Source organism: Schistosoma haematobium, chromosome 2 (assembly GCF_000699445.3).
Source record: "Schistosoma haematobium chromosome 2, whole genome shotgun sequence".
NCBI classification, from domain to species: Eukaryota; Metazoa; Platyhelminthes; class Trematoda; order Strigeidida; family Schistosomatidae; genus Schistosoma; species Schistosoma haematobium.
In genome coordinates this window covers 20,071,559-20,214,082 of record NC_067197.1, presented here as the reverse complement: position 1 = coordinate 20,214,082, position 142,524 = coordinate 20,071,559, and the positions used below count along the sequence as shown (strand labels likewise).

General features: G+C 34.5%; 4 protein-coding genes across 8 annotated transcripts; 3 read left to right on the top strand and 1 right to left on the bottom strand.

The window, feature by feature from the left end:
- Positions 1 to 2,711: 2,711 nt before the first annotated feature.
- On the top strand, positions 2,712 to 24,921 carry DDX6_3 (putative ATP-dependent RNA helicase ddx6). 2 transcript variants are annotated; one of them, XM_051214554.1, is made up of 12 exons: positions 2,712 to 2,778; positions 2,821 to 2,862; positions 2,899 to 2,994; positions 3,029 to 3,114; positions 3,153 to 3,261; positions 9,225 to 9,451; positions 10,553 to 10,616; positions 11,756 to 11,857; positions 12,729 to 12,881; positions 19,599 to 19,847; positions 21,945 to 22,386; positions 24,360 to 24,921. In XM_051214554.1, exons 1-12 carry the CDS (start codon positions 2,761 to 2,763, stop codon positions 24,581 to 24,583), a joined length of 1,812 nt encoding a protein of 603 aa, XP_051067743.1. In that variant the 5' UTR covers positions 2,712 to 2,760; the 3' UTR covers positions 24,584 to 24,921. The 2 variants fall into 2 exon arrangements, with proteins under 2 accessions (XP_051067743.1, XP_035588185.2); XM_035732266.2 differs by having other exon boundaries at positions 2,821 to 2,994; positions 24,360 to 24,685.
- A 15,098-nt stretch (positions 24,922 to 40,019) lies between these two features.
- DDX6_1 (putative ATP-dependent RNA helicase ddx6) lies at positions 40,020 to 46,188 on the top strand. 2 transcript variants are annotated; one of them, XM_051214552.1, is made up of 5 exons: positions 40,020 to 40,118; positions 40,155 to 40,266; positions 40,312 to 41,125; positions 41,162 to 41,526; positions 41,561 to 46,188. In XM_051214552.1, the coding sequence occupies exons 2-5, from the start codon at positions 40,184 to 40,186 to the stop codon at positions 41,748 to 41,750; spliced, it is 1,452 nt and encodes a 483-aa protein (XP_051067741.1). In that variant the 5' UTR covers positions 40,020 to 40,118; positions 40,155 to 40,183; the 3' UTR covers positions 41,751 to 46,188. The 2 variants fall into 2 exon arrangements, with proteins under 2 accessions (XP_051067741.1, XP_051067742.1); XM_051214553.1 differs by lacking the exon at positions 40,020 to 40,118 and having other exon boundaries at positions 40,155 to 42,276.
- Positions 46,189 to 46,241: 53 nt separating this feature from the next.
- On the bottom strand, positions 46,242 to 48,589 carry UBL5 (Ubiquitin-like 5; the record flags this gene model as incomplete). Its single annotated transcript, XM_012944918.3, has 2 exons — positions 46,242 to 47,986; positions 48,120 to 48,589. 2 exons carry the CDS (start codon positions 48,587 to 48,589, stop codon positions 47,791 to 47,793), a joined length of 666 nt encoding a protein of 221 aa, XP_012800372.1. The 3' UTR covers positions 46,242 to 47,790.
- A 6,752-nt stretch (positions 48,590 to 55,341) lies between these two features.
- On the top strand, positions 55,342 to 107,807 carry AMPD2_1 (AMP deaminase 2; the record flags this gene model as incomplete). Of its 3 annotated transcripts, none has more annotated exons than XM_051214551.1 (14): positions 55,342 to 55,399; positions 56,970 to 57,146; positions 58,458 to 58,640; positions 59,366 to 59,918; positions 69,176 to 69,371; positions 78,470 to 78,900; positions 85,314 to 85,451; positions 89,044 to 89,106; positions 94,506 to 94,637; positions 97,529 to 97,732; positions 99,781 to 100,031; positions 102,694 to 102,850; positions 104,696 to 104,944; positions 106,809 to 107,807. In XM_051214551.1, the coding sequence occupies exons 3-14, from the start codon at positions 58,480 to 58,482 to the stop codon at positions 107,064 to 107,066; spliced, it is 2,793 nt and encodes a 930-aa protein (XP_051067739.1). In that variant the 5' UTR covers positions 55,342 to 55,399; positions 56,970 to 57,146; positions 58,458 to 58,479. The 3 variants fall into 3 exon arrangements, with proteins under 3 accessions (XP_051067739.1, XP_035588187.1, XP_051067740.1); XM_035732268.2 differs by lacking the exon at positions 56,970 to 57,146 and adding an exon at positions 74,578 to 74,697 and having other exon boundaries at positions 106,809 to 107,066; XM_051214550.1 differs by lacking the exons at positions 69,176 to 69,371; positions 78,470 to 78,900; positions 85,314 to 85,451; ... (5 more) ...; positions 104,696 to 104,944; positions 106,809 to 107,807 and adding an exon at positions 56,492 to 56,920 and having other exon boundaries at positions 56,970 to 58,640; positions 58,681 to 69,024.
- Between the last annotated feature and the right edge of the window lie 34,717 nt (positions 107,808 to 142,524).

Genomic DNA, 142,524 nt, shown 5'->3' with positions numbered 1-142,524 from the left:
AGGTGCAGCTGTCTTAGGTGAGGGACCGTAATTCATAGGTCCGCACCTTGAGAACTGACCAAACAATTTATCCAAGACAACGCATGTTTTGACGTTATTCGCACCGAAAGTATGTCGTATATCTGAGGTAACATGGAAGGTTTTTCCAGTGGGCAAATTTCTAGAAGGGCACTTATTAAATGATGAGTTGACAAATTCCTGGTGAATGTAGTGGAGATCGACTCAGAAACCTGCAATCGTCTTGAGTGAAATATCAATGCCTCCTAGGTTCTATTCATAACTGCGTTTGCAAAACTTTTACTGGTGCTCAAATATGTCAGTATGTAAGCATGGTCAGCCTGAATATGCCTCCTCTTTATTGCTTTTTTATTCTCTTTTCTATTGCCTGCGCGTTCAGACGAACCTGACCTGTTAAACTATGATTGAGCATGCATCTACCATACAAAAATATTAGTTCAATAAATGAAGATGGTTGTTCTACATTAGTTGACGCCGAACAGCCGTCACTTTGTTTTCAATGAGGTACTACTGTGAGCACCAATAAGAATTTTAAAGAACTGTATCTGACTCAACACTTTTGTATGTCCACAGTGATTTCGAGCTTTCTGAAATAATTGAAGGCATAGTTCACATGCCAAAGATGCTCTTTTCTGTCTGCACTTGCTAATAGACGGTTATCAGCGCTTTTATCTTAAAAGGCACAACTTTTGAAGACGTTGCTGATAAAAAAGACTTGAAAGTTTGCACAGCATCTTCCAGTGCGAAATAGACACGCAAAAGTTCGTAACGACTGAAAATAGTTGTTGTGGTTGTCCGAAGGGTATCGTCCTCAGACCAAGTTATTTCGTAACACGTTTCTGCTAAGCCTAATTTCGAAGAAACTGTTGCATCCCTCAAGATGGTCAACTAAACGTGAGATCGAAAGTGATCGTCTGGAGTATGTCTCAAGTAATGTTGCCGACAAATTCAGCCAGGGCTACAAGTTTTCTTGCCATCCTTATAGGCTACGTGCAATGAGAAACCGTCATATGATTTTATTCGTTCTTCTCCAGTCTCAGTTTTAAGAGTGCTAGTCAGTTTGCTTTCAAAGATATAATTGGTCATAAAATTGTGACGTGCTATGTAACATGGCTGATTACTCACGATAATTTCGATGGTGGCTTGTAGTACTTTTCGACAGTAAGTGTCAGTTAAATAAATGTTTGACTTGAGTCGGACGTTAGTGTTCACTTCGTGAAGAAAACTGGTGTGTTGATAGGACACAGTTTAGTTGAAGGTCTCGGAGTCGGACAATAAACTTGTGTCAGTGGCAACGACTGCACAAATTAGGTACAATCATAAAAATAGCAAATCAAACCAGAAAATATTCATCAAAGAGGTTCATATTAACCGTCTCCAGATAGTTCAGAATGATTTGATTAGAGAATTGGGGTGTTTGAATTAGCTAATGTTTTTTTCGTACTTGTTGATTGCTCGATTTCGAATTCTAAATGCAAAACATTCGTTTGTGCTCATCTAGTACCTCTTGATTCAATTGCGTTATTTCGGGGATTGTTAGTTCATACTATAATTCAAATACTTTCAAACATTAAAAGAATGTACTCGAATTGTAGGCAAAGTTATTGTACCGTATGGTTTCTAAGTTGGTTAATTATTGGAGATCATACGTTCCATGCCGAATTGAAACACAGTTTGTTCACGATCCATGACCCAGATCCTTCAGCTAGTTAAGTGCATGGTTAGACCAGTGTTGTCAACTTCAGTGCCGTATGCTGACAAGCCACCTATTTCGATAAGTTATCTGCCTCTACAAGTGCGGTAAGCTGCATACTACTCAGCTGGTAGATTTAAAGAAAACATACGAAACACTAACATGTAAACTGTCATTGCGACAAAAGATGTGGCATTTTATAAAATTCATTTCCGTTTTCTATCATTACAGTCTAACTTCAAAACTGTTGCCTAGCATCAACAGTTACTAAGTATTTCCTTTGTAGTTCGCACCAACGATGAATTTAAGTAGGTGTTACAGAACATTTCCAGATTCTTTTAGCTGAAACGTCCTTATTCTCTTTTATTTCAAGATGTATTAAAAATGTTCTAGGTTATTACTGGGCTGTCTCCAGGTCACCTATTTTCAATAGTGGCCAGAAATTTGATTCTTATTTGACCGTATGATGATTTTAACGAAATATACAAACTCCGTGGCCTGTATAGAATTATCGATTAAGTTCACATTATTGAATAACCAAATAATTTAGGAAAAACACGAAATTTGTTGTTGGACATAATTTTATTTGCGCATTCATCAGCGCAAACAGATAATGAAAAGAATGAGACGAACTGAATAGGGCAAGCGTGTCAATTCCAATTTAAAAGCGTAACAAGTGATGAACAAAACAGGTGATAAACGCACTTCCATAAAAACAATTCAGGGATTACTGACAAAGCGAAAACAAGCGTGGATACTGATCCAAAAAAAATAAATCAAATTTTATTTTCAAAAACTAGAACAACCCCATATAGGCGTGACACAATACTCACCGCTTAAACTCTAGGAGGTTGTAAATTATATTTGTATTTCTTTTAACTTTCTATCATTTATTTAAACGAAATAATTCACATAGAGAGATACTATTCCTTCTGAGTTCAGAATTTTTTCTTAGCTCATTTTTCAGGGTTTATCTTTTTCAACATAACTTTACTGGCCTTGCTCATTAATGGCGCAATGTTGGAGAGTCTCTCTTTTGGCCTCAAGTAATGGGTGACGTTATCGAGGTACCTGGTTGTCTTGTTCCTTTGCGCTTACCTTCTCTATAGATTTCTCTTTCTGACTCAACGGATGATTCTTCCGATGAGCAGGTATATTAACTTACTACAAAATCCGAATCCGTTTAGGATGAGTCAGAGAATGAATTTACTGGTCAATTTAAACTTGAAAAAGCCAAAGGAAATATTGAATGCAACAGCGACTCATTCGATGAGGATACTGAGGTAGGCCATATTTTTGTTGGCCGATTTCCGTTAGACATGTCCTATATGTTTTGAATTATGGACCTCATCAGGACCACACAAAGTCTGTTGTCTTCGCTGTGGACATCTTTTCGGCTATTCGTATGTCAAATCAACTCATTTTAATTTTTACTTTCTAGGTGCGTCATGAAATGGTTCAAGGCTGTTGGAAAGAAAGCTAAGTGCCCTCAGTGCAATGCGAAAGCTAATCGACGTGACGTTCGAGTACTTTACTGTAAAAACTTAAAGGTGAGTAAAAATTTTCCGATATATAGATAATGGTCTCCACAACCATATACTGACATATATAATAGTCCTTTAAGGGCTGGAAGATTTAGTTTTAGCACATTAACACCGTGTATACTTATATTTCTATGCGAGCTTAATCTCAAGTGAAATATAGACTTCACTTTGGATTTCATAGTTTTTTTAGACACGGCCTTTATCCCTTAATATAACTCCGAGTCTACGATCAATCAGCAGAAACCATAACTTTATACTTTGGGTAATTTCTGTCCCTTAAACACTGCTTAAGTGCCTCGAAATACCTGATTTATCGTAGGTTACCATTCTCCTTTGTCATCACCGTTAAGAATAAGAGGATTTCGCCTTCCAGATAAACATGGCTGTTATGTCTTTTGCTTTGTCAGTTATCACATGACTTAATTGTCAATTAGAACACCGCATCATGTGACTTCGGCACTGCGCCAAACCATTGATGTGTTAACCAGCACGAACAGTCAACTCAGAGTCCTGATTGGTTCTTCTCGCCTAGCCCTGTCCTTTTGAGTCCAGAAAGCAATCTCAGCTTCCATTGTATGAATCATATATTTCAGACATACTCAGTTTATACAAACAAATCGGACGGCATCATACCGTAAAATAGAAAGTAACAATTGTACAAGATCAAGTCAAAAGTGGTTGTACGAGAGACTGTAACTAGTAACCCGACCGTAGCTGCTACCTTGACGCGGTGGTCGGGCTTGCCTATCGTGATGACCCAACCGAGCTATATTGGCTGGAACATATGTTCCTGTGGGTTTTACCATGCCAGGTAGTTCGATTGGAGAACGGTAAGACTAAAAGCAGCAACTCAAGGTCTGAGGGCGAAGTCGCACTGCTGACTGTAGAGGAGTGTGACATCAGTAAGGTGTTTCCCTCGGACAACCAGCATCTGCAGCGGTGCTGCCTTCTCACGAGGAAGGACGGGGTTAAAAAAGGTCGACCCTAAAAATGTCACACCTCACCTTACCTCACAGATTTCTGTCTCCGACGGTAAGGCCCTTTGAAGGACGAAGCTAACACATTAAAAACCTCCCACGAGAAGGCCGTGCGCTACCGGCCTCAAGCAGTTGTCCCTTGGACTCTGCGGTCACACTCCCAGGTCGTTAAGGCCAACCTTAATCCAACTTCCTTTTCAAGTTCCTCAAGAAATACCCTTCCACGGTGTGGGCAGCCGGGAAGTGACATCAGCCCTCATACCCGTAACAGCACACGAGACCAAGTTGGTCACACACAAGTCCTTCCTACACCTCCTAATACCTCTCTTATCTCCACGACTAATCCTTCTCACGTCCCTTTATCACCTCGCACCACTAGGGCGAACGATTCGAGTACGCGTAACGTTATTCCTGGTCTCCTGAAACCGCGCTCTAAACTACACGTAGGAGCTTTCAACATCCAAACACTGTGTCAAATAGGACAACGGGCTTCCTTAGCTAGGACTTTAGAATCCCCCGCCATCGATGTGTGCTGCGTCTCCGAAATGCACATACAGGATCCGAGTAGCGTCATTCATTCGGCATCACCATGTCAAAATAAAGAACCAACTCGATTCACACTTCGTGTATCTGGAAGCCCTGGTGTTGCTTCTTGTGGCCTCGCCGGCGTAGGTATAGCATTGAGTCCTAGGGCAGAACTAGCTGTCTTAGACTGGATCCCAGTAGACAGTCGTTTGTACGCTGTCCGACTAGACGGGACAGTAAGGGTTTGGAAAGATAGGGACACTCGTCGTTGCCTCTTCGTCGTCTCCGCCTATTCTCCCACTTACTGCAGCTCAGATGATGTAAAAGACGAGTTTTACATAAAGCTTTCCGACCTTCTCCGAAAAGCTAGGCGCTCTGATGTAGTAATAGTGGCTGGTTACTTTAATGCTCAAGTAGGTAAACTAAGCGGAACGGAAAGACACCTGAGTGGATCCTATAGCGTCGTGACTCAAAGAACAGATAATGGCGACTGTCTGTTGCAGCTATGCTCAGATAACCGCCTCTTTCTTGCAAATACGAACTTTAAGCATAAGGAAAACATCTTTTAACATGGCGACCCCGCAATTCGTCCCAACGTTAGACCCGAATGGATCACATCGCTATCAGCCACCGATGGAGGGGCTCGATAGAAAACTGTCGCTCATTCTGGAGCACATGCTTAGACTCAGATCATGCTCTAGTGCGAGCGCGTATGTGCCTGCGTCTTACTGGACGTAGGAAAGACGCAGCAAGGAAACCTCTTAGGGTCCTGCTTAATGATAGTCAAGCTAAGAGTATATTTCAGGAACAACTAGGAAAACAGTTAGGCAGCTATGTATGTGATGCCCACCCCGAGGCAGCATGGAATGATATCCGAAATTCGGCGAGACTCTAATTTAAGGACGACCTTTGAACGAATCTTAAATGACCTTGACAATTATTAGCCAATCAGAAGAAAGTTAGTATAAGGTGAAAATATATTATATGAAAGTAATGAATTACAGTGGATATTCTTCTTTTACATGATTTAAAAACTTGTTAAAGTTTGATTAAGGTTCAGAGGTTCTGAATTCACAATGCATATGGAATAGAAACTCGTCCATTGGGTTAGGGTTAGGTTTACGGGTAAGGTTAGGGTTAGTTGAGGGTTAATGTTTAGGGTTAAGGTTTAGGGTTAAGGTTAGGGTTAGTTGAGGGTTTAGGGTTAGGGCTAGGTGAGGGTTAGGGTTAAGGTTAGGGTTAGTTGAGGGTTAGGGTTAGGTGAGGGTTAGGGTTAGGATGCTAACATACGAGTTTTTAAATCATGTAAAAGAAGAATATCCACTGTAATTCATTACTTTCTTTTAATATATTTTTACTTTATGCTGTCTTCTTATTGACTAATAATTGAAATTGCTCAAACGCTTCTGATTGGCTCGTCCCTAAATTAAAGTCTCGCCGTCCCATCTATTGTAACCTCTCGTTAATCACCTACTCTCTAAAATCCACTGTGAACCAATCGTATGTTAGCACCGCGTGTTGAACTTGGCTCCGTGACCTTGAAATCGCTCGAACGCTTCTGATTGGCTCGTCCCGAAATTCTGTGAAAACAGCAGTGACACTGCATCTCAGTAGCATCTACCGCACTGATAGATGCTTGAAAACTCATTCCATCTGGCTCTGAACATAACGAAGAGCGGAGTTAGCTTAAGCGCAAGTTGACAAGAAGCCTGCGCAATGATCGTGAACAGTGGAGGGTAGCGAAAGCAAGAGAGATGGAAAAGGCAGCGGCAATAGGTAATAGCAGATAGTTGCTCAGACTCTTTAGGGAAACCGGTATTCGGAACCCGGTTGTTAGCGAAACTATCTCAGAAAAAGATGGACATACTACTCATTCTCAATCCATGGGCAGAACACTTTAGGGATCAGTTCATTTGGCCTTCAGCCACACTTCGGTTTCCCACGATCTCTAGTCAACCTGAATGACAAGTTAATGTAGGTCCTCCGTCTCTTTACGAAGTTGAAAAGCTATAGGAAATCTGAAGCGAGGGAGAGCAGCAGGCCCTGACAGATTTACTCCTGAGATCTTTAAGGATGGTGGTTTAGTATTAACAGTGAGATTAACTGAGGTCTTAGGTAGAATTTAGGAACTGGACGTAATCCCATCTGACTGGTCTCAATCACTGATTGTGCCAGTCTATAATAAAGGACAAAAGTCCTCTTGTGACAATCACAGAGGAATCAGTTTGACTAATATAGTGTCGAAAATATTAGCTTCAATAATACTTCGACGCCTAACCAAAGCTCGTAAAGAACAGACCAAAGAAAATCAGGCTGGTTTTCGACCTGGACGTGGTTGTATAGACCAGATATTGACACTTCGTCAGGTTCTAGAACTCACACACATTGAGACGCCCCATAATTGTAGTATTTCTCGACCTTAAGGCAGCATTCGACTCTGTTTATCGTGAGGTTCTATGGCAGTGTTTGTCACTGAAAGGAGTACCAAAGAAGTACATTACCTTATACAGATTCTCTACTCGAACACAACTGGTAGAGTGAGAGCTTATGACGAACTGTCATCAGAATTGATTACCTTAAGTGGTGTTCGTCAGGGCTACCCACTCTCTCCATTCTTGTTCAACTTTGTCGTCGACGTACTTTCAGAAATAACACTTTCCTCGTCTAACTTTCCAGGGGTTAAACTTCTACCGGGAGGTTCACTTGTTGACTTAGAATATGATGATGACATAGTTTTATTTGGTGAAGACGCTGACAAAATGCAGAGTCTTCTGACCACTCTAAGCAACAATGCAAGCATGTTCGGGATGCGATTCTCCCCCAAGAAATGCGAAATGTTGATTCAGGATTGGGTTGCATTGACACCCGAACTAATGATAGGGAGTGAAGTAATTGAACGTGTCGATCGCTTCACTTATCTTGGAAGTCTCATCAGCCCTTGTGGTCTGGTGTGTGACGAAATCTCAGCACGGATACAGAAGGCTCGACTAGCTTTTACCAACTTGCGTCATTTATGGCGTTGGCGAGATATCCGTCTATCAACCAAAGGATGTGTTTACTGCGCAGCAGTTCATTCCGTCCTACTTTATGGCAGTGAAACATGGCCGGTAAGAGAAGAGGATATTCGTAGGTTACTAGTATTAGATCATAGGTGTCTTGGAAATATTCCTCGTATATCCTGGGACCATCGAGTAAGTAACACAGTTGTTAGGAAACGGGTACTAGGTAAGGATGGCAAATCAATTGATGACGTAGTGAAACTTCATCAGTTGAGATGGCTGGGACACGTGTTACGTATGCCCAACAACCGACTTCCTCGACGTGCGATGTTCAGTGGTATAGGAGTAGGTTGGAAGAAAGCTAGGGGCGGCCAGACCAAAACATGGCACAAGTCCATGAAGTCACTGACAAGTGAACTGAGTCATGTTGGTAGGTGTAGACTACCTGGTTGGGGACCGCGAGATGATAGCAACCGATGGTTAGAGACCCTGAACGATATGGCTCAAAATCGTTTGCAATGGCGCAGGTGCATCCACCCTTTGTGTTCTCCCAGATTCTAATCTTCTGAATTCTTCATGTCCTTTTCTTTTTTATCTTTCCAAATTTATTTCGCTGGATTATACTCCTTGAATAACATCTTCAAACCCTAATTTTTCTGCTTACAGCTTATAATTTTACTACATCTAGCACTACGGGATTTGAATCGACCACTGCATCTCTGTGCTAATGTAGTGTGGCAACTCGAACTGATGTACGTACGTACGAACTTCTACGTTGTTGCTGACTGACTGTTACTAGTAATTTCGGAATGATTATGAATAGTAAATCGTATAATAGTAGTCAGTAGGTCAAATGGAAGCTTATAATAAAAATAATGTGAATATACATATAATATAACTATTATTCATTAAGGGTATATGTGATAATAGTCCATAAATAATTCCTAGCAGTTACCATTCATTTGTTCTTCGTTAAGATATAACAACATTCCTGTGGATTCTGATTGACTGAGTTAATGGCAGCTGATATTTACGTCGACTAAACTTTCTTAATAATCGTCGTAATTAGTAGTGCTCTTTAAAACTAGCTCAGCTTTATTCCCGACATTTTATGATCTAACTTTTCCTACACTGCCCTTAATAAGTGTATCTATAGGCAAAATAACATAAAGTTTGTTTGTTACTTTGTGTATTTATCGGTTAACATTTCATGGTACATCTAACCTAACTATTGTTTTGTCAATTAACAGTGTTAATTCACTTAATTGATATTGTATATTGTTCGCGTTCTAAGTAATCGTGAATACTTTAAATACCTTTGAATATCTAAAAGTAACAGAAATTTCTGGAGCTTACGACATTGCCTACTTACTCCTATGCATTTTACGTATAGGCATTCACAGTTCTGAAATTCATGTTCCACATCTATTCATTGTTTTAATAACCATATAAATTGAGAAACGTTTAGGTTTTGGATACAACTGACCGAGACAGAGCCTTGGCTGAACTTGAGCGTGAAAAGCGAGGGCGACAGAAAGCAGAACAGGAAGCTGCAGAATTTAAAGCAAGATGTGATCTTCTCCATGCAGAGGTACTTCAACTTCGCGATGAGCTTCAGACTACCACGGGACATCACAAGGTCCAGTCATCTCGTTTGCAAAATACTAGTGAAGTTCCAAATCATAAAGCGTCAAGGTAAGTCAATTCTATTCGTACTTCTTGAATTATCGAACCTATTACCTTAATTTGACCATTTTCTTCTACTGTATTTTTTAAGCTCAGATAATCTTGTCGATTAATCGTCTCGATAAGACAATAATCTATGGACGACCTTTAAGCGACGCTACGTTGATCTTGAATGTCCACGTACTTACTAGGTAATAAATTAGCTTGAAGAATCAGGATTAAGATTTACATGTGGATGTTAGGGTTAGGGATTAGATTTGGGTTTTTTATCACGAACTGACACTAGCGATGATGTCAAAATGCTAGTTAGCCAAATGGATAGATGAATTTCGCGTAAGAACCCAAGACCGGTTATCTTAAATCTGATTGGTTTGCCCATAAATTATTGTCTCGCCATTGTCTCTAACTGCCCATAGTTCATATTTTGAGCACAATGTTCTGCCACATGCTCCTGTGAATTGTAGTTTTAGATTGTCTCGTCACTGCATTTGCTTTGTTTATTCCCTCAATTTTAGCAGATATATTACTTGTGCTTGAGTAATCGTAGTTTTACCATTTTTACTTCGTTTGGTTTTTATCTTTGTATTTCCTCCATATAAAAGATAAAATGTATTCATTCACGTAATCTTTTAAAAATGCCTTATTACTGAAAGTTGTGAAATGTAAAGAAAGTCAGTGTAAATTATTTCTATACCTAACATACGAGAAACTGATTGGGTATTGCCCTGCCAACTATGAACAATGTAGCACCTAACAAAAATATGTATTGGCCCAATTCGTCACATTTCATAGCGACACACTTGAAGTGGATTAACGCAGTGTTAACTAATGGAGTTCAAATGGTAATAAAAGTATGAAAAGATTAAACACACGGAGTCTAGTTAGGAAATAAAAAGTATGAATGTAGTAGTAAAACTCAATATTTAAGCAGAGTAACAAAATAAATGCATTACAAAATTGTAACTAAATTTCAATGACTTCATTGACCGGTTTCATATATTTATCTAACCTCCACTAGCTCTTTTTGTTAATTAGCTTTACATAAGTGTATCCTAATTTTCTTAAAATGTAATAAAGCAATTCTATATCTCTTCCCATAATATCTTTTAGCTCAGATGGTTCAACTGATTTTGACGGTCAGTATACATTAGTGAACACTTTACTGATCTCAGTCGTAAGTTATTTCGATATTTAATGTTGTTTTTCATCTAGTTTCAATTCATTCCGCTGTAATAATATACCTATACTAATCTAAACAACTGTTGAACGACGTTATAATTTCTAAACTTGTCAGCATTTGTTCGTTATTTTAAAAACAAATGTGTATAAAAGTTGGTCGGGGAAAATTCTAACTTTTTTAGTTTATATGTTGTCTGGACATCTATATTGTAGTGGCGTAAAGACCTCAAGTCGAATTATCCTTTGTTATTATCAATGTGAGAACGTACCTAATAGTGTTACCGTATGAATATCTTGATATTTTGTTATGGTCGCAACATCCCAACATGTCCTGATGCGAACATTTAAATATTACTGGATGTCCAGGGCGCTTAAAATGGATGCCTTTCGCTATGTTAGACTGTGTAACTTTTAGAGAATGTTTACTTCTATTCAATCTCTTACATGTAGAATTCCACATAATTACTGATTATTTCTGCATTTTTTCCACCTCAGGTTTCGAAAATTCTTTTGAGTTATTCTAGTTTTCGTAGTTTTTACTTAACCATTCATGTCATATAGTTAGTGTTATTATTTACATCATGAATTCTGATTACTTAACTAAATACATTTATTTTGCCAATTACTGCTTCCTGTTTATTTATGCCAGCATATATTTAAGTTATCGTTTTCACCACCGAGAATCTTAGCTTTTCCTTACTAAATGATCAACCGTATGAGTGGTCGTTAAGTTTTGTTTGGTAAAAAATCATCTAATTCGTTTGTTTAAAGAATCTGCTACTTTTTGATTCTCAGTGGTCGTCTAACTAATATCAAACCGTGATGTTAACTTTCTCCAAAATGGTTAGTTAAAGAAGCTTGCGTATTAGTTATTCTTAAAACAATTAATTGTTCATGCAAGTGGTTATTATTTGGAAATTTTGGTTCTAGGGTGTTCTTTTGACTGATGAGTATCATCGTTATAGTTTTACAAAAGTAATTTCCTATTTATAGATATTTTCATATCTTCAATACTAGATACGTATCTTTTTGTTCATTTTGACCCATAACATTCTGAATGCAGTCTTCTAGTTTTTACATTTTATTTACCAATAATTTTCTGTTCATAAATCTTCATTGTTTCTGTCATTTCAGGGCGGAAATTGTCGTGTTATGGCATCGTGTGACTACTTAAATACCTTGTGTGTTTCACAGTCTTCAACTAACCCAATATTTCGAGGATTCGGAATACGTAAGGTTAGTGTAGTTAGGTGCATGGTAATCACTTCAGATTATTCAGTTTGTTGTGTTTCGTACATTACCTAACTTCAGTTGATCACTCAATTTATCGGGGATAGTTAACAAATTGAGTACTCTTACTACATTTATATAGTAGAGTTTGAAGCAAATAATCTTGTGTTCATGCTCCACTTAAAATTCACTAATATTCACTAGAGCGTTGACAAATACAATTGCTATGTCCAAAATAAGACCTGATAGGTGTCTCAAATCCCACTGCCAACATAATTTAATCATCATAAAAATGCAATTAATAATAGATATTAGTACAATTAACAGTAGAGTCTAAGACATACTGTTGATACACTTTTTGCAGATAATTAGTACACAGCTCAACTGGTCATTGGGTAGGTTGAGATCCCAAAACTCAGTTTAATTTGACAATAAGGACACAAATATTAGTAAGAAGCGACTAATAGTCATAAGTTTCGGCTACAAAATAAGTTAACATATACAACTAATGACTCAATACACTGCCTTCTCTAAAACAATTTTCTCTCATTAAGTTTATTTCCCCAGGTGAAACTAACAAATTCATTTTGTATTGTTTGTTTGGATCTGCCCACTGACGTTTAGGAATGTGATTGATCAGCCTCCTGTTGACATATGTGCATCCTATGCGGATTACCTCTATATTTCCTTAAGTCACGGGCATTATAAGCAGAGATGGATGGTGTCTAACAATGGAATTCAAGACGTGTTTCATCCTGGCTTCCACTACTAGCCAACACCCGTCTCTGTTTATCATTCATTGAATGTCTATTTCTATTACTATTATATATTTATTCTATTTTAAATGCAAATCGCTTTTAATGTATTTTTTCATCAGGTGAATAGTTCTGAACAAAGATTAATAAAATATGTACACTTGCATACACAACCGATTCGTGACTTAGCATTTCATCCAGAAGCGCATGATGGTATTATTGCAAGCGCAAGCTTAGATAAAACTTTACGTCTTACTAGTTTATTAAATGATTCGGTGAGTTTAATTTCTTTGTGCTGTTATTTTTGTATTACCAGTTGTGCTTAATCTAATCACGGGTTAAATGTGTAACGTAAATTATCGTTTACTGACAACAAAGTGTTAAAGATCACATATTCATGGTAAATTTTGACTAAAAAGACTTACCATAAGAAATATTATTTCAATTTCTTTACAAGTGTCAGAGTAGTAAAGTAAAATGCTTCTCATAATTAAATTATTCAGATTAAACAGTGTTAGACTTGTACTGCTTGAATATCTGGGCTACCTGTTTCTGCCATCTAATTATTTCAAAAAATTATCTGTTTTTTCATTTTGTTTTAACTTCTCATTATGTCCGTTAATTGCATAACCTAGACAGGCGCTTTTATGAAAAGCCTACGACCCTTCGCTGCACAAGTTACAAAAAAGTACTATAATAGACATCGTGGTGGTTGGTAATATACGTTGAAGAGAGTGAACATTAATCGTATGTCTTCAGGGTCGATCAAACAATAGAAAGAGGTGTGGCGGTGATGTGGCTACATTTGTAAACGTGAACTGGTGTCGATCTTCGTTTGTGTGTTTCAAGTTTTCAAATGACTTTATCGACTGTCTAACTCTAAGATGTTGTCCAAAACATATGAATAAATACAAATATTTTTATGTTACCAATATCTACGTGAGTCCAGACTGCACATCATCTGCGCTATCTGTTTTCGCTGATGAATTCACTGTTACTGTTACTGATTTCAGTGTTTCACTTTCAGTTGTATATGGTGATTTCAATTCATGTGACTGTAGCTTCCTTACGTCACTAGGTCACCAAAATGTAGTAGATTTTCCTACTCGTTTGGATGTTCATTTAGACTTCGTTTTCATTATTGATGTGGGTATATATGTGACTCGTAAACGTGCTCCATTGTCTAGCTCGGATCACTGTACAATTCGTGTTCTACCTAAAGTATATGGAAAGCATGGGAAGAGTAAACTCTTACATCAAACTAAGAAAGTCAAATATAGGAATTTTTCAGAAGAAAATATCCGAAATCTGAAAAACATGTTTCGTACGACTAACTGGGAATTATTTACAGATGACTCACTGGAAAACACTACTGATGTTATCACTTGTCACCTTAAATTCTGTTTTGATATTTGTTGTCCCACTGGAACCATTTTTGTAAGTTTTGATCGACTTACATATTCACAAGTAAAACGACTACGGAGGGTGAACGAAAGAATGTACAAGGAGAAAAATTCTAATGAAGTTCTTAAGCTGAATGGTCTGATAAACTTAGAGATTAGACGTTTCAACTCTATGTTTACTCAAAAACTCTTGTCTTGCAAAAGCTCTCCAAGTATGTGGAAACCCTTTGAAGAACTTACAGGTGACAGACAGATTAGGAGCGATAACCAGCTGAATGTTTGTGACTTGAATGAGTCTTTTGTACGCCAGTCATCTGATGTGATGCTCTCTTTATCCACAGGTTTAAATAATAGCTGTAATCCTAGTTTCACTGAAACTGATGTTCGAAGATGTCTCCAGTCACTTAATCCATCCCGATGTTTGGGACCTGATGGTATCCCAAACCTCTTTTTAAAAAAAATGTACTGACGTCCTATATTATCCGTTCACAACCATCTTTAACAGATCCTTCTCATCTAATCTCATTCTGAAAATGTGGAGTAAGATGGAGATAATCTCTGTACCCAAGAAAGTATCTGGTGATAAGAATGTGAAATTTAGACCTATTGCAATAACTTCACCCTTCCTCAAAACAATGGAAAAAATATTAATACTTCCATTTCAGCCTGCGATAAAACAGCATATTGATCCGTATCAGTTTGCTTACAGATGCAAAAGAAGCACCTTAGATGCTGTTGCTGTTCTGCATCACAATATAGTGTTCAGCTTGGAAAAGGGAAAGAAGTATGTTCGATGTGCTTTTCTGGACTATACTTCAGTTTTTGATTCTATACCAAGACAACGTTTACTTAACAAGTTAATCAGCGTCAATACTGACAGCTGAATAACCAACTGGTTATGTTCGTACCTCTCTGGAAAGGAACAGTACACTGTATTTGGAGGAAAGTGTTCAGAGTCTCTACTGTCTGATGCAGGTGTACCACAAGGAGCTGTTCTTTCACCTCTTCTTTTCTCTTTTTTTCTGCATGATCTGCTATTTTCCACAGAAAACACTTTTGTGAAATATGCGGATGATCTCACTGTATGTATGCTTATCTCTTCCTCTTTACATCCCATAGAAATGAATGAGTTTTTGTCTTATCAGTCAGTCATTAACAACGTAGAAGTTCGTACGTACGTACATCAGTTCGAGTTGCCACACTACATTAGCACAGAGATGCAGTGGTCGATTCAAATCCCGTAGTGCTAGATGTAGTAAAATTATAAGCTGTAAGCAGAAAAATTAGGGTTTGAAGATGTTATTCAAGGAGTATAATCCAGCGAAATAAATTTGGAAAGATAAAAAAGAAAAGGACATGAAGAATTCAGAAGATTAGAATCTGGGAGAACACAAAGGGTGGATGCACCTGCGCCATTGCAAACGATTTTGAGCCATATCGTTCAGGGTCTCTAACCATCGGTTGCTATCATCTCGCGGTCCCCAACCAGGTAGTCTACACCTACCAACATGACTCAGTTCACTTGTCAGTGACTTCATGGACTTGTGCCATGTTTTGGTCTGGCCGCCCCTAGCTTTCTTCCAACCTACTCCTATACCACTGAACATCGCACGTCGAGGAAGTCGGTTGTTGGGCATACGTAACACGTGTCCCAGCCATCTCAACTGATGAAGTTTCACTACGTCATCAATTGATTTGCCATCCTTACCTAGTACCCGTTTCCTAACAACTGTGTTACTTACTCGATGGTCCCAGGATATACGAGGAATATTTCCAAGACACCTATGATCTAATACTAGTAACCTACGAATATCCTCTTCTCTTACCGGCCATGTTTCACTGCCATAAAGTAGGACGGAATGAACTGCTGCGCAGTAAACACATCCTTTGGTTGATAGACGGATATCTCGCCAACGCCATAAATGACGCAAGTTGGTAAAAGCTAGTCGAGCCTTCTGTATCCGTGCTGAGATTTCGTCACACACCAGACCACAAGGGCTGATGAGACTTCCAAGATAAGTGAAGCGATCGACACGTTCAATTACTTCACTCCCTATCATTAGTTCGGGTGTCAATGCAACCCAATCCTGAATCAACATTTCGCATTTCTTGGGGGAGAATCGCATCCCGAACATGCTTGCATTGTTGCTTAGAGTGGTCAGAAGACTCTGCATTTTGTCAGCGTCTTCACCAAATAAAACTATGTCATCATCATATTCTAAGTCAACAAGTGAACCTCCCGGTAGAAGTTTAACCCCTGGAAAGTTAGACGAGGAAAGTGTTATTTCTGAAAGTACGTCGACGACAAAGTTGAACAAGAATGGAGAGAGTGGGTAGCCCTGACGAACACCACTTAAGGTAATCAATTCTGATGACAGTTCGTCATAAGCTCTCACTCTACCAGTTGTGTTCGAGTAGAGAATCTGTATAAGGTAATGTACTTCTTTGGTACTCCTTTCAGTGACAAACACTGCCATAGAACCTCACGATAAACAGAGTCGAATGCCGCCTTTTGTCTCGTATTGATTGTTGGTCTGTTGGTAATGTTCGTCTACTTAATCCTTCAAAATGTCAAGCTGTTAACTCTAGCATGAGACATGAATGGAATCTAAACATCATTTTGAGATCCCATAATGCTTGTAGCATTGGAGACTCTTTGATAAACACAGCGTTGAAGGTCAATTATCTTGGTGTCACCTTTTCCTCTAATCACTCTTGTTCTTCCCACGTCTCATTGTTATCGAAGGTTTTCCGTCTGACTTACTACATAAAGAGATCGCATGCTCTTGGGATTACTCGTCATCTACTCCTACAATTTGTCAATTCTTGCATATTACCTGTTATTCTTTACTGTTCTCCATTATTCTTTCACGGGCTTTTGAGAAAAGACTTTGCTGTATTGCGGAGAGTAGTGAAGGCAGTTAGCAAGGTGTGTAGCGAATCTTTCGAAGTCATAATTAATATGGTTGTGGATAGACATCTTAAGTCATGCAAACTCCTGGCAGGTGTTATTTTATCAGATACTAACCATCCCCTTCACTCTTATCTTTCTCCTTGTATGTCTTCTGGTAGAACGAGACGTAATTACATTAAAATCCATGCACGCAAACAAAAGTATAAAAGTACTATAATACCTTGCCTAGCAAATATACTCTGTGACGAACAAGTTGTTAGAGTTAACCTAGTCAATAACCTGCATTCTTAACATGTCTCTAACTTTAAAAGTTGCACAGTTTTTTCGGGTTTTTTCTTTCAAACCTTTTTTTTGTATTTGCCACTGTTTTTTTGCGTAAGTAACTTGTTAAAATACCCTGTGCCGAGAATTCTATATTGTACCAAAATATAATATTGAATAAAGTCATTAATAATAATAATATATTTTCGCTCATGATACAGATAATTATCGATCCACTTTCTGGATAAGATATCAAGCTGATAGCTGAATGGGTACTGCTGATGATAGGTTTTGAGTACTATGTAAAATATGTAAATAAGCCATTTGGTCCCATTGATCAACGTGATCGTTTCATGCACAAATATAACCTCGTTGAGCTATACGCTCTGGGGTTAGAATCCGTTAAAAAAGGACAGCGTAGTTACAGCAGTACCGTATATTGGCCCACTCTTGCTCTGAGTCATTTGGGACAATCCTAACTCGTTGATTAGTATCCTCCAGACAAACTCATCTGTCCTGAGAGACTTCATAATGTATAGCAAAATTGATTTAACAGATAAAGATACATCCATAGAGTCATTGGCCACTAAAATCTCGGTTCATGCTAACTTCCCTGTTGTGATCTACGAGACAGTTGTAATCAGTTATTGGAGGCCTCATGCACCATGTCCCAAAAGTTCTCCCAGTGTTGTCGGGGTTCTAATATTGTTTCATCGTTTTTATTCTTCCATCTTTCATTACTTCTATTAGCATAAATAAGTATGGCATAATTTTGTAGCAGATTGTAAGAAATCGGCTTGTAGATCACTTACTGCCCAATCAATTAAGACTTGATCGTTAGGCCCAGTTCTTGGGCGTCGTATCAAATACAATGCTTAAGAAGAAACTAGCAAGTGAAAACACTTGACTATCTAGCAGAAACTGTACCATATTGATTCAGAAAGAATGGAAAAGTCACTCATTCTCATAGTTTCCTTTAATACTTTGTAGTGTAGAAATAAAATTTGACCATTCAGTTCCAAACAAACACGTCAACAATATTCGTTAATTAGTATTGTAGAATACTTGAAGAAAGTAACTAAATTACGCTGATGAGAATTAGAAACTATGCCTTAACTGACTATTGATTTAAAACTTTTCTGAGATACTATCGTTTACTTCCGAGTAAAATAAACATTCAGATTAAAAGTGGAAAGAAATAGTAAACTGGCTGGAAGTAAAATGGTATGTAAGATAAATTAAGCTGGTCAATAAGGCGCCTTTCAGTAATTCGGTAATTGCCAGCGTAAGACCCGTCACAAATGTTCATCTGTCCGGATATCACTCATATTATCAAAACTAGAGAGTAAATTGATACAGTAAGTAGCAGAGAAGAAAAAGATCTAGTCAATCACATCGGAAATCTAAGCACAAGAAATACAATGCAAATGAGGTCGAACATTGACAAATTAGAAATGATACTTTGTCCAAGATTCAAACGAATGTGGAAAATAAATACAACACTACTGCTTTATGTTTATCTAGTCCTTAGTACTAATCGAATTCTATAGGTCCTCGTAATGAGTCATCGCACCTGGACCTTTGATTATAGTATTTAATATTTATGACAGGGAAACACCGTTAAAACTTGCCTTTTCATTGTAACAGAGGTTCACTTAGGTTCATATGCCATTAATTTCTTCAGGAACCCGAAAGATCAATGATCACCACTGATACACGATAAAAAATTTCCTAAATGAAAGCGGGTGTAGACACACTTTCGTATGCAAGCATTTCGAAAGGTAGAGTGAACCTCCCCCCTCGCGCCCCCATCTCCAGTCGTACTTGGGAGCTTAACGTTTCCTAAATTATTCATCTAAAATTTCCAAAGAATCTTAGAAAATAATACAAACTCTGATCATATTATTTTGTGTGAGGACGGATCACGGGTTAACTCGAGGAAGCTGTAAGAGGCTCAGAAGGAGCCAGAGATATTCCATCCAATCACCTTTTGCAAGAATATTCTAGAATTCTTACATGTAGCTTCCTGATTGGACAATGCTAACAACCCTCTGTATACGGATTGGAGGACTGTAATGATGATTTCGTTCTTACTAAAAACTATAAATACCTGACAGTTTTGTACTATGATTGACACTGTCTGGAATAACATTCCTTTCACTAGTCTTCTGTCTTCTCATTGCGACTTGGAAAGGTTCTGGAGTTCTAGTGCTCAAGTTATACGCGGTATATCAAGAAAACAACCATCTAGATATAACATTTTGATTCTGTATAAACTAGCCACTTGTTACAACGTGAAGACAGTATTGTAATAATCGTGTTCACATATTCATCTAGCTAAGTATCACAATTTACAGTGTTTCAACTTTTTTCAAACCTACGGATAGACAACATTTCTTTTTCACTAACTTCAGATTGTTCAAACTTACCATTGTCCAGTGGGAATATGGAGTTGTTGTTGGGCTGGAGATTCGAATCGTTTATTCGCTGGCTGTGCAAATGGTTCAATAATGTTATATGATATACGTGTGACTACCGGTCCAATAGATGTTTTCTATGTACCAAATAACGATGCACCGGTTTTGGGATTGCAGTATTTATCACCCACCGTGGATCAAAATATTTCCAGCTCTGGAGGTTTATTGGTTGGTCAGTTGAATAAAGTAAGTAATGTAAATGTATTCAAAGTATTGCATGAAAAAGCTTTCTGTAAAACAATTATTAGATATTAACTTTCTTCATAGGGATGTTATCGAGCAAACAAGTTTAAATCGATACTCTTAATTTAGTGGTCAAGTTGAATTATAATTTGAGTCGGATTGGAGATATTAAATAATCTAGAAATCCAGAGTTATACTATCACTAAGATTAGTGATTTTTACAAATCTGAGATGTACAAGCCGGTTAATTTACATGGAATTTATTTTCAAATCCCAGGTGAATTTATGTACCGAACCCACGAAAATCCCTGTAAATTAACCGAATTCTTCTAAATGAAATGATATCCAGAAAATACTGGTAAAATAGCACAACTATCTCAGATACCCAGTTTCATTCTGGTTCTCTCAGTAATTTCGTTTATGTATAACCAAAATAAAGTTCTTGACTTTACCAATCTTTTACTGATAAGTTTTCATTTAAATATCCAATATCTCTAGTTACATAAAAGATACATTGGATATTATACCAAAGATATGTATTCTCTATACCTATTACACCTGATCTTTAGTGTGTATCTCGATAGAGTTGTATACAAAAAGAAAAATACCTTACTTCATTATGGCTGTGTTCCGCATTAATCGTGTAATACTCTAAATAAAGTATATCTTTACTTGAACTAAGTATAATTACCATTTTAAGAAAATCATGGAAAGTAGACATCTTGCCGAAATTTTGGCTCATAGTCATTTGAAATGACACTTAATAGTCATAAAAAAGGCGGATAACAGTATTAAAATCGAATTCTTTAATATCACATGGGTTTTGTGGATATTATAGTAATTTCACTGGTTAAGATCATGAATCAGTTGAAGCTAGACCACAATGGAAAACCCATCCAGTGCTTCCAGGTTTTCGATGGTGGTCTAGCTCCAACTGACTCATGATCAAATTCTTTACTTGTCAAATACAACTTGAATCATTTGTTCTGAGTACTGAATCAGTTCCCTTACTTTTTTAGAAAAAGGTGTGAAGTTAATCGCTTATTTAGTTGTTATGGTTTTTTTTTCCATACTTATCAACATCACATTGTCGATAAATTTTATCCGATTATAAAGTATAGATTAAAATGCTAATTTTCTTTCCATCTTAAACAAATAAAACTATTTAGATGATATCGGCTAATCACCTTTGTTTCTCCGGTATATTTACTAATTACTGAATATTGCATACAGCAAGACAATCCCCACCTCATTCCATGAAATGTTACTTTCTTTTAATGACAATACTTTTAGTGTAATTTTTGACAGATAAAGTGATGGGTTATGAGCCCGTTTTATATTATAAATTGGCCGATCGAATGCTGTTCTTTAGAGAATTCGTAATTATATCCACTGTTGGCTATCCAAAGAACTGAATTGTTGAAAAAAACATCCCTATTGAACTGCAATCAACTGACGATACAACTGACTCTCAAACATAATGTTTTGTTTTGATAAAAATGAGACATAAATGTGCAAAATATGAGTGTTTAATTGCCATTCAATGCATAACCGATTATACAATGCCGTGTTTTTAAACGACTGCTCTGCTTATCAGTTAGCGCTTGTTTTTCTAGCGATTACAGCATTCGATTACCAACCACATTTATTCCATAACCCCCACAGTTTTAGTTTTGACATTAGTCACATCTCTTGTGCAAATGGTGATTAATGGTATTCGACTACTTAGTTATCAATAAGTAGATTAGACTAAATAGCAAAAATACCTTCGAAAGTCAGATTTTTCTATCGTTGGATGTAATCCATTATAATAAAAATACTAGTTTCTTTGATTTTTATGAATGATCTATCAACACCTAGTGTTTAATCTTACCACTTCATCAATCATTTCAATAAGTAAATTAATTGATGGGTTTTATGTAAAATTCATATGCATTACTTTAAGTCATCCATTGAATTTGTATGTCTTAGTACAATACATTGTCTTACGATTAGTTACTTTATAGAATTGTCATTTTACTAGCTAAAAGTAGTTCTCCACGAATTTCTACAATCTTCTATTATTGATTTCATTGTTTTCATATTTGGTTTTGTCCATAGGTCACATTTATGTCTGAGAGTTCTGTAAATCCTATAGCTATACAACAAACAACTAACCAAGAACGAATAGAATCTGCTGATGGCATTGCTCCGATTGATAATTCAGAAAATCCTGCTTCACCTGATCTTCTTCAAGATAATAGCACGTCTCGTTCATCGAATTGGCTAGGAAATGTACCTTCTTATAAACCCCATAATCTCCCTCTAGAAGGTAGTTTGGTTTCATTAAGTGCACTTCCACAAGGACGTCAGTTTTTAGCTTCCTACAGACCATCCCAACGACTACCTCGTGTAAGACATTTGTTGGCGGAATTACAATCTGAAACTTCACCTATAGCTGAAACGGCTTACTCCTGTAGAGAAATACACAACTTTTGGGCAGGAAATCGAATGAAAAAGCTGACTCGTGCTAAACTATTTGTTGGACCTTCAAAAGAATCAGGTTTGTAACTAAGCTATATTTAGGTAGAAATTCGTTCCATTTATTACATGTTAAGCCAGTCTGAAACTGATACTTAGTGTTATGTCTTAACAGGAATAGCTAGCGTATTAGGACTTTCTGTTACGTCATGTTAAATGCTATTTACGAACGATCGGGGTTTCTTCTAATACGGCCCTACGAACGGGAACGTAAATAGACCAGATGTTTTCTGCACTAAAACGCTTTAATTTTAAGCATCTATTCAATAAAAGAGGAAACGGTACCTATTGAAAAACTTTATATTCCTTACAGAAGTCAAAAATTAAAAAGAAAAAACTTTGTTTTTACGGTAACAATAATAAAGATCAGTTCTATGAGCGGCTGCAACCAATCATAGCGATGTGCCCAAGAAAGGATCTCACCATCCTCATGGGAGACCTAAACGCCGAAGTCTGAATAGACAACACAGGATATGAAGATATCATGGGACGATAGAGGCTAACTGGAGGAAAAGGACGAGAATGGTGACACATTTGAAAATTTATATGCATCCAATAAAATGATTATAGGCGGCATAATATTCCCTCACAAACGCATACTCAAAGCTATATGGGTCTCACTGGATCACACTACATAGAAACAGATCGATCATATTTGCATCACTAAAAAATTCACAAGGTTAATGGAGGGTTCACTACAGCCTCCCCATGAGATACTAACAAACTTAACGAATTCAAGATAACTCTCGACAACAGATTCCAAGCCTTACAGGACCTACTGAAGAAAAAAAGAGCTACGATGGAGCATAACTGGAAAGGGATCAAAAAAGCACTGACTTCAACGTGTCAGGAGGTGCTGGGTCGCAAGAAGCATCATCGTAAGGAATGGATCTCCATCAAAACCCCAGACAAGATTCAAGAAAGGAAGAACAAGAAGACAGCAATTGACAACAGCCGAACAAGAGCAGAAAAAGTCAAGGCACAAGCTGAATACATAGAAGCAAACAAGAGAGTAAAGAGGAGCATTAAAGCAAACAAGCAGAAACATGTGGAAGAGACAGCAACGACAGCGCATAAAGCTGGAAGAGAAGAGAATATGAAACAACTATATGACAAGACGAAGAAACTGACAGGGAAATATAGTAAACCAGACAGACCAGTCAAGGACCAAGAAGGGAAGACAATCACCTAGATTCAAGAATAGGGGAACGGATGAGTAGAATACTTCGAGGAGCTCTTGAATAGACCAGCTCCATTGAAACCGCTGGACATCGAAGCAACACACACAGATCTTCCTACAAATGTCACTCCATCAACGATGGGAGAAATCAGCATAACCGTCAAATAAATCAACATTTGGAAAACAGCAGGACCTGACAATATATCAGCTGAAACCGGACATAGAACCAACCGCCAGTATACTCCACGTCCTATTCAGGAAGATTTAGGAGAAACAACAGGTGCTACTGACAGACTGGAAAGAAGGACACCTCATCAACATTTTTAAAAATCTTTCTTACTCATTGCTATCACCAAATAATAATTTTATGGAGTTCTCAGTTTTATATTTATTTTCAGAATTGGGATTGGTGGAGATCGCACTAATTTTAATTGTTGAATTCATGAGTTATTCTAAGGCTAACCACTATTGAAAACCTGGAAGCGTTGAACGGCCGTTTCGTTTTAGTGTGGGACTCTTCAGCAGTGCGCACCCACGATCCCGCATGCGGGACTGAAATACAGGACTTTCGGTCTCGCCCGCTAATGCTTAACCCTTAAACCACTAAGCCGGCATCCAACATTGTTAATTTCTAACTTTAATCGATCGCTGATCTTGCACAACCCTTCATCCATTGTCTTCGAAGGGTAACTGTCACACTCGGCACGGATTAGACTCCACTGATCTAGCTTAGGTCGAATCATGAATTTTACTGTTAAAATTATGTTTATTTTACATTTTTAACTTTTATAACCTGTGATAACTTTGGTTTTTAGGACTTATCGCTGTGGCTGGCAATGAAGATGTCAATGGTGCTTTGATATGGAGGTGCTCTGATGGCACACAAATGCAAGTCTTACAACCTCCTGAAACCACTGCTGATAATCCTATCTTGGATGTATGTCCAATCTTTTTCTCATCGACTCAAAGTCATTATTTAACATTACTTACTGACCGAATGCTTCATTTTTACATGTGGCGTACCCAAAATTCATACTGAAATTTTCTCAAGTGTAAATATGTACATACTGCAACCTAGATCATTCTGACTATTATTTTTTTTACCTAAAACAATAAATTTGAAACATAGTTTCACAGATCACTGTTGGCATCTTCATCAGTTTCGAGACTAAAGGAAAAATTTTGGGTCTTTCTATCATATTCTTCAATAGGTAACCGACATTCAAACTGCCTACTGTCGACACTGTCGAAAACCTTATTCCGATATTTGATGAAAAGAACACAAAGCTCTTTTAAATATTTAAATAATTTAGCTGCAGCATTAATAATGGTACCTTGTTAACACGACCTGTTAATCATAAAATAACTCATTCGTCGTCCTGAGTTCCCGTTTTGAATTCGGTTGCAGATATCGTCTGAAAAAAACGATAGAATAATGACATTCTTATTTCGAAACTGCATAGATCCATTCTTTTAGTCTCTGAAAGACGCTTCATAGGCGAATATTGATTAAATAAACGGTTGGCCTACTCCATTAAAAGCGGAAATCCATTATTGCCAATATATTTGTTCTGAGAGGACATAGAGCTACCAACAATGATTAGCGTTCCTCAAAGCTGTTTACAAGCGAAATGCTGATGTTTAACCATAGTTGACCTGAAAGTTGCATCAGTCTAGACTTAGTTAACAACTGATAGCCATCAATATCCGTTATCATGCGAAAATCACATTTAAGAGTTGCTTAGTACCTAGGCGTAATAATCACGTTAAATGTCTAGTTGAATGTGCTCAGTGAAGCATTCTTAACAAGTTACGACTGAGTACACTGTGCTCCTGATCCCTCATAACAACTAGTCAGCTTAGGTCACATACCTCTCGATACATCGACTATCTTCTAAGGTTATCTTCAAACTTCTTTATTTTTGTGTTGGCTGGGTCTGGGATCCTAGATTTTAAAGATCTTACGTACAACAGAGCTGTCAAGATGTAAATATCTGTGATATCCTCGATGATAATCCTGATATGATCTGGTACACCTAACGACAAACTGTGAGTCTCTTCTTTGTCGCGATACTATATTTAGATCTTCTTACATATTGCAATGCTATTTTTCGTTCCTGGACTTTCCTCATATATCTGTAAGGGTTTTGTAGTGTTAGAATTCGGAGTTGAAGATATTAGGAACACCCTAGTTTACTAAAATCGAAGCTCGACAAGTTCATTAACCGTATTAAAGTCCTAGGTCCTTTGTAAACTTATCACTTTAAAGTTAGATGAAGCTCTCTGCAAGAGCTACTTTCCAGTTGCTTATGTTCAAGATCATTCTTGACATCAGTAAGGTACACTTTTACCGACCAAATGACTAACATACAAACCAAGTAGTTTTGATAAAGCGGGAACAACATGTGTATACATTGCAAACGTTAAGTAGCCAAAACTTACTTGTTAGCTGATAACTAATGATTCCGGAGACATTACCCAACATAAGTACGAAGGCCTTAAATGCATCTTTCATCTCTATGATGATGATTTATTTGCAGATTATTGACCACGTTATCTCAATTCCAGTACAATACATACTATTGATACTACTACTTATTCTACGGCTGTGTGCCAGTACAGGGGAAATGTGCTGAGTTGAAAACATAATTACAGTGAGAATTAGGGCCTGGAGTGAAATTTCTCGAGAAAATTATACTAGAATTTGCACCAGAGCATTATTATTATTCACAAACACCTTATAGGTACACAAGTGTTGTGACGAAACCATTTCAGGTTTCTTCGGAAACGTAATAATACACAAGTTTCAATAATGTTAGCATATTTGAAAAAGAGAAAAAATAATGATAATAGAGTAATAAACCAGGTTCCGTGTAATTGAGTTAACTTTAAAGAAAGAGAGGGAGAAAATAAGGGAATAGAAATGAAGGAAGCACAAAACACGTCAATAGTTTGATAAGAGTGTTAGTGAACACAGGAAAAGAATAAACGACTATGTATGTATCGCCAAATCAGTAACAAAAATAACATTATTGTAGTAAGATATGACGATAGAATAAGTGTTTGTGCAGTCATGGCTTGGTGTGATACTATGGGAGTCTCAGTCAAGTGCGAAGGATAGCCAAATATCAATTATGTATATATAATCTAAATTACAACTCCGCCTGTAGCTCTTATAGGGTTACTGCCGGTCCCAAGCCCGGGTAAAGGAGGAGGGTTGGGCATGGGGTTAGCGTCCCCATCCCGTAGAAAACTAACTCGCTAAAAAAACGCTTACCAGAAAAAATAATCCAAACCATTTTAACTCTGCCCTGGGAGTTAGAAGGTCTTCATTTAGAAGAATTATGAAGCTTCATGGTGAAAGCCGAGTTCCTTCGGAAGCCACGAGGCCGATGCCCCTTCTAACAACCAGAGCAAAAATTTTTATTGGTACATGGAACGTTCGAACAATGTGGAAAACCGGGAAGACCAGTCAAATAGCAATGGAAATGAGGAGATACAACCTAGCAGTACTGGGAATCAGCGAAACCCATTGGACCCAAGCTGGACATAAAAGGCTAGCTACGGGAGAGATGCTGCTATACTCCGGTCACGAAAAGGACAATGCTCCACACACTCAGGGAGTCGCTCTAATGCTGTCCAAAGTAGCACGAAATGCACTTGTAGGATGGGAACCTCACGAATCCAGAATCATCAAAGCATCATTCAAAACAAAGAAGGAGGGGATCTTAATGAATATTATCCAATGTTATGCACCCACCAATGATAGCAACGACGAAATTAAAGATCAGTTCTACGAGCAACTGCAGTCAATCATTGAGAAATGCTGAAGAAAGGACCTCACCATTCTGATGGGAGATCTAAATGCCAAAGTCGGAATAGACAAAACTGGATATGAAGATATTATGGGACGACATGGACTGGGAGAAAGAAACGAAAATGGAGAAAGATTTGCAAATCTATGTGCATTCAACAAATTGGTCATAGGAGGCACAATATTTCCACACAAGCGTATACACAAGGCTACATGGATCTCACCGGACCACACTACAGAGAACCAAATAGATCATATTTGCATCAACAAAAAATTCCGAAGGACAATAGAAGATGTGAGAACCAGGAGAGGTGCTGACGTAGCTTCAGATCACCACCTAGTTGTAGCCAATTTAAAACTGAAGCTAAAAAAGAACTGGACAAGTGGACAAATAGCACTACAAAGGTTCAATACAGCCTTCCTTCGAGATACTGACAAACTCAATGAATTCAAGATAGCTCTCAACAACAGATTCCAAGCCTTACAAGATCTACTGAAAGAAGAAGAAACTACTATGGAGGACAACTGGAAAGGCATCAAGGAAGCATTAACTTCAACGTGTCAAGAGGTTCTCGGTCTAAAGAAATACCATCATAAGGAATGGGTCTCTATAGAAACACTGGACAAGATCAAAGAAAGGAAGAACAAGAAGACAGCAATTAACAACAGCCGAACACGAGCAGAGAAAGTCCAAGCACAAGCTGAATACATAGAAGCAAACAAACAAGTGAAGAAGAGCATTAGAGCCGACAAGAAGAAATACGTGGAAGAGCTAGCAACGACGGCAGAAAAAGCTGCTAGAGAAGGAAATATGAAACAGCTTCACGATACAACGAAGAAACTAGCAGGGAAATACAGTAAACCAGAGAGGCCGGTCAAAGACAAAGAAGGCAAGCCAATCACCGAAATTCAACAACAGCGTAACAGATGGGTAGAATACTTCGAGGAACTCCTGAATAGGCCGGCTCCAATGAATCCACCGGACATCGAAGCAGAGCACACACACCTTCCTATAGATGTCAACCCACCAACTACGGAAGAAATTAGAATGGCCGTCAGTCAAATCAAGAACGGGAAAGCAGCAGGACCCGACAATATACCAGCTGAAGCACTGAAATCAGACATCGAAGCAACCACAAGCATGCTTTATCTTCTATTCAAAAAGATTTGGGATGAGGAACAAGTGCCGATGGACTGGAAAGAAGGACACCTCGTCAAGATTCCAAAGAAAGGAGATCTGAGCAAATGTGAAAACTACAGAGGCATTACACTACTGTCAATACCAGGGAAAGTCTTCAACAGATTGTTGCCGAACCGGATGAAGGATGCAGTAGACGCCCAACTTCGAGATCAACAAGCTGGATTCCGTAAGGATCGGTCGTGCACAGACCAAATTGCAACACTACGGATCATCGTCGAACAATCAGTTGAGTGGAACTCATCACTATACATCAACTTCATTGATTATGAAAAGGCATTCGACAGTGTAGATAGGAGGACATTATGGAAACTTCTTCGACACCACGGAGTTCCTGAGAAGATTGTCAATATTATCCGGAACTCATACGACGGACTACAGTGCAAAGTAGTGCATGGAGGACAGCTGACAGATGCATTCCAAGTAAGGACCGGAGTCAGACAAGGCTGTTTACTCTCTCCCTTCCTCTTTCTTCTGGTGGTCGACTGGATTATGAAGACCTCGACATCTGAAGGAAAACACGGAATACAATGGACAGCTCAGGATCAATTAGACGATCTGGACTTCGCAGATGACCTAGCCCTCCTATCACGTACACACGAACAGATGCAGATGAAGACAGCCAGTGTAGCAGCAGTCTCTGCATCAGTAGGCCACAGCATACACAAAGGGAAAACCAAAGTCCTCAAATTCAAAGCGGAGAACAGCAATCCAATCACACTTGATGGCGAAACTCTGGAAGATGTAGAGTCCTTCACATATCTGGGAAGCATCATCGATGAACAAGGAGGATCCGATGCAGACGTAAAGGTGAGGATCGGCAAAGCAAGGGTTGCATTCCTACAATTGAAGAACATATGGAACTCAAAACAACTTTCAACCAATATCAAAGTGAGAATCTTCAATACGAACGTCAAGGCAGTTCTACTGTGTGGAGCTGAAACTTGGAGAACTACAACAACCACAATCAAGAAAGTACAAGTATTTATAAATAGCTGTCTACGCAAGATACTCAACATCCATTGGCCGGATACCATCAGCAATAGCCTTGTGTGGGAGAGAACAAACCAACTTCCAGCTGAAGAAGAAATTAGGAAAAGACGATGGAAATGGATAGGATATACATTACGCAAATCGTCAAACTGCATCACGAGGCAAGCCCTAACTTGGAGTCCTGAAGGGAAGCGAAAAAGAGGAAGGCCAAAGAACACATTGCGTCGGATAATAGAAGCAGATATGAAAAGGATGAATTACAACTGGACGGAGCTAGAAAGGATTGTCCAGGACAGGGTTGGATGGAGAATGCTGGTGAGTGGCCTATGCTCCTTCACGAGGAGTAACAGGCGTAAGTAAGTAAGTAATCTTAATTACAAACTTCGGAATCTTAAGATCAGCCTTTATTTAGAAGGAAAAGAGAGATAAATGAACACCTAGTGAAAGGGTTCAACCGTGATAGTAAGAGTGTAATAAATATCGACCTCTGAAGCAAACCATTAGTTTTAGATGAAAAAAACGTTTTTTTAGTCCACTCGGGTAACTGCACATAAATTTATGTAATAGGATACAGAGTAAAACTTGATATTAATATAAACTTCTGCACAGTAATAATTTAAAATAATTCTATGAGAGTAACAATTATTTGCAAATGATAGTCAAATTTCATATGATATATATATGGCGAAGATAAAATGGATCTGATAAGTTAATTTATTTAAGTGTAACATCAGATTATTTTTTTAGTCATAGACTTTGGATGTTTAGAAGGAATGAAAAGAGTGTCTGATGTGTCGAGGGACCAATTATAATAACAATGATCATAAATATGAACACAAGCGAATTTCAAATATTAAGATGAATAGAAAGATAAACGAGAAAAAGTTCAAAGGTTCTACTTTGCTTTTCGTCAATAAGATAGATGATGGACCTTGTTTGTGCAAATCATTATTGAACACACTAATATTCAATAAGTGACATAATCCACTTTCGGAAAGAAAATCACCAAGGAGACTTCTGAATCGGTGTGGTGTTTGAATGAACTAAACCAGACAGACCAGTCAAGGACCAAGAAGGGAAGACAATCACCTAGATTCAAGAATAGGGGAACGGATGAGTAGAATACTTCGAGGAGCTCTTGAATAGACCAGCTCCATTGAAACCGCTGGACATCGAAGCAACACACACAGATCTTCCTACAAATGTCACTCCATCAACGATGGGAGAAATCAGCATAACCGTCAAATAAATCAACATTTGGAAAACAGCAGGACCTGACAATATATCAGCTGAAACCGGACATAGAACCAACCGCCAGTATACTCCACGTCCTATTCAGGAAGATTTAGGAGGAACAACAGGTGCTACTGACAGACTGGAAATTAAGACAACTCACCAAGTCACCAAAGAAGGAAGATATGATCAACTGTAATAACTACAGGTACACCACTCTACTGTCGGTACGAGGAGACGTTTTCAATAGTGTTAACCGGACGAAAGGCTTAGTAGTCGTCCGACTTCGCGATCAACTGACTGGATTCTGTGGAGATTGGTCGATTACAGATCAAATCGTGACGCATAGTCGTTGAACAACCATATGAATGGATTTAGTCACTATACATCAACTTCCATTGTACGGGGCTGCAACGTGGAAAACTCTTACGACAATCATCAAAAAGGTGGAAGTATTTATAAACAGCTGTCTGCGCAAGAAAGTGAATGTCTGTTGACCGGAAATATCAGCAACAACCTACTGTTACAGAAAACAGACCGACTTCCAGCTGAAGAGGAAATTAGATTCTGGAGTGGGATAAGACATACATTACGGAAATCACCAAACTGCATCACGAGGCAAACCCTAACTTGGAATGCAGAAGGTGGACGGAAAGAGGAAGACTGAAATACATACTGCGTCACGAACTGGAAGCAAACATGAAAAGGATGAATAGCAACTGAAAGGTACCGCTCAGGACAGGGTTGGATGGAGAGTGTCGGTGAGTGGCCCGTGCTCCCTCACGAGGGACAACAGGCGCATGTTTGTATGTATGCAGAAGACGAGAATTAGTAACACACTGACAAGTCTCTTGCATCATGGAAAGTTTTGTCGTAGTGAATGTGTGTGAACACATCATCAGAATAAAGAGAAATAGTCCGACTACACTTCAGTATATAATCCAGGTTTTGTGTAGCTACACTCTGAGTAAACAAGTTGATGACATTCTGTCAAAATGATTTGAACTAAATTATAAGGTGGTCCTTAAGCGAAAGGTGATCTAGTAAAACACCGTGAAAAGCATTACTAAAAACGATGCATACGTAAATTCTAGTGACCGACCTGTGTCTATTCGCCGATTAATTTGGTTAAAAATGACAGCTTCAATGTAGACTATGAGTATTTTCTCATAAATCTGTGTTGAAAAAATGCTAGTTAGGTTTTCCCGTGATGAAACAACAGAACTCACCTGTAGTTGTCATCCTTCATTGACGTTTATAACGCAAGTGTCGCATAAATGAGCTTTTACTTTGCAGCGTCTAAAAGAGACAAGTAATGTCTTCCATATAGGTGTTTAAGCCTCGCAGCCCATGCATAAGTCGAATAGGTTCAGCCGGAAGAACGGAATTTCCGCTCTATCATGCTTGGCGAGCGATACAGAAATACCATCAGATTCACAATCACAGAACATTTCCACGAGTCAAAGCCTGCTTGATGTCAGTTTGATATCACTTAATACTAAATGTAAAATTGTTATTCCCGGGAACGTTTTTTTTAGTGGCTTTGACTTCCTTAGTGTAGCACCAAGAGAAGCAGTGGTCAATCTGTTCGAGTGCTTTAACAAAGCCATCTATAATGGCACCACGATATGTGAGGAATGTGGTTGCCGTAAAAGATTTGAATTTTTTTAGCGAATCGCTGATAGATCTTGGTTGCTGCTACTCACAGCTTTATTCATCAAAGCCGGAAGATGTTTGTTTTACAATGAATCCCTTTTGTCGTATACGTTAGGTGCACTTTGAAAAAAAATGTTATTATGTCAGTGTTACCTTGATTTTCTCAACAGAAAAAGACTAGGGTAACTGAGATGGACATAATATTCTGTATTTTTATTAATATCAGTGACTATGGAGAACTGTAGCCTACTTCGTCATTAATACTGCTGTAATGATAGACCTAACCCTGAAATTGTAGATTTGTTAAGATTCAACTGCCTAATCTATAAGATCTTATGTGGAAGTCACATCATTGTCTACACTGACTCATAGTATCGTAAAAATCACCATTATATGATGGCAAACACCATTAGGTTGGAGACAGAGCAATAAATTTAAAATGAATAAGAGAGATAAGTTACACAAGAATGATCACACCTGCAAGGCTGAGCCATGCCATCCGATTAATTGAATTTTGAATGAATGTTACAGCGTTCACCATTATTGACCTTCCCCTAGCGTTACATGTTGAAGATCTATTTTCCCAGTCATCTAATGTTATTCTTCGGGGATTGTGGTTAGAATCAATACTACTACACTACTGTCTCACCAGAATCAACGTGACGTTGGTTAAGTACCTTATCGAGTGAGATTGCTGCTCTCCATAGGTTACAAAATGAACAATTAAGGATGATAATAGTAAAAATGTATTCTCAAATAACAGTTTGTTACATGAGGTATGCCAGTTTACAGGCAAGATCAAATTTTTACAAATGATACAATATCCACTGTAGTAAATTACTCAGCTGGGTTGATAATTTAAAAGATATGAATGTAGATGGTTTTAATCAGTATCACAGTTGGCGCGCTTCATGAAAGTCTTACGAATGTGCAACTGATGGTCAAGGATAGATCCACTGAATGTGGGAGCTTCTAGAAACCCCAACCTTATGTCCCTTTGGAATATCCAAGGCTTTAAGGATGATGCAGGATGAAGTCACCCGTTCCATATCTCAAGGGGGCTGAAAGAGGGAGAAAGCGAAAGAAAGGACGAGAGGCAGAGTAGCCAATATTCATGAGGGAATGCTTAAGGTATGATTACTCAGTCTAATTTTCTTTTATTAAGGTATTTGTTAAGCAAGAGCATTTTAATAGGTTAAAGAAAATAAGTGTAAACAAGGTATGAGTGGACATACAACTGACAAATGGAGGCGATTCAGAAAGGAGCTGCGAGTATGGGATTATGTTTGGTTATAAAATATAATGCTAAAAACAGTATTGTGATATACTATGGGTAATGAAAAGCTGAAAGATAAATCAAAAAGAAGGCGACAGCAACTGGTCGGGAAATGTTCGATTTAATGTTTAACACGCTTAAAATGAAAACGCACATGAACATCATTTATACGTCAAGTCAGGCGGGATTATTACAATGAAGAACGATTTAGTATAGAGACATTGTGACAAGTCACAATAAAATGCATAGTAATATCATTTGGTTAATGGCTCAAGTTGTACGTAGTGTGATTAATTTGCGCTAAGAAATAGAGGAACCACAAGTATTGTAGAAATGTTGCTTTTTGTATTATTTGAAGTCTAAATTAGACATTCAGTTAACGGTCATATCGACATACTATCCGTACGAGTTGATTTCCGATTGCATCTTCATTAGTAGGTTAATTGAAAAAACAAAAGTATAATCGTGGAGAATGCCAATCAGTGTTCCCGTTAGTTTATTAAGTTTGATACGGTTTATTTGGTCACAGTGAGATTTTCTCGACCTCATTATTAATTAACCGTGGTAGAATTTAGTAATACTAGTAATACATATGAATTCTCACCAAAACTTTTTTCAATAACTGAAAAATGACAGTTATGTGAATATTGGTCAGATAGCTGACAGTAATTGGTTAAACATGAGAGTATTCGTGAGAGTGTAGTGTCAGTTATTATGCTAAGCTTATATACCTTATTCTAGTTTTCGGACATCCCATTCAATTCATCCTACATGAGCCATACTTTGACCTTGTTATTTATTCGCTTATCAATCTAGACTTTTTATATGAGCGTATATGTGTGTGCTCTCCTTATCCCATTAATCACATGTCTGTAGCTTTATTTTGTCTGACTATAAATATTGAGTAACTCTTGACTAAAAGGAAGTTGGCTTATCAGCCATCTCCACTGCTCATCATTTTTACTTGGCTTCACCGTGTGCTTGCTTGCTGTACGCTTGCGGAGTTTCATTGATCATTAACAATAAATTATCTCTACAACTGGTGTTCAGGCTTCTGAATAATCTCGAGCAAATCCGTAATTCTACTAGGAGATTTAGCCTGCATTTAATACTCGGTTAACGGGATATTATTTATTGGAGTCAGATATAGAGGACATTAGCCTTCAACATATTGGTGAGCCGCCGTTTCATCAAGAGACATGCTCTAGACTCAATGTTCTGATTTCCATTAAATCAATTTTTCATATTCATACCTACCGGCTGATGGTGCATACAAGTTAGTTGCAAGCATGGAGTTTATCATGAGACATAAAACGACTTATTTGAAATATAAAGATTAAAATTCGACGAAGCAAATGTGTCGTAAACATAGATGCTGTGGTATTGCACGATGCTTCCGGCCAAATTAATCCTTACAAGATGATAAACAGTGAGTGATGCTTATGTGATTATCAGGGAGAACATAAGTTGTAACCAAGGTGAGTACAAATTCCACCTCATGGCTACGATAATGTCTTAAACTTTAGCCAATATTGGGATAAATTCGAAATTGTTTTCAAATTGTAGTAATTTGCTCGACTGCACATTAATTTTCAAAGGAGGTCCACGCATCGAACTTTGAAGCTACCGACCAGTAGCACTTCTCTCTACACCCTCAAAAATTTTGGAGTCCCTGTTACGTGACGGCATACACGACTATTTGTTATCCTTATACTACTTTTCAACCAAAAACCGCGGTTCTATAAAGGTTTGTTTTTGTATAACCAACCTGCTTGCTGTGAAGGACAGATTGTTAGGATATTCGGAAAAATATACTAATAATTATCGTGCTATGTCTAATAGTGTCCTTGGACTTTAAATGGACATTCCCTATTGGTCAATGTTATTGCACTTGTTAAATATTGTACCAATTTTGTTTTCTATTTTATGGTACGATGTGGTTTGTTCGATTGGTATATAAACAGAGTATGTCTGAAATATAATGATTCATAACTCAGAGGCTGAGACTTGTGTTCTGGACTCAACTGTCTGGGCTAGACAGCGAAGCAGGGCCAATTGGGACTCTAGGTCGTCCTTACGTGTTTTACGTGTCATTGAATCGATCGATAGATACGCTGCTATCTAAGTCTGCAGTCACACGTTACAACACAGATGGACAACCATCCTTGATCACAAGGGGAAGGATGATGTCGTTTACCTTGACTTCAAATAATAAAAAAGACAACAGATCTCGATTATTTATCCACATCCTTACTTCGTACGGACGCTATTTTTCATGTTATCTCATACTGAATGTTGAAATGCTTTGTGTGTTTGAACAGGTAGTCTCCTGCTCCATTGTGACTGTCCTGTGATCAAAATAAAGACCTACTCACTACTAGTCTGATTTTTTCTGTCAGTAGAACGAGAGTTACTTTCAGGCACAAAGTTGGTGAGCTCTGTGTTGAACGCAAATTTAGTTTCGTTCTTTTAATAATACTAATATTTTTACTTAGTCGTACAAGTAGACCTTCTGATTATCCTTAACCAAAGTTTGATTCATATATTTATACATAGTTTTGTTATCTCAAAGTACTCGTGTTGTAGTGATAATTTCGCCTCGTTCTTATTATATTACTACACTAGTCATATGCCTCGTGTCAGACTCCATGCAAACCCAAAACCTGGAAGGGTTTTCACTAATGAAGATAGACACTATTATGACTACGAAAATCCGACTCCCAGAACTTGATCACAATGACGCTGAGTTGTAATTTGCCGAATTCAAATATCAGGTATTGTTTATCGTTCATATCCAAGTGCCTTGCTGCTCCTCAATTTCTTTTTTTCAGAATCATGCTCTGAGAGCACAGATATGGAACTTCTGACATCTGGAACAAACTAAACGCACGTGTTTCCTCAAGGTCGTAGTTCACACCAAGCGCTCTACAAGTCTACTTTATAACAACTATAAACTTATAAGTTGCGTTGCATAAATACTTAGCACGACCAAAATCCTAACACAACGATGTGGAGATCGAATCTGGTGTATAATGTGGACGCGATGCCACTTTGGAGAATATTCTGAAGATTAATCAATAGATCTGAAGGAATGAACTGACATTCACTTTTATAGACTATATTTATTTAACATACATACCGTGAAACAATAAATGTTGTAACTTGTAGATCATGCCTGTATAAATGGCGTGTACCTGCTTTTGCAGAAATATATTATATTATTTCACATGACACATCAAATCTGAAGGAATTCGCTATAGAGACTTATGTTCTCTCCGCCCTCCAAAGAAGCCCGTTAATTGGTTTTAAGTCCACCATCACAGAAATGCACTTTCTTAAGAAGAGAGATAGTGAACCGTTTATCATTATCAGACGGTCAAATAATCTAAAGGTTTTTCCAAGGAGAAGCATTGGTCGATATGTCGCCGTCAACTTATTTACGTCACCTCCAAGACTTAATGGGTGACAACACTGTGGGTAAAGCAGTCCAAAAACAAAGTTTGACACAAGCTCTCCCATGATACTGTAGTGGTATTGAACCCTAACCACACAACTTTTAGAGCCGAGCATATTATTACTGAAAAGAATTACATTCAACAGTTGACTCCAAGAGAATGTTAACTATGGAGGAATCGAGTAGAATAATTAATTCCCCTTCATCGGATGGTATAACTCAGCCTTGCAGGTGTGATCACACTAGTCTAACTTATCTTTCTTTATCCATCTTAAATTTATTGCTCTGTCTCCAACCTAATGGTGTTTGCCATCATATATTGGTGATTGTTACGATATTATGAGTCAGTGTAGACAATGAATCTTAACATATCGATAATTTTAGGATTAGGTCTATTATTACAGCAGTACCAATGACGAAGCAGATCATAATTGTACATTGGTAAGCCCGACTAAAATAACACAGCCCATTAATAATCCACATTTTTACTACAACTTTCTCAATAGATTTTTACCTACGTTAACCCATTATTCTACTAGTCCTCCGATTAATATTCAAGTGTATTATCACATTGTACTATTCATTAGTACTCATAACATACTAGCTCGATTGATAATAATAACAGGTCATCTATATTATTCACTAGCTAGGATGGTTCATTAACAGGCTTTAATAGCATTTACATGCTTTGGTGAAATAAACTTGTTAGAACATCAAGCTCAAGCTCAACCGACAAATCGTACCAGAAAGGTACCCATTGCCGTATATCCAAGGTTTTACAGACGGTTTGCAGAGTGTAAACATATTTATAGAATTGACGGTAAAGGAATATCGTAATATTTCATGCAATTGGTTCCCTTTATGAATTTAAATAGAGAAAGAACAAACGTTGATGCAGAATAGTATGAATTCATATTATTTCGAGGATTCTCATGATCTGCTTACAAACCAAAATTGTGATAGAATTTTTTTACATGGAGATAGTGTGAAACAATTGACATAAATGAGTGTAAATAACTGGATTACAATAATAACTATATATATATGCTAGAAACAGGTCAGAGGTAAAAAAGGGGGTTAATTGAAGTTGGGTGGTTTAATAGTTTAGTGAAGTTCATAAATTGTGTGATAATTAGAGAGATTAATGGAATCGAATAATGATAAGGTAGATTACTTAATAATAATTATATAGGGTTTGGAAAGTTAAGATAATTTAAGAGGATCAGGTGGTGGAAATGTGTGAATAAAATTTTAGTTTAAGAATTAGGTAATTGGGGAGAGTATAAGATATCTTAGAATAAGTAAATGAATAAAATAACCAAATAACCAAAACACAAAAAACAAACGGAACCAAAAGAGATTACCAGGGTAGTGATAAGTTTATTAAAGTCTCTTTTTGAATACATAAATCCGGTTTCAGGTTCTTAATTGCAATGGCTTCAGCAAAGCGAAGAGTGGTAGTACTTCTTTGTCTATTGATAATTTTAAACGCGTGCAGAATATCGACGGCATACCCGGTGTCAAGTAGATGCCGAGCTATTGCATTGCTAAAAACTTTAGTCCCTCGCAGCGTCAAGTTCTTTGAAATAAGCTCAGAAGAACTCTCCGCTTTGCTGAAGCCATTGCAATTAAGAAACTGAAACCGGATTTATGCATGAGATTTGTTGATTGCCAGTTCCGATTTACAATCACATGAACAGTATGTAAGAGCAGTGTTAAAACGGCTTGATGAAAACGGAACGAACATTTAACAAGGTAAGTACGTTTTGGGTGTTCAAACCTCAGAGTTTCTCGAGCACACAATAAGCCCAGAAAGGATTACACAGATCAAAGAAGAAGTGGATACCATCAGACAATACCCCATACTTAGTTCTCTAACACAACATGGAAATTGTTTAGGTCTAATAAAATTTTATCGCAGATGCATACGCGGTTATGCATAACTAATGTAACTTTAGCGGATTCACTTGGGAGAAAAGCGAAAGTAGATCTGATTCGACTACAAAGTTGGAAGGATGACAACGGACTTATCTTCAACGCTTTAAAGTGTAAAATAGTCCATCTGAGACATGTCGCAGACTACAGCTACAACGTAGACAACTCTACTCTAAAGGTGTCCTAAGTTGAAAATGATCTAGGAGTGCCTTACGTTAGCTGCGACCAAAATGCCTTCCGAAGGGACCTTGCACTGGTAACGTTAAAGCGCATTTTCAGCCAGATCGATAGAACTTTCAAGATAATCCTAAGCGGCTTTCTTCGTCCTAATTTAGAGTACGGGGACAAAGTATTTCCTCCTTCACCCCAAAGGGACAAGGACACTCTGGAACGTATCCAACGGCTAGCCACGAAATCACCACGGGGACCCAAATTCAAGCTTTATGAAGAGCGCCTCCAATCACTGAACCTTTGCTCATTAGAGTACAGGCGTCTTATAGGTAACCTGATGACTTCCAGCATCCTAACCACTTCTGGACATCCCCTTAAACACTTATTTAAGCCCATTCTCAACACAAACTTTAGGGGTAACACCCAAAAACTAGAGACACAACACAGAATAACGGACTGTATATATACCTAAGAGTAGTCAAATGCTGAGATTTACTGCCAGCTGAGCCAGTCCAATCGACTTTAAAGGAGTTCTTTGAGAGAAAACTCGATATATTCTTAAGCATTAGGAATATTATCTTACTATGATTTACCAACTCTTCATTTTTCTTCTTTTACCGATAATGCACCTAGGTTCATGCCTGGAGGTATTGGTGATCCACTGTTGCTAGATACGGAAGCCCGTTAAGCGAAAGCTTCTTCTATTCCGTTCAAAAACCACTTGAATTATTTTAAACATTTGAACATGGGATGTGAGCTTGGAAACACTTCTTTGTTAAACGACTTCATAAGATCTAGTTTTGGTTTTTTTATACAGATACATCTGGTCTAATTAATAATATCAGTGAGCTTTCATTACTAATCGGTCTATTTTGTATAGATTGAAACTGTAACTTCGAATGTGTTTGGATGAATTCGGACTTGTATCTGTACATCCGGCGCCGTTCTGCTATTGGAAAATCTAATCTTCGGGATTATTTGTCAGGCTGCAAGTACGTTCTTGATTATCATAGCGTAATTTATGCCATGTTATATAGAGACTTTTTACCATTACTGATGTCTGCATTGGCATTGAAAGGCAGTGACAGTACTGCAAACGATGACTGGAAGTCAACTCTTAAGCTTCCGGAGAAGGACATGCGTATTAAAACGGCTGATGTAACTGCTCTGAAAGGAAGCAGCTTTGAAGACTTTTGTCTAAAGAGAGATATACTGAAGGGAATATACGAGAAAGGTTGGGAGTCCCCATCCCCGATCCAAGAATCCAGTATACCAATAGCTCTAACGCACAGAGATATAATGGCAAGAGCCAAAAATGGCACTGGCAAAACTGGAGCTTATTCAGTCCCTGTCCTAGAATCGATCGATACTACAATCAACAAAATTCAGGCTATTATTTTGGTACCCACTCGAGAACTTGCACTTCAGACCAGCCAAATCTGCATAGAACTTGCCAAGCATACGGCTATTAAAATCATGCTGGTAATCGGTGGCACACTGCTAAAAGATGATTTGATAAGACTAAGTCAAACCGTCCATGTTTTAATCGGCACGCCTGGTCGTTTGGTAGATTTACTAAGCAGAGGACTCATTGACATATCCAGGTGTAAAATTGTTGTTCTGGATGAAGCAGACAAACTACTGTCCGAAGAGCTCATAAGTGGGGTTGAAGAGATTCTCAATGGTGTGGATAAAAGTCGTCAAGTTCTTGTTTATTCAGCAACGTACCCCGTTACAGTCCAGTCATTTATGACTCAGCATTTGCGCAATCCCTATCAAATAAATTTAATGGAGACATTAACGCTAAAAGGAATTACTGAATATTATGCATATGTCCAAGAAAAGCATAAGGTAAGTCGTTATGAATATCCCTCATAATTTACTTAGGTACACTGCTTAAATACGTTGTTTTCAAAGCTGCAGATCAGCCAGTCCATAATTTTCTGTAGTTCAGCACAACGAGTCGAACTTCTTGCCAAAAAAATCACCCAGTTGGGATATTCCTGTTATTATATACATGCAAGGATGTCTCAGCAGGACCGTAACAGAGTCTTTCATGATTTTCGGAATGGTTGCTGCCGCAACCTTGTTTGTACAGACCTTTTGACTCGTGGGATTGACATTCCGACTGTGAATGTTGTTATAAATTTTGACTTCCCAAAATATTCTGAAACATATTTGCATCGCATTGGTAGATCTGGTCGTTTTGGTCATTTGGGTATTGCTATAAACTTGGTTACGTATGCAGATAGGTAGGTCCTTTGCTCATACTTAACTTACTCTCAGATATTCATTAAAAACAGTGGAAACAGAACTAGTTACTGAAATCAAACCAATTCCTAAAGAAATCGACAAGCGGTTATATGTTGCGGAATACCAAAATGAAAATAATTTGGATCCAATGACAAGAGAGGCACTGTTTAATGGTCGTGGGTTGCCTTCAGGCAACAAAGAAGAGGTTGTAAACAATCATTAATATATATGACTTCCCGGTGACTTCTGGGCATTTACCTAAGATGCTCGCCACTTTAGAATCCCTAATTTTTTGAGTTTAGGTTATCCCTATTATTTTCTTCGCAGCTTCAATGAATCCATTCCCACTCGTGATATGCTGTATAGTTTAATTTTTCCCATCTGTCCTTTTCAGTTGGGGTTTGTTTTTTCAAATGTTTATTTTTTTTGTTATTATAATTAACCCTAACCAGAACTCCCACTTCCCCTGTATTATATCCCAAATGTACAGTTAGCTTATATGTTCATGATGTTAATGACTGTTTACCATCCGTGTCGCTTTGAAAGTTCCCTGTGGCTTTGTAGCATCCAAATGATGGCTTTGAGGAGTGTGTTGGATCTACTCGCCACCCATCCCATATTCTGTATGTGGTCAGTGTTGCCCTCATTCGCTTGCTAATGGCTGTTGTTATTTTTCAGGAAGCTGACCAATGGTGTTTTGTTTGAGTTTCAAATAATTAAGTAAATAAAGGTTCTTGGTAGAATAAAAATTGCTTTCATATGTCTATGACCGGGTGGGTAGATTTGCTTGAAAGTTTTGTCGGTACACACAGAACTCAGTCATTGTCTTGCCATCGACAGTAGTCCCTGGTTAGCGATGTTTCTCTTTCTGCTTATGTGGTGGGGTGTCCTCATTCTCAGGTATCGCGAGTACTGCCGTCGTCCCTAAAAATGAGTCGACATACGACTTACTCGGTCTCCAAAATGGTGGATGTCGTGGTTGAGAGATGCAACAGTGTATAGTATTGTCAGCCTTTCAAAAGTGACAAATATTCTAGTAGTATCGGTCGTACCATAGGCGTTACCAGGTCCTCAGCTCAATATTTTCGCACTTCTAAAACTCGAACGACCCTGGTAATCTCCCAGATCGGTCGCCATTGGTGTTAACCTTGAGTCTATTTAAGAACAAAGTGTCGTTTGGTTCATATTCTATCTAGTTCTAGAAGGGAATTGGATGTGACGGTGGTAGTGATGCACTTACGTTGAAGGTTTTATGGCTCACGTTCGAAGCGCTGATAAACATTGTGTGGATACACGTGGTCTCATCTACAAAGTAGTGCTGTTGGATGTATTACTGGGTCCAACTGACAAGAGTTGTCAATAGATTGGTCGGAATTACTTGAGCTAACCCGTAATGATGCACAAAGCAGTCGTGGGTCGACTGACTAAAACCTGAGCAAGTGATAAATACGGTCCCAGTGTTCATAACAATCAAGAATGATGTGAAGGCGAGGGCAGCATTCCTACCACTTGAGAAAGTATGATGTACGAGACAACATCAAAGTCTGGATTGTCAGTACTAAATACGAGACAGTTCGGTCGTACAGAGCTACAACTTGGATAACTACTACAACCACCCTCAGACAAGGTACAGCTGACTGTAAACATTTGTCAACGTAAGGCACTGAGTGTCCGCCGGCAAGATACCACTAGCAACAATCCACTATGGCACAGAACAAACCAGCTCTCATCTGAAGGAATTAGGGAAAGACGCTGGAGAGGTCTATGGCTTACACTAACGATATCGACTAACTGCATCATAAGACGAACTCGGGATCTTGAAGTCCAGTAGCAGAGAAGACCAATATAGATGTCTTACCGAGATAAAGAGACTGACACCAAATGAATGAATAGCTCCTAGTAACAGCTGGGAACGAGGGTCTATGTAATGCATTGTTGTCAAGGAGGTGCTTTGTATTTCTACTGTTATGCTGCAGTGTAATAACGAACTGCAAGTTGTAATGAAACTACAAGGGTTATGTTCATCGTCTGTCAATAGAAACAGGCAATTTTCTGGACAGCGGTTTTTTGTCCCATTAATAACCATTACTAATAAAAACGCTTTCTAGATTTTGCTCCTACCTTACGGGATTTCACTGATTTGTCAGAATAACCGTGAGATGAATGTCTCATTTGCACTCTGTAAGGCACGTCAATCTACGAGTAATATCTTGACAAAATACTCATATCTTAGTAAAAGTTTTACGCCGTCATTCCTTAGCCAGTACACATTTAAAGGTCACTTTTTCCGACATTATTCTGGAATGTTTGTTCATAATATGATTTGCACCAGTCATTTACTTATAAACATTTTAATGTATCTGATCTTCGAGGTTCTAGATATCCTTAGTCGACGATACGCATCTGGATGTAAACTTCCTCACCTGTTTCCCAGAATTTATTAAGTTATTTCAAGTAAACTGTTTATTTTTAATTGTACACAAAAACCGTTTTACATATATTATTATTATTTGGTTAACCGAGTTAGATGACGATTTTAATCTTACCCGGGCATCAGATGAATTATTTGTAAGTTAGCAACTTAGTTTCAATTCAGCAAGGAATCTTCAACTGGGAAGATTAAGGATCAGTTTGCAGAACACTTCAATTCCAAATGCGCAAACACTGACCATTATGAGAAACTCCATATGTTATCCCAACCTGCTACTATGTGTATAGTCGTAAATAAGGAGATTATCACGTAATACTTTTGACATAGCATAGAAGTAGTTGGAAATTGGAAGGAGATGGGATATTAAACTGTAGAACGACTGCGCAATAAAATTCTCTTTACGACTGTTAAGAGACCTAGAACTGTGTAACGGTACTCCTGACTGTTTAAGTGAAAATGTCAAACAGTGAAGAATTAGTGGCAGACTAAATGATTATTAAAAAAATAATTAGTGGGGTAAGAATTACTCAAATTTGTGTATTTTAATATACCGTTGAAAAATTCAAATTAAATAAAATAGAGAAGTGAAAATGAAGGTAGTATTATTAATTACAAAATACTGGGTATGCTGCCTTAGGAGGAAGTATTAGATAAAAAGGCTCTAGCACATTGGTGAGAAATCGAAGTAAAAAACTATGCATTGTCATTATCTCCACCTACCCCAAGACGTATTGCAGTCCGCATACAATCAAAGATGAATCTTACAACCAGTTACATGATCTCAAAAAAGCGCACTCGGCACATTTTAGTGCTAGTCAGAAGTTCAAACCCACAGATTGAATGTCTAGATACAGAGCAGAGTCTCTTGGGTGGTCGAGAGAGGCTTGCCGATCTCCGGTCAATTAATGGTGACCGTCTCCTGCAGCTTTGCGCAGACAAAAAGCTGTCACTGGTCAGCACCAAAGTTCGGAAGACGTTGTACTCCCTGGCATGGTTATGTACAAGACCACCGTTCATTCTGGCGTACCTATCTTTTGTTTAAGTGCTCAGAAAACTCATCGTCATAAACTGATTGATATAAGCGAGTCGACTGTTGCTCCGGTCGCAACCAAATATCAGACGGAGTTAGACTCAAGGCTAGTAGTCAGTCTGTCGTTTTTTGGCTCCACCGAACGTCCCTTTTATATGCACTGGGCTCCCTACGACTATTTAAGGCGCCGAAGTCCACTCCAGCTAACCGTGAGTTTGATGGAAAATCTGCAAACTTATTTCAACCAAACAACCACTGTATTTTCTTAACATCAGGGTCGCTCCAAAATTGTTTTGATAGTGTTTCTTAGAAGCCTAATAATATCTCGGAGGCTCTGTACACAAACGCCTCTCACTATTGTTTCGTTCAAGCAGAGGGGTTAGGAAGAGTTCCCCGAGTCCCCCATTTCTTATCAACAGCCCTAATAAAGGTAGGTGGTTGTGTGGATTTGTTGCGTGAAGAAAGACTTCGATCGTAAGTATGAGGATGTTATTGTCTTACTGTAAGATTATACTCAATGTATGAAATCCGCACTTAATCAGTTGGGAGTGTGCGTAGATACGGCAAGTATCTAAATACATGATACTTTCACTAGACTGGAAAGAACCTGTACTGAAATTGACTCTCAGCAGTCAACTGTTAGAAATAGTAAAAAGGTTCGTGTATTTGGGTAAGTCTGGGGTATTTAATGATATCAGCCTACATAAATAAAATCAGTGTCTTCGACCGATTTGCGCCACTTTTGGGGCCGTATAGATGTTAGTCTGGTTAGACCAGTTCAACTTTTTGCCAGTAAAATCTGGCTTCTCAAGGTATTTTGAGGCCCTGTTTGATCACCCTTCTTTCTGAAGGATCACTGATATTCAGTTAAGTTACCATTTTCGTTATGCTTAGGCTGGGTAGTTTGTGTTTGAATATAATCCCAATGGTTCAAATGGATTCATAATCTTGAAACACTAGCTTCGGTGGCCTGGACGTGTTACGAACATTACACCAGAGGCTTTCATATCATGCCTCTCTTGAGGACGCTTAGGTGAGATAGAAAAAGTGGAGTGATCAGTTTACAGGATTGCGCTGTGGTATGAAAGAAAGTTATTTAGGATTAGGATCTATCGTCCGATCACAACTCACTGATTGAAGTTCGAGAGATAGTGGCTAAAGGTGTCTCTCCCAATATATTTTTCATTCGCTTATTTTTACCAATTATTTGTCTTTATCATACTCCTTCTTCGAAATATTATTCCACGGTTTGTGTGGAATATATTTATTTTGATGCCTGTAGGTGCCAGTATGTCTTCAAATAATTAAAAACACCTTAAGTAGACCAGTTGACATTTTTCGTAAATATCAGTCTCAATTTAGAAATATTCAATAAATTTCCAATAAACCAAACCGACTTGTTCGTTATCTTAAGTGTCTTTCTACTTTAACGACATAACATTCAGAATATTTGAGTGATAACGCTAAAATAATGGTATGGATACATCTTTCTATTCTACCTACTTAGTAATATTTTGGACACTCAAATATTGAGTAAATGGACCACTGGATGTTAATAAACTTAGGAAAAGAAAAACAGGGAACCCTAAAAACATGGACTTCTAAAATAGATGGTCATAGTTCACAATAACTTTCTATTATTGCCGTAAACTTATTGAAGCTAACTAAAGCAAAATGTGAGTGGGTTCTAGAACCTGACAGAAGTATTGGAAACTACAAAGATCAGGTTAAATAGTCTTTAGTTATCTTAGAACTTTTAATTTGCGGAAACCAAAACCACTAGTCACATACAAGACTATAGTAATGTTGAAAGAGATTCACTACAACCGAATTTCGTCCTTCATATGGTTGATTTGACAAATATAAGTTGAAGAATGTTAACATAGAGAGTAACATAGATTTATAAATGAGAGGATCGGAAAAAGGTTGGAATCTGTTCTCATTTCAGGATAATTAAGAAACGCAAACTACTCCAATATCGAACTTCATAAGTGCAACGAATACCTAGCTACTTTTTTATAATAACTATATTAAATTATTTATTTGATAAGATTAGTGATGAAAATCATTATGTAACTAATGATCTAAAACACACCAAACTATTTACATGAAATCTCAAGGTTCGTAATAAAAGTCCACTGAGACCCTTCTAAATGAGGACCTAAAATAAACAATTTGAGTTCCGACGGAAATTAAACTGCGAAAACAAGCTGTTTTGTAAGTGATAACTTCTTAGTTACGCCATAATCCCCCTGAACATTGAAAGCGAAGTCAATATACCGTCAGCCACGCAAAACAAATTCACTGAAACAATCCTGTGCCGAAATTAGCACAATCTAATGTCACAACATTGTATTCTAATCACCTATACTACTGTCATTTCAAGCAGTACTAGCTTTTCGTGAGTATTGAAATTGGTTAGAACCAGATCGACTACGGATTTTACGTTCAAACATACGTGAGTCTTGAACCTGTTTCTCTTTCTTTCTATCTCATAATTGATCAGATCACTTAGGCTATTGTTAGTCGAATATCTTGCGACATTACTTATCTTTATCTTGTAAAGCGCCTTACTACTACATTATTAAGTAACTCACTGAAAGCGTACTCAATAGTTGTAAAACCCGGTATACTAACATCAGCAACAAAGATAGCTAGATGTTCCTCTACCTTAGGAATAGCAAGGTTATCTTTCGAAAGAAATCTTACGACGCAAAAAATCATATATATTCGAAACAAACTGATAAATAGTGAAAAATTTGTATTTAAAATTTACAAAAATGAACAAATTCTGAGCACAAGTCATTGGTAGTACAGTTCTAAGTTCATTCCATCATTGATTTCGTAGTCCTGTAGTGTTATATGATCTTTAAAAATAGTGTACCATTTTTTAAGTACAATCCGTTCCCAGTTAGTTCCAGTTTGAGCAGCAATCAGTTTTTTAAGATCACCAACTTTGTCGGTTGGGTTACACTTAATGCGTACTTTCTTACCAAGTCTGTCATTGCAAGTTATTTCAATCATATTACGTTAACAAAAATTTTTAAAAATCAAATTCTGTCACGAAAAAAAAATAATACAAACAGTAGAAATTCAGGGAATCAGGTCATTTTAAACGGCATACAAGTTACAGCTCAACAACATGAGTGAAAGGACCATTAGTCTCTATATTTAAGATCTGGCGAATTCCGAATGTTCCATAAGAAAGTTTGCATGACTTGGATAACCATGTAGCACTACTTCTTAAAAATGTATCACAGGATTTAACTAATCGGGAATAAAGTGACTCAGCAGCCACCTTTGGGACAGCAGTGTGATACTGAAAACATTTACCTTTTAGTTTCCCAGACAGACAGAACTGGGGAACAATCAGCAAGTCACAAGGGCTATCAATCACAGATCGGAGTTTGTCGTTACTGTCAGATATCAGGCGAACTGTACAAATTGTCTCGGCGATTTTATGCAAAACTTCATCAGAACAATCTTTTAAAAAAGCGACATAAGCTATGAGACCTTTGTTAATGGTTGTCTCTGAACCACCCTCTTCAACTAAGAGTTTGGCAGACATGCAGCACTGAAAAACTATCTTTGCAGAGGACATGAAGACGTACCGTATAAGTTGAAGCGCTGCGAGGTCCAACAGTTCGAAAATCAATCATAGCGTAAACATAAAAAGAATTCTGAATACGAAAAATGGTTATTATTTTTGCCCAAAGTTTGTTGTTAAGTATTGTTTCTTCTAAACTGAGCATAACTGCCGGTAGAAGTGTCATGTGGCACGTGCTATCTGTATCAATTGTAATACGGATATAATTATTGAATGTGGACATCACTATACGATAGCTAACCCCAATTCGGTAAGGAACCGAAACACCATCATACAAATAACAACTATATAAGGACCTGGAGAGTAGAAATCAGACCAACGACACGGGTACTTGTGTTTTTCGAACTGAATCACATGATGAACAGAGGACAACAAGGAGACTTTATGAAATGTTTTTCTACATCGTCACGTAATTTCCGTCCATGTAAAGCTTGCCCATATTCCTGTACATCTACCGTTTATCACAGAACAGAAACATGGTAATGATTTTAGGCATAATCATGCCACAGATATTCTTGGTTTGACAAACCGAACTAAACCAGTCTAATCGGAAGCCAGGGATGAAGGAGTTCAAGAGTATGTGTAAAAAGATGTCGATGTGCTGAGAAGCGTTTGGTCTAAGTTGGCTAGTAATAGTAAGGGATGTGAAGCTCGGTGTGTCGATACATGATTTGATGTGGATTAGTAACCGAGTTCTCTTAGCTAGAATAGGTACAGTATAACTAACAAGATCAGTGTCAGTGTCCAAGGCTTGGAGAACCAATTATTTTGAGCGCTTACATGCCGTTTCAGCCCTTCTTCTCTAGTGGAATTTCAATCACTCTAATACGCGTTCAGTCAGAAGTTTGGCCCCTACAAGCTTGCCATTGGTAAACGCTCTTCCAATAGCTTTCTATGTCTAGCCCATATGGTTGTCTTTACTTAATATGGAAGGCTATATTGTACAGCATAACAATTGAGAACTGTATGAAAAAAGTATGCTTCGTCAGTTTTTTTCTTTTACAGTCGTTCTCAGCAAGAGATAAAATGATAATGTAATTGCGTACCAAAATCCACTCGTATTTACCTAAGAAAGCAAATCATCCGAAAAAACAATTCTCATAAATATATTCAATATTATATCATGAAGAGTTTTACCAGTGAATATTTTTGAAATCATTTTTTGGAAACATATATGCAAATACATAAGCATGTTAAGAACGTTCATTTTCTGTTTCCTACACAACAAAAAAGAACTAAGAATGCAACAAAATAGTTGTATTACTCGAAAAACGAGGTAAAACAAAAACCAATATAATATAGTTGTTCAAGTGCTCTGTAAACCTCGTTTTTCTTTCAGAGCTCGTCGTTTTGAACTAGTTATCAATTTACGAACAAGTTCCGTCGTGTTTTTTAATGATCGTCGATGGCATCGTGGTCTTGATTCTTCCATCGTTCGATTGTACAGGAGGAAAAACAAAATCATTAGAGTCACTTTCTAACTAAGCGCTTTCATCCAGATAATGCATATTTTTACTTAATTCCTTTCAAAACAATTGTATAGCTAATTCGTTTGCGATGCCGTTTCGAGAGGTCGTCGTTATGAATCGCGATGCATAAAAAGTGTGTACTGTGCCGTGAGGCAAGGCGAAGAAGAACGCCAGTTGATTATGACCAAGTGGAGTACAGTCTTAGCTGAGCACATAGGGTATGTACGCCTGTTTATGTAAGAGTTTAGATTAATATTCGTCAAAGATGGAGGATACACGAATTCCCCTAGAAGTAAAAGTGTCAACTCGCAGACGAGTTGAGCTGCACTATATCCAATGTCAGCTTTCACTGCACTGCGAGTACGGTGTAGCATGAGTGGAGCAGCGTCGGTTCACTTTGAAACATTTGCAGGTGAGACTTAAGGTTTTAGATGTCGATGAAGCCGTTCTGCCGGCTCGTTTATTTGTGAGTGGTAGGCTGTTGTTCGAAATTCCGTGGATCCTATAATTTTTGTAAGACAGCGAAAACGTCCAGAATGGAACTGGATTCTACAGTGTGTAGGGATAGTTTATGGGCAGCTGACGTTTGTCACCCACAGTTAGACGAAGGCGCAGCCCACTGTTCCAGTAGTAATATCCTTAATGAACACTGTTTCCAGCGACTGTGTGAAACGGTCTACACATGTTAAAAGATAAGATTATCCATTTGACTCTCATAAAGGTCCTACCAAATCCAGATGATCATTGTCGAGGCGAGCGTCTGAAGTTTTGAAGGAGCTTAAAGGGACACTCATTGTGTTTAATCTAGCAGCTTATACAGGAGTGCGTTCACTTCCTCACGTTTCTTCCATACCAGGCCAACAACTTGAAGGTTGCTCATACACCCCCAACGTACTGAAGACGTTTTGATAATATTTAGGCACGATTTGACGATATGTGTGACCCGGCAAAGTCTTATTACTGTTCCTATCCGAATGATCCCTAGTTTCAGTGTTATGGAATGTAACTTGTGCAGCAGATTGATGTATTGTGATTACAATAATGTTCATTTTCTGAAACTGTTTAAAGAAATTTTGCTATAAAAGGCGTTTGCAACTGAATTGTTTGCCCCAGAAATGTGTCGCGTATCTGAAGTAAGCTGTGAAACGTAGTCCATTTGTCGAGACTCTCGAGGGGAGTACTTGGCTAAAGATGGACTTAGAGTAAGTTTGAGAGGATTATGGTCGATTAACAGAGTTAATTCTCGGCCTTCAGCAGCACAATACACGTTTAGGAGTTCCCTAGCGAATGCGCTATACCTCGGTTCGGTGCCTAGCGACCGTCTCAAGAAGAATGCTAAGAGTTGCCAACCGTTGTTAGCCCATTTTAGTAAAACTTCTCCGATTGCCCAGTCCGATGCATCTACAGCGATACTATTGAGCACAGTTGCTTTCGAGGTAAGTTTCTTAACTGTAGAGTGATCCCAGTAATGCCATCGTTCTTATTGAGGATTTTCTCATTCCCACGAAGTTGGTCGTTCAGGGGTCTCATCAGAAACGCATATTTCGATATGAACTATCGATAGAAACTTACCAGGCAATTGGTCGTACGTAACTACTTGACTGCAGTCGGTTCTAGATAATCCAAAGCGGCCACTGTTTCGCTTTTTAGAGGGCGAATGCCTTGATCATCAATAATGTGCCATTAGCAGCCATGGGAATGAGATTATACACCTTAACCAAACCGATTTTCGAAAAAATACAGATGTACTTTTTAAGGCAGTTGTCAAATCGTGAGTGTGGAGTGGATTTCGCATTCAATCTTAGGTAGTCACCAAGTGAACGCCAACTATTTCTGTCTTTTTTCAGGACCATGTGCAGGGCAGATGTCCATGGGTTGTTCGATGGCCAAGTAGTTCTCAAGTCTACCATGTGATCGAACTCGTATTAGGCCAACCTCAGCTTTTCGGGAGCTAGTCGGCGAGCCTTCGATTGTAATGGTGTTCTTGTAGTCGTGGTGAGGTGCGCAACATTGCTGGTTAAGCACAGTAATTTTGGTCGCGTTTGGTACAATTCGCGAAGCCTAACAAGTATCTGTAGATAGAATTGGCTGGTCGTTACAGTGACTGGGAATAATCTTCAAGCAGAAAGGAAAGTTATATAAACAGATGATTTGATATTTCCATCAACGAGTCTCCGTTTGTTTATATCAATATGTTTCAGCGGGTCTACATCGATGATCGGCATAGAGTTATCTATTACAACAAAGATTCAGTGGATGGGTTCGCGCAAATTCGCCTTGAGATCAACGTATCGCTTAACATATGAGGCAGCCGATTTCCTGTTTACGCCTGTAAGTTGAAAACCGGGTCATATAGACAGTTGCCAGGGTTTTTAGGAGGAAGGCTTATTTCTGAGACAGTGTCGAATAGGTTTACAAATCTGTCATCTCATCAGTGATGTATGACAGACGACTGAGTTTGCGGATGCGATTACCATTAACGCGTGGCCGTGAAAGAGTTCCACAAACGTTTCTGACTGTCGAGTCGTTTGGAGCTCGAGAAATTACATGGTTTTACTCAATTTTTGGAGGTACCAGCATCATTAGGGATTATATATCCTTCGTGGTTTTAGAAGCAGATCTCCGTTGTGATGAGCGTCGCCAGGAAGTTTGATAGCTACGACGATTACGATGAATATCAAGATGAGTTAATGTGTGCGAAAGGTCTGTGACATCATATCGTGTCGTTCGAAGTTTTTCATTCACTAAATAAACCTCGGTGTTCGAAGTTCTGGTGATCTACAGTGTCCGAGCGACAGATGCAGCCAACTCACCTGCACCATTGTTTTGGAATGAAGAGGCACTGACTGCACCTATTCGGGAAGCTTAGACAAGAAATGTTTTCTGGACAGTGCTTCGTCAAAGGTCGTTGACCGATATCCTCTCTCATTCGTAGCAACATGTCTGTTGCTGAGCCATGTTGTAGATCGAAGCAGTTGAAGAGTCGGTTTAACCGTTGTCGACTGGTTAGATTTACACGCTTAAGCATAGCCTTTCCTAAAGTTTCGTAATGTTTCGAGACATCACTAGTGAACACACTAGGTGGGACGTACCAGTTGAAATCTCATGGTAGTGCTTTCACTGCTGAGAGAAAACGTGCACGTTGTTCTGTCACTCCTTGTTCATGGACGTCAGCTTTTGAGTAGCCTTCAATATTGTCGGGTCAAAATGGCATCGGCGGAAACGAGATAGGCGAAAGTCTTAATCTTAAATAACTTAGGAGTCTGCTCCGCCATGATGAATACAAGGCTCTTGTCAACGCACTCAGTCGATATTCTGGTTTCAAATCTGTCTGGCATATGTTTGGTCTCGCAATTGGTTATTATGATCGCTTCTGAATCCTTGGCTCAGCGTGATTCCGTCCTACGTCTGCAGCGTTTCCTGGTCCGCGCCCTTACGAACGCAATCCTCAGATCTTGGATACAAACCAATCTGGTGTGGTACGCTAACTCCTAGTACCGTTCTACGTAAAAGACCTTTGGTGGCAACTCGAGGATCAACGATCGCCCCATTCTCTGCCAACACCCTTGTCCTACAATCGCACGTTTGCCGATCAGTCCCACGAACGAAACCGCTACGTATCGAAAGTGCAGGCGCGTTCTAGAGGGGGGCTCCTGCAGTGACCCACTTTCATCAAGAGAACGTGATTGATGTAATGGAAACAATTATTATTATAACCAACTGTACCAGTGATTGTTTTATTGTACTTTTTTGTTTAACCGTACTAAAGACATCCTTCCTTCCGTTGATTGTGACCTTGCACGAACTTGCGTTTGCTCAGTAGTTCCGCTTGTAATCCTTTAGCCCGATCTCGATATTATTTCGATACCACGAGATCGCCAACAAATATATCTCGCTACAACCTTAAATCGTTTTCTGATTTCTGGTTTACTCGAAGGTTTAGCCTGTTCTGGTATTCAATCTTCTTGTTGTGATGGTCATAGTCAAACGCGGCTTGATGCCACACTACAGAATAACAAAACTATTATTATAGGAATTTTCATATACATAGTTCCCTTCATCATTTTGAAAAGAGCAAGAACAAAGATTCTAGAAGAATAGCGTGAATTCATTTTATTTCGTAGGTTCTCGTCAGCTGCTTACAATCTGTGATATTTAAAAATCATAATCGCATAATGAGTTTAAATTGCTAACTGAATATTGTAAATATATACCTAATGTGAAAGAATATTCCACAACATTAATTGTGACAACGGTTCAAAAGTGGGTTAGAAACAATCGATTACATAATGAATAAACATTGATAGGAATATAGTGAGTAGAGTTCAGTTGAAAGATTATTAATTTGAAAGATAGTTGAAAAAATAAAATAGAGTCAATGATGTAATAAATGCAAAAGAAAAAAGCAAAAAAATTTTTATGGTGCAGTGAAGGAATATTTGTCACCAGGGCAAGGAAAGATTAACCACCGTCTCCTTTTGAATACACAGGTCAGGTTTTTGACGCCTGATGGCACTGGCTTCAGCAAAGTTCAGAAGACTGGAGTTTTGCTGCTTACTAATCACCCTAAAGGATTGTAAGTTATTTATTTATTTATTTACCGCGACCATTGCATTGCGTATTTTCCTTGACCGCAAGCAATAGTAATTCAAAAGAAGATGCGATATCAGTACAAGCTATCCGGACATTCACCCTCACGCTTGCCATTACTACTACTACTACTACTACCGTTCCAACTATTGCTAGGACTGGAAAATTCAGTAGCTGGAGGACTTCTCTAACGTTTTGTATCCGACCTTCTAGTCCAAGCAGACAAATCTCTCTTTAAACTATTTTTTCAATCTAAAAAGATGCAGTTAAACTTCCAAAGTTGAAAAAGACCGAACTATTTTAATTTTGAGAGGTATGATAATCCAATGTCACCCAGTTGTTTCCCATTCCCCTTGGTTTCCATTTCAGGTGGTGTAAGTACAACAATAAATGATTGCCGTCTCACGCGTTCAGAATCCCTCTTCGATACAGATTTATTCTATACAGACCATTTTCTACTGCTGAAACGATACAGAAAACGCGTTTGAAGGTAAATGATCCAGGTTGAAATCTTGGATAAAGCTAATACCCTAAGTTCCAATGACAGATCAAGAAAAAGATCAGACAAAAGCTTCTGATGCTTCATTTATTTTGCTCGGATACGGAACGTCGTAAAGATCAAGTCCTTCTTGATCTGCTGAATACTAAGTTCAAATTGTTTATTCTTTCTACTTTCATTCATCTTCTGAAGGTTGTGGCTCAAGGAGCTCGCTTACTCGCGTATTTTGGTTTCGTAGGTTGTAACGTAGGTTTTCGTCTTACCTGAATGTACCTTGTGTTCTGAGAGAGTATTGATTTCAATATGTGATGATATCTTTGAGAGAAAAGAACAAGAGAAAAGGTTAGCTGACGACTAAGTAAGCACAATAAATACACTAGTGTAAGCTTAAATTCAATGACGAAGCAATTGACGACATTCAGAAATAACATCAACGTGAGATTAGTTAAAATGTAACAGTTAACATAAGAGGTTGATGGTTTAATGTTCTGGACGTGTTACGACGTGGTTATGCTTGGGAGCGCATGATTATAATCATGAACGTGTTAAGAATTTACTGTTAGCAGATAGTATTGTAACACCTCTAAGTCTCTAAAACTTTGCAACTTGTAATTTACATATTATAGTTGAGAATATCTTTAGAAAAGTTTCGGCTTTGTTTTTGTGGTTTCGAGCGCTATTCAATAAGCAGAGTTGAATTTCGGGAAACTGAAATTTTCAGTAGGTGGTTTTCATGAGGGGATGCAGAGTTTTTTTTCTTTCAAGTGACTGATTTTTTATGGACGAATCAATCACGCATAAGATGATTGGTCTCGGATTTTGGGGCAAAATGCACTCATTCATTCGGATAAAGGAAGTTTTGGCATTTTAGCTGGTGTCAGTTCATGATTTCTAACCGTAATCACAAACTGTAAATCATAATTCTAATTCCTCACACAGGTTTATAACCCTCATTTGGTCCTGATTATTAGGTGAACACCCTCTAGGTCAACCTGGCGTCGCTCAAAGGTCGTCTATAAATTACAGTCTCACCACTATTTCAAGCTATAAAATCCCAACATAACCTTTTTCTCAGTTTTATGGCTTGTAATATCTAAGCGGTTTTTATCCGGAAAATGTCTTTGAGGTACTTTTTTGAATTCTTACGAATTTACTTGGAGTTAAAAGTGTACACTTCCCATCAATCAAATATGAAACAACTCAATTTTGGTAAAGTACGGTGTTCGATTTTGAGTTATGTTTTACGAATTTTGTTAATTTTCACTACGGTAGGTTTCTGTTAATAAGCGTCGTAAATAACATGATTTCACTAGTTTCACGGTCGCTTACTTTTTCCAGCTCCACATTGTTGTATGGATTCATTTCAGTAGACTGTTAGTTTCAAAACATCTAGTTACAGTAGATGACCTCAAGCATTTCAAGTGCCATCGCATTTGAGGGTCTAAACTGGGTGCATGTTTCAAGAAAAAACAGTGAAAGGCGACCAAAATATTGGCGAATACAAAACTGTTTCTATAAAAACAGCTGGCACTAAGATGTTCCCTTTGAAAATAATACTGTTAGTGTTTAATGCATCGCCATTGGGTCATATTTCATGCATGTGATTTGTATGTCAAAATTTGACCTATTGTAAATATAAATGTTTTAAATTTTGTGGGTGTGCTTTTCTTTAGCGTTGTTTTATCAGTCAGGATTATCATGAATTTTTCGAAAAACTAAAATAATGGCAGACAGTAGGTGCAGAATTAAGCAAAGCAACACAATAATGTAGTACTTATTCAGTATGATAAAAGCAACTAATATTATTTCTTTGTAGTCGACTTAAGCGTCATCATTTGAGTTTTCTAACTGCTTGCCTTTTCTGCTCCATGGATGACAGCCACAAAGTCTATAAATGTTCATACTTCTCAAATGGACGGTGACTTCATGAGCTTAGCGCGTTCGGTCACGGGCGATTTACTTTCAAACAAAAAAACATCGCTCCATGAAGTAGGTAAGGACCAATTGTACTTATCACTAGTTTAGCCACTCTAGCTTGTGCAGTGTTGAAATGGAGGTAAAACTTTCGTATTCAGTGTGGCTGAACATTGAACACACTCCTAAATTTGTCGATTACTTTTGGGCTTAAATAAACCCTCACCTAGAGCAGTTTGGTTGGGGGAATCAAGTGACATGGCCGAAAATCATTCTGAGCAGCTCAGTTGTATTCAGTTTCTTGTTCTTTAAATCTGTCTGATTTACAAAAACTATTGAATTATTATGACATCGCTAATAAGTTAATCACTTATAATCAATGCAAAGCCTCACCAAAATCTATTGATTGAGTGAAGTTATTTTATAACCATTTTGTGCTAGATTTTGTGCTCAAGTAAAAAAGGAAACACCTAACAAGGATTACGTGACCTTAAAGTTTATTGTACTGTAATATAATTAAAATGAACTTTATTTGTGGTCAAATTTGAAAAATCACTAGATATCAGCTTAGAAACGTCAAACGGTACAAACACAAAGTGACACTGCAGTATTGAATCTATGAAAAAATAACTACATATCATTGCGTGTTCTTTCCTTCACGTTAATTGGCTCAGATAATCTATTAGTTAATGAAATTAATGCGACGTCGAGATTTTATTTTATTTCTGAAATTAATTTTTCTAGAAAGACAAGAGTACTTTGTCGTATTCCGTTTGAGGCTTGGTTAGTGCACTTCATAAGTAATACCTTCAACATAGTAACCACATAAAGAATTTACTGAACCAGAAGCTCTACATGATCGAAATTCTCAGTAACTTCCAATATAATTTTACTGTGCTTCCAACCAGTAGGTCGCGATTTCGAATCTTGGATTACCTACCGTAGTATTAGAGATCATAATCGATCACAATGGCGGTGTGTACATTCTTTGTCTTCCTTTAAACTGAGGTTAAAATTACTTTATACCTTTCTTTCTACGAAGTAATTCTTTCTTCCTGTATCATATCTTTATATGGAATCCTTTTTTACTACCATCGAACTAAATGGTTACATGAATTTGATGTTCATTTTGTTGTACTAATGTGTAACAACTTGGACCGATACATATATGCGCCTGATCCTACGTTGCAGCTGACTGACTGAGAGATCAGTTAGTATCACTAACCCTTACTCATTGTAGCTCCAAACAGGGTACAGAATCATGTACTTCGTAATTTAGTGACATTTATGTATTTCTATTTTCAGTAAAGTTGCAGTAAGATAAAAGTGGTTTGCTTTGTTTCATGATTACTAATCATCAATTTCTATTTCTTCATGGATCCTACTTCAGTTCACAATTGGACAGTCCCCAAATGGATCATAAAATCAATGAAATAACTGAAAATATTAAGCAACGTGGTCGTGAGGGTGCATATCCTCTCTTCAAGGAAACGGGTCCGGAATATGTGATGCCGAAATTTCCGATTGAGAGGAAAGAGATGGAAGACCATATCTTGGAATTAAAACTGGCCCGGTAAGTCAACGCGCATTTCCATTGTTATTCAGATATATAGGAAAAGCTTGAATAAGTGGTGGTTGGAAAAAATGCTGAAATATGTGACTGTTTAGTGGTAGCAAAGTTATCCCGAAATGCAACTGTTACTCCAAGCAAACCACATTATCTCTTTGTCGTTTATTTCCATTTTCTTTGTATGCAAGCTGTCGAATGCATTTCGAACCCTTCAAATCAACGACTTACATTGTGGTACTCTTCAGTTTTCTAGAGAATTGTTTCTTAACTATTTTGGGGGAGATTTAGATTTTCAACCTTAATCTCAAGTTGTAGATCCTGTAATAGATCCAGGTGTTTTTCAAATGAATTCATTGCAAAGAAATAATCGGTGGCAGATATCTGTTCAGCGCTTTATATATGATGTCTATCTGGTTTAAATGAATCAATAAATATTCCATTCCTCCTGCCCACTTTGTTAAATTTCATTCGCTTCTCTTGCTTATTTTAGGAAACTAATTAAAATTTCACAATGCTTCAGAGTAATTTTTTGTAGATTGTGTACTCCATTAAAACAAGATTGCTTTCATAATTCTAAAGTGTAAACTGAAATATAATGGAGTTTTCTAGTGAGGTGATGGTTAGTTCTTGTGTGGTTTTATTATCACTAGTTCTCATCTCTAGTCGATTTATTCATCCCCTCTGTAACAAGTTATGTCTAATTGTTGTCCTAACTATCTTTGTTTCAGAGCATTAAGTGTGGCAGACAATGATTCTAAACTTCTCGTTAATGAAGAAAACCATGATCTTACCATTTCGAATCCTTCAGCTACCTGTAAAGCTATTAGTTTAGATGACTGCAATTCTGTTGAAAGCATAACAAACGATCATGAATCTGTGTTATCTAGCAAAAAGAATATATTTAACGAAGATTCTTCCAACTCTTTATCCGTACTCCCTGAAACATCTGATGAATCAAATCTTCACTCTAGCCAATCTGCTACTTCAGACGTGAATACGTCTTTGGAATCTGGTAACCGGATGCAACCTAAGCTTACTCAAAACAATATTCAGTTTCAAAATGAGCAGAACTGTGGAGGTTCTTTATTCCGAAGATTATACAGCATCCCTAGTACAAATAACGATGGATTCCCAATATATTTAGCACCTGCGCCAAATCCAGGCGTATTCACAGATGTAGTTCCTGTTCTCCAAGAAGTAGAAGAAGCGGCTGAAGCACACATAGAGTCAGCAGCTGTGGAATTTCAACGTGTTCAAATCTGCGGGGATGATACTCTTGGTGTAAGTTTGCCAAACCCTGATTTACACTTGGTTATTTAAAATTATACTGGTATCGCTTCAGAAATAGACACGATACCATTATGCCAAATGTTTGAACTCACTTTTTATGTGATCTTTGAGGGAAAATCGTAGTAATTACGTTAAACGAACCAAAAAATGCTGACTGGATTACGCTTATACGTGTTTACTGTCACTTTTAAATGGTATCAAGAGCTTGGTTTTCCGGATGTCTTTATTAGCAAGCTAATTTCTGAGTGTTTGTCTTATCACAAACTAGTATTCATATGAATATATATTTACCTATTTAGAGTGGACGTTAAATACCAAATTTTTTATAGTCTTCATGATGTACAACAAAGCCGTAATCTTTTGATGTGTAACTTCTTAGGTTTTCTGACCTCATCTGTCATATTAAATGCCAAGATTTGAGGTTATACGATTGTTTCAGTACACATCTAGTCACATGTTCCTTCATTGTGTTGGCAGATACTATAAAATTCTCGTAGTCCACATTTAAAGATGACCTCAGGTAGTCTCTGGAAACTGGGAAGTATTAGACAGCTCTTGATCCTAGTATGGAACTTCTCAGTGGAGGACATACGTAATCCCTCCGGATATCAAAATCAAGGCCTTCAAGTATGGTAGTGAGTGCCTAACTTTTAAATCACTGAGTTTGTATTCGGAGGTTTACATTCCAAACCTTAATCAATTCGCGATTTGCAACAACCATCTTCCACTGTTGTTGATGAGTGACTGCCTTACATCCTACATAGTTGAAATCCACTGACCATGGTTTGTCATTATTACTCCTGAAATTACTTCAGAATTAGTCATTGAAGAGTGCTTGATTGTTATTAATATAAAGGATCAGTTCGTGATGTAAACGTTTTACATCAGTTCTAAGGATCGCTCATTTTTACCAAACAAGCAAAATGTTTCTTAAACTACTCTAATAATTTTGGCCAAGTTGGAAATCAAGCGCTTAATTTTACTATTATCACCTGAGGTAGCATCATATTTCACTCTATTTCAACCACACTAAAGATATATATGCTCCAGATGCAAAAAAGAGTTATGACAACTTGAATTGATGTACATACCTACCAGGTTTTACTCTGTAACTGACTGACCAGGTGCAAACTCTTTCTGAACCTATTTAATGAAAATTTCAGTAACTTAGTCGGTTGGAATACAAGTATGAGTTATGGTTTGTTTTACAGATAGAGCGATAATACTGAATAATCAGCTGGCAATCAGGTTGTTATACCTTTTCATTATGATTCTTATTTTAATATATTTCCAGTGTACAGAATACCCATTTTTCAATAAATGGTACAGTCTATTACTGGAAATCTCGCGTTTAGTAGTGGATTATATATATATATATATCCCTAGTATTTGCAAATTGGGCATGATAGTGGAAAGTGATGATTCTTTCTCACTTATCCCTCGTTAATCAAACATCTCCCACCATACAAACCTTATTTACTCAACAATTTTCTTTGATTTTCATACGGAAGTATGGTCGATTTTTCTTGATTATTTTGTTGCCCTTAGTTTACATCATACTTTAAATAAGCTTCAAATTTTCACGAGAGGGAGCAAACCGCTCCGTAACTAACTTATATTAGATCAGTCGGCTCAACGCACTATTTATGTATTATATGGACTACACATGCCTCTTTACGTCTTATTTAGTTATCATGTTATTTATCAATTTTTATTAAAATGAATTAGTACTTTATCATCAATTTTCTGAAGCTAGTACGAATTGTGGTTTTTTTTTCTTACCACTACTGTGATGTTGTTTTGATAGGTTTTAATCCTAATTTAATACTGATTATTTAAATTGTCACTCTGTTGTATAATTGAAGATTATTAATTGTAATAACCAAATTAATAAGAAATGATTTCTATTCAAAATATGATTGTAAATAATTATAAACTCAGCCATTATGTATAGGTGTATGCTTTACTCCATGAACTGTATCCATTGTGTTAAGAGTAATAATACTAACTGGTTACTGAGACTCAAGTACTAAGAATAAATTTCAAACCATTCACTGAGTCTGTTGTGAGATAGTAACTCACTGAAGACAGTGGTGGACGGTGGCACAATATCGTGGATTGGTTGAACTTAGACATTAACACCGTTGGATGCCGGCTCAGTGGTATAGAGGTCAAGCGATCGCGAGAGAGACCGATGGGTCCTGGGTTCGAATCCCGCGGGCGCGATCGTGGTTGCGCACTTTTGAGGAGTCACATACTATGACGAAACGGCCGTCTAGTGCTTCCAGGTTTTCCATGATGATCTAGCTTCAATCGACTCATGAACTCAATTATTAAATTACTATAATATCCATAAAAACCCCTTCTGATAACATTCACAAACTGTTTTTCAAGTTTGACCACCGAAAATCATATGATTGAAAGTATTTTGTATTGGTTCATCTAGTGGGATTTTATTTATTCCCTAATAGGTTAGTTTTATAAATTTTCAGAATAATTTTTCTTTTTTTTGAAAAGATTAAGCATTCCGAATTCCGACCAATCTTCATTAAGTTTTTTACACATCTATTCCAAATTAGCTTCCTTCGATTCATCCACATACTGCTGGAATTTTCGCCCTGTCACAGGTAGCATTAATCCATCTAGTAATTTTCATTTTAATATGTGTACACTATAATAATATTTTACACATGAATATCACTAATAATAGTATACTCAGTTAGTGTTTTGCACTTGTCCAATAGATTTCTCTGAGTGACTAAAATCGGTGTGTGATTGTAGCACTTTTTTGCACACCAGACTCTAACTGCTGATTAAAATGGAAGTCTCTCGTATTTTTTTTAAACTGATGAACAGATCTTACTAACAAAATAATAATCTTAAATGGGAGTAAGTTTGTTTTTAATAAAACTAAAATTCTTATTAATTAAATTAACTAATTTATTCGATCACACAAATATTAGTACAGATATGGGATAAAAATAAATATTCACCACATCAATAGTTGGATAAGATTGTGAAAAAATAAACAAAGGAAAGCCATTATGATCAAAAAATGGTGAAATGAATGAAAATAAGCTTACAAGGGTAATGTATAATGTGGGGAACAGTTCAGATAAAATGCAACCAAAAAGAATCCTCTCAGTTAAGGGAATTCCTTTCGTTTCTTATAAAGTCAAGGGAAATTATGTCACGATCTCCATTGGTTTCTGTTCTCAGCCATATCTGATGACGTATCGGGCCACTCAGTTACACTGTCTATCGAGCCCTAACCAGGCAGTCATGGTTCATTGACAGATCCCAATCCTATACAGCTTTCTTTCATCACACTTCACCTTGCCACAAACCGACCACTCTTTATAACCGATTATGGACTGGGCAAACAAAACGGGTTGTAGAATTCGCTTGGACTACATTATTAGTACATATTCATGCCACCTAACGTAGTTTTTCGAAGTGTTGACACCAACTAGATGATCGTCACCGAGCCAGAACAGATGTTGTCGAACCTCTGCATTTCTAACATAGTATTGATACTACATATCAATAATCCTTCGGAAAAAATTGATGATCAACCACAGTCACCGAATGTCCACAACATGAGGAGGCCGGGTTTCCGAAGCATGGGGTAGAATTACTCTCAACAATGTGTTGTAAACCCAACTTTATACAGCCAGACCAAAATCAGGACTAGTTCAAATACAGTTTTGTTTCAGCCTTGCAAAAGTGCTTTGGGTTTAAGTGTAAAGTACATGCCATACCTACGGACATTGATTTGCAAATAAGTGGGTTTAGTTTATACAGTTTGATTATCATTGCACAGTACGACAATATCACTGGCATAATCATGATTGAAAGTCCCCCTCCAGATGACAGACCTACACCACCACTACTTACTTTTCTGAGAGCTGTTTTCAGAATGCTGTCAATGACAAAGATGAAAGTAATGGTGAGATTGGGCATCCCTATTTAATCCTACTGCCCGATTCTCGCAGGTCGCTCTTCCACGGGTTTTAAGTGGTCTTCGAAGCGTGACGGAAACCAGTAGTTTGGACTCAATCAAAAGTAAACTTATTTCCCGATAGTTGTTGCATGATGCGATTCCCTTTTGAAGATCGGGATGGCGGTCGCTTGACTTCAGGATGTTGAGGCACTCCATGTTTGTGAAACGTTTTCGACCAAACCGGTTAGTTCGCCAACAAAAGGTCTCCCACCTTTGAAAGGGTTGGAGTTAGTCTTCTGGGCCTAGTAAGTCATCATGCTTCAAAATTTGGAGTTCCTTGCGGACATCCCGCTTTTTAAGTGGGTCGTCACCGGCTATGGATGACAAAACAGTCTGATCGATATTGGAGAGACACCAGACCAGTTGAACTGGTTTTGGAAGAACTCTGTCCATTGTGCGAGACGTCGTTAACTGTTATTGGTGTTTTGTCGGCTTCACAAATCCTTTTTCTCAAACCCAGAGTTACTGCCAGTGGCTAAGTTGAATTAAAAGTGCCTCTGACAGTTAATAGATATGTTTGCTATCAGATTCGCGGCTAACTGAATTAGACTCAGGTGTCTTAAATAGTTGTAGGGAGCCAGTAGAAGTCCAGTGCATATAAGAGGGACGTTCGATGGAGCCAAAAAACGACAGACTGACTACTAGCCTTGAGTCTAACTCCGTCTGATATTTGGTTGCGACCGGAGCAACAGTCGACTCGCTTATATCAATCAGTTTATGACGATGAGTTTTCTGAGCACTTAAACGAAAGATAGCTGTAGTGCTAACCAAACTATGACCAGAGTCCAGATAGGTACGCCAAAATGAACAGTGGTCTCGTACATAACCATGCCCGTTGTAGCCGATCACGATGTGATTGATCTAAGTTCATGGTTGAGTTAAAAAGTGAGAATGCTAGGGAGTACATCGTCCACGACTTCCGAAATTCGGTGCTGACCAGTGACAGGTTTTTGTCTGCGCAATGCTGCAGGAGACGGTCACCATTAATTGACCGGAGATCGGCAAGCCTCTCTCGACCACCCAAGAGACTCTGCTCTGTATCTAGACATTCAATCTGTGGGTTTGAACTTCTGACTAGCACTAAAATGTGTTGAATGCGCTTTTTTTGAGATCATGTAACCGGTTGTACGATTCATCTTTGATTGTATGCGGACTGCAATATGTCTTGGGGTAGGCGGAGATAACGACAGCGTATTGTTTTCTTACTTCGACTTCTTGTCAATGTGCTAGAGCCTTTTTATCTAGCAACACAAAAGCGACTGTTATTGGGGATCCAATCGATTAATGCTGCTTCTGTTGTGCTATGGTGTTCAGTGCGACACCTCCAGCTAAACCAAACGAATATCCCGTAGAGTCCTCTGGTAGGCACGTGTAAAACAAATTTTTTTGAATCTACAGATAGAGATCGAATTTCTGAAATTTTGATAGAGTCCTAAATATAGATCTCAGATAGACAACTAACGTTGATATTAAGATTTTCCACAGACATCGCCAAAGCTACCTGTTGTCCAATTTATATTAGTGTGGGAACGTTAAAAGAGACCAGTTTGAATGACTGACTGAATGAGTGAGTTTTCGGAAATGGTGGTTCATAATCTGTATTCGGTGATAGCATTTAAAATTTCTACAAGTCACTTTCTTGAATTCGTTTGAGAAGGACGAAATTTCCTCCCTAGACAATCTGCAGTGTGAGTTGTAAAACAGAAATAAATGAAAGATGGCAGCAGAACATAATAGAAAAATAGAGCATGATAAAACAAAATCTAAGGTAAATGAGTAATAATTATCTCTTCAGTTAACGGTGAACCTGAGCATGCGAGTCGGTTTCTCCATAAGTATTCTTTGTCGTATTTGTGAAAAGGCTGGGATACTGCTTGGCTTTCCTGATCGACACAGGTGGTTTTCTTACGAGGTCACTCCCCGAGCCTTTGGTCTGGGGGTTTAATCCACATGGCAATGAAGTAACTTGAAGTAATACAATTCAATAGCCAAAATATCTGATATCACTATCGGTTTATGTTATGTCGTTTTCGAACATTTTTAATTCAGTATCCAATGCAACTACAATAGTAATAATTGATTCTGTTAGATGATTTTTTTAGAGACTAGTTTCTCAACTCTTTAAGACGTCAAAGGTTAAAAAATGCTGTTGGTTGTTGAGACCACAAGCTATTGAAATTTTTGGTCCTGGTTGTTTTGTCTTCTTAATGTGGCTTCACGGAACCAGTTATTCGTATTGGATTAAATTTCTGGTGTCACCTGGATAGGACTGTATCCGTAATAATTTATTCTCGCATAATAATCAGAGTACCCTACTATTACTTTAAATAGTTGCGGCGTCTTCTGGTGTACAAAATCGTTCGTCTTAATTGCAGAATGAAGTTATTAGGATCGAGAACTGGTCGAATCTTAAACAAAACAAGTAATTTGCGAAGGTGAGAAAAATAAATGGTTATAGATTTTAGGCGACATAATTGAAGGTTGTTTATAGTAACATGGCTCCATTGCCTTTGATTTTTCTATAAACACTGAACACGCGGTCAGTTTTCATTTTTTCGTCCTTCTCTTTACCCATGAAATTTCTATCCTTCATATAAGGTATTGCAAAAAAACTAGTGCAACAATATATACTTGGTTAGTCTGTTTCATTATTTGTGGATGTAAAGAACTGCCATTTAAGGGTTTAACATTTTATCTGTATTGCAAGTAATGAAACTCTGGTCATAGCATGTTCTTGTTCACTCAGGATCATGTTTTTTTGTGAAGTGATCTAACAACAAATATGTATTGTTGTCGCATTAAAATTCTTTCTTGGACTTTGCTATTTTGTTTACTAATTCTGTTTTCTTTTTGACTAGTCTTCATGAAATTTTTTCAATAAATGTTGTAGACTAAAACATTACTCTTAGATTCAAGTAGTTTTAATAAATGAACGAAGTTTGGAATTGTTAAAACAAATAGATAGAGTGCCAATCAATAAATGAAATGGAATGGCACTATGTGACAGTCTACAAGACCTGATTATTGACTCAAACTCCCGAACGAAATAATATTAAACGTAGACAAAACTACTAGCCAGAAAGAAAGATTTTTTGTTTAATAGCGTGTTTATATACAAATGGTTAGGCAAAAATAAGCATGGTTATTTGCCGTAAGCGTTTAGAGGATATCATTTTTATAGTTTACCCACTCTCCAGTGAATCAATATCTGACTGTTAGGGTTAATTTATTTCCCATCATATCACAAATAAATTGATGTAGACGAATTCGTTCAGTTTTCTAGCCTGATGTTTGTTTTCACAAATATATTCATCATTCTAAAGCATTGTGAAATAAGCTCATTTTTTTACCAAAAAATTGTTTTAATTATGATCAGTTTTCTTAGTTTGTTTGTATATGTTCTTCACAGTTTGATGGCCATTTTAATGTTTGAAGGGATTATCGCACTGATTGGTAACATTTTGTATTAGATAACCAATTACACAACCAGATACGTAGTCACGTGAAAACTATGCATGTTTGTTGTTATTTCATATATACATTGCTGTCAGTTTGCCATGTTTGTAATTGTCAGTGCATCTGACATGCATCATATTAGTTCATGATCAATTTGGAAGCTAGATAAAGACTTAAGGAAATTAAAATTAAGTCTCTATGGCTCATTTTTTAATCCTGTTCCCATCCTTTTTTGTGCATAAGTTGGGTTTTTATAGACAATTTATGTTCGTTTAATTTATATCGTTTACGGTGCATAATGGATTATATATTAATAATGAAATTAAAACTTGAGTAAAAGTCTCACGTTACTACGCTATTCAATAACACAAAAATGAAAATCAACTGAGTAAAGCATTTACTTAAAAGAAATGAATCAGTAGAGAACCTAAGTAACTATGGGTTTAATATTTAAATAAATAGTAATAGCTATTTTATGAGACTCGGCATGGTAATCGATGACTTTGGAAAACGAATACTACATGCTAATACTTAACGTCTCATATTGTGGTAACCTATAACTTAATATATGTGACTTAACTACCTCGGCTGGTTTACAGTTTTGAGTGTTTAAGTGCATGGTTACTTTTGTTTCGCATTCACTGGTTGAATTCCGTTTATTTGACTTTGAATATGCATGTATCACTTTGTAAAATGTAAACTACTAATCTATGTGACACCACATTACCTATTCCTTATAATTATAAATCTCATTTACCATCTACTCGATAGACGATCGTTTTAATGCTGTTTGAAATGTTATTTTGGCTGCTTTGAATAACTTAACTCATTTATAATCAGTATCCCAGGTATATTATTTTATAATTTGGAAAGTGATGAAGTTTTAATCGAGACTGTGAATGTTATAATTATGGGTTTCCCTTCGATTCTATTTCGTTAGTATAAACAAATTATACAACGACTTATTTCTATGTTATCACAAAATACTATGTTGACAATCGTATTTTTAGTTAGTGATTTACTTAATACATTTATATCGCCCACAATACCACTGATTATTGCAACTTGATTTTGTGATGTTTTTTTCTCATGGATTTGTACAACTTGTTACGGGTTATTTTTATTTTCTTTTTGGCTAACATTTGACAACCTAATAAAATTATATTACACTTATGGTGGCTAGTTTTATAAATTGTTTTTGTTGTTGTTGACAATAATGGACAATGTACAGTGTTCTTTCCTCTACAATTCAAGTATTTTCTACAAGTTTAGTAAGTTCCATTTAAAAGGTTGCTTGTCTGGAAAATTAAGTGACATAAATAAATCCTTACAGTGTTGCATATTCAAGTATAAGTATTTCAGTTCAAACGCCACTCCGATCCACCTATTTTGTTTTGGGCAGCCTGGTAGTTTTATTAGCCTTCATAACTAAGTTTTGGTTCAAAGCCGATTACGTGCATCTATATTTGGTAAATGAGTTATATTATACTCTCATGGAACTATATTATCAAATAACTTCTGAATTCATGTGTATAAAACATGATTTGAATGGATTTATCAAGCTTCTATTTTATGCTAATCAAACTTTCTTATTTAGTAAAAACAGAAATATTATGCAGTTTAATTAATTATTCGCTGTCTGACCTTCAATCTGGTTGAATTGTTTTCTTAATTTATACTGTATGATATTTTTTTACGTACGCACATAATTACAATTTATTTCCAATGTTTATCAGAAATTGTTTTTGTTTGTACGTATATTCACTTTTTTTAAATCTTATAATTATAGGTTCCTGTAGATGATTTACATTTAGCTTCAGAAGCATTGATTAAAGCCTTATTATTACGTCAAAAATACATTACTTCATCACAACAATCATTTCATTGTACAACTAAACGGTATTTAAGTGTACTGGATTCAGGTTCAGTAAAATTATTGGATTCAGAGGAGAAGCAATATAAATCTATACACACCCCTGTATTTGGTAAGAGTTGTATATTTTAATTTTCCTATATGTTTACATTGCCTTGCTACTAGTAATAATAATAATAATAATAATAATAATAATAATAATAATAGTGTTACATAATACTTATTTCATTTGGTGGATTTGTGTACAGCTTTTTTGGTAGTAACTATTTACTGCAAATCAATCACTCCTAGTTTCATATTCATATTATGTATCAAGCGCCCCAGTCTTTTTATGTTTTATTTTCTACTGTGATATAAAATTGTGTAATACGTCGACTTTTATATTGTACTGTTAATATATCTACTTATCGACAAATTTAAACAGTATCCTGATTAGTTTTCCTATCAGAAGTGAATGAAACCTATTATCCAATAGTAGTTTAGTTTCTTGACGAATTCAGTTGACTTCATGTATAAAATGTTTTTTCTTTCATAATTAATGCTTGTAGATAAAGACTTTGACTTTAATAGCTGTTTGGGAATTTATTCTTGCGAAAGGTGTTTGTGTTAAGAAACCCTCTTTAGAGTCCTCCAAAATTTCACTGGAATTAGTCAAAAATGTTTTCAAATAATCATTTTGAAATCTCCGAACTACTTGTGTAAAGTTGTACTAGTCTTGAGAAAGTTGCGTCCTTAATGGGTGATTCTCAAGGATACTCTGGATTCCACAAATACCCACGCTTTTTCTACCGTATCATTATTCACCGAACCTAGATCTTTCTAGGTTTTCTTCTCCTTGGTTCCTTTGTGCTCTGAGGTAGAAAACCATTGCTTAGACGTCATGAGCTCCTAGTGTTCTATTTGTTTGTTTGAATAGCTTAGCCACTCGTTTCAAATCTATTTAGTTGATAAGTGTATAATTCTCAAATTATTATACAATGGAATACCAAAAAGTATATTGTGGATAATTCTACTTCTTCTTACATACATAAGAGCGATTTCGTGTCATTTGAAGAATATTCCAATGCTTTGCAGTCATTCACAACAGGTGATTTAGGACGCACGTATAGAGTAGTCTAGTGTTCTAATGTTTCACGGGATTGTATTTAAAAGATTAAAAGCCAGGAAGTGGGAAACTTTAGGTAATATACTTTGAAAAAGATAAATTAATTCAAAGAATGAGAAGTTAGAAATAGTGTTGAAATAAAAGATTCAGGGAAAAATAAGAAATTAAACACATGTACGTAACTGTTATCGATTCAGACAATTGATCATCGTAGGTCTCTAACCATAGATTACGACTGTCTCCCCAAAATTATATGAGCAGTCTTTACCTTCCAACACATTTCGGTCAGAGAGTTGTGTTAGCATCTTCACCGCTCCTAGTCTTTTTCAAACTCAAACCCGCTCATAATGTATCCAGTATAACATGTTGAGTTGAGCGGTGGTTGCATATGTATAACATGTCACAACCACCTTGTTTGATGAAAGTTCACAACTTCATCTTTCGTAAAAGATACTTAGGGTGAGCTTACCTTTAGTACCGAGAAGAGAGCGTTTTAGTTTATTCAGTTAACAACTAAACTTCTACAGTGTCATGTAAGCATTTAAATAGTACAGGGAAACGCCATTCATTATTTTATTCCATAGTTTTATTCTAGATATTTTTCCAATCACTGGGACTTTTACAAATAAGATGTAAATAACTGATAAGATCCATTGGGTTATCAAAGGAAATATGAAGAATATTCGGCTAAGAGATTCTTCATTTTGACTTACTGAAACTACGATCTTAGTAATAATAGTAATTATATATATATATATATATATATATATATATATATATATATATATATATATATATGAATGTGTTTATTTATTAGTCTGAAAGTTAATAAGAAGTGATGGGATGAAGATAGTTTGAGGATAATTGTTCACTTGATAGATGTACTTACTTACTTGCGTACGTTTGTGACCCCTTCCGGAGGAGCACAGGCCACCCACCAGCAATCTCCATCCAACCCTATCCGGGCAATCCTTCCCAGTTCTTTCCAGTTGCTATTCATCTTTTTTATATCCGCTTCCAATTTCCGACGTAGTGTGTTCTTCGGCCTTCCTCTTTTCCGTTTCCCTTCAGAATTCCAGGTTAGCGCTCGCCTCGTGATGCGGTTTGTTAATTTCTGTAGTGTATGTCTTATCCACTTCCAACGTCCTTTCCCAATTTCCTTCTCAGCTGGAAGTTGGTTTGTTCTCTCCCACAATAGACTGTTGCTGATGATATCTGGCTAACGGATATGGAGTATCTTGGGTAGACAACTGTTTATAAATACTTGTACCTTTTTGATGTAGTAGTTCTCCACGTTTCTGCTCCATACAGTAGAACTGTCTTGACGTTCGTATTAAAGGTTATGACTTTGATATTGGTTGGCAGACAGTTGTTTTGAAATCCATCTCTTCTTCATTTATACTAATACGGCCCTTGTTTTGCCAATCCTCGCCATGTCTGACTCCGGTCCTTACTTAGCACGTATGTGACAGTTGTCTCCCATGCACGACTTTGCATTGTAGTCAGTCATATGAATTCCGTATAATGTTGACGATCTTCTGAGGTACTCATTAGTGTGGAAGAAGTTTCCATAATGTTCTCCTGTTCACACTGTTAAAGACCTCATAGTCAATGAAGTTGATGTATAGTGATGGGTTTCGCTCAACTGGTTGTTCAACAATGATCCGTAGTGTCGCGATTTAGTCTATGCACGACCGATTCTTACGGAATCCAGTCTGTTGTTCTCGAAGTTGGGCATCTGCTGATTCTTTCATGCTGTCCAGCAACACTCTGTAGAAAACTTTTCCTGGTACAGATAGTAGTGTGATACCTCTGTAGTTCTCACATATGCTCAGATCTCTTTTCTTTGGTATTTTGATGAAGTATTCTTTCCAGTCTGTCAGTAGCGCTTGTTCTTCCTCCCAAATCTTCCTGAATAGAACGTGGAGTATACTTGCAGTTACTTCAATGTCTGACTTCAGAGCTTCAGCCGGTATATTGTCAGGTTCTGATGCTTTCTCAATGTTGATTTGTCTGATGGTGTTGGCGGGACATAGATTGGATTAAAACATGTTCCATGCACGATTGCGTTGCTGTACGCTGATTGGCTAATTTTTATCCGATCAGCTCTGGTCTATACTTGGAGAACACTCTAAAATCTCATGTAAAAACTATGAATATATTGACGTTTTTCTTATCGTGCTTCTTACTTTCATTCACCCTTGCTATTTGGAATACAATTTTTTTCTGTTCAACCGTGTTCTGATTCGGGGACTTGTCGAGTGAATTGGTGTCCAAGAATACTAAGCAATAGGAATAGCTGGGTCGTAAAGAGATGATTATGACAGATGGTCATCCTGATTTCTTCGATCGTTGGTGGAGTGACATCCATAAGAAGGTTTGTATGTGCTGCTTCGATGTCCGGTGGCTTCAACGGAGCTAGTCTATTAAAGAGCTCCTCGAAGTATTCTACTCATCCGTTCCCCTATTCTTGAATCTAGGTGATTGTCTTCCCTTCTTGGTCCTTGACTGGTCTGTCTGGTTTACTATATTTCCCTGTCAGTTTCTTCGTCTTGTCATATAGGTGTTTCATATTCTCTTCTCTTCCAGCTTTATGCGCTGTCGTTGCTGTCTCTTCCACATGTTTCTGCTTGTTTGCTCTAATGCTCCTCTTCACTCTCTTGTTTGCTTCTATGTATTCAGCCTGTGCCTTGACTTTTTCTGTTCTTGTTCGACTGTTGTCAATTGCTGTCTTCTTGTTCTTTCTTTCTTGAATCTTGTCTGGGGTTTTGATGGAGATCCATTCCTTACGATGATGCTTCTTGCGACCCAGCACCTCCTGACACGTTGAAGTCAGTGCTTTTTTGATCCCTTTCCAGTTATGCTCCATCGTAGCTCTTTTTTTCTTCAGTAGGTCCTGTAAGGCTTGGAATCTGTTGTCGAGAGTTATCTTGAATTCGTTAAGTTTGTTAGTATCTCATGGGGAGGCTGTAGTGAACCCTCCATTAACCTTGTGAATTTTTTAGTGATGCAAATATGATCGATCTGTTTCTATGTAGTGTGATCCGGTGAGACCCATATAGCTTTGAGTATGCGTTTGTGAGGGAATAGAATTCCGTCTGTAATAATTCTATTGGATGCATATAAATTTTCAAATGTGTCACCATTCTCGTTCTTTTTCTCCAGTTATCCCATATCGTCCCATGATATCTTCATACCTGGCGATGACCTCACGAAATTACGGTTTGATGTAATGCGAACTGCTATTGTAGAGTAAACGAAACCTAGAATGTCATTTAACGTGTTGAACTCGAAGCTCAGGTATAAAATACAAGATGTTTCTGGGATTTTACACTTTACTATGTGAAAACATACTGTTTGGTTCCTAACTTATCGTTTCTCATGACGTAATTTTAGATTGTTTGAAGATATGCCTGTTAGAAGTAGCCAAGTACTTGAATCTGGTCTAGGGCTTGGGACTGGCGGTAACTTTAGGAGAGCTACTAGCGGGGAAGAAAATATTTGAGTGCTGTAGTAACCAACGCGTTATTCAGTATAGAAAATGACAATAGTGGTTAAGATCACGTGGTAGACCTATTTCTGTCTAGAAACAGTTACAAGACTTGAGTGTCTCCTGTTTAATCCTTTTTGGTGTTGTTCATGCCAGAGAGTTTTTTTTAACTGGAACTATACAGTCATCTTGTGATCTCCACATTTTACTGTTTTTCCAAATCATATCAGTTCACGGCAAAAATCTTCATAAACGGGGGCATTTTCAGTTTCTAGTCTATTGTCTACTCTTTGGTTTTCTAATTTTGGTATCGTCCATCTTGTCATTCTTTAAGTTTTCTTTTTCATAAGATTAATGCACCATTAATTTATATTATTCATTATAAATATTAGCCAACATGGATCTCTGTTTCGGTTACAGCGAAATATTCGTTTTTCATGTGGTTATTTGTTATATATTCATAAGTCTATAGCTCATGGATCACCTCCAGCATAGTTTACATTTTATAATCATGTATTTAGTGAGTGTTTTTTTACTTCATAACCATTAACGACTGTTGTTTATACTTGTATACCCTAGGCAAAAAAATATTATCTTCATTGATTTTTTTCTTTGCTTCACTAATAGAGATATTATGATGTAACAATGTTATTATCTATTTTCCCTATGTTTATAATGTAAGTGATATTTCGAATAAAACGCCATTTTTAATTCATTTTGAAGGCTCAAACACAGTCGACAATATCACCAACACAACTATCATCCCCATCAATTACAGCTACAATAATATTAATAGTACCGTACACTACATACGAACATGTAGAAGAATCTCATCTCTCGAAGGTACTAATTATTTAATTTGTGTAAACTACCCCTCTCGTCTCCATTCAGATTTCGCATGCAATCCTTCTAAAATTTAGTAGTGGTAATAATATTAATATTAATGATAATGTTAGCTGAAGTAGAACAAGAAATGACTTGAATTTCAACTATACCCGGTTGATAATATTTAATACCTACTAACATTGTTAGTATTATATTAAAAATATTGATAAACATCCCATTATCCCTTCTGTCCAATATAGTCGGTTTTCTTTTCTAATTATTGGGAAGCATTTTGGCATGTAAACTCCTGTTGGTTGTGTCTTTGCTTTGGTTTCCGACCCCTTCCCATACCTCTCTCTTTCTCATGAATGTGTTTTCGCTCGAAAAAACGAAACCACCAAATAGTATCCAAACATGTATTATCATTCGAGATTTATACATAGCTTGTTATTTTGTATGCTAGCAACAATTTTATTGTGATTCCTTTACTACTTATATCATTTGTTTATTAATCAGTCAATTCTTTTCATTGAATACTGCAATTTGTTTTGCTTATGTGTTTTAAACTTCTATTCCTTTTAATTTATATGTGCTGTGCTATAATGTTTCAACATTGGCTTGTCACTTACTCAGCACATGCTAATTAATACTATATATATATATATATATATATATATATATATATATATATATATATATATATATATATATATATATGTTTGTATACATGACTGTTTTGGTATTCTGTATGTCTACAACTTATGTTTTGTGCGTTTTTTCTAGTGCACCAATTAATACAAAATATATTTTATTTAATTACATCCAAGTGATAGTCTGTATTTGGGGATTGTTGGACCTCTACAGTAAAAAAGTTGCTTACGCCTTAACCTTCGTACACTATTTAACTAAATAACTGCTAATCCTGTAATTTATCGACGTCATTTAGAAGTCTTAGGTTAGGAAAGTTTATTCCGACTTTCAACACAAAACGATACAACCAGAACACGGTGAACAGAGCAAATCTATATTATTTAGCAGACAGTTATGGTGTATATGAATGAAGTTATCAAACAATTAAACATTTATTACCTAAACTGGTAAGATAAACAAATGCCTAAGCTAACATATACTAATTCGACCCGTGGAGATGTATTTAGAAATACTGGCGAATCATCATGACCTAAAATATCACTTTGTCTACCTCGATGGTTAATTTAAAGATTCAAATGATCTAGACGTATAAAACCTATGTGAGCTTGATTTACTATTATACGTCACAGTTTACATCATGGACTGATCTTTATTAAATAAATACTAAAAAAAAAACACTTTTTGTTCTCATCCAGTCAGTGACGTAAATCATGAAAATATCTTTATCGACGTTTCATGCGCATATGCACAAATCAATAAATAAGTGTTTCCATATTGTTCTTTTCTATTATTTACGTTAGTTATTTTAGTGCCTGAGTCCTTTGAACTTTGTTGATTAGTTATGTAAATATTTCATTATTAAACTTGGCGGGTAAATTTGTCTAAGATAGTAAAGCTCATTCAATCAATTCAAGAAAATCTATTTTCTACTGTCTTACTATCTACACCCGTTATTATCAGAATAACACTCTACATAATATTTCAATCGTAAAACGTATGTGAGTGTTACATAAAGTAAACAAATGAATATTCTATTTTGTATGAACACGCTAAAAGCATTTAATTTAGATTGATTTTGCTTCTCGTTATAAAACTACTCATACATCATTACTATTAAAAGCTCTTGTAGTATTTATTCAGATGAAAAAGCAATGTTATATATTATTCAAGTCTTAAGTACTGTTTTAAATTTTACTAAAGACAGTTAGTTGACACATCTCTATACACATTATTCAAAACATAATGTCGAATCATTTCGAGACATATAGCTATTCATTTGAAAATATTTCTTGACTTGCATTCGTATCCTATGGTAAGCATCAATTCTCCGACGATTGTAACTATATCTTAGTTTGTTGAGAAATCTTAGCTAATGCAGACTTTAGATCCAGAGTCTCATACTAAATGCTTAAGGTAAATTGTACCACAATATCGGTTCATTTCATCTGGTGATCACATTGTAATGTAACTGATAGGATTCGGTCAATAATGATAGCTATATTGTCGTTTACTAATTTTTTACCAATCCCTGTATGGTGTCTCATTTTGGATTTCTAGCAAAATGCCTATTCATGGTACGAGTGTAAGGTAATTGCAAATTGGAACAACTAGACGAAAACAATTAATTTAATGATATATTGAATACTGATGACAGTATTTATCCTTGTGACAAAGCATCTCTTAATAGTTAGTTTCTAAAAATCCTCAGTTCTGAACTCGTAATTTTTTTCACTGGAACTTCTGTTAATTCTAAGAAACAGAATTTGTTTGATAATCTTTATTATTGTGAGATCTTCAACGTCTTTGGTTAGATCCCCAGTAGGGTCAAGGATGTGTACCGCTAGGGAGTCCTACACTAAAACGAAACACCTGTCTAATGCTTCGTGGTTTTTAAATAGTTGTTTGACTAAAATAAGTTCTTAATGCAAGTTATACGGTATTTGTGTCGGTCAGTCCGTTCAGAATTAGGGATTAAATGGTTGTGGTCAGTTTGAATGGTTGAATGCACAAGCGTCAAGGTTTACCGTAATTTTTCGCACATAAATCAATATACAAATGAATTATAAGTGGGTATATAAGAGTTTTTCTGTATTTATTTATTGCTTATTCCATCATTTTATGGGAGTTTACAGATTCTCATTTCAAAATAAGTTAGCTTTTAGAAATGCATATTTAAAAAAACGTTTGAACACTACATTAGTGTTTACCTTAATTATGGTGTTGTATATATGGAGTGTGTATCTTATAAGAAGGAGCGTCCCATTTTTATCAAGCATTTTATCTTTATCTCTTAAAGACTATGAAACTTATGTTCTATGTCTGATCTGATTTTATTCTGTTATTTAAACGCAATAGACGAATTTAGAACTAGTGTTTCCATTTTATTATCAAAACATTGTAAAGTATGAACTAATCGGTGCAAACAAATCAACAAACCATAATATAATTATCTTTATTAATACCATTATTATTAATGTGAATTAGTCAGACTCTACATAGATGTTGATTCAAAAAGCTCGAACGTCTGCCAACTCTTAGTTTTTCTTAAACCAAATATTTATATTCTTTAAAATTATCCTCTCTCTTGAATTAATTACTGTATGGTAAAAGTAATTTTGGAAAATTTTCATACTAAAATTTATCATTACAAATCAATATTTTATAGCAATACACATTGTCACTTGTCAACTGCTTATACAAGGCTACATGTAGTGTTAACTCTGTGAGCTTAAAGGAATTTCATGCTCCAGATATTATTGATATTTTTTCGTTGATATCAGCTACGAAACTGTTGATTGTATTGTATCCAACAATTAAGCTTACTACTAGACTTTTAAAAGCATGTTACCCTACAAAAAGCCCGGTCTGCTTTCTAACATTGGGATTTATATATTTCTGTTTACCTCTTTTTATAGGTATATGTTACTCATATAACAAATACTTCTATTCAACTATTCTCTCCATGCCTATCTACATAACAATTATTGTCTGCGCATCCTAGACTTTATGTGTATATGAGCGTTTGCGTTAACTGAATCCTACAAATAAGTCATTTTTATTTACTTGTTTTTATTTCGTCTCACGGAGACTGAAATCTGATTGTTTTTTAAAACACTTCTGGGGAATTCCTATCTTTTAGATCATCCAATTCATCCTCCTGGGAAAACTGGTGATCCTTTCGAGATAGACTATTGGCCTGAACCATTAGATGTTAAAATGGAATTTCGCAAGGGTATAATGCACATCGAAACATTGTCTGATTCACCAGACAGAAACCAGGTGAATTTAATAAATGGGACATCAGAACATAATCATAATAATGAAACTGTTGATGTTGATCAACCTATGAAAAAAGATCTACCAGAATTTACTATACCATCTCTACAGACATTCTTCTCAGATTTTGATACAATACGTACATTTGTAGGAGATGGTCCATTGAAGTCATTCTGTTATCGTCGACTGACTTACTTGGCTTCAAAATTCCAATTGCATTCATTGTTGAATGAAGCTCGGGAATCAATTGAGCAAAAACGTGTATCACACCGTGATTTCTATAATATTCGAAAGGTAAATTACTTTAAATTATCAATAAACATTTTTTCTTTTGTGAAATTCACCTAAACACTTTCGGAGATTACTCAGTTCCCTCTTAAACTGTTTACTAAAGTTGCTCTATTATTGACTAACAGGAGAATAACTTTTGTTGAGATCATAAACCGATCCATGCTAAACCACTATTAAAAACCCGGTCCACTGGATGGCCGTTTCGTCCTAGTATGGGAGTCTTCAGGAGTGCGCATCTTTGGGCCTCGAACCCAGAACCTCCTGTCTCGCGTGAACTCCTAATCTCCAGACTTCTGAGCCACATCCAACGGTGTTAATATCTAACTTCAATCCAGGTGAATAGTTGGATTATTTTTATTGCGTGAAATGTCTCGAATTAACCGATGTATACCACAGTGTGTTATGCAGTCAATAAAAATAAACGATAACATCTTTTCAAACCAAATATACATAGAATAAATTGCTGGAGATAAATAATTTTAAAATATTAGTTCATGCAATTTACTCAGTATTGGAAATGTATTTCACAGATTCAGTTTTAATTTTCTTGGTTTGTTTATGATACACAGAGGAACAGGTTGGATATTAGCTTACAATTTTACAGAATTTTAGTTCAGCTTTTAAAAATTAGCGTCAGAGGAAAATGGTGATCGTCTGCTGCAACTGTGCTCAGACAATCGTTTATTTTTAGCAAACACAAATTTTAAGCATAAAGAGAGACATCGTCTAACATGGTGACCCCCTACACCGAACCAACGATGGATTCAAATAGACCTTATTGCCATCAGTCATCATTGGAGAGGAAAGGTAGAAGATTGTCGCTCGTTCTGGAGTACCTGCTTGGACTTCGACCATGTATTAATACGGGCACGCATCTGCTTGCGCCTCACTGGACGCAAAGAAGCCACAGTAAAAAGACCCATTAGAACTGAATTGAGTAGCGAGAAAACCAAAAGTAGGTTCCAGGAACAACTGAGGTCACAATCAGGTAGCTCTGAAAACGAGGCTGACCCAGATGTTGTTTGGAAAGCTGTACAAACAGCTGTGGAAACAGCAGTGACATCTATCACTGATTTAAACCACAGAGTTACAAAGAACCAATGGATTTCTTCAAGGTCTATTGCACTGATGGATTCTCGCAAACTCATCCCATCAGGCTCTGAACACGATGAAGAGCGAAAACAAATCAGATCTAGGTTAACCAAAACTCTAAGGAACGACTTTGAGCAGTGGTGGACAACGAAAGCAAAAGAGATGGAAAAGGCGGCGGCTATAGGTAACACAAGACAACTCTACAGACTAATAAAAGAAAGTGGAATTAATAAGTCAAGTGTAAGTCAGACTATTTCGGAAAAAGACGACACCCTCATCTGCTCTCAGTTCAGACGTTTAGAACGATGGGTGGAACATTTTAGAGAACAGTTCAGCTGGCCTTCAGCTACTCTACAACTACCCTCCATACCCAGACAGTGTGAATGAAACATTGAAGTAGGTCCCCCAACTCTTGCTGAAGTTCAAAAGTCTATAGTTAATCTGAAACGAGGAAGGGCAGCTGGTCCAGATGGATTGGCTCCAGAGGTCTTTAAGGATGGTGGTCCAATTTTATCGATTAGGTTGACTAATATTTTAGCTAAGATCTGGGAGTTAGACGCTATTCCATCTGACTGGTCACAATCACTTATCGTCCCAATATATAAGAGAGAGTTAAAATCATCCTGTGACAACCATAGAGGGATTAGTTTAACTAATATAGTATCTAAAATACTAGCCTCGGTAATTATCAGACGCCTAACTAAGACTCGTGAACTGCAAATACGAGAGACTCAAGCTGGCTTCAGACCTGATCGTGGCTGCATCGACCACATATTCACCATTCGTCAGGTTCTAGAACACAAGCATGCTTATCAGCGTCCGACAATGGTGGTCTTTCTTGACCTAAAGGCAGCATTTGACTCCGTAGACCGCGAGATTCTGTGGCAGTGTCTGTCATTGAGAGGCGTACCTCAGAAGTACATAAACCTTGTGAAGGCTCTTTACTTGAACACTACTAGTCGAGTCAGAGATTGTGGCGAACTGTCATCTGCTTTTGCAACCTGAAATGGTGTCCGTCAAGGCTGTCCACTTTCTCCATTTTTGTTTAACTTCATCATAGACCTGCTGATGGAAATAACATTCCCGTCTACTGAATTCTCGGGCATTGATCTCCTTCCAGGAAGTCCGCTTATCGACTAAGAATACGCAGATGACATAGTCCTGTTTGGTGAAGACGCTGACAAAATGCAGAGTCTTCTGGTAGCACTAAGCAACAATGCCAGAATGTTTGGAATGCGCTTCTCTCCCTCTAAATGCAAGTTGTTGCTTCGGGACTGGTCTGCGTCAACACCTGAACTAAGGATTGGGAGTGAAGTAGTCGGACGCGTTGACAACTTCACTTATCTTGGAAGTCTGATCAACCCTGATGGGTTGGTGTCTGACGAAATCTCTGCACAGATTCGAAAAGCTCGTTTGGCTTTTTCCAACTTACGTCACCTTTGGCGAAGGCGAGATATCCGTCTATCAATAAAAGGACGAGTATACTGCGCAGCAGTCCGTTCTGTTTTAATTTACGGCAGCGAAACATGGCCTTCAAGAGTAGAAGACACTCGTAAGCTACTAGTATTTGACCACAAATGCCTTAGAAATATTGCTGGTGTCTGCTGGGATCACCGGGTAAGTAATAGTGAGGTTAGACGCAGGATATTAGGGAATGATGGTAAGTCATTTGATGAGGTTGTGAATCTCCATCGACTGAGATGGTTTGGCCACGTGTTACGTATGCCTGAACACCGATTACCACGTCGTGCAATGCTAACCGGTGTAGGGGATAGTTGGAAAAAAGTTAGTGGCGGCCAAACCAAAACGTGGCATCAGTGCTTGAAGTCACTAACTTCTAGTCTTAGCCATGTTGGTAGATGCAGACTACTTGGTTGGGGTCCGCGTGACTTTCGTAACCGATGGTTGGAGACTTGATGACATGGCTCAGAATCGATCACAATGGCGTAGGTGTATACACTCTCTGTCTTCCCTTAAACTAAGAGATTAAAATCGCTTCATATCTTTTTTTCTACGAACTAATTCTTTCTTTCTGTACTATATCCTTATTGCAATCTTTCTTTTATATATTACCGCCTCTGAATTAACTACTTTTATGAATCCGGTGTTCATCTTGTTGTGTTAATGAGGTATGGCAACTTAGACTGATGCATATATGTGCCTGGTCCTACGTTGTGGCTGATTGACTGACTGAGGGGAAAATGAACACAAGCAATATAGAAAAAAAATGGGTAGAATGATATTGTGAGTCAGAGTAAAAAAAGTAATAAAAATTTTAATATTTAGACGAAGATGACTAGTAACTACACCGGGTTCTTCTCTGCGGTTAATGCTGTATGATTTGTTAGCTTACATGACGGCTAGTCAATTTTTCCGAGTTGCTCTATTTATTGTTTACAACGTAAATTGACCTCGGTTAGGTAGTCATTAGGATCTATGAAGCACTAGGCAGCTGTTTTGTCTTAATATAAAATTCTTCATCAGTGCTCGTCTATTTTACTTTTTGCAATTTAAAAAGGCTTGAAGACTAAAAGAGCTACAGGGAACTATTGCTTGGTAGAATACTTGAAAAGAAAAACAAACATTATTTTATTTTCCTTACATGAAGTCTTGAAAACAGGATAACTGTAGTTCATAATAAAAAAGGTTACCTTGCTTTTTTTTATTCTCTACAGACTCCTTACAACAGAAGTGATATATATTTTTGTAGATAATTTTCACTATGAATTGAAATCAAATGCAAAACCATTGAAAGTAATGCACAACAGTAGGGAAATGTTTTGTCTACTACACCACACAAGATCCAATACATCAAATATCATTCAATCATTCATTTAAATTCCAATGTCCTACATTTTCAAATTTTTGTTACTTTGGGATATAAATAGGTGGTAGGTTACCATCGATTTTTATCAATACGTAAATGCTTTTTTCGATCAGCTCTACAGATTCCAAATTCATACTATCACATAGAATCCATAGTAGTAGAAGAATTTTCTGTCTTACTTTCTCATTATCATTTTTCTGGAAAGATATACAGTGGTTATATATATATATATATATATATATATCATCACTTCTAGTATATCTTCCTCATATTATTTCTTTCCCTTTATGAAGTGAACGACGAATCTATTTACAATCGCTATTCTGATTAAGCTAATTGTTCAACTATATCACTAGTTATTTTGTTCACTGTCTTATGTTACTAAGCCAAATCTCACATAAGCATACACACATTAATTATGATAAAGTACATATGTGTTCATACATAGAATGGGCAATCAAAAGAGTAGGTAGATTTTTCATTTCCTTTTTGATTAATAAGTTAAAATTTAGAATATCTATCTTTATCTAGGTCAACTGAGATTGTCTTTAAATGGTTGTTTTTCTTCAATTTTAACCAATAATTTAAATTTACGTTATTGTTTTTTATTAGGTTTGTTAAATTAAAATAGGAAGTTCCTACTACCTTAACGGTGTTTGCCGTAAAGGATTATCGTTCGTTGTGACTAAAAACATTTATATTATCATAGCCTTATTTCAGTATGTTGGAAGAAAGTTGGAGGTGGACAAATAGGTACATGTCATCAGTCTATTAAGTCATTGAGAATTGAAATGAGCCGTTTTTATACATGTAGACTACTTGATTGGGGTCAGCATGATTATCATCAATGTTTGGAGACTTTGAATGACATGGCTTAAAATCGTTTGCTATGGCGCAGGTGGATTCATTCTTTGCCTACCCTCGAATTCTGAGCTTCTGGATTTCACTAACTTATGTTTTCTTGAATCATATTTTTGATGCTTAATCTTTCCTATTATCACTGATACTGTTACTACCTCTACTATTCTGGAATTTGGCCTGTTTCGTTTTTTGCACCAATGAGATATGGCTACTTGAACCGATGTACATACGTACTAGGTTCTAAGTTACGGATAACTGTCTCCCTTGTTGGTTAAAACGCATTCAACTTTCAACCACTGGGTTATAGTCTCAAACCATCGTAATTCAAATTAAGTGGCCAGGTTGTATTTGGTGGTAGCATACGAACAGTACAGTGGTAACATTACTGTCTACGTTACTTGACGACTCGTTCAGATCTGTAGTAGATTATAATTTAATATTTTTACATTGAAATTTTATAAAGGTCCAGTGTTTAAGGAATTGTGTGCATAGTTCTCCTTTGCATATCGTTTAAGACTGCATTTTCTATTTTGATTTTGAAGTTCAAGTGAAGACAAGAAAATTAATAGGATTAGTTATTAAATTGGTAAATTTCGTTGCTCTTTATGTATTCTATAGCGATGCTTTGAAGTATCTTCATATTTTAGTTAGAATATTGTAATATTGATCTACTGGTCAGTATTGTCGTAGAATGCAATCATTTCAGGGAAATTTTTTAATTTTCTAAACTTTGGATTTAAACTGATAACGAAAACGATCACATTTCAACTCCCTCTCTTTTTGATGGAGTTTTGTTCTCTGAGCTGGATGGTTTGGTCGTGGAGCTTTCATCGTTCTTCTGAACGACATCACCATAAACTTCAGATAGAAGTGAAGTGTTCGAATTTCTCCATATGCGTTTCACAGCTTGTTCTGTACACCTCGATGTTGATTGGTTCCTATTGAACTTAAATTTGTCGTTGTTTACTTCCTTATTTTGGTTTTGTCTCCCATTGGCTTGATTTTTGTTTCTATATTTGTGCATAATTTTCCTGACTGGTTGATAAATTGGATTGATTTCAATATGCTTGTTGATTGCTGATTGACCTGAGTGCCAGGCTTCTAAAAATTCTCTGGTGTTTTTGGAATTTCCTCTGTCCAAGATTTCCACATTTCCCCAATCGAATGAGTATCCGCAGTTGTCCACGTGTATTGATATAAGTGAGGAAATATCATGGCGTTTGACTGGTAATTGATGTTCATGCAGGCGCCACCATCTCAACTTCCTCTCTTCACCTGCATACACTTTGTATTAGAGCTAGTGATATTAACCAGTCACTCAAATAGATGTAAAGTTTGAATCACCAATCAATTATCATTACACTTTATTAAGTTGATAATTGCTTATGTCTATTACTTATTCGTGATCTAAGTTATTAAAACCAACATATCATTTCAGTTTTATTTATATTATAAACTATTCAATTCACATTGATATATTGAACTATAAGCCTAATCACTTATAGTAACAATAAAAAAGAGATTATTTTCATAGGTGTTTTAATTTTGTAATCAATTGAGTTGTTTTTCATAATTTTTGTAATAAGTATTTTATACTTATTATTATCTCAAATTTCATTTATTGATTTTATTTCAGGTTGATACTCATATACATGCATCATCATGTATGAATCAAAAACATTTACTACGTTTTATCAAGAAAACAATTCGTACTAAATCAGATGTTTATGTATGTGAAGATCCAAAAACTAAAAAGCCTATGACATTAAGTGAAGTAAGTCATAGGATTATTACCTATTCTGTCTATTCTATGTCTTTATAAGTAAATTGTTATAAGTTAGTGTAATTGTAATCAATAAATTAATATTCTGTTCAATAGTTTGTATAGATTTGTTCAATATGAAGATAGTTATTGTAACGGATTAAAATTAACCGTAAAATTAGGGAACATTGGTTTGTGTGTGTCAGAGATCTGTTTTGTAGACACCTGAACTACAACAAATCACCAAGCATTGGTCGCGTATTTTGTTGAGATTAAATACAGTGTACTAGGTGATAAGTTAATAAGAATGTGAATCTTTATCTACTCATGTATTAAGTATTTATAACCGTCATCTAACTCAATGTACAACGTTGTCCGGTGTAGGAATAAGTTGGAACAAAACTAGTGATCAGAATACCAAAATGTGGTACCAGTCCATGAAGTTAGTGACTGTTGAGTTAAGCCATATTAGTAGGTTCAGACTATCTGAATGGAATTCACTTGATTATCGGGATCGGTGTTTGGAGGTATTGGCTGACATTTCACAGTCGGTCGTGATAGAGCATATATACTCACTGTTTACCTTATCTTAGGTTATAAGTTTCAAAAATAGTTTAATACCTTTCGTAAATAAATTCATTCTTTTCGAATAATATTCAGTACACCCAATATTTTTGCTGTCAGTGATATTATTCTTAATAATAAGACATACTACGGCTTTGGTATTCAGTTCGTAATCAGTATTACATTAGACTGCATATACAAGTTTACTTTCTGTCAACGGTACATTTCAGTGAGCAATTTGTTAGAGTTCATCCACATGTTTATTTTAAAATGTAATTTTTAAAAAATTAATTGAAGTGATTTTTGCATTTAATTTACTTATTAAACATAAGTAGATTTACGGATACAATAACGCTTTTGTTTACAACTACAAACTTTCTGAATATTTTTAAGATGTCAAATCTGGGAAATTTCTATATTTCTGAAATAATTATCGACAGTGTAAATGATTTATCCCGCTATTTTTATGCATTTCGTTAAGAACAACTGATGTAAACCTTGAAAAAATATTTTTATTTACGCCAGTAAACGGTTGTCTTTCTGTGTGAATACTGGAGATATCTGATTGTTGAAACACTAGTAAGTGAAAAAGATTGTAATAGGTTGTAAATAGAATATATACATATGTAACTAAAGTGGTCTACCGACTTACCAATTGGACAGTCAACATTGCTACCATGTATCTTCAACAAATTCTTAACCTAATGGTTTACTAACATTGATTTCTCCTGTTTGCTACATGTAATCCAAAATTAGGTTGGTTAAAACATTCTATATTGTTACTAATTTAGTAAATGATAGCTAATCATTGTTATAGATTAAGTATTGTCTTTTAAAAATTCTACAATTTAGAGACTGGAGAGACTGTATCTACCCAGTCATAAAATAAATTGTGTTGCACTTTAATGTCGAGGTGTTCGTGTGAATTCCTACCGATTCTTCTAAATGATTTGCTATTACGTATGTTTTTTTTTAAATGCAGTGAATGTACTTTAAGTTACGTTGATTTCCCATATGAATAAATTTTCGAATAATTATTTGAATGTTCCATTGTTTACGAGGTCAAACTTATTATCAAACATTTAGTCAATTGGGTGTTTCTCAATTTTTATTTGTTAAAAAAGTCGAATCAGATACATTATATGCTAGAAAGTCAAAATTATTGTGTACTTTCAAATAACTGGGCGTTTCTCATATTTTGTTTTATATATGAGGAATATATAAGTAGGAAGTTGCTTGAATAAATTCTCATAAGGTAGAAAGTACTTACATTTTATTTAATATTGTTGTTCAATATCTGCAGAATTATGCACTGGATTAGCGGGATAATAGCAAACAGAAACCTTTTAGATAGTGAGTAATTATTCTCTCCTTCTTCTCCATCTTACAATATCTTGTCACACCTAACCTGTGACTGTAAAAGTCATTTATTTGATCGGAAAAATATGGTATGCAACAGTATATACATTTCTAACCAATATATAACAGTATGAAAATAATTGAAACTGATATGAGTCTAGTTATTATAATATAAACTACTCGGTATAAAATGTTCAAATTATGTAAAAATATGGATTAAAATAGAAATTACTGGAATTTTCATTTTATCAACAGATGACTGTATTAATGAGTTAGATACATTCATGATTATTTAATTTTTATGATTAATTTTTAACTGGAGATTATCGACTGAGGAACACTGAACTGACATCTAGTAAACTAATAATTGTACATTTCATACAATTCATCAAGCTATTTGCTCTAAAAACAGTGATGTAATAAAACAGAAATGTTGTGGATTGTACGCTTTAACAAAACGTTTTCTATTCACTGGTATAGCTTGCGCGTTCATTTATGTAGTTGGTAATACCAAGTGTTTTGTTTCTAATTACATCTCATATCATTTTGTCTTTTAAACTCATTGTATATATCAACAAGGTAAATGATATTTATGCACTATTAGGTGTAAAATTTGAGACATGTTCCATCCTTATGGGTTTTAGCAGCCGAATCGTATCATTACCATTTCATACGGGATTGATGTTCATAGCATAAAGTACATAAGTGTTTACTTCAGTGATGAGTAAATTTCTTTAATCAGGGGTCACGTCAATGCAGATACGACGTACGTCCTCAACGGGTTCGTACACACAAAATAACATTAAGATGATATTTTGTTTGTATTTTTTGTTGTATTTTTTAAAAAAAATACTGAATTATTATCTCAGCTTTTTATACATCTTAATTTCCTGTTAACGCTAGCGAGGAAATTACTTGTCTGACCGATTTTCTTGAAACATTCTACATTCACCTTCGATTATAACAATTTCTTTATTTTCGTTGATTTCTGAAAAATATTTCTGAATAAAATCAAAATTTTCTGTAAAGAGATAAAGTAGTTCTGAAGTCATTTAATGCAACCAAATGTGATTTAAATAAGTACGCTAGCGGTTGGTTTATCTAGTTTCATTTTTTAAGTAATTGAGAACAATATTAGCCGACTATAAGTATCGTTTACTTATTCTGTATTGAAATGATATAACACTTGACAAATAATAATTAGGACATTGCATAGACTTATTTTAATTCAATTACAGAATAGCTGTCATAGTAGGGTTATCTAACATACAACACGATAAACCACACTGTATAGCTAAGGTTAGGTCTATGTTAACAAGACTATTCTTTTTCTACACTTTACATACATGTAGTTAGTTCACTGCTCTGACTACGGATATTTAGAGCACGATGTTAATGTAAAATACCATGTCTCCTGAGAATATTTTCAAATCATTTTACTCCTGATCACTTTGGTTACATTTCTCGCTAGGGATGGTTTGCTTACCCGTAACTATACTTAATTATTGAGTTGAATTATTCTTTTTATTATAATTTATTTTGTATGTCTAAAACACATTGTTTTCACATTGAGTGCAAGAAATATCACACTAGATGTGTCGACAAAATTATTGATCGCTCGTTTTTTTTCTTTATTGAATTGTAATTGTTTTATTTGTTGTTTCATGCTTTTATTCTACAGTTGGTTGATAAAATTGGAATTACACTTTATGATTTAAATATTGACAATTTGGATGTTCACGCTGTAAGTCCAAGGTTCAACATATTTAAAAGTTATTGTCCTGCATATTTTGTAATATACTGGAAGGAGATTGTACTTTTTCACTAAAAAATATTTAAAATTTATAGTTGAATTTTAGGTGGAAATGTTTGGTTTATAAACTGCCTCATTGGAGTATCTTCAATGAGTATATCGTTGTTTGAGTGACGTAAACATTTAACTGTTACTATTAAATTAATGGGTGTTATCATATCTACGCTTTAAAATGGTTTTTCAACATATGTCTATGCAAATGATACTTTTGAATATAGTTAGTTAGTGAATCCGTCAGCCATCATGAACATATAAATTGACAATTAAGCCATGGTTCACTAAAATGCACATACTCTAACTATCTCAGTTTATGTACGTTTATGGTTTTATCAATCGATTTTTCCTCCTACCATAGTGACGTACACCTAACCGCATCGATGTAACGTGTGAACAAATATTTTTAGCCTATGTGTATCTTTTACTTTCATAAGCCATATTTCACGACCTTAAAGAGTTTCAACGATTTAAACTTTAGTGTAGTATGAAAAACGTACGTGAATAAGTCGTGTTACTTGATTTATAATTTCTAAGATGACAGGTTTTTATGAAGGCCGTATAAATCCATAACTTATTATCCTATCTCATTCGCAGTCTTCATTCTTTATCACTATTCCAGTTTATCCTTTATTTATAAAATCGTATGAAATCGAATTTCTAGTTAATTTATTGTATAAACTCGCCCAATTATATCATAAAATCATTATTACTATGAGATTTACTAAGCTGGATATAATATCACCGTATGTGTAGGTTTTCTATGATTTCAAGTTGCTCACCTTGTTATTTATAGTTTGTGAATTCATAGTGTTGTTAAATAACTAAAATAAAGGTTCGTCGAATGTATAGATAATATTGCTGTGTATAATTTACACTAAAACGACGGCATATGCGTGCTAGTTGTGTATGCGTCATTAAAAAGTATCATTCTGCTATAAAGTATGTGATTACACTTTTTGAAATAACGATTTTTTGGCTTTCATAACAAAATTAGGAATTTGTCTCATTATGAGAAAGAATTTGAATTATTCAATCGCTAATATTTTAAACTGGATTTGGATCGGTCATTGTTGGGATACGTGTGTATCCTGCGTGGATTACCTCGATGTAGCCATTTAATATTTAATCACAAGTTTTTTCTATAGAATAGATAGATTATTGTTACCAGTGAAACCTGGGAAGTATGTTTTTCTGTATTTAGCACTCGTTAACGGCATTTCAGCGGGACTCGAACTTTGTGTATTTCACTTATACGTTATCCACTGAATTCAAATAGCCACGAACTTGTTCAACAGGACGATATTTTTTATTTGCATAAGAAAGGCTTTGAACTGTCCTGTTGCTGATATTTTTGATTGAATTTTGATTAGTTTTTGTTGACTAACGTGCATCTTGTGCAGAGTGCCGTTACATAGCCACTACTAGCTACAATCCACCTGTTCTTTAAAAACATTGACTAAACTAAACATATCCATTCAATGTTCATCAATTCTCTCTACCATATTAATTCATCCAAATGTCGATTACACTCATGTTTGATTATTTGTTAATTATTTTTTTTATTGATTTGCAAAATGACATCAATAATTAAAAGATTTGTTTTCAACTATGTGAATTATACTACTCTCGTAACAAGAGTAGTACTAATACATACGTGTTAACCTGACAGCTATGTAGCTGATCTGAAATAAATAAATACTTAAGCAAAACTTGTTAACGATTGAACTTAATTAATTGAGTTTCCTTAAATCCTTTGTACTAAGTTAGTAATGACTGTTGGTTCAATAAGATTAAGAAGAGAATGAACGTCTACTTTCCTAAGTGATGTGTGGATGTGTTAGTGTCTTGTAGATAACTCACTATTTGTAGAGTATAGGAACTCGTGAATAAACCCAAGGTGCGTTATATGTAAATATATCATAAAAGATTTATTTGACAGAAAAATAATATATTACTTGACTGAATTTTTTATATTTTTGTCTCCTATATATCAATTCCCAAACAAAATGTATCAGTTGATGGAACCCTGAACCATTAGTCATATTTCAGCCTATTTCTTCTAATGTTACATCTCATCCCTTTAGCTTAACCCGTAACTATCTTTTGGATAGTTTTCAATAGAAACGCATCGGTCTGTGAAGCTAAAACTTAACTATTAGATTCACTTATTGTTCCACTTGATATCAACTTGATGAATGTTCTCAGCTCTAATTGAAGAATTGAATTCGTCAACTGAAATTATGTCTTTCAAATCAAATGAACATACATGTTCAAAACTTGTTTCAAGTTACCTATGATAAAGTGCTGAGTCATTTAGACTCAGTGAGAAAGCTAAGTTCATATGTTTTCTTAGTCTGAACTTTTAACTTTTCTTGAATCCATTGTTCTTTGTTTGATAAATGAACATATGCGAATGAATGTAGTCTATTTTCTTTACCTGTAGGACGGCGGAAATTATTATAATAGTTGAATCGCTTTTAAGTTTTAAGTATGCAGTTCGTTTTAGAAGGTTTATTCGTTATATCAAATAGATTTTAAAAACTGTGTATGGGTATAAATTAACTAGATAATTTCATCTCGAAATCTATCTGACAGATTGTTTAAAGCAAATATATATTGATGTTTTGCTTTCTATATAAACGTAAAATTTCTTGAACAAATATACATTTTTTTGGTATTTACGTAGTCATCGAAATAGCTGACTTCACATAGCGAACCATTGTAAAGCAAGCAGTATTGAGATAGATTTTTCTCAGTGAGTAGTAACTTGTCGTTCGTATTATAAATTTATTACAACTAGGTATGGGAAGTTATATGCCAACCCAATGATCTACAGCTTTTTTACTCAAAATAAGACCTGTAAGTCCTAAGTTCTATCCTGTGTATAGTTGTGAATGCTCACGATGGAAAAGTTCTGAACTTGAAAAACAAAACCACCAATCTCTATAGCTCTTTAAAATAGCAGTTATCATATGCTTACTAGTTGCTGACGAGATGTGACTCACTAGGTTCTAATGAGCCCTAGTGAGGTTCAACCATGTAGAAGTTTAGACAAATATCACCAATGGCAATGAATAATATTGGTGTTATATAGCTTACCTACGAAAGATAGGTATGTAAACCATTAGATACCGAATCAGTATTATATTATAAGTTTATTTAATATTCAAGCAACTATTTAGTTGTGAAAAGGATCAAACTCCCTTCAGTCCATCAATTTCAAGTTATTTAGTACACACTAATTTATGTTACGATTTTTCTAGTTTCTATATGAACTGTTCAAGAAAGAGCTCTATTGAAGTCACTTACATATAACTAAAATGTATTGTGAAACTACAAACAAAACATACTTTTGAGTGAAAAATTAGATTAGATGTAAATTTTCATAAAAAAAACAAGGATGAAATTCGAAACTATCTGGAACTTGGAAGCATTAGATAACTGCTTCAAGTGATAAAAATCTTTGAGATCTTGAAAGTCATCTCTTGTAAAATCAATAAAATTTAAAGCTTTAGTAAGTAATTAGTGAAAGCGCTGTAATTCATTAACATCGTACTTAGAATTGCTTTAGATTCGAATAATATTTTTCCACTTCAGTTTTTCCTTACGGACTCGACATTATAATTAAACCGAAGTATTAATGTGGCTACTTGCTATGACCTCTTGCTCCCTTTTACAACGGAACAAGGCTAATATATCTCGATGCAAAATAGCAGACAAGATCGCAGATGAAGGTTCATCATATACCACAAACAAACTCCACAACAGTTACAATCACTTGCCCAATATAACTATTTAAAAAAACGCATGGTTTACGTATCTGGTCAATAGTCAATTTCAAACACTTCGAACTAAGCAGTACTTGACAAAAATCAATTCGTTAATGCATTTTATGACATCAGTGGATTCAACTGCTTTAAATAAGAAACATAACAAAGTTACTAGATCATAGATTTGCTACTTTCCAACACTATTTAAATATATATGGTTTACATTAATAAAATGATACTAATCGAGTAATAACAATCTCGGAAGTGATTATTAAAATAACTTCGAATAGTTAACTGAGTAATTAAAAGGAGGACATGTTAATAAGCAAAGTAATTATTTGTAAAATTAAAAACGTAATTAGGCAGTTGTCAGATTGCATATTATGTAATAAATGAATTAACAAAATGCTCTGTTAATAGCTTAATTTTAAAGTAGTTACCTAAAAATCAGGATACTGATACTAACATAGTGTAAGAACAACAAAATGAAAGAAATTTAGAAAGTTTTGAAAGACGTCTGTATTGAAGCTCAGCTATAAACTACTTCATTATCTCTGACGAAGGTGGAAAGAAAGGTTTTATTCTAACAGTTGATCACAGTAAAGACTGCCAATTCGTTTTGAACATTGGTGAAGCTAGGAACTATTGCTTTTTCATTATTCTAGAGTTATTAAAGCTTTAATTTTTCTTCAGATAAATAATTTCTCTGAGAACCAGTGATTTGAAAACACGATATCATCTACTTTAGCCGAAGGTTGCAACCGCCGATCACTATAATTATCGTAAATCACTCGTCTGTGTAATAAATTCCAGTTTCATTCTTTTTTGACCTTAATGGTTGCATGTCTCTACCATGAAAGCATTTTAAAAATTTCCAAATTCAAAATCTAATAGTAATCGCTTCATATTTTACCTATATAAATATACCTAAATACACAATAATAGCATATCATGTGGTGAATAAGTGTTTCTCTCTTCTTAATTTTTTATTAAATGTCTAGCTCGTTATTCTTTGTTACACTATTTCCTAATTTTTTTTACTTCTGAAAAATGACGATTGGTTCGGTTTTTATTATTAAGTCACATGCTTTGGTCTACACTAAATCGTAGACATTACTGTCGAACTAAACGTATTATTGGTATTTAAACAAGACATACCACTGTTCATTAGTTTGACAGTTTTTCTTAGTAAATCATGTGTTTATTGTCTGACTCCTCTGACAGGCATACTTAACAAATCAAATATTATCGTGATGCGAATGTGACTAGAAACAACTTAATTTTGTGGACGAGACTATTAGGTGTACCTGTTTATTGTTGTTCATCCCTCACTGAAGTTTGTTCAGTCGCATAGTGATGTTAATTTTCATTACGAAGAGGTTTGTTGCTCTCACCTTAGCTAGTGTATTGGGACTGAAGAAAATGATTCATACAGTATTAATATAAATAATTATTATTCCTTTTTTTGCATGTCACTGTTATCATCCACATAGTAGTGATAATAGTGATTATTTTTCCAGGTTTTTTGCTCTAATGCATAACTGTATTTTTGTTAACTATAAGGATCGTAACACTTTTCATCGATTCGATAAATTCAACGCTAAATACAATCCCATTGGTCAAAGTCAACTACGTGAAGTGTTTTTGAAGACGGACAACTACATTAAAGGCGTTTTCTTTGCACATGTTCTGAAGGTAAATTTGTTTTTATTATTATCCTATAGTCTGTTTAGTTTTCGCTCATTCACGTTACATTTATTCAAATAAATAATTAATAACACTTTTGTGTTTGTAGAGATAATACTTATCTTGTATAACACGATCACTATAAGATAACCTTAATAATATGCTCTATTTGTTGAAGATGTTTTATCATAATTTATTTAAACACAAACCTATTACTGTTGGGGATGTTAGATCCCCAGAACTCACTTGGTAAATACCTTAATTTTATAATTTTATTTTGGAAATTTAAATTTCCTTGTTTTCGCGCCAAAAGCACACTTTTCACCTTCATGTCATATTTCCCACTTAGGAAAATTTTTAACGCTGTTGGTCCGTTGTGTATTCTTAGTATGCTATTTTTGCAACGCTTCCCAAGGACAGTTTTATGCTGTATATACACGTTCGATTTGTGTCTGTTATGATTCACTCGTGCTTCTGGCTTACGGAGTATACTTTCCCGTTCCAGGCTTGGACTTCTTCCTCTAGTTAGGGGGGCTGAGACGCATCGAATAGCTAGCTTATTGGTCTACGGTCACCAGTCTTTGTTCCGTGAACTCGTAATAGCTTCAAACCTAGCAACTACTCATCAAATAAATACCAAGATGATATACCATTGAAAGTAGTGTGATAATATTATACTAAATTAAGAGAAACTTTCTTTTAAGTTATAATTTTTCACGTAAGAGGCGAAGGGAAATTGTATCAAAAGGCAATAATTTGAAATCTTGAATACCACATCTTGAATTCTCAACTGTTTTCCAATTTCACCTTATAGGTCACAAACACTTGGATTTGGCAACCATTAAATTGTCCATTTTATGGTAATTTCTATGGTTGGATTTATACATATATATAACATACTTTTTAAGCTTTGATATCATTCCGCTAGTGTTTCACCATTAACCCAGATAACCTCATAGAGTCCAATATGGCGAAGTTAATATGTTGACTTAGGTCTAGTGTATTTATCTCTTTGATGTTTTATTGTTTTATCGTTCTTCTTCCTATGATTTGCAGTACCAGTGACTGCTCGACGACACTTCAAACAATAACTTCGTTCTATCCCTCGACTCAACTTCTGCAAACCACAAATATTGTAAGGAACATTTATTTGGTAAATATGACAGTAGTATCAAGTATATTTGAGTTTATTCAGTTGTATACTGATTAAGTGATTGTTAGATACAGAAATTGGTAATCTTAATAGTTAGCATTTAAATACGAAATTAAAGGATATTAATTAATATCATAAGGATAAGTTGAAAATTAAATGAACAGACCTTACAGTGATTGACTTATTATTGAACAGAAATTGTCTTATATATCAACATGTAGATTTTATGTTTAATGTCTTTTATTAAGGCAATTAGCATTTTTAACGTCATTTTATGATCATTACTATACTTTGGTCCATGATCTTTCACAACGCTTCATTCATTGTCTGAGTTGGATAGCTGTCTCACCCCCGAAACGGATTGGTCTTCACTGATCACGACTTCTCTCTAGAAATCCAGGATTTCGATCTTGAAGCTGGTCACTAGTGTGCACATGATTATTATCAGTATGAGGATTTGTGAAAATTGCAATATTTTCAAAGTTGAATTCACAAGTCCATCTAAGCCAGACCACCATCGGAAACCTGAAAGCGCTGGATAACCGTTCCATCCTAGTATGGGACTCCTTAGCAGTGCGCATCCACGATCTCACACACAGGACTGGAGCCCAGGATCCTTGGGTCTCGTGTGCGAACACCTAACCTCTAGACCACTGAGCCAGCATCCAATTACAATCTCCACAAATCCTCGTTATGATAATAAATATTATTGTGATCATGAACCGATTGATGTTAGACCACCATTGAAAACCTGTAAGCACTGGACGGCCGTTTCGTTCTACTGTGGGACTCCTCAGCAGTGCGCATCCACGATCCCGCTCGCGGTATTCGAACTCAGGGCCTTCAGTCTCGCATGCGAACGCGTGACTCATAATAAATATTATATTTTACTATTGAAGTTTCATGTCAATTATTCAATCGAATAAACTTTATTTGTGTTGCATTACACTATTGTCTCATTTTTGTTTAGTTCTCCTTTTGAATAGTTTATACTTTCAATCATTTTCATATTGAAAATTCCAATCATAAAGTGTCCCAGTCATAATTTCAATGTTAATCCTTATTGAATTAAAAAGTTACAATTTAAATTCGTTAGTACTGTCAATAATTATTGTTAAGACTTTAATGTTTTTCACAATTAATCGTCAGTTAGTTCAGAGGTCTGAGTCAAATGACTGTTGATTGATTTGACTTTAACCTTTGGTTGGTATAACTGTATTGTTATTTTATTTGTAAAAGATTTTACATTAATACTTTTCGATTTATTCGATTGGATAGTTTCTCTTTTAAATTATTTAATAAATATTATGATAGTGCATTTGATCATTAAACTAATTTTATTATATTGACATTCAAGCGCATTATTATTACGAATCTATCGAGTTCACATACTGGTTTATTTAGTGAACCTATAGTTTCTAAAATTTGACAGATTAAATATTTGATAGTTTTTCAACTGGTTGGATTCAAATGTGTTTTGTTTTACACTAATCCTTGGTTTTTTAAATATATCTCCTTTGTTGGTTGAGTATATGGAGGCATAAACTACCATGCAAATTTTGGTATTACTGTCTGCTAAAATGAACTGTTTATCTCTATAAGTAGACTATTTTATTTAGTTCACTGTAGTTATCTTTCTGTGCCTGTCATAGTTTCATGACTAACGATAATAATAATATCACAGTGGTAATGTTTTAACATTTCTCTGTAATCATTCTGCCTCTTTTTTCCTTTCCTCAAATATCAGGAAGTGTTCTATGACTTTTCTGAATCGAAATATCAAAATGCTGAACCACGTCTTTCAATTTATGGTAGATCTATCAATGAATGGGATAATTTGGCTAAATGGGCTATCGATTGTAAAGTTTATTCTGATAATATACGTTGGTTGATTCAAGTGCCTCGTCTTTTCGATGTTTATCACGCCAAAGGATCAATGAAATACTTCCAAGTAAGTTCATATATTTACACATTCTTAATACACCTATTAGTGCCCCGTGATCTGACTCCTGTTTGATCGGACAAATGGTCGTTATTGAAAGATTGCTGTCGAAATATACTTCCTGATTATTCTCGTATATTATGATCGACTTAAATCGCGTTATTGAATAACGGAATTATATGAGCCAAATACGAGAATGGATTTCGAATACATATATTGTGTACACTCACTGTTCTGGGCAGGCAGTCAGAGGGACGAAGCGAAAAAAGAGAAGCCAGCGAAGCAAAATGACGCACAGTGGAGAAGGCGTGTGAGCCAACTCAATTTAATCAAGCGTTAATCATTATTTATAGTCACACCAAAATAAGCTACAGATATGTGATGAGTAGGATAAGAAGTGTACACACATACGCTCATATAAATACAGTCAGGCTTGATAAGTGAATTAACAAGATCAAAACATGACTCAAGAAGTATCTATAAATTTGCCTGTTCAGAAGCTAGAATAAGTTATATGGGCTTAACATAATAATCGAAGTCAATAACAATGACTACGAGCGTTTTAGGAGCAGTTAAAAGGTTCCACTATATTATTGACATAGTTTAGTTTTTTTCTAAATAAAAAATTATGTGAAAAAGTTTTCAGTGAAAAAATACATTAAAAGTAGTTAAATTCCTGAAATCGAGTTGAGATAAAATAAAATAATTCAATATGTTAACCTTTTCCCATAATCGAATTGTTTCTATTACATAAATTCCCCAATTTCCTATTAGTAATGATTCGTACTTTTAGTAAAATGTAGGTCATTGTTTTTTTCTTATATTTTAATGAAAGTTGGATTAAATTGACCAGTTGATCATCAGCTGGCTGGTGAATAGTTCATAAAACTTTCTGGAACATGTTGGCAAAGAGGTTAAATCGATAATGTTTTGTAAAACGGACAGTTCCCACTTATTCGTTGTTTAATTTCCTTGAGAAATCATTGTGGAGTCTTTCAATAATTAAAAATAGTATTAAAATGCATTAGATTTTTAGTTTTATTTCTCAGTTTTATAAAGTGAGTATATGAAAACATATGAAAAGCACCAACTCAAGTATTTTGACTGATGTTTATCACCTCAATAATTGTAGTGTATCAGACTCCTCCCTGAGGTTTGAAGACCATGTATTCTATTCTGTTCTTTTGGGGATGGTGAGATGTTGATTTACCAATGAAATAAACAAACAAACTATAATGCATACAATAAAATAATAAGTAATTTATTTAAATATCTGTCAATTGTTTTGAAATACATACACTTAGAATAAGTTTGAATTGACTTTTTGGAAGGAGAATAAAGTTTGTAGTAAGATTACAACTACTCAGTGCTTATTATATTGAAGTGAGCGGAAATTCTAGTTGGGAAAGCCAATTTATTATTTAATACAAAATTACGGATTGGTTCCGTTATATATGAAAACCATGCATTAAATACATTACTTGCACATCTTCCTTCAATTGTCCTTTACATACTTCATTATTCTTTCAGTTATGTTGTTGTTACGATTGATCCCTATTTACATTTCTGTTGTCTTTAATTCAATCCGCTCAATCTTCTCCTGGCAGGCATTATACTTCTGACTGGTGTTACATACTACTTATATTTGTCAACATAAGTAGCACACACTGCAAAATTTGTTTACAATACAATAAAATCATAAACGTGTTTTATTTTTGTTATTGCTGCTAGACTTGTTAAACAGCCAAGCTTATTGACCAATTTTTACTTTTTATATCAAACAGAAAAATGTTGTGTTAAGTAAACAATAATGATAAGTGAAAGCTATAAATTTTAGCTGTTATGTAACACAGAAAATGATCATTGAATTTAAATATTCAGAATTCTTTTCATCGCTTCATTCCAATGGAAATGTATGTAATTCCATTTTTTACAATATTATATGTCTAAAGGTAACTGAATCGTTGAATTTTAAGTCACCAAAAACTCAGTTTACTATATATGGTATTTTTTTTAGAATAATGTTTTAGTTTTCTCCATAATTCTTTTCATTTCAGGATATTATCACAAATGTCTTTCAACCATTGTTCGAGGTAACTGTCAATCCTAAATCCCATCCTGAACTACATGCATTTCTACAATATGTAACTGGTTTTGATTCAGTGGATGATGAATCGAAATCTGATAAAGTTGTATTCAATGCATCAACTCCTACACCGGATGTGTATGATTTAAATGAGAATCCTCCATACTCATATTATATATTTTATATGTTTGCTAATATATCTCAATTAAATCAACTTAGAAGGTGAGCATTTTTCTTAAAATGTATTTTTGGGAATGATGGTTAGTAGTGAGAAGTTATATTTATTACGTTTTGTTTATGCAATTATGCAGTCAGTTTATGCAACTTACAACTTTGATTCGACTATCTTAAATCCAGTCACTTTTTTATATAAATAATTCTTATATAGTTTAGGCGATTTGTGGAGATTGTTGAATTTTCGCGGTTTACATTATAGACTGATTTTAGTTCAATATTTATTGAAAATTAGGAAACACTGGATAGCTGTTTTATTATAGTATCACTATATCACGAATTTATTAAAGTTCAACTTGCACACCACTGAATGCTGGTTCAAGCGTTTGCACTTGAGACAAAAGGGCTTGGATTCATTCTCAAAGTTGAGATAGTTGTCCAGTGTTTTCTATTTTCAAATTATTATCTAAGTAAAAATCACTCAATGACGTGATTAGTATATTAATTTTTCAGTTATGGGAATCAGTTCATGTTTAAGGTCAAAATGTTTATGCACTATTATTATATTGAAATTATTTATAGATTTAAAATAGTTATTCACTTTATCTCGCCAATACCAACGAGATAATCCTTTCGATTTATCTGTAAACAATTTATGAATAACGTTGAATCGATCGTGTCATGATGATGCAAATTATCAAGTAAAATAGAACATAAATACTGTCAACTTAATTCTGAAAAAAAAAACATACGAAAAATTAAACAAAAATAAACAGAACTAATAAAACAAAATACGAAATATACGTAAGTAACAAAAATAAAATGATGAACAATTTTCAAGGTTTAATTATAATTAGATAATTTTGTATTAATAAGATTCTTACTATATTGTTCATCTATTTATTTCTAAAATTTCTCATTATACGATTTTTCTTACTGATAACCATGTATAAAGTAAGAGGAATAGACTTCTAAGAATAATATGAGTTCATTCATTTTATGGACTAGCCTTCAACTGCTTAAAAATTGAAAATGATAGTATTAATTAAGCAAAGATGGATAGTGGTTATCAGTGGAATCGAGGACGTGCGATTCGTTCTACTTTGGGACTCGTCAGCTGGATGTACCTGCATCGCAGAGTTGATGTTCACTCTGGGACTCGAATCCAGTACCGTTCCCTTCAAACGCTATCGCGTTATCCACTTAGCTACTGAGTCCTGATAGCCACCTACTTGTGCACTGCTAGCCACTATCCATCTTTGCATAAAAAGCTTGTTACTTAAGGCTTTATCAAGGCAATCCGCACAGGATGCGCATATGTCAACATGAGATTGATCAATTGCAGTCCTAAATAACAATGGGAAGATACAAGTAAAGCAACATCAAATGGTTAATATTAATTATTCAGAAACAAAAGGGTTTACATATAATATATAAAAAAATATTCTTAATAATGAACATTAATAAACCAACAATAAATATGGAATAATCTTAAGAGATTTTCATGTGTTTGAATAATTCTATGCTTAATAGTGTGAACCTTCAAAAGAAAATTTTAAGAACGACTAATGATAGTTTACTGATAAAAATGATACAAAAATTCTTAATTCTAAGACCAATTATTAATGCACAAATATATGATTTCCTATACGGGAGCGAATCTAAAGACTTCCAGGTTTCGCTGGATAAACTATTGAATCAACTTACTTGATTCACAATGTAGCTCGATGATCATCCTATCTATATAATCTTTGATAACTGTCTCACTGTTAACATATACCTCACTGATTAATGATTTCTAAATGGACTTCAGGAATCCGTTTTCTCAATAATCGTTAGTAGGCATATTATTATCGTTAATGCAAAGAATTTGTGCTAATCACTCAGTTTAAGACTATTTTTCATCATGGTCTATGATCAACTGTTTGAATACGAATTATGTATTGATTTCTAACGTCCAAATGTTAAATCGAGATAATACTTACATTTTTCCCGAATACCCGTTTTCTACTGTCATATATTCATTAGTTTAAAAGTGCGCTTTAAATTTGTCTTTCTGTTTGTCTACTAGCGTGTGTGTTAAAATTTTGTTCTAGAATTATTTTATGTGCGGACTTTGATATAGAATTGTGTGTCCATTAATTTGGGTGTTAAATTTCTTCTGGCGTGAAATTAGAATTCATTCACTGTGCATACACTTTTTACTGGTGTTGTTTTGTCGGTGTGGAATTGACATTATCACTTATAACTTTTTTGCTTCAAAAGGACAGTTATCCTACGATCTTTCAAAGCAACCTGTGGTGATAGGTATGATCATCAATTTCTAAAAATTGTCTTATTGTTCCTATGATCTCTTTTTATCTAATCCCTGATTAATCATTATTCATGGGAATTCAATCGATAACCATTCAAAACATCGGTCAGGAGTGCAACAATCAAGTAGTTTTTTAGGCTGACTCTATCTCATAGTCGTCAAATAATAACAATAAATTCTGTTTATATCATTGTTTTTAGATTTAATAAAACATAATTTTAACGTAACATTTGTTAGCAGATCGGCAATCAATTCATGGCATTTGTTTTCATTAACTATTCATGTTTTCTCATACAACTAGTTTGTAATGTTGCTTTTTTCATCCTATAAGCAGAATATATTAATTTAATCATGTTCTTATGTTTTTCTTGTTGTGTGTTTGCAATTTTTTTTCAGTCATCGAGGCTTAAATACATTCTCATTTAGACCTCACTGTGGCGAAGCAGGTAATATTAATCATTTGGTTACCTGTTTCCTGTTGGCTGAAAGTATCAATCATGGTTTGTTGTTACGTAAAGCTCCTGTTCTACAATATCTTTACTTTATTGCTCAGGTAAAATGTTTAATACTGTTTTCTTTTCGACAAACATTTTTTTTATCATGAATGATATGAGTTAGTAGATCATGTAAACATTTTATGTTTACAGTGAGTCTTATACTAGAAACTGATGAAGCTGTTTTAAGATTGTTACCGGTGATTCTGGTATATCAGTTTAAAAATCCTCATAGAATATATTTAAAAATGAGGAATATTTGAGCGAACAATTGTTTTCAATAACTTCATCATAAGACTCCACAGTTATGAGTCCATAATTATGATATTTTACAAAAGTCCAAAATAAGGCATATATTAATAAATTTGACAATGTTATGTGTTAAAAATGGTGAACGTTTGCATCTGTTACGATATATATACTTCAAAATTGTATTATTTGCAAATTAGAAATGTCATTCAATGAAGGTCAGAATGATTTTGAGTAAAGTGTCCAGTCACAATAATTAGAATATTATCATAGCAAAAACGAAAATCCTGATTGAGATCATAAACCGATTGATGTTAGACCCAGTAGTACGCATCCACGACCCCCCGCGGGGCTCGATCCCAGGGCCTTCTAGCTCGAGCGCGAACGCTTAACCTACTGGACCACTGAGCTGGTGTTTAGTGATGGTAATGTCTAACCTCAACCAACCCACGAAGTCGCACAACCATCTTCCATTGTACTGAGTTAGACACCTGTTTCTACCCGACACGGATTAGCTCCACTAGTCACGGCTTTTCATGAGAACTCAGAGTCCCACAATAGGACGAAACGTACGTCCAGTGCTTCCAGGTTTTCAATGGTGGTCTAACATCAATCGGTTCATGGTCTCAATCAAAACTTAACAATCTCCACAACCCCTATGCTGAAAAATGAAAATGCAAAAGAATTGTGTGAATAGAATGCATAGTAAGAGAATTTAATCTTGTCAATTTAGATTATAATATAATATGTAATAAAGGGGATGTTATCAAGGTAATTACGATAAACGAATTGGAAATGATGGATGTGAAGTTTAGGATAGAAGTAATTAAAAAAAGAGGTGGGTAAGATGTTTATGATATTCAGTTTAGGCATTCGGTGATCCAGTCGTGTTTTGTTAGCCAAACCAAAGACTGTATGTTCTAAAATTGTATAAGGCTCTAACACTTGAAATATTTATTTTTAAGAAATATGACTTATGCATTTTTACTAGTTAGTGGCAGAATAATCGATTACATGATTATCAGTATAGAGTTGTAGAGATCGTTGAGTTCTTATTGAGGTCATGAACCCATCAATTTTACATCATCATTGAAAGCCTGGAAGCACTTGACTTGACGGCCGTCTCGTACCATTACGGGACTCCTAGGTAGTGTATATCCACGAACGAAGGTCTCGGGCTTAAGTCCTGCGTGTGGGATTGTGCGTGCGCACTGTTGAGGAGCCTTACACTAGGACGAAACGGCCGTTAAGTGCTTCCAGGTTCTAAATGGTGGTCTCACAGTGATCGGTTTATGATCTCATTTGCATAACTGGCTGATACTAACTCAGTAAAATAGTCCAGTGATTACCTGTTGCCTATCGATGATTTGTCGTCATTTGCTTTCTTTGAAATTCTTTCATGTATCAGTCAGTCACAATTAAACTAAGGATGAAACTCGACCCAAATTTTCCTGGAGATTTTTTCGTAAAATAGCCTATCGAAGTCTCCCCACTCGGATGCAGAGTAAATGTTCGTTTTATTTGTCTGAAGTTAATTACATTTTAAAATTCTATCTGAATTTATAATAATTTTCTTTCGTTAATTAGTGAACCTATTCATGAGTTTTTTATCTGTTTATTTATTTTTCTATAATGCCTCAAATCTTCAATGACAGATCGGAATAGCTATGTCACCTTTGAGTAATAATTCTTTGTTCTTGGATTATCATCGTAATCCATTGAATGACTTTTTAGCACGGGGTCTGTTCGTCAGTCTTAGCACTGATGATCCTTTACAATTTCATTTTACTAAAGAACCATTGATTGAAGAATATAGTATAGCTGCTCAAGTATGGAAATTCACATCTACTGATATGTGTGAATTAGCACGTAATAGTGTTTTGATGAGTGGTTTTTCTCCTCTGGTAAGTTATTATGATAATAATAATTATTATTTGTGTAAGATTATACCTTTCCTTATCTGAATATCAATTGCAGAGAAATAGTTCCATTTTTACGTTTTCGTTCATGAAAGTTTAGAGGTATTGTACAATTTTTAGTGGTATACTCATAAAATAGAGCATATAGATATATTTTGAGATGGTGGAGAAGATTTGTAGCTCAGGTGGATGATTTTGGTGGAGTTTTGTTCTCTGAGCTGGATGGTTTGGTCGTGGAGCTTTCATCGTTCTTCTGAACGACATCATCAGCACAAACTTCAAATAGAACAAAACTCCACCAAAATAGATATATTTTGTCATTAAGTCACATTTGTGGCACAATATATTGGGCAATCATTTATTTAGAAACATAGATATTTCAACATTTTTCGATACCTTTTTATGATGAACTATATTGTAGTGATGTGTTCATCTTGTTTAACTTATGTAATTTTGAATATCCATATTTTGTAAACATTTTATTTTAGATTTAAGAGCTGAAGTTAAATGTAGACTTTTTTCTTGGTTCTCAGGAAATAACTTGATTGTTCAACTGGTAGGAAAATACTCTTTCTGGTGATCAGATTTTTAATTAACAGTATTCGAATAACTAAACATATTCCGGATTATTTCAAATTAGCGTATTTAGTTTAATTAATAAATTACTTTTGTATCCAAAATTAAAAAAGATAGATCTTTCGAATTAGTATCAGTTATATTCCCTTTAAAATATCGTATTAACCAACTAAATTTGTCTTAGGTAAATGAGTTACTGATATGCTTTTTAAACATGTTGATTGTAACAGTTTAATTACCAAACTTACCTTGCAGCGTGACATTTGAGTGTGTAGGAGTAGGTTACAAGAACGGTAGGATCGTTCGAATAAGGGCGTGATATCAGTTTATCAAATAATTTATTATCAGGTTTGTTACGTCCTATGGCCCGTCACATTTCACGTGACAAAATCACCTATTAGAACACTGACTTACATGACCTTGTCCCTGTGCTAAACCAATGTCGCGTTAACCAGCCGACCATCTCTGAGTCCTTATTGGTCGTCGGTAAGGTAGATTCTTGCCCAACCCAGCCCGCTCAGTCAAGAACACAAATATCAGCCTCCGCTATACGAATCGTATATTTCTGACATGGTTTATATAAAATCAGACCAGACCGCATCACTCCATCAAATAAAAAATAATTATAGAAAATCAAGCCAAAAGTAGCTGTAAGTGTGAGAGGCTGACTCATAAATTGGGAATGACTTAAGAATAGTAGACCGTATAATAATACCCAACAGGTCAAATGAAAGTTTATGATAAGAGAAATGTAAATATATATAATCTAGTTAGTTAATAGTTATACAGTAAGAAATATATATATAATAGCAGTCCATAAATATCTCCCAGAAGTTACCCATAATTTTATCTTCTTCGGATACAACAAGGTTGTGGGTAGGTTAAGAGCACCTGGTCGCGGTTCGAGCGGTTATCATAACCACTGGTTGGAGGAAACATCGAGTCATAGCTGAAAATCGGTTGAAATGGCACAGATGGATTCAATCTCCATCTTCCTTTAGATCACGTGTTTTAAAATTTTCTCATGCATTATAACTTCCCGAATTCATATTTTCTTGAATTACAATGTCTCTCTTTATCGCCTTCTATTAACGCGGATACTGTTACAACTTCTACTACTCTAATATTCTTGATAATTTTATCTAGCTGTGCTGATATAGTGTGGGAGCTTTCTCTGATGGCCATATATTTCATGCTCTACTTAGTTTGCAAATGACTGACTGACTAACAGTTTAATTATTTTATTTCCTAATTTGTTGTTGTTCTGTTACAGATTAAATCTCATTGGCTTGGACCTAATTATACACAAGAAGGTGTTATGGGTAATGATATAACTCGAAGTAATCTACCCAACATTCGCGTTGCTTATCGTTTTGAAACTTTAACACAAGAATTACGTTTGTTGTTAAATTCTGTGTTAGCGAGTCGAACTAGTGGATCTGTTTCACCTGGTAGTAATACAGTAATGCATTCTCCAAAAAAGAATCATATTTCAACAGATTCTAGTCGAATCGATCATTTAAAGAAATGATTATTCTTGTTACAATATATATACAATGATTATCGATACTAATTATCTGCTAGTAACACTTTTGTCTTTTCTTTTAAATGTGAATTCGCTTATCTTAATTTGAATTCTTCTATCTGAATATATTTGTTCATGGTTTGTTATGAATTAAACAGTTGTAACACATTCTAACATTCATATAAATATCTACACTCCTTACAGATAAATATCATAACGTGGAAAGTAATTTTTCATCCACATATTCACACCTACATTTTTCTTTCTTTCTGATGTGCTTATTTTGATTTATTATTACTTAATTAAGAGTCCTAATATAAGTACCATTTCATGCAAAATATTTTATTACTATTATTTCCGGGAATAATTGTATCTCACTTACACCATTCATCATTTAATGATGATAATCCACTGTTTAAACTTTCTCTGCGTTCATCAATTCTGATGAAGTGTTGTTAACACCATATCTACTAGAAGAAATTCACTACATTGATGATCATATTAATTGTATCATTAAAGATAATAATTTGTGCGCATATACACAAACGCACAAGTTGAATGCATTTACGGTAAAAGTGCAAATGTTTTAATACAGTGTTGATTAATCTGGTTAAAGATGTCTATGTTGCTTTTTATTTGTGTACGGTAACAAACCTTTATGTTATTATGTAATAAGAATGAACTTTGTAATATTATTAATGTCTATCATGTGTTTTTTGTTTGAAATACACAATTATTTGTTCAATCAATGTTTATTTTAAAAATAATCATTTTAAACAAGAATATTTTCTACTTACTCATTCGGTTTGATTATCTATCTAGAAAGTGAATTGGTTTATTTTTAGAATTGGAATATGTACGATATGATAGATATAATATACATTGTTTACATTGTTTAATCAGAGATGGGGAAAAGCACAAGAGGATGGGGGACTTTTTAGTGTGTTTATGTATAAATTGATTAGCATCATATTTATTCTGGTTAGAGTTTTTTTTAGTAAGGCTTTTTTCTACGGAATGGGATTGCCGACCCCATACCCAACCCTCCTACTTTACCCTACTTTGGGACGGACAGTCACTCTAGAAGAGCTATAGGCAGCGAACAATAGTTATAGAACAATAATAGTAGTAAAATATTATGAACTCATCTTAGTTTCTAGTTTCTCCTCAGCTGCTTACAATCATATCTGTTTTTAAACATAACATAATATTAAATAATATACCACTGGTAACTGAACAATTTGGAATGACGACGATATCCTGTATTATATATGTATAAATAAATAAACCAAATATGTGTAAATTCATTTGAAAAGATATATTAAGAGAATATAAGAGGGAGCAGTAGTTAGCTAGAATCTGAAATTAATAAGGTGGATTGGATTATAATTGTCACTCTTCAAATAACTCACAGTTATGCTCTCAATATCCCTATTCAAATGACTTGTTTTTATATATATTTATTTATACGTATATGGTACAAGTTATTGCTGTCATTCCAACTTGTTCATTTACCAGTCCTAATATTATATTGTCTGTAGACAGACTGTTTGTAAGCAGCTGAAGAGAAACTACAAATTCAGATGAATTTATAATATTTTGCTCTAATTATTATCCTAGCTTTATAAAAATTCATGAATGGAACTGATATATGTTTCGATTTGTCATTTCTGATGACCATTAGTCGATATTCTGTCGGTCATTATTCACTTCACACATTACTCATTTGGTTTCACAGATCATGGGTGACTGAATATTATTCATAAAATAATTCAAAAAGTATTGGTATGTCATAAGCAGGATATCGTACATATTCAAGTGATGTTCAAGCTCGACTAGACAAAACTTATATATATTCTTTTGTATATGTAACTGAGCCCCCAGATGCCCTGGTACGACCGAGGATGGGAAGAGTCAACTCTCCGTTTCGTAATGTTCCCACATGGCCAAGCGTATACAGCCACTGCCAGGGAAGTCCTGCTCACTGCCTTCTCGCTGCTGGGGTGTTGTTTACGATATTGAGAGGACGAAAAGCAAATGTCTGGAGCGTTAACCGGGTTAGTGGATATAAAGGATCCACCGAGGAGAGTTGGAAAACCCTGATTCCAAACCAATGGTACACATGACCTCCATGGACTTGAGGAAACAAAAGGTGTATGAACCAATTATTGATCACCAGTTATCACGGGACTGCATCTTCTGAAGTTACTCCACTGCCTTGTGAATCAGACCTTCACGCCAAAGTCTCTGAGTGTGGTCCGGTAAGGAAACCACCTGTGTCGGTTTGGGCATCTTGGTAGTATCACTGTGCATACACGAATCAATTGACTTGTGTGGCTCATATGTATTTGGTGCCCCCTTGTACCAATATTTATGTGTTAAAATAAAATATGTAACGATGATTGATATATTCGTGTCAAGCAGTATTTGAGTAGCGAACAATTTAAGAGACACAAATTCAGTTATCCATCTACAGCATCTCACGTTAAAGGAAATATTTCATTTTGAACATGTTGCTGGTTATTTACGCAGTGATAATTATGTGTTGTATAAGCTATACGGGTACACGCAAAAGCTGTTATTAGTTTTTTTATTTATTGCAAACTACTGAATAATAGTAAGTAAACAATGTCTAAATTGATATCTTTGTTCGCCACGCAGAAAACAAATTCGCATTACTAAACGGCATATTTACAGCTAGATATTTCTCAAAAATTTCAGTGAGAGAAGTATTTTCTCTTCTTCACACGTATGTTAAGCATTGATTTATGATCCATGGTGTTAACGTTAGTATGAACGCAATGATAACTGACATTTGATTGTAAGAACCTCGTCAAAACTGATATACTGTTAAACAGGTTCAAAATATTTGTAGAGTGGTGGTCTAAATCAATATGATATAGACTTGACAGAAAACTACATGAAGCTATAGGGTAGTGTGAGTTTGAACGTTTGTGGAAATCAAATTGATCGTTTATATTCCATTTCTCTCATAAAAAATATTAGGCATGTCTCTAGCTTGAGCTTCACTAAGGACAAAATCTAACCTCACATGAAGTACTAATTTAAGCAATGTGGATTATCTTGGAAACAGTTTACTAGAGCTATTCAGAGACAATTTTATCCAACTTATGGCCAATTTTGTTTGAATTTTCTATGTGCAACAAAACATTTCAACTAATGTTGACTAATCTATTATTTTAATTCGTAGTACTAATGGTTGAAAACATCCAGATTTATGGTAAAAAATCAAAATATATTTATATTATTAACAACAACTACTACATATGTTTAATTTCTGGACCCATTGTGTAATGTCATCAATTTTCAGTAGTATTGAAGTCTGAATTGATTTTACACATGTCAAGGCTTAGATTGGCCTACCGACTGATAGGAGATGCACGATAGAGCTAATTCATTAAATTTAGAAATGTAAACCGTTTAATCGCAAATTAGTGGTTTAAACTAAATAGATTTCTTATGAGGTCTGTAGGTCCTAGTTATACCTCTCTCTGGCTCGTTTATAAGGATTACTGAGGACCCTCATAATAAAATTGATTGTCTAGATAAAGTCAATTCATGATATGATCCGCAGAATTATTTCATTTTTTTGATCCAAATCTTAAAAATTGTGGCAAAATCTCTGATACAGACCATTATGTTCATTTAATTAAGAAGTAAATAAAGCTTGGACAATAGATTATATGAATGATTAAAATCCATATTCTTTCTTATTGTTATTTAAATTAAATTAATTAAGAATGGGATGACTGTATACATAAATTGAATTAAGGAAAAACAAGTTGAATTACAATTTATTGAAAACAACCAAACTAACAATGAAGTGAGATATTGCGGGAGTGTACGTAAGTTTCGAGAATTAGTTGATTAAAAAACCGATGGATGATGGGATGATCTTGGTGTTCACAAAATAAGAATTGGTTTGACAATGTTCACATAACAAAATAAACACTAATAAAATGATGATAATAATAATGATAACAATGACAAGAAAAAAAATAATAATTTACCGAGGTAGTGACAAGTTAGTCACTGTGTTTTTCTGGATACATAAATCAAATTTGAGTTTCCTTATCGCTACTACTTCGACAAACTGCAGAGAAGCTGTTTTTTGTTGGCTAATAATTTTGAAGAATTATGGATTGTTAATGGTATGTCCAGTATCAGTTAAATGCCAGGCCATCGGATTATTTAGAGCCGTTGGGCCTCTCAGTCTGAAATTCATCGAAAGGTGCTCAGAAATGTGAACATGTACTGTTTTCTCTGTTTTTTCAAGGTATGTGACTTCACACGTACATGCAAAGTGGTAAATGCAATTGGATGTACTGGAAGAAGAAGACCTTTTAGTTTTTCTTTGTTTGACTGAGTAGTTTGTTTCGTATAACATATCAGTCTTGTTGATGGATAAGCAACCTACATCGTGGCATTTATCCTGTGGTTAATAATTCCACTAATTTCATCTTCTTTGAAGCGCGGACATAAGAAGCAGGTTTTCTTTTTCACTGTATTTAACATGTACGTTCATTTTGGGATATTCTCCACAAATTTCTCTGGATATGCATTTCACGTAGGTAAGTTGTAATGAAGTCAATTTCTCCTTCCAGGCTTTCTTTTTAGTAAAGTTTACGAATGCAATCTAAAGGAATTTATACAATTCCCTTTTGTAACTATTTAGACAGAAGCTGTAGTAGTTTAGATAAACTCTACCTCATTTATTTTTTAAATGAATGTGCCTTTGTAGTGTGCCGTCTGAAGGTCGCTTGATTCAAACATCAAAGCATTAGAATCTATCTTTTACTTCATGTTCCTTAGTAAAATCTAGATCATTGTGTGCTTTGTTAAACAGGTCCTGTAGGTACATAGAATCCTTCTGATTGTTATAGACAAAAAATCTGTTATCAGTATATCTACAATGGAGTGTAGTTCCTTCGATTAATTGCTTAAGCATTGTTTGTTCCGGGTTCCCCATAAATATATCAGCCAGAATTTGACCCAAGAGGCTACCCATGGCTACTCCATCAACTTGGCCGTACAACGCATTTGTGGACTGAAATTATGTAGTTTTGGTACACATAAACAGGAGCTATTTTAATTCACTTATTAGGAAAAGAATTAGTTCAGGATATTTCTCACAGAGTAATTTTCGTGGAGAGATGAAACGTTAAAGGATACCATAAATCATCGGAAACATTGAAGCTATCAATCTTTTGTGTAATTTCAAAGATATTCTTCAGATCAAGGGACTGTAATAGATCAGTCACTTTCTGGTATATGTGCATCCTGTGCGGATCGCCTCAAGTTACAAGCATTATAAGCAGAGATGTATAAAGTGTAGCGGTACATCCAGCTGAACACTCTCAATTAAGATAAAACGCTCGTTCTGTATTCACTGTTAACCACCATCCATACTGATAAATCATTGTACATTTTGGCTAGTGATTATGATGATACCAGTAGTTCAAACTTATGTTTCGTTTATTATTAAGGGAAAAACGATTGATAACATTTTGAACTCATTTGATAAAATAAGGTTAGCATCAAAATTATGTTGATGATAAAAAAAAAGTCGTCAATACTAAAATTTAGACAGGGACGGACGGGGATTTAATAAATTTTTAGGTAAAAGTTTATTTGAAAAAGATCGTAACTTATTATTTTAAATATAGCTGAATCTTAACTATCAGTGTATCCAAGGTACGAGTTTCGTTTTGTTTAGGTCACATGTAATAACCGGTTCAAATAGAATAGTTTTGAGTGAAAACTGAATTTAAAATGCAGTGTTCGAAAAACTTGACTAGATGTATAATAATGTTTATGGAATAAAAACAATGTTTTGGATACGAATATTGCTATTCATTCTCATTAAGTGCATTGCAAATCTAAGGATGGAGTAAACTTGTCACTATAATTTAAAATATTTATGTTCTTAGTTAATGAAGTCTGAACTATGTTTGGAGGGAAATTTTTCAATAAGTTTTTATCATCCTTCATTTATGACACTTAAGCTACATTCGTGATCGTTTGAAGGATATGAAGCAAAAACTTTTTCTAGAACTTATTTACAGTTCTATACGATTAAAAGGACATTTATTTGAAAGTGAATAGCGCTTAGTATCAATACACTTTATTCTAAAGTAGCTGGTGTACTTAATATATCTGCTTTTTAAGGCTTGAGGTTGATTTTCATAATCCCCTTGAAATCCTCCTTAATCGATCCCCAACGGAAAGACAGGAGTAGGGACGTATGACAATAATCACTACGTCTAAAGTTAGTAAAGGTACAGGAATAGAAAATATTTATAAATTAGTATGTGGCCTAGATGTTCCTAAAAGTCACGATGACATAGTACTATGAGCAACAAAATTGCTAATTGTTCAACCTAGATATTATAAATATTTATTGTTTCTCAAGAGCTCTCTAGGAAGGTACTGTTGGACGAAATATTTTCAAACCTTTTACGTTTCTAAAGAATTGTTCAGGGAGGTCACCAAGAAAACTCAAGAGATGAGAATAAAAATACGAGTCAGTCAGTATAAATGAAAATTGGATAAGTCACAGGCTATGCATAAGATAGATTTACAAAATATTTAATGATTCAGTATGTGTAATGTCAACACTACCCACTGCCTTCTCGCTGCTAGGGTGCTGTTTACGATATTGAGAGGACGAAAAGCAAATGTCTGGAGCGTTAACCGGGTTAGTGGATATAAAGGATCCACCGAGGAGAGTTGGAAAACCCTGATTCCAAACCAATGGTACACATGACCTCCATGGACTTGAGGAAACAAAAGGTGTATGAACCAATTATTGATCACCAGTTATCACGGGACTGCATCTTCTGAAGTTACTCCACTGCCTTGTGAATCAGACCTTTACGCCAAAGTCTCTGAGTGTGGTCCGGTAAGGAAACCACCTGTGTCGGTTTGGGCATCTTGGTAGTATCACTGTGCATACACGAATCAATTGACTTGTGTGGCTCATATGTATTTGGTGCCCCCTTGTACCAATATTAATTTTTGCAAACAAATAAATAAATATAATAAATAATACCACTATAGTACTTACACAGCTTATCAGTTATACTATATCACTTATAAAGTCTCACAGTTCCGCTTTGTAATTTCTAATACTGAAATTTTTCTGGTGTAGTAGAATGATTCTAGTAATGGATAATATGTTAAACTAAACCTTACTATCAGCTATTTACGAAAAACTATTCAGTAAACATATTTTATCATTGATAGATAATATCATTTAATGATTTATAAAGAATCGATGAGTTATTTTACCCATCTCTTTAAGATTATCTATATTCTCTGCATAGATTTGAGTGTTTTTCAAAGTAAAACTATTGGAAAAATAATTTCATTTTCTTTTTACAAAACGATATGGTTTTTTACTTATTTTTTAATTCTTGGCGGTTAATCTAAAGAAAACAAAGAATTTTAACAAAAATCATGTTTACAATTCCGGGAATTTATAGTTCAAGATACTATCAAAAAGATGACATTTATATCTTCTTGAATAATAATTTAAATACTCATTCGTACGCCTTTTTATTTTCTTCCAGTGATATAGAACACCGTTGATAAAAATCAGCAAAATATAATACCACCTGATATAATCGAAATTTACAATTCAGTTTATGTTACTATTTCCTTTATAGTTCTATAGCAACTCATCATTAGTAAAAATTTCTTTTCTGGTTAATATTCTAGAAAATGTACGGAATAATACAATTTATAGAGCAAGTTTCCAATGATGAAATAAAACCTCAAATTTAAAAATCATATTCACATAGACCCGAACCAAAGCATCAGAATACTCATTTACAAAAATATTTCCATAAATGTCACTAAATCATGTTTACTATTATATTTCGCATAGATTTAAATTCATGTTAGCTAGTGTAATAGAAGAAGTGTAAACATTTCTTTATGTAATTATTTAAAGATAGTTATCCTATTTTGTTTATCAGTTTAAACATACTTCTTGAAAATTACACCGGTATTTCGAATTATTTGTCTACTATGCTAATTAAAGTTTGTTCAGAAAACTGAGATGTTTGTTATATCTATTACTATAGATATTGTCGTCATTACTTTAAAAACTGCTGATGGTTAACTCTACATCCTATATGTGTTAGCTACAATCAGAGTAGAAATCGGTAGAAATGTACATTATTTACTCATAAACATACACATGAAATAAGTAGACAAAAATGTGAAAACAATAAGAAAAGAGAAATAAACATGTTTGTTGAGTTTTTACACATGACAATGATGTATTTTATAACTATTTATATAGGAAGAATTCATATTAAGGAACCAATTGGTTACAAAAATGAATACATATAATTTTTGCTTTTTTATTCATTCACAAAAAGTTTTTACACATGCTCAAATTGATGTATTTACTTGCTTACGCCTGTTACCGCCTAAGGAGCATAGGCGTCAACTAGTATCCTCCGACCCACTCTAATCTGGGTCTTCTTTTCTAGTAATTCAAATTTCTGTAACTATAAGCTTAATTGATTTTCTTTTTCTGTAGATGTGAGATCCATGTTCTAGATTCACCTTTACTGTTGTTCAGTGATAATTCCTAATAAAAATAACCGACTTGTTAGTAAAGGCTGATTACTTTCCATCTATGGTAAAGTGATAGACTTCTATTCAAATTATTAACCATGAAGTAAAAACTTAATTGAAAGTTATTTCTAAAATTAGCATGTAAAGGAAACTCTTATAAGTATAATTTTCCAGTTAGCTATACTAAGATATTATCATAAAGTCTACTATCATACAAGTTTGTAAAGTTTTAATGTTTAAGCTGTTTGTAAGTAAAATGATAACTACGATTTTAAAAAAACAACGGATATACAAACAAAATTATAAACTAATAAACCAGAATCATAGGTAGTTGGTTCATTATCATAAATCTACATTATTACGTAATTTGTTACTTAATGGTGACGACTCATTTACTTATAATAAAAAAAATTAGTGAAAATATGTATTCATCTAGAGAGTGGGGTTTTGAAGAAAGCTTTCGTCACCGAATGATATGAGCTGTTCAATCACTTAGAGCTAGACATCTGATTCACTTTAGTTCTAAACAATCTAGGAATGAATATTCACTAATGTACATGAAATCAGAGTTCAGGTCTTTAGGTTTTGTTGCAATTATGATACTTTTCGACTAATAAGAAGAAATCAAAAGGTTAGCTATTTCAGTTTTAGTCAGTACTTCATATACTACAAACGTGAACTAGTGTTATTGATACCGTTTTCCTTAATCTCAACAAATTTAGATCTAACAATTACGACTTTTTTTTTGAAAAAATCGAGAATTCTTTACATAACTAGTCACTAGTGTTAAAAAAGGGTTATTGATGTACGTCCCAGTATGTTAGTATTAAAGTAAGAATTGTTCAGCTGTTGGTATTAGGGACTGGATTCCAATCAATGTTTTTTGATAAATGTGAGTTATATGAGATTGTTTCTATACAACCAAACTGTCACAAGTTTTATAAGGAGATGGCTAGCATTGGAATAACTCGAAACTTACCAGTAACAAAGCAAACATACTCGATGCACAAGCTAGTAATTATCTGGATTCAGTAACTCAGTAGATAACTAGCTAAGAGTTGAAAACAAAAGGTACTGGGTTAAAGTCTCCGTTGAAGAGATGCGAATGAGACAAAACACACACTCTGGATTCCACTCCTCTTCACATTTCATATATTTCATGTAAATTTCGATATTTTCTATCTGGAAAAACGACATCTTTATCAACTGACCATTCATAGTCAGTCACATAAATTTCTTGATTACAATCTAGCTGACCATTAGAATAATTTTTTTAACTGCTCGGATCTTTAAGAAACTGAATATTTATTTTGATAATCAGTGGTGTTAACTTTTATACATATCCCCTAACCTGTTGTATTTTTCTTCATTTGCTTTTATTTGTAAAATTGTGTAAGTAAAATCATTTGAACATGAGATAAGGACTTGCAGCTCAGTAGGATGTTTCGGTTTAAATTTACTCTCTTCGTTGGGTGCCCAGTCCTGATATTTGTAAAAAGGTAACGTAATTTTCACAAGGAAACTATTTAGATTAAGAAACACAACATCACTAAAAGTCAATAAAACATAAATTCTTTGTTATATTCCAACGAGTAGAAAAATTGTATTTCTGATGTTTCATGACTTAATGTAAGCCACCTCTTAAGAGTAAATAACACAATGAATACAATTTTACACATTAAATGCATGTTTATATGATTATAAACTGGCTGTTAAATGATAATGAAGTCAAATGATATTTATTCACTTCATAAATATGATGAAATCAATCCGTCGGTATTAATTACTATGCCTTTTATTAGTTGACATCATGAAACAATTGAAGCTAGACCACCATGTAAAAGCTGAAAGCACTGGAAGGCCGTTTCGTCCTATTTTGGGACTTCTCAGCAGTGCGCATCCACGATAAGACGAAATGGCCGTTCAGTGCTTTCAGGTTTTTCATGATGGTCTAGCTTCAATTGACTCATGATCTCAAGTATTAAAATTACTATAATATCTACAAAGAACCCTTCTGATATTGTTTTTATTAGATTAACTCGATCATACATGTGATCACATCATGTTAGTATTTGTTAGTTACCTACTATAAAATTATTACGTATTCAGTGAAATAAAGTTATGCACAAAGTACACTGAATAATAATTTTTAATACCTACCTACTTTTTCTTTATTTGGTTATTCAAGTTGCTTACAATCACATATATACAGGTCATTTCTATTACATTCATCGTCATCATCATCATCATCACCATTGTTATTTTCCATATATTTTTTTAAGTATTCACTTTATGTATTATTTTTTACCCTTAATTTAACTTTCATGTAATAATTAATAACTAATCCCGTATAAAATAACAATAGCGGATTAATTGAAGTGTACTTTATATTGAATTGAATAGCTTAGTAACCTTTTTTCAATTGTTGCTTTGATTATTATTGTTATTATTGTAATTGTTTTCTTCATTATTTCTTTTATTTTTTATTTTTTCTTGAACGCAACTCTTTTCATATTTTATCCAGATTAATGAAATGAACTTTATATAATAACATAACTATTGTTTATATTTGTACTAAAGATTATAAAGTTTTTTGTATCAATGATCATGTAAATCTGTTATCTAATCCAATGTCTTGTGTTTTCAGTGTATTAACCAACTAATCACTCAACAATCTTTGATTAGTCCAATCTATACTTAAATTTAAATAAAGGTAACATTTTCAATAATAATGAGTATACAATCAATTGTAAAATGATGAATGAAGTATTCATCATTATTTATTCTTTATACTTTGTATAAAGAAGTTTGAAATAGAAGAATGGAAAGATAAAATTCATTATGGAATTGTTTCAACAAAGTATTTCAAGGACTTGATACACATAAGACCATGTTTTGTACTTATCGCAAAAAAAAAACAAAATATACAATGTGGTCACTGAGGTTAATATTCAATAATAAGTGGTTACTTCATTTTCTTCACTCGTTTTTGATGTTATCTTGAGCATATTTTTTTTTAAAAGGCACTATAAAATTGAAGTTTTCCATCGAGTTTGAAAAAGAGGGCTAATTACTAGTCGACATGGTTACTCCTCATACATTGTTTTTCAGTATCCTTATCTGGTTCACATTTAAATGAAAATTTTAGAAAAAGGAACTAGTTTCATTTCACTTTATAATTGAACTTTAAACCTTTACCACGTAATTTCATTTCATAATCATTTATGTGTTATTAGACTAATCATTAGATCGAATAACTGATCACCTAAGCATAAACACTTGTAAAACTATATTTCAAAGTCTTTAAAGCTAAGTATTAATAACTCGTATTACAGATCAAATTATCAAACTACTCCAACGGTATCTTTTAAAAAGACATTAAGAAATCCTTACAACGAGGTTGGTTAGAATTAATTCGTATAGAAACCAGTTTATACTGAGCAGTGGAGCATTATGACTTTAAATATTGGTTAGATGATTCCAATGAATATGTTCAAAAATAATTAAATGTCTATGCATCATTACCAAACAGTCAATGTTTACAAGATAAAGACATAAATCTTCCTATACAAACAATATAACTGTCTGTATAAATGTACTGACAAACACAAGTTTAACATTTAAACTATTCTGGTGTTCATACAACATTGAATAATCAGTTTGATTCTTCATTGATTAACAATGGAAGTCATAATAGTTCATCGAATGGAATTTTGACAAGTAATATACAAATAATAAAAAAAATAGTTTTTATTAAAAATACAAAGAATCAGATTATATTCATTAGGAGAACATTGCAGAATAACATGGATTCATTTATTTTGAGGTTAGTTTTTAGCTAGTTGTGACTTAGAAACAATATTATTAATGTTCTAAAACCAGTGTACATACTTTATATTATATTGTGTGAGAATGAGTACATTGACGACAATGAATTAGAAAGAGTTATGTAAAACATTCAAGTAGTTGATTATTTACACATTGAAGAGATAATGTAAAAATTCCAGAAGAAAAACTTTAGAATTACATGATGGTAAGTTCCTGGAAAAATAAGGATCAATGTAGAAAGTTCAGTAACAACAACCGTAAAATTGATCAGAATAACAAAGTAAGTAAAATGAGTAAAGAGCAAAATGTGATTTCAGAATGAAAGAAATCAGTTTATAAAAGTGAACATAAATTGGAATATTACGCAACCAAATGATAAAAAAATAAATATCATCAAGGTAATATGAGATTCATGATAGTGTCTTTTCGGACAAATAAGTTTTGTTTCAACCTTTTAATAATCATTAGTAGAGAAAAACGTAATAGATTTGAAATTATTTGAAAATCATTTATTTATTATCATTATTCTCACTATCAAGTTGATGACAGAAAGTCACACTGATGAGAATACGCTGACCCTGTATTCTTAACTGTTGTAGAATATCCTTGAAGATATAGATGTTACAGTATGTTTTTATTTATTTAACTTGGTTTTCATTTACGTAGACGAATTTATTTTTTCGAGGTGTTGGTGTAATAAAGTATTTTTCGGTTTTTATCATTGAGTGAAGCGTTCTATTATAACAACGTAAAGCGACTCTTGAACTAAATTTTTAATCGATCAGATGTTATGAAAGGATAATTTGTAATACAATAAGAACAAAATGAAAACTTGTTTATAGTTTCATATGGTTTATAAATTCATTTATCCTTACAAATGATTCCTTTGTTTTGTAACCATTATATACCCTATAAAAAAAATTCATCCATGTAACTGAATGCTATCTTTAACCTTTAAAGGAATGCAAGTAATTTTTCAGCTTAGTTAGAATTCTCACCAAGTTAGCTATATGAAGTTTAGTAAAACAAACTACGGAATTTGTTTGGTAGATGATTTCATGATGATATCATATCTTCCCAAGACATCTATGGACTCTTCAACAATCAGTAGATATAGCTATTGCCCTTGTCTGAATACTTATTGAATATAGGAATAAGAGTTCATACATTTTTTGTTAACTGATAATCTCGCATCACAACTTACTCATATTTCCTAAATAGTACTAACTTCTGTTTTTGCTTCCCCAGTAATTACTAAGCCACTCATCGTTTCTCATCGAAATTATTTGTTTTGACATCTATTGTCAGAATTCAGAAGGCTACCCTTTAGTTAGTATAATATCATGAATTTGAGTGATGCATCACAAGAGAATGGTTTCATTACATATACTTCTAAAATGTTTACATAGTTTTAGGTGTTTTGTATAAATTTTAGGTGACTGAAACATTCTGGACGTGTTATTTTTCTGTGTTGCCTACCTATATGTTTACGTTGGGGGGGGGGAGGAAATCCATTTTTATTGACACGAATTTGTTAATAGTCAACTTGATAAATAATAACTTTATTATTAAAGAGTTTACAGATACTTTCTGTGTGTGGTTTAATTCATTATTCGAAACGTTAATAAATAGAGTCATTCAATAAAATATTACATAAGGAGCTTCTCGAATATAATTTACGTGTTTATCAGTAATGAATATATCTTCCCATATTAGTGAATATACATTCATATGTACATGCAAGTAAAGATTTATATAGTTTAATCTTGAAAGTTTATGTTCAATTAAAAATGCTTTCAAGCTATTGTTTTACTATAAGTAGAAATCTCAGAAAGAAAGTAAAACTTCAATATGATTTTCAACTTTACAAACATTTTAGTTTTGGTAAGTTAAAATTAAAATTTGATAAATCTTTGTACAAATTTGTATATCTCTAGCAACAGACAAATCGAAATTATCAGAAAGAGGTTTTTGTGGGATCGTGTGTGCCTACTGCCTAGGATTCCTACGCGAGGACGAAACGGCTTCCATGTTTTCCATGGTGGTCTAGCTTCAATTGACTCATGAACTTAACAATTAAATAGAAATTATATGTTTATTATAGTTGTAAGCATATTCAGTTAACGATTTTTAACTATTTTTTTGGACTGAATGAAGGTTTTCAAATGAACGACTGTAAGAATTAGGGAAATAATCAAAATAACGAAATAAAACTCGCTTATTTCTGAGTCCTAATGTAATTGTATATGTAAATGATAATGCTCGTCTGTTCAAACCAAGATAGTTAGAGGCGAGTGGAAGCAACTATTGGACAACAAATATTTTTGAGACATTTTCAAACTGTTCATGACTTGGCTAAGTAATATAACCCTGCATTTATTAATATTCACTGTCAAATAACATAAGGAGTCCATAAGGAATATTTATGAACACTGGTTCACCTAAATGTGATATGATCATACATTGTTCTTGAACATGATGTTTGCTTGACGATGAATGAATGTGAAATATATATATATATTACTTTTTTGTGGATTGCAATTGTAAATGATAGTGATGCATTACTTCAACTTGATGGATACGTCTTACTACTATTAATAAAGGGGCGACTCAAAAAAATAGTATTGCATTTGATCACTAACTCTATATAGTGGTATCATGTTTGGCTATTGAAATTGAATATTAATTTACTATTGAACAACAGATATGGAATATACCAATATTGAAGTTTTCGAAAGAAGAGTAGATATATATTACATGGTACAGACTAAATAACAAATCACGCTTTAAGTGAAAAAAATATGAGAAAGAAGTGGAAACCTTCACATAAATAGACAGCATCATCGGTGAACAAAGAGGATCCGACACAGGCGTAAAGGCAAAGATGAGCAAAAAACGGCAGTATTCCTACAATTCAAGAATATATGCAACTCAAAACATCTATCATCTAATGTCAAAGTCAAAATCTTCAATATGAATGTCAAGACAGTTCTACTGTAGGGAGATGAAACTTGCAGAACTACTACAACCATCATTAAAAAGTTACAAGAATTCACTAACAATTGTCTACGCAAGATACTCAATGTCCGCAAGCCGGATATTATTAGCAACAGCCTTCTGTGGGAGAGAACAAAGCAGCTTCCTGCTGAAGAGGAAAGTAGGAAAAGGTGATGGAAATGGATAAGACATACGTTAAGGAAATCAACAGACTGCATCACGAGGCAAGCGCTAACTTGGAATCGTGAAAGGAAGAGTAAAAGAGGAAGACCAAAGAACACATTACTTCGGGAAATAGAAGCAGATATGAAAAGGATGAATAACAACTGAAAGGAGTTGGAAAGGATTGCCCTGGACAGAGTTAGATGGAGAATGTTGATGAGCAGTCTATGCTTCTTCACGAGGGGTAACGGGAGTAAGTGGGTAAATAAGAAATGGAAAGACAAGTAATTTGATACAGAAATTGAGTAAATGAGCAATAATAAAGCGAGTGTATTAGTTGGAGCTATTCGCGATCAAATATTGAGCATATAGTTTTATTTTGTCCTATGCACACAGTTAAAAGTTGATATGACACGTCATATTCTCAATCGTTTTTGTAAACAGTTTTGCAGTAGAGTTTTATGCAATTGTATTTTAAATAAATATTTAAGTTAATAAGCACTAACTTACACTATACTCAAGATATTCGAATGTCGTATGAAATCCAGAATGTACTATTAAAAATTCTGCATACGATTAATTTAAGGAGGCTTTGCGATAGTGATGCTAACACTTTACACATTATTAAAAGCAACATGAATTTAAAGTTTGTTTCTGATTTTCTTTTGGAATCATTTGACTAACTTCATTTGATGGAATTAATGAGTGATAGCCTATTTGAAACTTTATACTACTACATATGAGTTCAGTGAAAAGTTTCATATGACTTAAAGATGTAGCGCAGAGTTCGAAATTCATTTGGAATTCATATTTGGAATATTAAAAAAATATCATTTTCAAGGAAGATACACACAAGAGAATTGTCTCCTATCAGAAAAATAATTTCAGAAGGACCATCACATTTTCAGAGAAACCAAAGAACACCAAATTCATTGAAAAAATCTATTTACAACTTAAAAGAGTTTTAAGAAATATAATAATGCGAACACGGATGACAACATCTGACATCAAGTCATTAATATTCAGAATGTTTACATAGAGTAACATTCACCTGATAGATCTTTGAGAGGTTTTGAGAAGTTATGGAATTAGACTACTGAATATTATTTGGAACGTTTGAAGTTACCAATAAAATAATCCAAGAATTTCGTTAACGTTTAATTGTTTGTTGTAGTCCATTAAAATAGTACATTCCATCACTGTACAATTTGCATGAAAATCAAATATCTCTAATTAAAAAAGACAAAAGATAAAATTAAGTGATCTAATTTTAGTCAATGTCCCAGTCTAAGTATATGACTATGATCAAAGATTATTTCAAATGGTTAACTTTTGATTAGAAACAACCCTTCAATAGTTCACATTGTAAAATAAAAAATATCTATAATAAAATGAAACTGTGAAAACAATCAAATGATTTGATTCATTCAGTTATAAAAACAACAAAGAGTTTAAACAAACAAACAAACTAGTAACTTGATTGTAATTTGATCACATCTAGTCACATTCATTTAGTTTGTTTTAACTTCTTTTTAATAGGAACAAATCTTTGCAATATCTAAAGTAATTTAAACAAACGTCTCAATGTATTTATATTTTTGACTGACCTAGATTTCTTTTTTTAAATTTCAATCAACAAAGCCTTTCTACCTCAAGTAAAGAAAGACAAATGAAAAGTTACATTTTTATAGTCTGTTATTTGTGTTTTATCTAACTTAACATTAGAATCACGATTTGTAAACGAATCTATATACAATCATGCATTAAGACTATGGCTTAGATGTATAAATTTAAAGTAAGAGGTAAGTTCACTAAAGATAAGAATATATATCTACAACATGATTAGATATGATAAATTACCTTTGAATGTTAACTACAATTGTTCAAATTAGATGAACATAATATTTGTTAATATTCATTGGTCAATTATTGCAAAATCTAATGTCTTACAGGAAGTTAGTTACGACTAAAATAACTCAGTAATACAATCACAAACTATAAGACTAAATGATATAGATTCGAATGTTAAGAAGAGTATTAATTTTTCCATGATAGATTTTGTTGACAAGTGCCACTTAGTATCAAATGTAAGTGACATCGTTCCTGTTGTATGACTCAAATCAAAACAAAGATTGTTGTCAGGATTGTCTCTTTTTTGCCCAATCAGCGATATTTATTTCATCATTTTAGGAATATATTTAAAAAAATATTTATTTAATGCATGAAGTAATTCATAATACTGATTACTAGTAAAGGTGAAAATGATTTACAATACCGAAAAAAAACTATTTGTAAAGATAATCATAGTCAAGTATGACACAATTCATTTCAACCTCAGCTGTCAGCATTTGCTTACTTACTTACTTACTTACTTATTTACGCCTGTTACTCCTCGTGAAGGAGCATAGGCAGCTCACCAGCATTCTCCATACAACCCTGTCCTGAGCAATCTTTTCCAGCTCCTTCCAGTCGTTATTCATCTTTTTCATATCTGCTTCTATTTCCCGACGTGATGTGTTCTTTGGTCTTCCTCTTTTACTCTTCCTTTCACGATTCCAAGTTAGCGCTTGCCTCGTGATGCAGTCTGTTGATTTCCTTAACGTATGTCTTATCCATTTCCATCACCTTTTCCTACTTTCCTCTTCAGCAGGAAGCTGCTTTGTTCTCTCCCACAGAAGGCTGTTGCTAATAGTATCCGGCTTGCGGACATACTTTTTCAAGACATTGAAAAATTTTAAATTTGAGTCTGTTTATGGAAGATGGTTTGCTTTGTAGATGAGTTTCATTTCAAAGTGAAATAATTATCATTGGTTATTCAGATGAGTTTGATTTTCATTTTTATTATGGATTTTTTATAATATAATTTGTCCAGTTAATTTGTGTAAATCTAAATGAAAATTACTCTTGACTATTAGTATCAGAAGGGGTTTTGTGGAGATTGTAGTAACTTCAACAGTTGAGATCATGAGTCAATTGAAGCCAAACCACCATAGGTCCTGGGTTCGAATCCCGTGAGGCGGAGTCGTGGATGCGCACTGTTGAGGAGTCTCACAATAGGACGAAACGGCCGTACAGTGCTTCCAGGTTTTCCATGGTGGTCTAGCTTCAATTGACTCATGATCTCAACTCTTGATATTGATAAATTACTTATTCAACATAGTTATTATAAAATCCACCTAAGTACTACATTAAATATAAAAAAATTACATATTTAAATTACGTTTCATTAACTTATTCTTTTCGTTTAATTATTTTTAATCATCTTTAGCATTTTAATAATCAGTTATTCAAATTGTTTATCTATGAGCAACAAGAAATTGATTCCATTTTCGTTCACATTAAAATTTACAAACTTCATGTTGTAGAATAGATTGAACACTGAGATGTTAAGAAAAAACTAAGGATCTTTCTGCGAATGGAAACAATCTTTCTGAAATATTAATTATATCGATTGTATCAATTTAGTCGATAGCATTTGATGTGAACTAAGAAGGACCTGACACACATGACAATGATCACCAACCAGTGATCAATCAATTGTGAATTTGAAATATTTTCCATCTTAGATAAAATGTAAATATAAATAACAGTATAAGTGAAAAATCAATTTATAAGCTCAAACAAATTTAAAATTTTAATGAATAAGGAAATCTACTATCTTAGTTTTACCTTAAATCACTGTTTTTTGAACATGTTGTGATGTGTACTACTGATATCGACAGATATAAGTAGCATGTATCAGTAATCGAAAGTGAAATACCTAGAGGCAGAAGGATAAGAAAATCAAAGAAAAGAGAACGAGAACAAAGAATCATTGCTGTGGAAACGAAAGGACAATAAAGTTTGAGATGATTGACAAATATTTTCAAAAGGAATAGTCATGCTTGAGACAATTGATTGACATTTTGCAAATTAGGTGTTTACTGTATGGTTCTCATATTTCACTAAGATGTTCTGTAATTTTGAGTTCAAATACATTCGATTGTCCCCACTTGTGTTCTCGCTCACCATAATATCATTAAATGAGAATAATCTATCAATTTATTAACTGTAAAATATATGTAATGTTAGATTTAAACATGAAAATACCTATCTTTAGTAGTAGTGCTTTTCTATCAAGACTGATTTCATTATTTTGAATGTTTAACAAGATTAGTTTACCTGAAACAGCAGAATAAAAATAATAATGATTTTTGTTATATCTTAATGAATAGAAAAGTTGTATTTCTGGCGTTTCGTGACATAATGTAAACCACTTCTTCAGAGTAAATAAATAACCAAATTAAATTAGTACAAGTCCTAATAGCAGTTTAATTTGTACTATTTTTATTAATTAATATTTCTCTAAAAGATGGACCATGATTTCATACAACTAGTTTCTTTTTATAAATTTAAATAAAGAAGCGAGAACAAAAGTCTACATTGAACAATATGACTTTACATTGTTTAATTTCATATATACTTACTAGCTGTTTAGAACTGTATTGTCAATAAAATACAGCGAAATGATAAATCATAAAAAATGAAGGGATAAAGATTATCAACACTTGGATGGTTATTTGGTGTAAGGAAAAATATTAAGGAGATGAGACAGTAATTATTTAGAATTCGTAAATTGACGAGGTATATTGCTTAATAACTATAGAGAATTTTATATGTTTATATAAGCTTTAAGTATTGCGTAAGTAAAAATTACGGATTAAAGGAGGGAATCAATTCAGACTTAGTTAGAGGAAGGATTAGGTAACACAATACAATCAATGACAATACAATTAATATTGACAATCACTATTACTTATCAATCACAAATATTTATAATTTAGCATTATAATAAATTTGAATATGAATACAATTGCAAGAAGCTAATGTAAATCCATAATATAAAAATAAATTTCTATTTATATTTGTAGAAACTGATGAGAAATTATTGAAAAGAATATTCTTCGTTTATACAATTGTGTTTCAATATAATGGAAATTCGTATTACTCTGTTTAAACTGTCATTCTTTCTTTATTCAGAATAATAGTCGATTACATTTAAAAGGGGTGTAACTTTGAAATTTTTACTAGGTAACGAAATAACACATCAGTCAGTCAGTAACAACAAATAATATTCTGTTCAAGAAGTTCTCGTCGGATTCTACAATTATCTCATATTCAAATTAATAATCCATAAAATTGGCCAGCTTTAAAGCAGAGTACATCGTTTGGAAGTTGTAATATGTGAATCAAGAATTGTTGTTTGTCAGATAAATTCAAATCAAATGGTTAATGTTAGGGCTGACTAATATGAAGTGTAAACTTCATTCGCTTTCAAAGTGAAATAAAATTGTACGATAAATGATCGGAATAAATATAGTCAACATGGGGTGATAGTGAGAGAATAATGGAATAAAAATCAGAAATTACGTAATATGTAGAATAATATGAAGTTGGTCTGATAGAGTAGATAAGGGTGAATGCTGAATAATTTTCTCAAAATGGTTATCAAATGTAATAATAATAATAATAATAATAATAATGGTAAAGATAATAATAATAAGTTTGAGACATAAAAGTGAACATTAATCAAATTACGTCACCATATTATAAAATCGATTGTTAAAAGACTAGTCTTTTAATATGATGGGGATCTTTAAACGATTAAAGTGATTATTAACTAGCTGGTTCTGAAATCGACCAGAGTAAAAGGAGCGGCTGAACATATTTCTTTTGGATGCAAAGCCCTGGCTTTTTGATCCGAATAGCAATTACTTCAGCCATCTGATGAATTAGGTAGACTGCTGTTAACACGTTATATTATTGCGAAAAAATGCTCCATGTTGGCTATATGTCCCGTCTGAATTAAATCGATTAAAATGGAGTTGTTAACCATTTTGACTGCACCTTTGCTTAACCATAATGAGAGGTGCTCACGTGCCCAAATATACAAATTCCCAGAACATCTGCTAATATAAATATTAGTACAAAGGAACACCTGGATACATATGCGCCATACAAGTCATTTGATTTGTGTGTATAGGCTGTGATACTCCCCGGATACCTAGACCGAAGAAAATATTAATAATACAGAAAGCAGAATAATAAAACATTTTCAATAAAACCTTAATTGTCGGTTGGAAAAACTGAACTTAGAATTTTTTGTTTTCTATTGAACCGATCAAATGTAACAAAAATATTGTTACATATTGTGTCATATTAGTTATGTATTATTAAACGACATCTGTTGAAATTTCACAGAATAAATCAATTTCCATGTAAATCTTATTCATAAACATAAAAGAAATTATAATTAAGGTCATAAGGTTAATTCTTATTTCATTTTTACCATTTAAATAGTAAGAACCATTCAATTCAGTATATTAAATGGATAGAACTCCAATCAATTATGTTTAAAGTACAATAACTGAGATAAATAGCTTGGAATTTATTGTATAAACAAATAAATAAATAAACAATTGTATCTGTGAGAAAATGTAGATACAAAGTAATTTGACCATTTAATTTATTCCCATATTCTTTAAAAAAACTATGCTTATCGTTTTATGCGATTATTTTCCCCCAAATTTCATTTTGTATCTATGCACATTAAGATTTACTGTGTCAATGTAATCGTTTATAAAGGATTGATTTCATAGTCTTTATAACAGAGTAAATCAATGTAAAACTTTATTGAATTTTATAATTAACAAGCAAAATTCAAATATTTAGAGTAACTGATTTTTCTTTTCAATTATGTACTGAAAAAAAGGGTTGAACCAATCAACATCGAGGTGTACAGGACAAACTGTGAACCACATGTGGAGAAATTTGAACATTTCAATTCTATTTGAAATTTGTGCTGATGATGTTCAGAAGAATGATAAAAGCTCGACGACTAAACCATCCAGCTCAGAGAAAAAAATTCCATCAAAAAGAATCATTATAAAAAATCAATCGACTGATGAAAATTGTGACAACATAAATTATCTGTGCTTATGTTTATCGATAGATATAATTATTGATATGTGAATTCTGAGTTGCAAAAAGTTAAGGTAGTTTAGATCAAATTCATATTAATTTCTAGCTTTAATTTTATAAACAATGAGTTGACTGTTGAAGATCGTGAACAAAAGGTTTAGTTATTATCTCCATATCTGTTAAATGTTGATCAAAACTCATTAAGTAAACTGAATTTAGGGTACAGTAAATTATTAAGTTTTGATGAGTTGTAAAGTAAAAACTCCGATGAATTAGCTAATAAAACATTATAATATAGGATCAACAAAGTTTAAATTGACTAAGTCATTTATTAATTTCATTGGATGATCGTTACTTTATGCTGTAACTGAAATAAGAATGAAATTTGTTAGCTGCTGTTTTCTGACTCAATCCTTAAATGATTTAATGTTCATTTAAAATCTAGAAGAACCTGAAGTTTTTCTGTGTGCCTATTATCGTAAGTTTATTATTCAGGTTAATAAATTCATATAGCAATCCTCAACGTTGTACCAAAAAATTTACTTAACTATACTTTAAAGGCTTCGCGTGATAACCGTTAGTACTAGTTACAAGTCGAAAATTCGTATAACTCATTGAGGTTGATCACGTTGTTGTTATATAAATAGTATTCCTCCATTATAACTATGCTATTTATAAGCTCGGATGATAATGGATAGTAGTAAATTCCAGGAAGTGCGTTTCGCCCAACTTGAGACAAGTCAGCCGGATGTACTTGTATCGCAGATTTGATGTCCACTCCGAGACTCGAACTCAGTAATGCTTGCTGCAAACGCCATTACGTTATCCACTTAGCTACTGAGTCCAGTTAACCACTGGCTCGTGTAGTTGGGTGAAGTTTAATTTATTTTCGTATTGGTTGCTTCAATCCCCCCATTAATGTTCAGGTCAGTAACTGATCAGTTTCTTATTGGTATATGTACATCGTGTGTGGATTACCTTGATGTTACATTCAGTCACAAGGATTATAAGCTGAAATAATGATGGCGTGTTCTGAATTCTAACTCTTGCCATGTTTCAATCAATAGTACAATGTATTACTGCAATATGAGGTGTCTTAAAGTTCTTTTACTCGACCAACTGAAGCTTATATATCTCGTTTTCTTTAAGAAATGAATATTTTCTTGTTCAATATCTGTAGTAAGAGTTCGGTTCCTTCCATCACATAGAAAATTCCAGTTAGCAAACAGAAACGCTGCAAATTATTCATAAAGTCATGACATTTACTCTAAACTGATTAAGTAAATGTGCTGAGGTAAACAAAAATTTATATAACGAAACAGTATGATTGTACGTGGACCCTTCTGAACAAACATAATATTTTATGAGGTGGATAAAGTGGTTTTGCGAAAAATAAAATACTGTAATCACACTGTTTTGAAATTTATTCTGCTGATTAGAATAATGCAGCTGAGATTTTAATTCTCACTGCATTCGTTTGATCAGCCGGAACATTACTTAAAGCAGGCTCAATCAACAAAATAATTTCAGAAGCTTACAGTCGTGTTCTCTTCATATTGAAATTGAGACTTTTTTAAAGTAGTGATGGTTCATGTTGATTTAAATGTTTGTTGGGTGGATTCATCACTATTTTGTTTATATCCAGATTCTTGGGGTTATTTCTAATCGCGTCATTACTGAGTTTCGACAAACGTAGAATCATTTGTTCAAACTTTCTTATTTGATGTACTTTTTTGTAATTTGATCATAAACGTTTTCTTGATGCTTGAAAAATTCATTGACAGTTGTTTGTAACTCTGTTGGTATAATTAAAAATAAAGCATTATCAATGTTTTCTGTATGTGAACGTAAGGATTTTAAGTTAATAATAGATTTGTTTATACGTTCTCTGAGATAGACTCTTCTAGAGGTGACAGCTACATTTTCTGAACATAGTTGTCTGGAGACTTGACTCTTAAAGTTATTGAATAAACATGGTGGTTTATAAAACGTAGATTAAAAATTCCGTGGTAATACCAGTTGCACATTTTCTTTTATGATTTGATGCTATTGCATTATAACACATAAGAACTTTAGTCTAAATTTAAATGAATAGTATCATAGTATTTGTGCGCCGGGCTGATGTAAAACATTAAGGAAGAAGAATGTATTTGCAAAATTTCAGCGAATGAATTCCAACGTCTCGTTCGGTATACTGGTCAAAGCTTTTCCAAGGAAATACAATAAAACGTCAAAAATATTGATAATAAACAAGTAGATGGTTCTTTGGTTAACCGTATACTAAATGGATTATCAAATCATGTTAACAATGTTTAGAGTAAGTATTTGCTCTAGTATGTAAAAAAATGTGTTGTGAAACCAAAGTGTGTTACGATAATAGATTGTGTGTATTCGTAAGTGAATCTGAGGAGTAAGTACAAATTTCGTTCACTATTTACCATCTCTGATCAATGAATTTTTAATGAAGACATACAATTTGTATATATGACATGAATGAAAAATGACATAACATGCATAAAATGAAGATGAGTATACAAAATAAAAATATCACCAGTGTAGAGTTGTTGAGATTGTCAAGTTTTTGATTAAGACTATGAATCGATTGATGTTAGACCACGATTGAAAACCTGAAAGCAATGGATGATCGTTTTGTCCCAGTGTGGGGCATATCAGCAGCGCACACACACGATCTCACTCGCGGGATCTTAACCCAGGACTTTCGGTCTCTTACGCTCACGCTTAACCTCCAGACCACTGAGCCGGTTGCATCCAACGGTTTTAATGTCTTACTTCAACCAATCTACGAAACTGTGCAACTATCTTCCATTGTACTGAGGTAGATACTTGTCTCTACCTGACATAGGTTGACTGCACTGATCACAGCTTCTCACCTCAACTTCGAAGATTCTTTTTCATGTTGTCGTTTGTTTAAAACCTGCAAACAACTTATTTTAATCAACCAGTTAGTGGATGCAAATGAACGTTGGGCCATTTTCGATAATGGTGTTTTAGTACCAGTTCGTTGAAAGCTACAGAGTAAAACTTTAATAAGAATAAGGTAGGTAGGCCGTTATCTCATAATGAACGCTCGGAAAATACTTTCACATGTTTCATACGTAATGTGTTTATAAATTGTATTGTTGGTCATTTTTCATTCATGGATTCAGATCTTAGATAACTTCTGAAGTTTACTTGAAAACACTACACGGCTACAGATGTAATCGCGATGTGAATTTCAATAATTATCAGTACAAAATATTTGATTCTACTAGTGATTTTCTATTTCAACTTAACTAGACTTCACAAAATTTAGTTTTCTTTTTGTAAAAATAATTGCATGACTATAGATTATTATGATATTAATTTGTACCAGAAAAAAACATGGTAAACAGAAGATATTGAAACGTTTTATACATGTATACCATTGCATGTTCTATCTTTATTTGCAAGTTGTTTTTCTATACTAAAATTTACTATCATTTTGACTTGGATCAGTTAAAAACAGTAATAATTTTTGTAGTATCCTTTTTGTTATCACTAGGTGGTTTTCATCAAAATGATTAGCAATATTATTTATTAACAGGTATGTATTATATTGTCATCATCATAAAGTTTCATAGATCATCAAGAATACTGTAAATTTTAAATTCACTTGCTATTGTTTAGCTTGTATCTTCCCATTGTGGTTTAAGACTGTAATTGATCAGTCTGTTATTGGCATATGTGCATACTGTGCGTATGCCTCGATATTGCCTTAATTGCAGTCTTAAACCTCAATGGGAAGATACAAGCCAAACAATACCACGTGAATTTAAATTCCCCCTATCGCACAAGCAAGTGGCTATCAGGACTCAGTAACTGAGTGGATAACGCGATGGCGTTTGAAGCGAATGGTGCTGGGTTCGAGTCCCAGAGTGAACATCAACTCTGAGATGCAGGTACATCCAGCTGACGAGTCCCAAATAAGACGAAACGCGGGTTCTGAATTCCACTGCTAGCCACTACCCATCAATGCTTACTGTAAATTTTAGTTACCGTGATAGTTATTAAGATCATAAACTCAAAATTAATCTTGAAAATGAAATGAATCTGATTGTAGAAATATGATTATGTAAACTCTTCAAATTCTATTCAGTTATTTCGTAATCCATCTTATCAGTTTTTAATCCCTTGAGTCTTATGTAAACTCTTCATTACCCCTAAAATTTTCACATAATTTATATTACCTATCTCTGAAGTCCACTCAACTATTAAATCACCCATCCTTATTGTTCCCTTGATCTTAACATCAAATAACCTTTGACCTGTTCTTGCACATATATGGTTATTATTGATAACTTTTGTCATTTCAATTCTTTACATTCATTTATGTCAATTGTTCCACACTATTTCTTATCTCAAAGTAAAATTCCAATACACATTTGGTTGTAAGCAGCTGATGAGAAACCACGAAATATAATGAATTCATATTATTCGGCCTCAATGTTTGTTCTTGGTTTATTTGAATTACAAAGTGTTTCTCCAATATATTATGAATAGGCTGCTTACCTGAGATGGTGGAGAAGATTTGTATCTCAAGTGGATGATTTTGATGGAGTTTTGTTCTCTGAGCTGAACGTTCAAACCTATATACGTTACAAAATTTTATACGCAACTGAACAAAGATGAAGTGAAGAAATTGTGGTAATTACAAATAGAGGTGACACAGACGTTAAAGAGGAAGAATGTATTTGTAAAATCTCAGCGAGAGAATTTGAAGTAAATCGAACGTTTCCCCTGGCAATCTGGTCCAAGATTTTTCAAGGAAAATATAATCAAACAACAAAATTATCGAATACTTCAAATTCTTTCGCTGAGATTTTACAAATACATTCTTCCTCTTTAATGTCTCACATTAACTCGGCGCCCAAATATTGTGAAACTATTCGTTCAAATTCAGACGAAAGTTTTTATTTAGAAATAACACAGGCTGACACCAAAATTATATCACGTTTTTCTTTACCTTCTTGAGTTACAAATACATCTAGGATAAGGAAGGTAGGTACAAAGTGAGAGTGAATTGTTTCGGAACTCGGTGACAGTTTCTCATATATTTGATCTATCAAGTTAATGAACCTAAAAATATCGTTATGAAAGTTTGCAAGTCCTATGAACTATTTTGTGTATATGTTCAGTATATTGGTAGCTTAATTATCTACTGAATGGTCTTAAATACTCTGATAACTCATCGTTTATTTTTATATACACATGTTAAAAGGAAACAAAATACTTTCGTCGAAAATTGTAGATGGTTGGTCGCCAAAATAATTACCTAATCGATGTATGTGTTTTTTAAATTAAGAAATCATGATCAGAAGTTCAAAGCGACGTATTTTACATTCAGACTGCCTTCAAACATCTAGAATAACGTCCAGATTCTGAGTGGAAACATCACAATGAACACTGTGTAAAACAAACAAAAATTACAGAAATTGTGGTAATATCACGACATAATCAATTACTTTTACATAAAATATTTCATGTATCATGAAGATTAATTAGTTTGTAGTAAAGTTCTTTCTTACAGTGAATAAATACAAAAGATCATAGCCAATGTATGCACATCATATATTACAGCATTCATTACCGCATTCTTTCAAACAATTTAAGTGTATTCAGTGAACTGTAGTATGTCGAGCTCATATGCATTTAATGAAGTATAGAGTAGTGAAATTTTAATGGCTATAATCGGCATTCCATATAACCAATTCATTTAAGTCATTTAAGACTAGTTAATCACACTTTTGGTATGTGTGTATATACTGTGAATGTTGTCATTTGACTACAAGTATTTCAAGCGTAGAGGGTCGATAGGAGTCGAATTCAAGATGTGTAATCGATTCCACTTGCGACTCATAAGTTAGATGTTCCTGAATCCCAGAGCTGATATTCACTTTAGGGATTCCAACTTGGCACCCTTACCTCAAACGCCTATGTGTCGTTCACTTCCCACTTATATTTGAACTGTCATTGAGTGGTCAAAGTCCGTCTGGATCCAATAGTTAAGTGGTTAAGGTGTTTTTATTTGGAGCGATAAAGAGTGGGTTCGATTCCTAGAGTGGATGCTGGCTCAGATGCAGAGACAACTAGCTATCGAGTCCCAAATGAAGCGAAACTCACGTTATAGATCCTGCCAATAGTCAGTCTCTATGTTTGTTTATAATGGAGTCACTAGTTTAAAACTATTAAATTACTATTATTCGAATCAAAATTATAAAATGAAAGTTGCCAGTATGTGCTGAACACTATTCTTATGGTCTTACAGAAGATCAAGTTCACAAAGAAACACATGTTCATAATCACAATAAATTCACGACATATGATGTTTAGTATTAAAGTCTGAAATTTTTGTGTGGACAAAGCCTGTCTTAATTTCCTTCAGTTTTCAACTCATAATTAGTTATTATCATATACTTGTATCATGTTATTTATGAAACTTTCAGTCTAAGTGAAAATAAACAATTTTTGGATGCCAAACAGTTTTGTAGGATTTGAAGAAATCATTCTTATAAATACGTGCTACTGTATTACAAAACAGTTGCTCAATTTATGGTTATCTTATTTGAAAGCACTCACAGTTATTTCATTTAATCGATAAAATATCTTCAAGAAAATTCTTTTAACGAATCTCAAGCAAATCAACGACAAACTTTCTGTTATAAATATATATTGGGTATGTTAATGGATCACCTGATAATAATCAATGCTTTCTTGTTTAGTCTTCAATAACACCGTGTAATCCTGACTGCAATCCTATGAAAAGCGCTTCGTTTTACAAGATAACGAATAAAATTTTCTGATACATATCGTCTGACAAGAATTCTGGTTCTCATGCTTTCTCTCGATTATTTTGAAATGCACAACACATATTTATCTTATATAAATATACGCAATAGCTTACTAAAAGTATTTCATGATTTCAATAAAAATTTATAGATAATAATATTTCTTGATAATATAGTTCAATTATCCTTATTTAGTATATGTATCAAGATTCTTGTATATTACTCAGAATGCTTAATTGAATATATCATTTATCTCATCAATTTGAACACATATTTTGATATATTACTCAAAATAAAACTAATAGTAGTAGTAATAATAATAATCATTAATTGATCTAAAAACTATATCTCTTGACATTATCTATTTTAAAAAACAAAACAAAAATATCATATTTTTATTGAAAACGTTTCTTCTTTGAAATTAAAAAAAAGAAGCTTTTAGCACCTATCAAAACGTATATAATTAAGAAACATATACATATCAACACCAGAATGTGTACAATCTAAATTACCGCGTTGATTTATCACAATACTCAATTATCTAGTTATACAAAGTATTTATCTGTTTGTCTACATACATATAAATTCAAATATATCTACATCTTTAATAATAAAATGGTTACTTTTACTTTTTATTGAATGAGACAATAAATAATAAAAAGATTTTTTGAAGATCTACATCAGTCAATGAAAAGAATATAACTGGATAAATTGAAATATGTTTATTACTATGATTATTTGTGTATGATGTAAAGACAAAATGAAAAAAGTATATCTGTTCAATGTTATTCTTATAAAACATTTATCATCATCAATAATATCTAAAAAAAATTATTTGATATCTTTCTTATTTATTGGGAAACATTTTTTATAACGACATACAAATAATTGAGATATTTATAGGAAAATAACAAGAATGAATTCTTCTTTGTTACATATGTTGCTATGGTGACCGTTTTATGCACTCAAACAATATGTAAGTTATACAGAGATAGTGATCCACAAGTAGATTGATGGGTTTCTCAATGCCATTGATGTACTTGTTTTTTTTTCTTTTTTTATTCTAAAAGATTTTATTATTTTCAAAATTTATAAAACTTGAAAATTGTAAGAATTGTCTATGATCACAATTTATAACTTCCTGTACTATTTAATGTACAACAACATCGTAACCAATGATTATATAACTCATAAAATAACTATTTACAGCTGATATTCTCTTTGAAAATGATTTTTTTTTATTTTTTAAAGTTTGATTTGTATTGTAACTCATTATTTTCTTCTGTACATTATTTGTGGATGATATTTATCAAGTAATATGAATAATTATAAATGTGGTTTGTATGATTTAAAATAAGAATAAGAATTTAGAAAGAATTAAATTAGTTGTACGTATCATAGTTTATTGTTTAAAGTACATTAACTATGAGTAATTCGGCTTATTATATCTGTTACGTAGACTAATGGGATGATAACTTCCAGGACTAATTTATGAGCTATTGCAACTTATATATTCTTATTGTATGATTATTATGTATTTATACTCCTTTTAACATAAGCTTATGATTAACCCATAAACTACGGTTGCATGATTTACTACTGTTAATCTGTTGTCAGTCTATTATTCGCAGTATCCCTTCCTCATAGTCATTTTTCGGCTTGATTATGTTTAGTTTTAAGTTTTTATTTTATAATGCCTTGAGGTCTAGTCTGCTTGCATATAAACTTCATCTTTCTGAAATAATTTATCGTGGAGTCTGGTCTCTGATTTTTGCATTCGAGTGCAGGGAAGATAGCAAAGCTAGAGAATCACAAACCAATAAGAACTCGTCCGTTGTTCCATAGTTATTATTAATGATTGGGTTCCGACTGGTGTTCTCATCAGGTGAATTTAGTCAGTGGCTCTAAGTCATAACATAACCAAATAAATAGATTTATTATTTTTGATGATGAAATGTGATTTGAACATGACTACATATATCATTTCTTGGGAGCCAAGTTGCATCTACTTAACAATTATAAATTATTACCTTTCAAGATATTTGTTAATGACATCAAATAAATTGATGTCTTTTTTTCATTTAGTATTGAACTAAAATAAAAGACTAATTTACCTTTATATTATTAATACCTTCCTGCTAACTCTATGAAAGTTCAGTGGTTTTACTTTTAAATAGTCGTCTTCATTGGTTAATATATGTTCCTTATTTTGTTCATTTTTCGTCTTTCGACATAAAACATCAAGTTGAATGCATTTTTATTTATATGTTTAAATAAATAGAATACAGAGAAGTATTTACGTGAATGCACAGGACTCGTGTTTTTGCGATTCGCTAAATAGCAACCTGTTTGGATATCTGGGTGACCTGTTCCTGCGATCTAGATATTACAATAAGTTGTTTACTCTTGTTTATTTTAACACATCATTATAATATTTAATCGCATAACCTATTCAGGTGCGTTTCTTAGAGGTGTACAAGTTACAAAATGCTCAATTAACGATATTGTGATTGCTGGCAGTGTGCAGCGAAGAGAAGGTACATTATTTAGATATCGATTGACTGGACTGCCAACTTCTAACTGGCAATCACTCATTATTTACCATCACGATTGACCAAGAATTAAGAAACGGAAACTTGTTGAAATAAATTGTGCTGTGAATTCTATATTGTACCAAAAATATAATACTGAATAAAGCTAATAATAAAACCAAATGGAAATAATACTTTGAGGATTTCCCCGCTTGTTTTTTAAAAGGAGAATAGAACACAGCCGATAATTAAGTATTGTCAAACTTTTTTCCGTTTTCTTGCACTATCATAATAGAAATATCCCTTAAAACTATTTACACGGTAGACGATCGGGTTCGAACCATTGCATGTACATTGTAGAGATGTTAGGAATTCAACGTTTTTAACATGAACTTACTGTACACAAGGCAAATGTGTGGGCTATCATTCTGTAGAGCTCCCAATATTTCCAATACTTACTAAACAAGTTTCCAACTTTTTCTTTTGATAATTTTAATTTTACCTATTTTCTCCATTATCTCATTTTTATTTCGTTTTTTATCTTTCGGACACCCATCAAGTGGTCAAACGTTTATTTCCATCGTATTACTTTTCTCTAAATTATTGATAGTTACCCAACCAGTTCATCAAATGTGAAATTCTCAAACACAACTCTTTTCCTATTTTTTAGTAGATTCATTTGCTTTTTGACTCAATATACAGCTTGAGTAAATGGCTTCACTGAAAAGAAAATTCTTGTCGTTGACCTGTCTTTAACTATTCTTAAATAAATATTGTAACTGACAGATTTCATTTGATTGTGAACAGTAGATGAACTTATAAAATTTACTTAACTGAGTAAAATCTAGGTGCCTTTTAGTGATTTCAATTTCAATGGTTTGATATTACGAACCATAATCTATATTGAATGCAAATTTAAATTGAGTACCAATTCATTCCAGTAACTCTGAATGAAAATCAAGCCGTAATGCTACGTGGCGGAAATTCATCTTGATGCTTATGCACTAATATTATTTGTATACAGAGTGAGTTAGTTAACATATGTCGGCTTAAAATGAAATAGATATTTAGTTATTAATTGCATCGGTCGATTTTATATCAAGTAATAATCAGTAGTGTAACGCAGTCTCAAAAACGAAACATCGTTAAATATACAATTAAAGTATATTTCATTTGATCATGAACATTTTCAGACCTCCCAATTAGAATAAATGGATGATAAACTAAGTGATTGGTCGTTTTTAAATAATGAATAAACTTTGATAATCACAATATTCATACAGTCACATTATCTGGTGTTAAGTTGGTAAAATAAAATCCTGTGTTATCTGTATTAGAATACTTATTATTCATCTTTAGAACTAGTACGTCATGGAAAATGTTAGTACAAATCATTTGGTTTGTTAAATAAAAGAAAACATTAAATTTTGTTGCCATACAATGAAACGTATTATGTCTATTGTTTTAATAGTAATTTATACAGTATGATGTTAATTAACAAATATACACATATATGTACACTCCATGGTGACAGGTTCTAAGATTAGACTAGTAAATAGACAAAATTTATCATATTCTACTAGCAATAATCACTTTGATGTCATTAGAATATTTTGCCTGAAAATCAACAGAAATATATTAAAATGATTTTGTATTATATTATATCTCTATTTTATACTTGGAAATAATCACAAAATAACTTGACAATAACTTTCGATTAGTGTCTAATGTATATTCAAGTTTTAATTTATGTGACATCACCTCTAGTTGTGTTTTATTGTCTGTTATAAATACCTTTCGTAATTATACTATAAAACAAAAAAAGCCAACCTTATTATATGGGGAATGAAATTATGCCACAAGACTAAAAAATAACATCATAGATACGCCTTAAAAACCGCATTTAGATTAGTAGTACCTGATGTATAAAACTTTACTATTTTTAAGTGTAATAAAGTTTTTTTGTACACATAGCAAGTATTTTATGGAAAAAAACTGGTGGTCGTTAGCGAAGTTTAATGAATAACATTTTTATCATAGTAACTATTAACACGAAGGTAGTTTATCTTAGAGACTGGTATTATCTATAGGACTACTAAAACTCAAGGACTAATAACCATCTGCTCCCTTTTACCCAGTAACACCTTAGCAGTGAGCACTAATTATCAAGCCGGTAACTGAACCTAGGAAACTGAGATACCGCAGCCAACATGATCCATTTCGATCTCACATTTGTATGCACATTTCCACAACTGTTGATGATATTCGTTTGATTTCAGTGTGAGATTGAAGTTTACCAAACACTAATAAGAAACCAAAAACCAGAATGAAATAACTACTAAGTGCTCCCTAAAGTTCAATAAAGTAAGCTGTTTTAAAATCGAAAAGCCTATATTGAAAGCTTGCTAAATAACTTAAAACCAATTTTTGTATGTGGAATATTTTATTTAGTACGAATGGATTAATGATAGTTTTGCTGTGTAACTTTTAACGGTTTTACTTTTTTATCATATGAAACCTTATTGTGATGTTATATCGTAAGCAAGTTAACTTGTGAGTGATATTTTCAATGACTGTGACATCGAAAACAACAAAAAGCATTTTATGATGATGGTGAAAATGTCAATCAGTTCACTGTGACATGTGAAATATGCAATCTTTAAAAATATAAGGAAAACAACAAACAGATAAGGTGTGTAAGTGGTTGAGTTATTGAAGTGTATATCATGTGATTTAGCCATGTCATCATGAGTACAATGTAGTATGTGCATTCCAAGTAAGGACCGGAGTCAGACAAGGCTGTTTACTCTCTCCATTCCTCTTTCTTCTGGTGGTCGACTGGATTATGAAGACCTCGACATCTGAAGGAAAACACGGAATACAATGGACAGCTCAGAACCAATTAGACGATCTGGACTTCGCAGATGACCTAGCCCTCCTATCACGTACACGTGAACAGATTCAGATAAAGACAGCCAATGTAGCAGCAGTCTCTGCATCAGTAGGCCTCGGCATACACAAAGGGAAAACCAAGGTCCTCAAATTCAAAGCGGAGAACAGCAATCCAATCACCCTTGATGGCGAAACTCTGGAAGATGTAGAATCCTTCACATATCTGGGAAGCATCGTCGATAGACATGGAGGTTCAGATGCAGACGTAAAGGCGAGGATTGGCAAAGCAAGGGCCGCATTCCTACAATTGAAGAACATATGGAACTCAAAACAACTTTCAACCAATATCAAAGTGAGAATCTTCAATACGAACGTCAAGGCAATTCTACTGTATGGAGCTGAAACTTGGAGAACTACAACAACCACAATCAAGAAAGTACAAGTATTTATAAATGGCTGTCTACGCAAGATACTCAACATCCATTGGCCGGATACCATCAGCAATAACCTTCTGTGGGAGAGAACAAACCAACTTCCAGCTGAAGAGGAAATTAGGAAAAGACGATGGAAATGGATAGGACATACATTACGCAAATCGTCAAACTGCATCACGAGGCAAGCTCTAACTTGGAATCCTGAAGGGAAGCGGAAAAGAGGAAG

Excerpts from the sequence above, each read along its gene's own strand:
- DDX6_1 (XM_051214552.1), top strand. The coding sequence starts at position 40,184 with ATGAATTCGGACTTGTATCTGTACATCCGGCGCCGTTCTGCTATTGGA. Across the intron at positions 41,126-41,161 it reads ATGTCCAAGAAAAGCATAAG|GTACACTGCTTAAATACGTT; the intron begins GTAAGTCGTTAT and ends TAATTTACTTAG. Across the intron at positions 41,527-41,560 it reads TTGGTTACGTATGCAGATAG|ATATTCATTAAAAACAGTGG; the intron begins GTAGGTCCTTTG and ends ACTTACTCTCAG.
- DDX6_3 (XM_051214554.1), top strand. Across the intron at positions 10,617-11,755 it reads ACACTTTACTGATCTCAGTC|GGCGGAAATTGTCGTGTTAT; the intron begins GTAAGTTATTTC and ends CTGTCATTTCAG. Across the intron at positions 11,858-12,728 it reads GAGGATTCGGAATACGTAAG|GTGAATAGTTCTGAACAAAG; the intron begins GTTAGTGTAGTT and ends TTTTTTCATCAG.